Raw genomic sequence first — 116,535 nt, 5'->3', positions numbered from 1 at the left:
TTGGGCCCATGCTTTTACATTGTTGTATATATGGTTTTTGACAAGAATTGCAATTGCAATGAGTCACTATAAAAATGATGTTTCTATCACGAGCAAATTTTGATGTCTTTATTTGTGCATATTCAATGGTTATCATTCTTTCGACACTTAAGTGTGAAGCATCCTCGTGAAGAAGAACCATGATCTACTTGAGCAAGTCTTTAGCTTTATCTTTCTTCTTTGATACCCATCTTCTTCTTTATCTTTGTTTTTCTTGGTGGGAAAGGAAATCAAAACACATCACACAATAAGAAACCATGCAACCAATCCACCAACCACACTTCGTTATCCACATACATCCCACGCTTCCCATGCCTTCTCCCTTGGACTTCCACACTATTGTCGATGCTTCCCCCATTGCTCCTCTCCAAGACATTTGTGGTACATGCTTCCTGGATATTTATGATGATAATGCAATTCAATCAAAAATGGCCATGCATCTTTTCACATGCTATCAATTCGACATATTCACTCGATCCCCTACTGCTCTCCACGTGGCTCTCGTGGAAAATCAAAGTGGAAGCCAAGATTGAAGTGCGTACAAGAGGGAGAGAAGAGCTCACAAGAACAAGTTTTGCTTATTCAGTTGCTCATGAAAGTACAACTTGGGTCACTCTCACTCAAAGGTTGATGTAGACCCATGGGCTATTTATATAGCCCCAATTGGCTAGGGTTAGGGTTTTCCCTTCCCCTTAGGATCATTCACACTTGCCTGCCCTTATCCACTCTTGCATAAGGAGGGATCATATGCCTATACTCTCAATAGCTCTAACACCCCTCCTCACCCTCTCACCATCATGCGGCAATTACATGCCTATGCTTTATCCATACCTAAGAAAACCTTTAAAATCTTAAAAAAAAAGAGAGACTTGATTATTAAGCTTGGTAAAAAATACATTATGGGTGGTTTATATGCATACTTTCCTCTTACCCTAAATTCAACCCTTCTTTCACTAAGCCCATCCTCACATACACAAAACATTCCCATAAATAGGATCTTAGAGCTTCATTTGAGCAGAAAGTATTTCAACTCATGACCAATGCTAAAGAGTGGACTACCATAAAGACATCCAAGTATGATCCACCATACATAGCTCCTACTTTCCTTAGAATGTTGGTGGCTATGAGGAAGTATGAACTATCATGTGACATAACAACCCAACCTTTACTAGACAAGTGATTCAAGGAGAGATGCATGTGACTAGTAGATTACACAGGATTCACATTATGTTAGACATTTTTTGTTATACCATGTACCTATTTGCACATTGCTCCATCTGATAGTACATGATGTTATGCATATATTAAGAAGACATAATAGGCAATAGCAATAAAAGTAGTCTCGAAGGACATCTAGAAAACCATTGTCATCTTGAGCATAGATTACTAAGTGAGCCGAGGAATCAAATCTCTTCATCACTTTTAAGCCAAAGGTGGCTAATCAAGCCCCTTGTTGGGGTTGGGGAGGGGGGGAGAAGTTAACCAAAGAGCATTTCACACACTTCGTACTATAAATCATATGTTAGTACCAATTCTAAATGTTGAAAACATGAATATCATTACAAAACAAAAGAAAATACAAGCATTGGTGTCACAAACCAAAACAAAAGAAAATAGTGAATGAAATATAGATTTGGAGACTATGATATCCTCAACACATTACCATGTGTAAAATTCTCTCAAGGAACATATTTGAAAGCAAACTCCTAAAAGGCTATACATAAGATCCATGTGCCTCTTTACATCCAAGCCATATAAAGGTACACCATACATCTTACTTAGGAAGTGCAAGGTGATGTTGATTTTATGGTGGCACATCTTACACCTTGCTAGGGACGTGCAAGGTGATGTTGACCATTGAGACTTAAAGCCTCCCCACAATTTTCTACGTGCTACTAAATGCAGAGTAAGTTGAGAAAGAGACTCTTTGGGTGGAACATTCAAAGCGATAAGCCAAGTGAAACGTTTATGATGCAACATATATACTTAGCCCTACCCAATGGGAAAATCATCATGGCTTTTAGCAAGGGCAACCTTGCTTCTACAACCTTGCTTAGGGGATTACTTTAAGTGCAAAAGGACCACCAGTAACGAGTGAAAAAGGTGTCAAAACCAAAAATAACCTAGGAGAAGTGCATTTCCAAGACTGGATACAAAAGTAATGAGGCTATCCCTGTTACAAAGCAACCAATGGGGTCTACCTCCTACAATCAAGACCAATATGCCCAAGTTACATGAGAAGTATCAACACCAAGCCACTATGGGCTTCCAAGGCCTTATTGCAAGGTCAAGGGTACTATGTAGGGAATGGATTCATTTGGCTATATAAATTTCAAGGAACATATATTTCTTTCAGACTTACATTGACACCCTCATTAATGGCTCAGCTGTCTCTACCATAACAACAACTAATACAACAAGCTAATACATCACAGGTGAAAAACCTAAAACCTAACATAAAAGAAGTAATTAAAACTATGTTTATCTATAAAAAGAAAGAACCTATTGTGCAAACAAACTCTATACAATTCATTACTAGCTTAAAAGCAAAACAAAAGTAGGTACTCCCACCACAATCAATGTAGTGGCATAATAATTTGGAACCTTAGAAACCCCCAGTTGTTGATTGATGAGGTCTCAACTACGCAATAACAAGCAACACCAACAAAGCGACCATTTGTTACTTCACTAACATCCAGCAAGCTCAAGTGCAAAGAGAAGAGCCATGAGAATCCATTGGTAAATGACCTCTTTCTCTTGCTCTTCTCAATCTTCGATACCTACATCTTTACGATGCTGAAGCCCACCAAAGTCGCAACCATCGAAGCCCACAAATCCCTCACTAAGGATGACAATAAATAACAACAATTAAAGGAGACATCAATCACATGTAATGTGGAAAATCTGGTTGTACATCCATAAACAATACCTCCAAAGGTGTCAACTAAACATAACCATTAGGTATGTGTTACTAATGGTTGCACCCATCATATAAAAGACTTTTGATCTTGGAGCTAGTTGTCGACATGGCTATCAACACTAGTGAAACTATGGTCATAAGCACTAAATTCTTGATAAGGATTTCACCTTATCTGCCACTAGCTACAGATGGATGAACCTAGGTCTTCTAGATGATAAAATAGTTGAAGCGATTAAAACTCTCCCATACTCAAGAGAAGGTATGGATTTATATTCACTAAGAATATCGTCATAACAAAAGAGTTAATAACAACACAAATATTTGGAGAAAAATCTCTCAAAGGTTACTCAATTACTTTTTTCAAACCTAGTTGTCTAGACACCACACCAAAAGACTTGGATGATTTGGATCAATTGGCAAGATTAGAATCCCCTTTCTTGTAGAAGCGGTTCACTCAATGAGCACCTACACCTTTTTGGGTGCTTGCTTTGACCCATAATAGACCCTTAGAGGACCACATTTTGCTACACCCAAAAAGGGTCTTAGCAAATTCTATTTGTATATAAATAATATTTTGTTCCATGCATTATCATTTGGATGTAAAAGAAGCATCATGGAATGTTCCATTGTTCACCAACTGGTCACACTCAATACTGGAAAACATTTCAATCTTTCAGAGTAGAAGAGTGGGCCAAAGAGCGAAAATATTAATTGTGAAGAAATATTAAATGCCACCTTTCATGGCAGAAGAGGGGGCCAAAGAGTGATGAAATAGTAATTGTGAATTATCAACAACCAGGTATATTATGATGAATGAGAAAAGAATTTAAGAAGGCACTACACAATATAGGGGTAGAAAGTCAAATAATCTTTAAGCTTCTTGCACCCTAGTGTTTAGTGTGTAGGTACCCCAAAAAGGCAAAAGCTAGTGATAAGATCACATTCGAAAGACATAGCAAACCATAGGTTCCTTTTAGCAAGGAGGAGCAAGCAATATAAAACCTAAACATGGAAATGAGGAAGCAACTACACTTGTGCTATCGACAAATTTAAAACCTTAACAAGATTGCAACTTGAGAATCAATGGCAAAGGAACTAGTAGAGCAATATGCCATACATAAGTATTTGGAAAAATTCAAAGAGAAAGTAGATTGTGCCAAGTGTACCAAGTAACTAACAAGCTATGACCACTCTAAACAAATAGGGAAGGTTGTTGTGAGGACAAGAGAGAAGAGCTACACCAAATGGAAGTACCCTTAAAAGTATAGGTGGTGGAAAGAGTGCTAAACTTGCAAGAAAGGATAGAAAAGGTAGCTAACGTGGATGCCTTTACCACATTAGGGCTATCAAAATAGGAAGCCACTAATAAAGAGGTCAAGATTGAAGCCATTCTCAAACCATCTCTAAACATGTAGGCCTAACTAATTCACACCCTATTCTCTAGTACAAAGTACAACTCTATAATAAATAGGATCGACTTAGGATTGTTGGAGGGGTAACATTCAACATTGGGAACTAGGACTTTAATGCCTACACATAGAATAGCATCCATGGTGTAGCAAAGACCTTGAGCTTGGAGGCTCGAGCAACTGAAGATTTAGAGGACATCCCAATGATAAGCAAGAGAACAACAAGGAAAAGAGTGACTAGGAAGGCTACTATGGTGGGATTCAAAGATATCATGATGGCCATCATTAAGGAAGATATTAACAAACCGCAAGCACTAAGAGAACCAATCCTAGAAGGAGAAGAGAGAATAACCACCTCATCGGTGCATGAGGAACATTCAAAAATCAAAGGGAAAGTGACCATGGAAGAGACTTCTTCTAACCCAAAGCCCAAAAACCAAATCCCACTGATGAAAAATACTTGTGACTTCAGAAGGCACTAGATGAAATACCAAAATTGTATGAGGAAACCCAAAGAAAACTTGCAATGCATAGGGAAGCCTGCAAGAGAGCCTCCAATTTAACTACTAAGCAAAGCCAACTAGCAAGGAGTGAGGCCAACCAACAAAGACAAAGAAGAGAATATTGCAAAAAAAAAAGACAAAAGAAAGATAAAGAGGACAAGAAGAGAAGAGCTGAGGAGACTCAAAGGGTAGAACTAGAGGCCATCTAAAAGGAAAATGCTAAAAATGTGAAATCAAGAGAGACTCCATAAGAAGGAAAGAAAGGAAAGGAAAGACTAAAACCCCTACCAAAAGGATGGAAAAAAAAGGATTCTAAGCCCCTAGAAGTCAAATCCAGTAAAAGCATAGAGAAGAGGCAAAGCACCACTAATAGCAACTCTCCTAAGCCTGTAGAAGGCAAAGTACCACTAGCAAGGGCTCACCTAAGCCTGTAGAAGGTCAGAGGATGCAACAACTATAGGGAGAGCACAAATAGCCCCAAGGGTATTGAAGCATTTTAATAATGTGGAGTGTTAATTAGGTTGGCTGGTGGTATATGAAGTTCCAAGGCAACAATTGACAATTTAGAGAACAAAAAATATCTCACAAGAGAGAGATTGTTGATGTAACAAATTGTACAAATCTTAAATGTAGCACATCCTCTCCTAATGATATCACTTCTTTCAAGATGTTGGGTAGGAAATTGTAGAAAATGTTATTGCTCATAAGGGAAGAAACAAATAAGAAAGAAAAAAAGAAACTTGGAATTGGTAAAAGGATGCAATGCATTGCATTTCTTTTCCAAAAACTCCCTTCTCAAGAAATGTGTTGTGCTACTTTTATAAAAATTTATAGGCCAAAGGGATTTTATGATATCACATTCGTGATGAAAGGATAAATAAAAGCAAGTCAATTGAGGTGCACTATTGATTGATTGCAATCCCAAGAGGGCCCTACACTTGATAGAGAGAGATTATTGTAGCCTTGTGATGTTGATGCAATCAAGGGTCCCTTGGATAGATTGATGAAAAGGTGAGTAGCAAGGGAGAATCAGCTACAATTAGGGATGTAATTTGCTAATTAGGGGCATTATGGAGTGAGTGATGCCAATGAGGGTGATGTCGCAAATGAGGGAGATACCAAGGTTGCCATGAAATGTAGGAACATTGATGAGGGACAAATTAAGGATATTGAATCAATCAAGCGTGTAGTTTGAGAATAGGATATGGATGACCATGAAAGTGTGTATCTAAAATTAGGCTACTACCAACAAACACCCAACAAGCTGTGAATACTCTCAATAAAAAGGATAAAGGGGTGGGTTGAAACTTGTAAAAGAAATAAATGTTGTAGTGGATAAAAGGTATAATAATCACTAGTTGCAGAGAAAACCCATCACCCTATTTTTGGGTTCAAGCCAATCCTCATTTTGCGTTCTTGTTATAAGAGGGAAAAGGTTCAAATATTCATCCTTACTTCCAATAGATAAAGTTAGTACACATATTCAAAGAAAAGAAGTGCAAGTAGCTATAAAGATGGATGAATATGCTTCCTTGGATTGGTGATTTGCATGACTTAATGTCTTTGTTTGGATATGTTGCATGCATGACAAGGAACTAGCATAGTTTTGATATGCTTCCTCAAGAAACATAAGAGGTTCAAGGAAAAGAAAGTGCTCAAAGTGGATCACTTTAAAGTGTGCAATACTGATTCACATAATATTGTACATTGTTTGAAAGCAAGCAAGGTAGTATTACTTGTTTCAAGGAATATTATACACCATTTGGAAGCAAGCTAGGTAGTATTACTTCATAGTAATGTTACCAACACCCATCATATTGATTTAAAAAACCCAAAGGATAAAGTGCACGTGCAAACACAAGTACTCCAAATGAAATTTCGAATTTTTAGCGAACTCTTTGAATTGCATTATAAAGAATATGCTAGAGAAGCTTAAATTTCATGTATTGAGTAGTTTATTGCCACTATATCTACCTTCGTGTACATCTCATGGTCACCCATTATAATGTACCTACCAAACATTGGCTTAAGGTAATGTTTAGTAGTCATTCAAGGTTCGATTCCAATCATCGCCATTTGAACTCTACTAGAATTCTTGGATTTTGTCAATTAGATAGCCATGAGTCTACCTTGCAATGAAGCACTTGGCCTCGACCCATGAGGATCAACTTGAGGGATCTTACAGACCTAATAGTCTCTAATAGCATTCTGATATCTAGCTGTGATGATCATACTATAATCGGCTAAGACTAAGAACAAACTAAAGGTTGCACTTGGTTCAAAGAGAGTGAGAGGACTCAATCTCTTTGCCCGTAAGACATAGTCTCGACTTTGGCCCAATAAAATGGTGCTTAGTCAAGATCTAAGACAGTGGCCCTAGGAAGTCGTCCATTGACACTCGTCCTATTTTTATCAATTGGAAACCACCTAACTATTCTAGTCCACCTAGCCTTTGAGTACTCCCAACGGGGGAGGCATTCATTTGCTTCCCATGCATGCACTAGTGTATTTTATTTTTCTAAGCAAGGTATGCTATGAACCCTATGTGACATTTAAAAACAACTTTATTAATCAATCCTTACACTGGGTTCATTACACTTTCCATTAGATCCACATATATAAAAGAAAATAAAGCAATTATTTTTTCAAATAGTAGTTTGATAATATTTGAGATAGGTACAAATCCCATACCACTTATCAAAGCTACAACTATCACAAGAAATTCCCTTGTGCTAGAGGACTAGGTCCACCCTTGCCACAACAAACTCTAGGCTTTTGATACCATCACATTGCACTCATATGGATTTCTATTGTATCCTAGGACCGGTAAGTGAGCATTACCAAAATTGGCCAGAGTTCCCTAGTTCTTGCTTTGCCATAAGGGGGAACCTTCCATATGTGAAACTCCATTAGTTAGACGCTTGGAGGTAGACAAAAAATGACTCTGGTATAAGAGACCCAGTGAGGCCTTGGGGAGGAGTGAATGTTATTAGTTCTGTCTATCATCTATGGCATGGACTAGATTTAGAATGTTTCATGGAAAAAATCATAGTCAAGGATTTCCAAACAATGTATGCACTTTCTAACAATAAAACCAGCCATTCTTTTTTGGTCATGTTAAGAGATTATATTACTTCTTTTATAAAGAGATTTATCAAATGAACATTGAAGGGTAATTTTCCTACTTTTGATTATTTGATATCCTAGGTTCACACTCCTTTATTAAATTTATTTAGCATTCCCTACAAATACAAGATTATTAAATCTTAGTTTCTTTCACTTGTTCCAGGTTTTAGCAATTTGCTCTATATAAGTTTATGGACCTTTGCTTAATTTCATTCTTATCTTACATGGGAGATTTTTATGGACGTTTTTTACTAAACTAATATTAGTATCTTCCAACAGTGTAAAACAACAATATTTCCATTAACAAATTAAGTAATATATCTAGATCTTTTTCTATGATATTTTTCTATGTAATCTTAGGCAATTTTGGCTAGCACTTTATGTGGTAATAATATTATTTTTAAAAATATTTTCAAACCTAATTTTAAATTTATTTACTTTTATGTTACCATTATTTCAAAAATTTGTTGGAAATTCCTCAAGCAATCTATTTTCTAACTTTTCTTCAATTGATGATTTTTTTCGTTCAACTATCTTATTATGAATAATTTTACATCTAATTATATTTTTTCTTATTGCATATCCTCTATTTAATGATTCTTCTGAATTACTAAATAGAATCTAAGATTTTTAAAAAACATATAAATTTTCCTACGTTCAAATTGTCGAGTTTATTGGAAAATTTTTGATAGGAATCTAGAGTCCAATTTATGATTAATCTATTAAATAGATAATTTAGTTTATGCATCATTCAATATGTGGCCATTTATGAATAATTTTTGGAACTACAATTTTTGGAATGTTTATTTTTTCTAGCCTATTAATTAATCAAGTTATTTCTTTTTTTCATAATCTCCTTTTTTGTTATTTAGATGATTGTATTATTTTAATATCATATTGTAACTATTGCTTAATGCTTTAAAAATGCAATTATTTCAGCCTATTTTTATTTTAAAAATGATTTCTTAATGTGGCTAAATTTTTCTTGGAGAATCTCTTAGCGTTTCAATTATACTAATTAAGTAATAATTTTGTTTATTTTTATTTTATCGCTTAAATAATAACCAATTATGTTAATATGAAGGGCACTTGATTATTATTTGAAGTGTTCATATGTGTGATTGAAACATCAACTATTAAAGATAGGTCAATCACATCCAAAGGTCTTGCCACATTCATACGCTTGCATGGGGGCATCATTAAAGAACTGTGGCCTTTGCATCATGTGTGCTCATTGGGGGTGGTGGGGGAGCAGAGTAAACATGCTTGCACAATTCATTTTATTTGCCTTCTCTCTCTCTCTCTCCTCTTTTTTTTCTCTCTCTTTCTTCTCTTCTCTCTCTCTCTCTTTTCTCTTCACAAACACACACACACACACACACACACACACACACACTCTCTCTCTCTCTCTCTCTCTCTCTCTCTCTCTCTCTCTCTCTCTCTCTCTCTCTCTCTCTCTCTCTCTCTCTCTCTCTCTCTCTCTTTCTCTCTCTCTCTCTCTCTCTCTCTCTATGTCTGTTTGTCTGTCTGTCTGTCCTCTTCCTGTAGCCTCACAACCTCTTGTTTTCTCTCCTTTCTCTTGGAGAGGGGAAAGCTTCTTTTATAGTGAAGGGGAAAAAAGAAGGATATAAAAAGTAAGTTATTTAAATATTTTTAAAAATAATTTTATAGGTGAAAGAACCAGGTTGTGGTAGTTGGGGGTAGAGCATGATTTGGGGGGAAGAGAGGGGTGGGGGGGCATTGTTACCTGATGACGGCCTTTAAGGCAGCCCCCTTTTCCCCCTATTACCACTCTCTTATGCCTTATACTAAGGCTTTTTGATTTTTTGTATATCTCTCTATGTTTTCTTTGATTTTTAAAATAAAGTAAAATGATTTAATATTGATAGGTTTGTGTCTTTGCATTCACTTGTTGGCCATTGATTGTGCGTAGTAAGAATGTTTTTTCCATGTTTGAAATTGATTGGTCTCATGGATTTAATCCCATAGATTTAACTAATTATTTAAATATTTAATAATGGGATATATTATATTCTCTTCCCATTAGAGAACTTGAGATGTGCTTATTTTGAGAGAAACTCAGGGTGGTCTCTTCAAAGAATGGACTCCTCAATCCATGTTGCATCTTCTTTGACAAAATATTTAAATTGTATGACGTATTCTAGAGAGTACAGTTTCTAAGGGCCTTCTCCCTAACTTCTAGTAGTCTTTCAAGCTATACCACCTAAAGGACTCCTTGATTTGGCATTACAATTTGTTTGTCATCAAGGCCATGCTCAGGGTTTGGGATATAGGATTTTAGGAGGCTTACATGAAATACATTATAGACTTTGAGATGAGGTGGAAGCTCTATCTTGTAAGTACTTCTTCCCACACATTAGATAATTTTGTAGGGTCCATAGTATCTTGGATTGAGTTTCTTGAATTTTCTAAGAGATAGTGATCTTTCTTCTTCCAAACCTTATTAAAATCAAGTCTCCTCTTTGAAAATCCAAGGGGTCTTTTTTGGGTCTACATAGGCCTTTTGTCTGTACTGGTTTGCCTTAATATCTTGGTTGACAACCTTAGTCTCTTCCATCTCTTCTAGCATCATCTTGGATGCTTTGACCCTCAAGGTAGGGTTGGAGAAATTTAGTGGAGATAGAAACTCTTGCCCATAGAACGCTCGAAAAGGAGTCATGCCAATGCTTTGTTGATTGGAAGTGTTGTAAGCAGACTCCACTAGTGGTAGATACTCAATCCATCTCTTTGGATCCTACTACAATAGACTCTAAGAATGTCTTCTAGAACTTGGTTAACTCCTTCAATTTGCCTATCAATTTGAGGATGATAGACTATGCTAAAGCAAATTGTGTGCCAATAGCTTGCAAGAGATAAGTCCACAAATTTGATGTATAAAGTGAATTCCTATCACTAACTATTCTCTTGGGTAGTTCATGTAGTCTAAAAATTTCCTTGAAAAATAACCTAGCGATGTTAGATGCCTTGAAAGTAGTTTTTATAGGGATGATGTGTGCTACTTTTGTTAGCATATCAACAACTTCTAGGATGGAGTCATACCCTCCTTGCATAGTTGGAAGACCAACTAGAAAATCCATGTTGATATATTCCCACTTCATATGGTGAATATCAAGTGGGTGTAGCTCTCTTGGCAGTTTGATCCATTTGACTTTGAATCTTGGTAATTTAAACATTGGGTCACATCCCTCAATATATCAACTTTCATCCTAGCCCAATGGTAGATCTTCCTTAATGCATTTTGTATCTTTGCATAGCCAGGGCATCTAGCTATTGTGCTATCATGTGCCTCCCATAGGATGTTCTTCTTGAGGTCCCAACTATTAAGAATGCACAACCTATGCTGATATTACAAGAGATCTCCTTCTGCATGGTAATCTTTGAACTTGGCTTTGTCCTTGAGGTTTTTTCCTTGTGATTGTACATTTCTCTTTAATGCAAGATATCCATGGTCTCTAGGAACTTCCATAATCAATAGCCTCCAAGATAGGATTGCTAGGCACGGAGATAAGACTTGCAAGGAAACTTTGATTTATTGATTCTTCTAGGAGCAATAAATTCAAGAAGGCTTTTCGACTAAGAGCATCAACTACCAAATTTTCCTTCCTTGGGTAGTAATTGATTTAAAAATCAAATTCTTGAGTACTTCCATCCATCTCCTTTGCCTCATAGTGAGATATGCTAAAGTGAAAATGTTGGGAAACCTTCTTGGGTAGGAACGCACACAAGTGGCATGGTGCTAGCATTAGTGATGACCTCATAGGAAAAGGGCAATAATGAGGCTCCTTTTCATTTATCAAAATTTTCATGCTCTTGTAGTGTCCATGTCATCTTCACTTGCTTCTTAAATAGCTCGATAAGAGGCACAATTATCAAGCAATAATCCTTCATATAGATTCTATAGCACCATGTGAGACCTAGAAATCCTCGGATTTCTTTGATGCTTTAGGGTGGAGGCTAGTCCTAGACATCTTGGATCTTTGCTGGATCAATTGATATGCCCTCATTTGAGACTATAAAACCCAAGTGTTTAATTGATATGCCTTCCTTTGAGACTATAAACCTAAATGCTCAATTGTTCATTTGAAAAATGCACACTTGCTTTTCTTGGTAGAGAGTGTCTTAGCATGAAGAGTCTCCAAGACAATCCAAAGATGCCTTGGATGATCTTCCTCATTCTTCGAATAGGCTAGAATATCATCAAGGTAGATGAGGACAAATTCGTCAAGGTATAGCTTAAAAAATATCCTAGACCCAACTATTAAAGGTAGTAGGGGCATTGGTCAGTCCTTCGAAGAACATTACTGTAAACTCGTAATGGCCATACATAGTGAATGATATTTTTGGAATGTCCTCCTCTTTGATCTGAATTTGAACATATCCAAATCTTAAATCCATCCTTGAGAAGATCATAACACCTTGTAGTCTATCCAGCAACTTGTTGATCTAGGGAATAGGGTATTTATTTTTTATGGTCACTTGGTTCAATCCCTTTGTAATTGATGCAAAGTCTGAGGGTCCCATCCATTTTCTTTTGGAAGAGAATAGGAGCATCCAAGGGTGAATTGCTAGCTCGTATGAACCCCTAGTCTAGTAGTTGCTCCAATTGTTCCTTTAGTTTGATTGCTTTGGGAATAGACATATTATACAGTCTTTTTATGTTTGGTTCTATCCCAAGTGTAAGCTTAATTCATGGTCTACTTCTTGTTTAGGCGACAAATTAGTTAATTCTTTAGGAAAGATATCATTTAGGAAAGATATCATTATAGTCACTTAGCCACGAAGGTTGGTCCTCATCCTCACTAATTTTCTCATTTCTTTTAGAATTTTACTTGCCTTGGTTAGTTGGATTCTAGGTTTGCCGAGTTTCCCTTGTGATTGAACCATTTCCTCGAAGAGATTCACGAATGTTAATCGGCCTTCACTACAATGTATATTGGCTTGAGTAATAACTAGCAAGCCCATCCTTGAAAGATAGTCATAAACTCCTAAGGGAATGACTTTAAAGTTTGTTTTGATAGTTTCTTTAGTTTCTCCTCCTAGTTGAAATTCTACATTGTTGATTGCCTATGTTTTGAGGGTCTCCTTCCATTTTGCTAGTTCTACCAAAAGCTTTCCAACTAGTTCTAAACTTAACCACCTCACATTCTTTGCACACTTAGGGGAGATAAATGAATGGATGGCTCCATAATCAATAAGAACCTAAAAAGGAGCGATTTGAAAAGTTACAACGATTTGGATAATAGAAAACTAGTGTCCGCACCTTGGTTATTCACAATGACATGGATGAATCCTCTCTCCACTTGTTCTGTGAGAGAAGGGTCTATCTCTTTACCTATGATAACATACATGCATCCTCCAGCTCCATGCCTCACAGTACACCTTGCTCCACGCCCACACCCATGCTGTCTATTATTGAAGTTCCCTCCTCTTGGAGGGTTGTGGGGAGTGTTGGTGTTGGTGTTGATTTCCTTATTGGGTCATTAAGCTCAAAAGTGGCCAATTTAAAGCACCATGGTTAACTTGCTTGATTATTATTATCATTATTATTATTACAATTGTTGGCAAGACTAGCACAACCTCCATTATAGTACCCACATTGTTGGTTCAAACATGCTCTTTTTGGATAGGAAAACCTTTTGTAATTTTGATGGGTGTTAAACTTGTTGTTCTTAGGGAGAGTAGCTATCAATGGATGTGCTCTCATTAGAGCATCTTCCAAATCAATAGACCCCATTGCTTGGAGCTGGCCATTGAGAGGATAATTGAGCCTTTGAGCTACCTATTGGCTCATGGACATACGGGGTGCATATTTCTATAGGGTCACAAAATGGGAATAGTATGCCTCTAGGGTCATCTCTTGTTATTTCAGACTTAAAAAATCATCGACCTTTAAGGTTTGATAGGCAGGTGATAGATATTGACCTTGGACTATGGCATTGATCTGTCCCCAAGTTAGAGTAGGCTCAGAAATCGCCTTATCATGGTATCACTCCTTCTACCACAAGTGTGCTTCTCTATGAGCTTGAGGCATGCAATCATTACATGATTAGTTGCATTGATTTCTTCAATAGAGAAGTAGTGTTCCATTTGCTGTCGATCTAGGCAGTATTGGTTTCCACCTTCGTTTCTTCTCCATTAAATTTAGGAGGCTTAACTTTCTTCAAGAGGAACTTCCTTTCTTGGTTTTCTGTCACATTGATGGGTGGTGGAAGTACCTAAAAGATTAAATCCTCTTAGCCTTGTGACTACTAATAAAGCAGATTTCTTGTCATTGCATAAGGTAATTTATTTAGACTAAATTATAGCATTATCATCTTTAAAGGAGATTAGTATGCTAGTTGCATTACCTCTTCATAAGAGTGGAATCACATATTCCAACATTTTTACAATTTCCTAGATTCCTCTCTTATAAGTGTTTATTATATTTCCAAGCATTTACAATAGCATGCATGCATGCACACGTGCACGCGCACACACGCACACGCACACGCACATGCGCACGCGCACGCGCACACGCACACGCACACACACAAATTGTTTATCGTGACATGCTTAATTTGATCAAGTTGTAAGATTTATGTTGTGGATTTTATTTTTTCACAACACACACACACACACACACACACACACAAATTGTTTATCGTGACATGCTTAATTTGATCAAGTTGTAAGATTTATGTTGTGGATTTTATTTTTTCACATAACAAAAAAAATAGTTTTATATTTATTTACATGCTAAAAGTTATACAAAAATTTAGATAGGGTAGATATACAAGGTTCAAAAGTTTACATCTTGGGCATCCATAATATAGAAATATTTAAAATAGATCCATAGCTTTAGTTGTGAAACAGACATATGTGCATATGAAATAAATTGAGCATCACTTATGGTCTTCAACCCTAGATATTCACTAGACAAGTTAAGAGATCTTCAATCTTGTAATAATTAGTGATAGAAGACCGAGTAGCCACAACTATATGACTTGGTTGGATGACTTTAGTGACACAATGATAAACCCATTGGTTTAAGGTCATGGTTTCTCCTTCTCTGTGCACCATAGGATTTGTGTGGCTTCTGTTAAACATAAAGAGTCACATGAACTAAAGTCTCTTTGCCCACATTGAGTTCTCCATAAGGCATATTCTATACTACTTGTGAGGTCGGCATGGATTGATTAGTAGGTAGGTGCTAGCCCCTAGCCTATGTTATTAGACCAAGCGTGGACTTGGGCAAACTTGAAAATCAGAGGGATAAAAATTAGCTCCATCATGCCAAATATCTCCTCTCTCAAGGTGAAGCCACATTGAGTTCCTGCTTGATAGAATGCATGAAGAAATAGCTCTCAAAACTACTCTCAAAACTATTGTAGCTCATCATGCATATGACCGGAAAAATGTGAGAGGAGGAATCACCTTCTTAGGCATTACTTACTTCCCAATTTACATTTTTCTGATACTAGTATCTAATGGGTTAATTCATTTTACATACTTTGATTTTAATCCTTGTTGTATTAAGAATCTCCTTATAGTGTTCGACTCTACCTCTTCTGTTAACTCTAAGAGTTTCTATACTTATGTATTAGGTTCCATTTGTACTAGGTGGTTTCTTATCGTGAGTTTGCATTTATGAATTTCTACTCTTGCCTTTTTTCTGAGGAAATATAATTTCCAAGCATTCACATCTTCCTAAACCATTCCATGAGAATCCATAACCATCTCGATGATTATGGGAATTGTTGTGCAGCTTCAATTGCTAAATTGGGTCCTTTTTTTATTCCTCCATGTTTTCCACCTCTTTATCACTCACAAGAAATTTTTGTTAACTCGCCTTGATACCACTTGTAATAATGTACCTACCAAAGGGTGGTTTAGGGTAACATTTAATAGTCTCTTAGGGTCCTTGGTTCTAGTCTTTGCCATATGAACTCTACTAGAATTCTTGGATTTTGTCAAGTGGATGACCCTGAGTCTACATCATGAATGAAGTGCTTGGCTTCGATCCATAAGGATCAACTTGAGGGATCTTATAGACCTAATAGTCTCTAATAGCATTCTAACACCTAGCCTCGGTGATCACATTGTGATTGGTTGAGATTAAGAGCAAACTAATGGCCACACTTAGTTCAAAAAGAGTGAGACATAAGGGGGAGTTCAATTGGACCCCTCTGCCCATAAGAGAAAATGTTGACTCCAGCCCCCTAAAACAGTGCTTAGTCAAGACCTAAGACAGTGACCCTAGGAAGCCCTAGTTCTATTTTCCATTAGTTGGAAAGCACTCGACTAATCTGGTCCACCCCAACCTTTGAGCACTCCCAACGGGGGAGGTGCTCACCCACTTTCTATACATGCACCTAATATATTTTAGGTTTGTAAGCAAGGTATGCCATGAATATTGTGTGACACTTAAAATCAACTTCATTAACTAATCCTTACACATGGTTCATTAACTTTCCATTAGATGTACATACATGAAAGCAAATAAAGCACTTCTTTTCCCTAGGGGATGCATCTTATAGAACATGAAAGGATATTAAGAAATAACACAAGCATTATCAACATTGGAGCACCCTAGTTTTTGCTTTGTCATAGGGGGGAACCTTTTGTATGTGATTTTCTATCTAGATGTTGGTTAGAGATGGTCATAGATAAACAAAAAACTTGCTTGGGTGTGAGCACCCCAGTGAGGCCTTGGGGAGGTGAGATACTGATTAGTTCCATCACACATTTGGGGCATGGACTAGATTTGGAATGTTTAATAGAAAGTATCATAGCTAAGGATTTCCAAATATTGCATTCACTTTCTAAGAGTAAAAGTGGCCATTCGTTTTTAATCATGTTAAGAGGTTATACTACTTCTTTTATAAATGGATTTATCAAACCAATCATTGATCTATAATTTGCCTACTTTTGATTGTATCATATCCTAGGGTTCACATTTCTATCCTAGGGTTCACATTTCTTTTTTTTCTTTAGTATTCCCTACAAATACTGGGTTGTTAAATTGTAATGATTGTCATCAAGTAATTCTATATAACTATCTTCTAATTTATTTATTCAGTGATATATATTTCTTTGCATTGACCCAAGTTTTGCCAATTTACATAAGTTTATGGAAATTTGCTTAATTTCATTCTTATTTTACATGGGAGATTTTTATGAACATTTTTTCTCTACTAATAATAGTATATTTCAACAACATAAAATGTCAATGTTTCTATTAACAAATTAAGTAATATATCTAGATATTTTTTCCATAATCTTAGGCAAGTTTGGCTAGCACTTTATGTGAGAGAGAGAGAGAGAGAGAGAGAGAGAGAGAGAGAGAGAGAGAGAGAGAGAGAGAGAGAGAGAGAGAGAAGAAAAAAGAGAAGGGAGAAAATTAAAAAGGCAAAAGAGATAGGAGAGAGAGAAGAAAATAAGAGAGAGAGCTAAAAAATAGGAGAGAGATAAGCATAGAGAGAGAAAAAAGAGAAAAGAGAAAAGACAAAAATACATATAGAGGAATAAAAAAAGAGAAGATAAAAATATAGAAAAAAGGAAAAAGAAAAAAGAGAGGAAAAGAGGAGAGAGAAATGCAAAGAAAAAAAGAGGAGAGAGAGAAAAGAGAAAATACGAGGGGAGAGAGAGAGAGAGAGAGAGAGAGAGAGAGAGAGAGAGAGAGAGAGAGAAGAGAAGAGAAAGAAGAAAAGAATAGGAAAGAGAGGAGAAAAAAAGAAAAAGAGGAAAGGGAGAGAGAATATAAAAGAGGAAAAAAGAGGAGAGGGAGAGAGAAGGAAAAGATAGAGAGAAAAAAAGTAAAGTTACCATGCAATATTACATGGCAACTTTGATTCCCTTGCAATGTTGCTTTGTAAATGAAGTGGCATAGTGTTCTACACGCATGAAGCACGCAACGAACACTAGTGTTTGTATTATTCAATGTAGAAATGGAGGATATTCCTTGCCTGTCACATGAGATTGGTTGATGCATCTTCTCAGGATGCCCTCAATGTCACGAATCACATGATCGGGGGACTTGCTTGCTGCTGTGTTAAACACACACCATATATACAAGAGGAAGCTCAGCTAAGAGGTAAAAATGTTTTCTTGTTGGTTTCTCCTTCTTCTTTTACACACAATACAATGTGCACAAAGTATAGATAAGATACAACATAAAGGAAAGTTGCATACTAAGTCAAATAGTGCATAACTGACTATACTAATTAACTGATGCTATAACTATGTCAACTATAGGTAGGTGCAACAAACTAAGTATAATAAGTGATAAGTTAGTGGCTATGCGAGAATCATAACGATTACCAACATGCTAAGTGTAGATGTGCAAATCCATCTAGCTAGGCAGTCCATCCACATGTATTGAGCTTTCCATCTCAACACTCCCCCTCAAGCTCAAATGTATCTCTATAACCCAAACTAAGGTTCGAAATTTTCAAAGCCTCTTTGCACCCAATCCAATGCCTTTGTGAAAATGTCAGCTATTTGATGTTATGTGCTGACATATACCAATTCAACCTCTCTTGCAAGTATATTCTCTCTCACAAAGTGGTAATGCACCTCAATGTGTTTTGTCCTAGCATGGAACACTAGGTTCCTAGCTAGCTGTATGTTGCTCATGTTGTCACAGTGGAATGACAAATTGGACCATCTTCCTGCACATCCAAATCACCTAATAACTTTTGTAGCCATACCACCTCAGGTGTTACCATAGCAACACATATGTACTCAGTCTCTCTACTCGATAAACTAGCTGAAGGTTACTTTTTTCTGCTCCACATAATTGTTGTACTACCAAGGAAAAATGTGAATCTACTCGTAGATCTTTTGTCAAACATGCTACCATCCCAATCTACATTTGTGTATCCAAACACTTGTATATCCTTACCTGCCTCATAAAAAAGTCCATAATATAAAGTGAACTTCATTTACCTCAATATACATCTTCCTTTCTCACATAAAGTGAGTGATCAACATTAGAAATATAAAAAACAATGTTGATGAGATACTCTCCGATCTTATCATATCATAATCTAGGTGCTTGCTTCAATCCATAGGGTGCCTTCTCTTAACTTGCATACATATATGGAATGCTCTAAATCCTCATAACTTGATGGTTGCTCTATATACATCTCTTCTTGCAATTCACCATGTAAGAAGGCATTTTTGACATCCATTTGCTACAAAATCCAACCTTTGGCTATTGCCAAATTAATCACACATCTAATTGTTTCCATTCTAGCAACTCGGATGAATGCCTCTTCATTATCTATGCCATATATTCGAGCATAGCCTTTTGCAACCAACCTAGCCTTATACCCGCTAACAGAACCATCTGCATTATGCTTGATTTTATAAATCCACCTACAACCAATATCTTTCTTTCCCTTACATAATGGTACTAGATTCCAAGCCTTATTGGCTTCTAATGCAGTCGTCTCCGCATCCATTGCTGCATCCAAATGAGCATGACCAATAACATCCTCAAAACAAGCGGGCTCAACATCCTCAACCACCTTTACTATATAAGCTTAATGGTCAGCTGCATAACCTTCAAAACCAAATCTTTTAGCAAGGTATTTGACCCTACTAGACCTACTTACCACTAGATTACATAGTGGAACTCTTACATTACCATATGCTCTTTGTAAATCTAGAGTCTTGATTGAAGGAGTACCAAGCTCATCATCCAAAGTCTCTAAACAATTGAATCTTCATTAAATCCCAAATGGCTAGTAGATGCATCATTACCATCATTCAACACTTTCTTCTTCTCTTTATCTTTACCTACAATACTTGTAGATACACATGGAGATGTGGGCTACTCCTTAGTCTCCAAGACCAAGAGCTAGCTGTAGATGTAGTACTAGATGATGTTTCTAGTCTACTAAGGCTCCATGATTCTTGATTTTCTTTCTACACATAACTATCACAATCATGATCATCATCCAATGCATCACAACTAGATACATACCTATCACTTATCTCATAAAAATAACATCCCTACTCACTCTGAACTCACATGTGGTAGGATTATAACAATGATACCCTTTCTGCTCTAGAGAGTGAGTATCCTATGAAAGTACATTTTTTAGCCTTTGGATCAAGCTTCTTTTATAGCTCATTTGGCACATGAATATATGTAATATAGCCAAATATTTTCAAGTGTGATATATTGGGCTTCTTGCTTATAAAGCATTATTTGAGTGTCATCCCATGAATTGCAGACGTGAGAGTTTTGTGTATAATATAAATAGCAGTGTGAACAGCTTCTGACCAAACATATTTTGGCATATTCTTTTCAGCCATCAATGCTCGTGCAACTTTTGCAATATGTCTATTTTTCCTTTCTGCAGATGTGAGAGTTTTGTGTATAATATAAATAGCAGTGTGAACAGCTTCTGACCAAACATATTTTGGCATATTCTTTTCAGCCATCAATGTTCGTGCAACTTTTGCAATATGTCTATTTTTCCTTTCTCCAATCCCATTTTGCTCTCGTGTCATGTATACCTACAAGTAAATTATTTCTTTATCCCATGAGATCTCAAGAAGTCATTGAACTTATTAGAGAGATACTCTCCCCCTACCTATTTCTATTTCAATAGTAGCCTTGGAATTTTTGAAGTGCTTAAATATATCACTCTTTTCCTTCATAAAATATACCCATAGTTTTTTTAAACAATCATTAATAAACATTAAAAAAATTTTAATGCTACCAAGAGATATGTTCTCTGTAGACTCCCAAATGTCTATATGTATAACATCAAATATATTTATGCTCACATCTCTATCATACGAAAAATGTTGTCTAGCTTGCTTACCAAATTGACATGCTTCATACACTTTATGAAATTCTACAACTCTAAAATTAGACAACCTGTAACCAACCCTTTGGACTGCATTAATTTCAACCTTTATACATTTGCATGTCCAATATGTATGTGCCATATTTCAATGTCTACAACAACTTCTTTTTCTTTAAAATACATATAGTAGCCTTCATAGCAGGAATTCCAATATCTAAAGTAAACATGTGGCCAACTCTATTTCCTTTTGCCACCAACTTGCACTTATCAATAAAGTTTTCTACACAATAATCTTTTGCATTAAATCAAACTTGCAACCCTTGCTCTACCATTTGGCTAATAGACACTAAATTCTATGTGATTGATGGAGCATGTAATACATTTGACAGACTCTTTGTTTGGCCATCATACAAGGACAAAGGAACATTTTCAATATATTAAATCGGGTGACATGAATCATCACCTATCTACAATAATGTGAATTTCGTAAATTCTACATCTCTCCAAACTAGTCAGCATGACTGATCATATGATTACATGTACTTGAATCGACATACCATATATCATAATGTGTTCCCTTCCCTGTAATTATATTCATCATATGTTGTATAACAAATAAACACTTATTTTTGTCTTCATTTTTCCATGAAGATGATGCATAGTTTCCTTGCTGCAATTTACCATTGCAGATATCATCCTTCCTAGCATAACAATGGGATATAATATAACCTATTTTGGAACAATAATGACAAACAATACCATAATTTCCAAAACCTCTTTCTTCCATCACCTCTTTCTTTAGAGCTCCACATGTCTTTAAAGTTTCCATAGCCTCTTGAAACCAATGTTTCACTAAATTGTTGATTTAACCTATTTTGCAAGTTATTACCAACATGTCCCATAGCGTGGCCGCTTAAAGAGGATCTACCATGTCTCCTTTCCAAATTTGAGTAAAATGCTTGGATCATTTCATCACTTCTTTAAGGTGATTCACCCTGCATATTGATTTCTTTGGTGATAATGAAAGAGACTATCTCATCAAAAATTGAAAACAACTTTTGTACATACACAAAAGTGACAAATGATTTCTAGGCCTTCACATTATTAAGGCCATCCAAAGTAGATGAAACCAAATCATCATCATTATACATTGCATCAATACCTCCTAAGATATCTACAATACTTCTCACTTTTAAAACATACTCATTTATAGATATATTCTCTTTCTTCAAAGTATTTAACTCTTACTTGAGTTGAATCTTCTCTGTAGTTACTGAAAACATGTTCTCAAAAACTATCCAAGATACATGTGAAGTTTTTGCATTTCTAATATCAATGACTACTTTGTAGATAGCCAATACATCATCTTTTTGTCTTTTACATTACTAAGTCAAACAATGCATAATTGACTATGTTATCGACTGGCACTATAGCTATGCCAACTGTAGATAGGTTCACCAAACTAAATATAATAAGTGATAAGTTAGTAGGTAGCCATGCGAGGATCATACTGACCACTGACATACTAAGTATAGATGTGCGGACCCATCTAGCCAAGCGGTCCATCATCAATGTTCGCACATGTTGAGCTTGCCATATCAACCTTCAATGCACCAATTATACAAGCAACTCAACATCCTGATGCGGAGGGCAAAAGAGTTTTTATTTGAATAACCACCAACACAATGGAATGATCAAGTGAGTTTCATTTCCAAAAGGGCTTTATTCTTTAAACTATTCATAGATTGCGATGATTGGAGGGCAACCTACACCTTCAATTGTTCATGAGTGAGCCCTCTCTTCATAACTACACCCTCTCCCTTGGCATGGTTGAAAGCAAAGAGATTATATGTTATTTATAATCCTATGAGTTGAAAGAATCTTGCAAGGAAGTAGAATGGGCCGTTTGCTTTGAACTATGACATCGCTCCATTGGTCTAGACTAGTATTGTTACAAAATATATCCTTCATCTTGTATTGTTTTGAACTATGACATCACTCCATTGGTCTAGACTAGTATTGTTACAAAATATATCCTTCATCTTGTATTGCTTTGAACTATGACATCACTCCATTGGTCTAGACTAGTGTTGTTACAAAATATATCCTTCATCTTTCATCTGTACATCTTGTAACAAGAAGCAATGATGCACAAATAAAGTATCATGAAGCTTGTCATCTCAAATGTAGAAATGCATAGCCTTCTTCACCTCACCATTCATTGTGGCAATATGTGTAAATGTAAACAAACTGAATTAGAAAATCCTACTAATAAGACCTATGTCTATGAGATCAACAAACACAATACATTTTTGTTTGAAGATAGCATAGTAAAAATGCAAGTTAAAAATAAAATATTAGAAGTAAGAGACAAATGAAAATCCACTATCTATTCTAGGACAAGTCATACATGAGGTGATGTCTAGACCAACCGGTCCACTGTTCTTCATTGACTAAATAATTTCACAAACTTCAAAATTCCAAATAATCCAATTACGGGCCATTACACATAGAATCATCCCCACACTTATATTTGCATCTTTTAAAAACTTTTTTAAGTAGTTACTTTTTGTCATTTGTGTGTAAATTTGTGCTTGATGAACTTCAAGAGAAGAATTTGAAACAAGTCACAAAGACCCTGCAATAAATCTTTCTATGCAATATATACTTTCTTGTATTCTTCTTTCCATTCTCATTAATGGTTGCTTTTATCTTCTCAATGACTTATACAATGATTTGCAAGTTAATTCATTTCTAATACTTTACAAGAAGGATGCCCAAATTCTAGATGCCACAATCATTACACGTGCTAAGCAAAAACTCACAAGCATGGTTAAACATGATTGATGCAACAACAAGGAAGCAACAAGTGAATATCAAATTGGAAATGGCACATGTGATTTATTGCATCCTTGAAAATGATAATTTGCAAATGAGCTATACAACATATGTATTATTACTTCAATTTATGTTTTTATATTCTTGATGACATCAACAATTCTTTGAAAGTTAGTTAATGGCTTTAGTTCTTCAAAGTATCGTGCAGATACTTTAATGCCTCTTTGTAACTATTGGTTATGCTTGTAGAATTGGGCATGCCATATAAACATGATAATATGTAGGAACCAATTGTGCTTCATATTTGAAGCAATGATGAAAAGCTTTGGCTAAAAGGTGGAGCTTGAGTGGAAGCATGAGCAAGCGAAAGCAAGAGAGATGCAAGCTATACCAGATGGAGCAAGAGAGAGAGAGACGCAATATATGGGAGCTCCAATAGTCATAGTGTGTGATTAACCTTCCCTTATTCAATAGTCACACTGAAAGAATAAAGAATAAAGTGTTAGTGATGGGTACCCACCACTTGTAGTCTTTTCAAGTATATAGTCACGATATATGTAGTAAATACAAGGCAACATAGGCATTGGTGCCTTTACGCCCAACAATGTCCCACTTAAAGGTGAATACGCCATGAGTGAGAAGGAAACAAGAAAAAAGTGACGAAGTACAAATGTACATAAAGTACAACATGATGAAGAATATAGATGCCATCTCATCCCACCCATTATCTTCTTAAGGAAGACAAAACATTCTATTAAGAGACTTTAAGTGAGAAAATCTATAAGATTCTCATTAGTCAAGATCTTGACAAGCTCAACATCTTTTCAAGTATATAGTCACGATATATGTAGTAAATACAAGGCAACATAGCCATTGGTGCCTTTACGCCCAACAATGTCCCACTTAAAGGTGAATAAGCCTTGAGTGAGAAGGAAACAAGAAAAAAGTGACGAAGTACAAATGTACATAAAGTACAACATGATGAAGAATATAGATGCCATCTCATCCCACCCATTATCTTCTTAAGGAAGACAAAACATTCTATTAAGAGACTTTAAGTGAGAAAATCTATAAGGTTCTCATTAGTCAAGATCTTGACAAGCTCAACATCTTTTATATATAGGACTACTATGACAGATTAAGGAGTCCCCATGGAAAACAATATCATGGTTGTGGATGATCTTCTAAGAGCCTGCGAATACCATAGGTGATAATGCATCCCACCTACATCTCCATAACCAAGAAAGATGCATTTCACTGACTTAGGATCTAGCTTATTGCATTTTCTTTAGGTACATGGCAGAAAGCCTCACATCCAAAGACTCCAATATGTGCATATGAATGAGGTTTTCTAGACCATAGCTCCTTTGCAACCTAACAATCAATCATAGTGCTTGGAGATCTGTTTATCAAATGTATAATAATAGTAACTGACTCAGCCCAAAAATACTATAGCTAAACCTATCTAACTAAGCATACTTCATACTCTTTCTTGAATGGTCTTTTTCATGCACTTTGGCAATACCATTTTGGGGTGGGGTGTATGGGGCGGTTAACTAATGCTTAATATCCCTCTCATCACAAAGTTTCTCAAATGTTTTAGAAGCATACTCATCCCAATTAACAGACCTTAGGCATTTCAATTGATACCAAGATTGGTTCTCAATAGCAGTAGGCCAACATTGAAAGGTAGTTAAAACATTTGATTTTTGTTTAATATGATATTCATAGACCTTATGCAAATAATCATAAATGAATGTAACAAAGTACTTTATGCCACCCAGTTACTAATAGGACATGGGACTACATACATTATAATGCACAGAAGTAGAAGGTTCACCCATATGTGTAATGCTAGACTTCTTATGAGAATTTTGTGTATGCTTACCATAAAGATGATAGTCATACGAATCAAAACATTTGTAATCAAGAGACAAAAGATATTGCAAACGAGTAAGTATTTTCATTCCTTTTAAGGACATGTGCCCAAGGCAGCGATGCCATAAAGATACATGTGGTATATCAGTCACAACCAAAACATAGTCAAGAGAGTTAGATACAAATAAAGGATAGAGAATGCCAGCCTTGGCACCTCAAGCAAAGATAATATTTTCATAAGTAATCTTCCATATGGAATCACCAAAAGTTACATAATACCCATCATCATCCAATTGCCCAGTATAGATAGAAGGCTTTTGGTCAAAGCTAGTATATCACATATATTATGCAAAGTAAAGGAGGTGCTTGAGGGAAACTATAGGCTTACATCCATAATTCCAATAATATCCAATGCCAAGTGATTCGCCAGTTGCACATAACCTGTCATACTGCAATAGGACTGAAACTAATCCCTATGGATAATATGAAAGGAAGCTCCTGAATCAAGTAGCTAACATTGAGAATATATAGATGAAGCATCAATTAGTTGAGAAGCATAAAGAGAGAAAGCTACTAAGATATAGTAATCAACGAACTTTGGTTACACTACATTTACCTCTTCAATATTTACACTAGAATTATTAGGGACAATGCTATGATCATCATACTTTTCCTTTACTTTTTCCTTGCCTTTCTCTTTGCACTTATCATCGTGCATCTTATGGCACTGCAACCAAATATGGCCCTACTTTCCACAATAATGACATGTTAGAGAGGACTTATGACCAATGAACTTACTGTGAGACTTCACGAGAGACTAAGACCTCTATGAGTCTCTAGCATGATGGTCATTACCACCCTTACTATCATGTCTTCCCCTAATAGTCAATGCATGAGAAGTGCAAGAGGCATCTGCATTCTTTCTCTTTATCTTCTCTGTGAGTAGATCAAGTACAAAGTCTGCCAAATACACAATTGAAGGAGCAAAGAGTAATGAAGCTCAATACATAACTAAGAAGCATATAGACATAATTGACATCTTGCTGATAGAGGTAAGTGCAGGTGTTCAAAGTATGTAAATCAAATCAACCCACTAGTATGTGTAACTACATCCAAGAGAGCATGTACATAAGGCAAGAGTTCTATTGTCTCTGTAAACCAAGCTCAATTGTATAGAAAATCCCTAGATTTAGTAAGAAGCATACCACAATGGCATTGTCTTTGACAAAGGTTGAGTTTGGGCAACATGCTGTTCTAATCAAGAGGTAGCAATCATGAAGTGTGACAATCAAAGTTGCATGGCAATTGCAAAGAACTCTTTGTTGCATGCTCATATAATATGTCATATTAACCAAGGCTCTTGGAAGTGATCAACTAGCTCAACATCTTCATTGTCTTTATGTTGGGTGAAACAAGTATGTGGGAACTTTCGCTCAACCGGCAAGACCCACGGACCACTTATTGTTTCAAGCATTCCAAGCGAGCTCTAATGGCTATCTCTCACCTAGCTGACGCACTGTCGATCCTATGAGTGTAGTGAGCTTACCTTGATGCCGATGTGAGTAGCCTCCTCCCTCGCACACCTCGGTAGCTCCACGATTCTTGATGCTAGCTCAAGCATCCTCAAGCCTCCTCCATCTCCAAGCTCCATCCTCCATAGTCGCGTGCGCGAGTGAAGAGAAGAGAAGAAGAGAAGAGGAGATGGTGAAGAGCTTCACCCTCTTGATCCCTCACTCCCACACACTCACTCCCTCACACTCTCACACTCCCTCTCTCAAGAGCACACACAAGCAAGAAGAAGAGAAGAAGAGAAGAAGAAGAGAGCACTTGTTAGCCACACACCAAAGAATGAGCTTCCATTCACTTTTTGAACTTTATATACAAACCCTAAAATCCCATGGGCACCCATCCCCTTTTTTACATGACCGGCCATTGTGGCAAGGTCTTTTTTCCATTTCCCTCTTCTAGCCTTATGCCTCTAGCCTATGCCCATCTAATATTTTACAATTGGCACAGGAGGGAGCCTGGCACTCTTTTACAAGAGTTTTCCAAGTTTTTTGAGGCGCCTTTCATTTAAAATTGCGCCTTTGGTCTCGGCTTAGCTTCTAGAGGTCGCTTGCATGTCTTTGCTCTTCTTCCATGCTTTTTCCGCTTTTTCCTTCATTTTCCGCCATCTCGACTTGGGGTCAACATTACTCCCCTCTGAGACGGGTGCCAGTCCCATGGTACTTCTGTGTTGTTGTAGGGCCGTAGGCACTTGGGCAATGATGGTGTAAAGGGAAGGGCCACATGTAGATTCAGGTGCGTGTGGAAGCTGATGTTTGTTGGGGAAGCCGGATGGATAGCAAGTGGTTGATGGGGGCCTCCGAAGTTGGTGGTTTTCCGCTTTGTGATGCCTGAAAGGAGAAGGTGCGGTGCTCTTCCTAAGGGGAGTGTCTACCTTACTGTTGTAGTGCAGTGTGCTCGTGCTAGTGGAATGGGGAGGTGGGTCTAACCGCAGGCAAGCTGGGTGATGTCTCACACTTGAGGACCCCATTTGTGTTAAGGGAGGTGCGGTGCAAGTGGCTTAGGGTGACAGGTCTAACCATAGGCGAGTGTTAACTCCCTAGGTATGCCCTGCCCCTGATGTGCCCTAAGCATGAAGTGGGGAAGCAAAAAGGGCTAGGGGGTTAGGAGCGGAGCCGGTCGACCAAGATCACCAGGCACGCCTAGCTTGAGGACCCCTAGGTGCAGTGATAGTGCTCTATGTGGTGTTTAAGTGCTTCTACGAGTGAGTGCTTGTGTGCTTTTCCTTTCAAATATTCTCTTTTTTAAAAAATAAAATAAAATAAAATAAGTTGTGGGATGACAGCTAGGCCTAATTGTCTTCATCGGAATGAGGAGGGGAAGGGGGTTAGATAGATTTGCTCAAAAACTGGCGATTTTGCATGTAATCTTTCAGATTCATGCGGACATGAAGAGAAGTGGTGGAGAAGAAAGGGTGATTGCACCTAGTGAATTGGCTATCATTCATATATTCTAAGGCTAGGCAAAAAGAGGGGAGGAGACTAATCCTCATCATAAGACAAGCCATGGCACAATTGTCAATAGTGTTAGGGTCAAAGAAGAGGGGAGGTAGGCCGCGCTCTTGTGGAGTCGGGTCCTGCTTAAGGAGTAGCTTAAGTAACCTAAGATAAATACAGGTTGTTACAAAGACGGGGTCAGGGCATGAGGAGAAATCCGCAAGAAAGCGTGTCATAGAATCATCTAGGCTTTCAGAGGTAAAGAGAAGGGCATGCTCGAAGGATACTACATTAGAGTTATAAATAATAGGGAAGTTGTACCGCTTGTGGAGGGTGGCATTAAAATCCACGTCTATCCTTCGAGGGTATGCCATGTAGGTAGGGTTGTTTCGCTCGAATGGCAGGGTGTTACAAAACGCCATCCAGGCGAGCATACTGATGTCGCATACTCACCTCCTCCATAGGGTTGGCTTTTGTAGCCCTGTACAGTGTGTGGGACTTCAAAAACTTTGTTCTGCCAGTAATAATAAGCCCTTCTATGTCCCAAGAGGTCGGGGTTTTTTCTCGCTCTTCTAGCCATCTTTGCCCCAACCGGCCACCGATCGCGATCACCTCATCCATCACCTTGAGCGGCAAGACCCTTCGCAAACTGTTGGGTGGGAGAAAACTAAAGGTGAATGGATCCTTTCCTTGTTCTTGTATTTCCCACAGCACCAGTTTTACATGGAATCCCGCGGGGAGATCATCAAGGCATGGTGGGAGGGGTGTGGACGGCAACACGGCTGGTTTGGCTCTCAGCTGTTTCCTGGCTTCCTCTACTAGCTTTCTGCGTCTTTCCCTAGATGCGGCTTTTCTTTCCGCAGATGGGTCCTCTTGTGGTGGCTCTTGAGACTGCAGCGAGGGGGGTTGTGGGACTACATCCTCTCTCAATCGATTCATGTCGATTTCAAGTTCTGCTTCCTCCCCCTGCTGTTCTCCCTGTGGTGCTTCCTCTTCCGATCCGAGGGCGTCGATTTCCTCGGGGGTTAGGCCGGCCAACAATAGGTATTTTCGTTGCTCTCGTCCAAGCTCAGTCTAACCTCCGCAAGTAGGGGTGGCATCTACAATCCAACATGTAAGGCTCTACGTGCGATGCTGAGCTTTCTTTGCGTCACCTCCAATGACTCTCCTTGCACTGAGCGGGTGGTGTCCAGGATGGTGTCGAGGAAGGATTTTTGTTGAGCAGCGCTGAAGGCCACTTGGGTGGCTTTTGCCTTGCTCTCTGCAATGATTTTCTCCTTCTCTACTAGAGCAAGGCGCCGCGCCAGTGTCTTCACCCTCTTTTCATTGTGCACACCCCACTCTGCTCTTTTATTCATCTCTTCCAAGCTCTCGCCTTGCTTTAGGGTTAGTATCATGACTTTTTACTCGTGGTCTTCCAACTCCCTAACCAGCCTCTCTTGCTCTTCTTTTTCAGAGCTTAGTTGATCTGTCAGGCGCTCGATCTCCTCTTACTACTCCTTTATGTCTTGTTTTCTCTCCTCATCTCTGGCATTCAACTCAGCCACAAGCAATCAACCTGAGCAGATTTCGTAGCGAGCTCCTGGTATTGCACTATCAGGAGCTTGTGCTCTCTTTGCATTTTCACTAGCTCCTGTGTCTCATTTTCAAGTTGTTGTCTTCAGTGCTCCTCCCTATCATCCTTAGCCTTCATTTCTTGTTTGAGATCTGCGATCTCCCTTTGCTGCATGGCTATCATCCTCGTTTTATCCAGCTAGAAGACAGCTAGTGATTCATTCTCAGCTGCCAACTCGCCCATGGCTATCTTGCGTTTCTTCTTAGCTTTCTCCAATTGGGAGAGCAGCTCGGCAACGTACTCGTCGTAGTTAGCCGATGGCATCATCGTTGTGTGGATGGGTGAGATTGAGGATTCTACCTTTTGCCTTTTAGGCTCTTGCCTAGATTTCGCATTAGTAGCTGGCCTCTTTTGTCCTTTGGCCATGGTTCTTGTGCTCTGTCCCTGGGTCATCTCTTTGTTGATGAAATATTGCATCCACAGTACAAAATTTGACACGTCGGCACTGGTCGGGATGCTAGGGGTGATGGTGGCGGGTTCAATGGAAGGCACTAGGAGGGTAGGAATTGGATGAATTGGGGCCTTGCCCTTGCCCTCTGTGACTACAGGTGGCACGATCTCTGGCACCTGTGTGCTAGATCCTGGCCTTTCTTCTCTCTGTGGGCTCCAGTTCCCCAATTCATCCACTCGGCTTTGTTGCTTGATGGACCGGCATGTGGCTTCAGCCAGGTCCTCTTCCTCCTTCCTTCTTAGTTCTTCCTCCTTCTCATCCGACTTTCTTCTCCTTTCCTCCTCCGCTTTTCTCTGCTCTTCCTTCTTTTTCTCTTTTTCTTCTTTTTCCTTTCTTTTCTTCTCCTCTGCTTTCTATTTGGATGCCTTCTTTACTTTCTGTAATTCTTCTTTTTCCTTCTCTTCCTCCAGTCTCTTCGTCCTCTCTCTCTCCTTGGCCTCTTTTAGGGACTCTTTCTTTGCCCTTTCCAAGTCTTCTCTCTCCTTCTTTCTGCCTTCATCATCCTTATTCTTTCTCTATGTTGTCTTCTTCTTGGGCATATTGGTTGTCTTTTTTCTTGTCTGTCCCTCCCCTTCTTCCTCTGTCTCAGTTCTATCGGTGGACCTATCCTTGTCCTGGTGAGGAGGCGACCTTTCTGGCATTTCTCATTCTCCTTCTTCCGCATCCTGTGCTTCCTTCACTGCCTCCTGGACGAGCGTAGTCAAGATACCTCCGTACCCGATGAAGGAGGCTTTCTTTCTTTTTGTAGCTTTAGAGGCTGGTGATTCTCCTCCTGCTGGTACATTTCCTAGGGCCGACGCTTTGGCTGCCTGGTCGATCATTTTTCACACATACCCGTTCCAGTCCACTTCGTCTAGGGTATGGGCAGCTACATTCTCCAGCACAGGTATGCTAATTCGATGCATCAATGAATTGTAGCGCTGGCTGGGAAAGAGCACATGTATCAGCTTGGCTTGCATCCTGGCTTCTGCGTCAGGGATATCCTGGATGCTTATGTTGTCATTTGTGAGCACATCTTCCTTCTTCATTTTAAGCATGGCATAAACATCCCTTTTTTGTTTCCTCTCCGTCTTTGGTACCAACCCCAAAGCCTTCTCCACCAAGGCTGGGTCTAAGCGGACCTGTACCTACTTTGCACCTTCTCCTCTGCCCACCGTCACAGTACCACATTCTTGATCTGGTTGTACGTTCTGAGGAACTCCACGCACTTCAGGTGGTCTGGCTTCTGTGAGAACTTTTCAAGATACTTCGTGAGGTTGCATTGTTCAACCACCCTCCTAGATGCTTCCTCCTTGGCCACCACAACTTCTATGTTGTGGATGGTTCAAAATTTGAGCTGGCTGAAGGCGTGGTTCTCTAGATGGATGCGGTATTGCTCCCTTTCCTCGTTTGTGAATGGGAGTTGATGGGCGCGGTCTTGCTACGACATTTTATGCTCCTGCCATAAATCGTAATTTTCATTAGTACTTTCCACATATTAATTCACTGATTGCTGGAAAAGAAAAACTCTATTCTTTTTGAATGAATTCATTAAGAAGCCATGTAGATTTTCCTTTTTAGACTTGGACTTGTTGCCCTTTACTTCAAAGTTTTCATGCCCATTTTCCTAACCCATCCGTTTTTTCATAATACATGTTTATGCTTTTCACTAATTTTACTTTGATTTATCCCCTTTGATTCATTTCTCATCTGATTCATTTCACCTTACCCCCTCCCCTTCCATCTTGAGAAGAATCCTTCCTAGGATTGAGGGTCAAAAGGTCAAGGGCTTTCGGCATGTTGGGGTAGGAGTTACTTGTGAAGGAGCCAAGTATAGAAATTTGGATTGTATTCTAATTGAGCTGCGTGGTCCAAATCAAAGGGTCAAATTTCCATGTGCGTGATGTATGTGAGAACATCTGTGAGGAAGTCACCAGAGTCGACACGGCTAGCAATGTGTAGCTCTTCCTCGGTCAACAAGCGATCGAGGTAGGGGTGTCCTTTGAGGTGTTCTTCCATGGGTCGGCCGCCAAGAGTGGTTAACACTCTATACGAGGTGGGCATGACGTAAGTGGGATCATAGTCTGTTGTTTTGATGGTGCGGCGTTGCTCAGCATTGGTCATTATGCGACATCCTTCAACTTCCCATTGCAACCTAAGAGCATACCACTGCCTCAAGAAATGTGATCTAGTATCAGCGAGGTGTGATAACTCCGTGATTTCTTGGTCAATGATAGCAGAAGTGGTTCGTGGATCATATGACGTGATAAGGCGATGTTTGATGGCTTGCTCCTTGGAGATTTCGCTGTTAATCAACTCAACCGCGGAGCGAGGAGCTTTTGCGAATGCAAATTCAAAGGTTGCCCAAGAGCAAGGCATATTTTGCACTTTAGTTGCAAAGGGTTCTTCTAATAGACCTAAGTCCAAGCGGTCGTAGCTTAGTGCGAGTGACACGAAAGTGTCATCTAACCTTTTAATACAATCCACCACATCATCCCCGGTGTCCTCAGCGAGGTCAGCGGCTAGCGCTAAAAAGGATTTTCGTTCATAGGAGGGAGTAAGGCCGACAAGTGGTTGAGGTTTGACGGAACAAGAGCTTTTAACAACGAAGATGGGCGGTTGGGAGGGTTCGTGACTTTGTGGTTGAGCCGCTTGGATGTTGAGTGGATTAGGAGCAGCCACGACGGACGGGCTGCTAAATTCAGGTTGGAGTTGGGGAGGCGGATTGACTTCGGCAAGTGATGACTCTTGTGACGGAGCCTGCGGTTTGGGCTGATCGACTTGTGGGACTCTCTTGGGCCTAGGCATGGGTGAGGCAGATGGTTGCGGTTCAGGAGAGCACTGCAGCTTGTGGTTTTGAGGGTTTATGGAACGCGGTTTGCTCAAGCTTGAGGGCGATGTATGAATGGTGCCTTTGGCCATGTGGGCCTTAGGGATCCACAGCCAGGTATTTCCCTCATAGTAGCCTTGCGCACGTAAGAGGGCTTTAGGGACCCATCGTTGCTTGATCATGTGTCGCTTTCTGTGACTGCGTCTTGGCTTCCTAGGGTTAGAGTTTTTGGTCCTACGAGGATAGGAGTGTCGCCTACTAGGCGACGGTTGCGGCTGTTTGGGGTTCCATTGAAATCTAGGCTTTTGAGCTTGATGTTTTGCTACTATGGGCTGTGATTCCTGAATGCTGAGAGGTGGCGGCCGTGCACTACCCCCCTCCGTAGATTTGGTCATGGGAAATTCTATCGGTGGCTTTGTGGACGGTGATGAAGTTGCGCAGCCCTTGCTGAAAGCTGTGACAATGCGAACGTTGCCTATTGTGAGGTGGATGTGCTGCGACTCATAATCACATTGCAGTGAGTCTGCTTTTTGAAAGTGCGCCCTAGTAGCGACTCTGTGCCTGCGGCTTTAGCATTTGGCAACACGTAAAAAATCATTGCGACGGTCTCAGACTCGATTGAAACGGCTACTTTGCACATGCCGAGGAGTGAGTAGGAATGGGCCCCATATGGGCTTAATTTAGCATTCGTGGGCTGAATTGGTGGTCTACCAAGTTTGGTCCAATGATCGTGAGTTAGAACATTGAAGTCTGCTCCCTCATCAATCAAAGCATTGAAAGAGCAGGTTTGTTTTGCTGTGACCGTTATATGGAGGTATGCGGGCTTTACGGCTTCCTCATCCTCGTCATCCATCTCAGTGATTGTGGCCACTCGTACTTTGACAGGCAGTTCTAACATCGAGGGCTCGTGCAAAGGATGGGTGGGTGGGTAGTACTTCTTGACACGACTGCCATTGAAGAAGCCTATTCCCTCACTGTCTAAGGTTTCGAGTTCGACATTGCCTGTGCGGCTGATCGCACGAACTTTGAAGGGTCCAAGTCCTCGAAATTTCACTTTTTATGTCCCTTAACGGAGTAGAGGAGCACTAAATCGCCATGTTCAAAGTCGCACTGCTTGACATGCTTGTCAAACCAACTCTTGCGACGAGCCTTCTCAAAATATCAACCACCCCAAAAAAATTTGGCCCCAATAGAAGCCTCTGGGTCACCTGTCCGAAGGCTCGCGTCTGGGGCCCTGAATCCCCACATTCAGGGCCCTAGACGCGAGCCTCCGGACAGGTGACCCAGAGACTTCTGATGGGGCCAAATTTTAATATAAATGAGTTTTTTTAATGCCCAGCATGAGGGTGAATCACCAGATTCCAATTTATAAATTTGACGGTTCAATCTTTTTTTGAAAATGTGTTGACTAGATTATACTGCACTAATAATAGAAAAACTCACCAATGAGTGTGCGCAACTGCAGATTAAATGTATTGTCAACCTCGCAACGCGAAGCATTGGAAACTTAAAAATTCACAAAAAGTAAATCATGGGTAAAATGGAATATCGCATATCAAATATAGTATTGCCAAACCACTAAATACAATAAAGATATAATGCATCTGCCCATGTACAACCGATCACCGACGTGTACGTGGTTGCACATTGAATTTATCCTCAACAAAACTACTTACATTGGAAACTTGAAAATTCACACAATGCAAATCATGGTCAAAATAGAATATCACATATCCGATTTAGCATTGCGAAACTATGAAATACATGGTAGATAGTGCATCGCACCAAGTACAACTAGAGCCAGGGAAAATTTAGCTCCATTTTGCATGCCACTACTATCAAATACTTGAAGGTCTACTGGAAAGATAACCCAAAACTAAGCTCCTTACAATCTACAACCAAACCTGAGCTAAAAACATAGATCCAATTACAAGGTAGCTTCTCAAAGCATATTGTTGACATTAAGATTAAATGTATCCTTGTTATTGCGGATCCTGCGAACAAGAACCAGATCTATGGGCTTAATAGTGATACGTCGGGCATGAATGGCTAAAAGTTGACCATCACTCATTAGATCAATCAAGTAGCTTTCAGTTGCTTCTTGGAGAGCAAGCAAGGCTTGGCTTGACCATCGCCCCACATTCCTTGCCTGGTTCCTCGAAAAGAACTTGCGATGATGCCCTGACTATAGATCTTGCAGCATTTCTCGCACCAACCTAAAGAATGGTGCCTTATGAATAATCAAGTCGGCACTCTTCTAGAATTTCCTTATCTCACGTAGCGCAGCTGTGCCTCGTCTCCATCCTCGCTTCTTATATGTTGGAGGGTGTGTATTACGAGCTAGAGCAGTAGTGGGAGGTGGAGTAGTTGGAGCATGTGGACCACCATTTCTGGACAATGGCGAACCATCATTATCGACCACACTAGGGTCACCATTGTTGGCTACAGTAATGCCACCATTATTAGCTGCAGTAGGGCCACCATTATCGGTCACCAGGGGATCTTTATCACTCACAGTACTCTCACTAGATTCGGAAGAGTGTTGAGCTCTTGCTCTCGCAGGCACCTTTTTGATAGGAAGCTTGGAACGTGCCATGGCTGTGATGATGAAGGATAGAAAGGTGGAGGGTAGAGTGAAGAGCAATGGGAAAAAATAAAAGGAGAGACGACTTAAATACGAAACTTTCAAACTTACTGTGGTGTAAATGAATTTTAAATTTATCATTTCATTTCATTTCTCCACCCCATCCCTACCTCTCTCTATCTCCTGACACCCCCCTCATGCCCCCCTCTCTCTCTAGGCTAGTGAATATTCCAAGGTTTGAAATTTTCATATCTTTGTCTTAGGATTTCAAAATCGACTTTTCATAATTAAAAAACATAGTTCGAAATCGACTTTGAAAAACATAGTGACAAACCTTCAAAATTTTAAAGAAAATTTATAAGACATCTCATATTAGAGATATGAGTATTGATGTGTCATATCCTTGGTACTTGTGCTCTCTTGTGGACTCTAAATGCATCAAAATCATTATCTTTATCTAGGTCTCCATTTTTTGACATCTCTCTCTTGGGTTGCCAACCATTCTGCGTGCCATTGTCTAGTTGTGTTGTTTTCATATCTTGCTTTTCTCACTTCATATATTGCCCTACTTATAGATTCTGCTTGAGATGTTTTGGACTTCTTTTCTTTTTCCTCGTATCATATCTCTAGTCTCCTATACCACCATTGGAATAATTGCCTCATAGAATTGGAATCATTGATGCCACCTTCATGATCAGTTGCCTTTTGAAAAGCACAGCGAGCTTGTCAGTGAGATCTTTCCATACCTTGAGTTGACCATATTGCCAAACTTCCTTGATCTGCAAAGTATGGACCATGTGCTTCAAGTATATGCTGCATAAGAAAAGAGATTAGAAACACAAAGTAATTCGAAATGATGATTTTTTTTTGTAATGGTGATAATACTGACCATGTAGTGCGTTATGCTATTTGTAGTCCATGCCTTCACCATGGACTTATGAAATTTAGCAGTTGTCTCTTTAAATGCATTGGCATCACCATCCATAAACCTCAACTTCTGTAAGAGAGCTACTAATCTATCTAGGTGTATCCACACTTCTGCGTTCGCAATCCTCATTCGTCCCCCATTGCTCCAATATGAAACAGCAAGGTGCAACTTTTTCCATGTTTCATACATCTCTGGTTATTTTACTAGTATATTGCCTTCCTCATCTCGAGGTGGAGATAAAAACTTCGTAGCCTTAGGTCCGCCAAAGCATGGTTTACAAGGAACATTTCCACTCTTCCCCGATTTTTTCTCATCCTTTTTTATTTCTACTTGGCCTCCATGCAATCCAACTTCAGAGAGGACTTGTTCTACCTTCTTGCATGTAGCATCAGATTCTGACATGGGCTGCATCTTGTATGCAAAGCATATATATTCATATACTAGCTTCTCAATTATTCAAACCAAACAATGCAATGTGCAAAAGTAAACCCTTATTAGTGGTATTTCCAAAATAGGGCGCTAGTTTGGATCCACTCGAACTAGCATTCCATTTCTCATGACTTTCTAATCACATGTCAAAGCACCCTGTTGTCCTCCCTTAGCAAGCCATTCTTTCTTTCCATCTTTCCCTTTCTTCCTAGTTTGCATGTAGTATATGCATGGAAATTTTACATTCGCTGCATTTGATAAACCAAACATACACTTCAATGTTTTTAAATCACCTGCAAGATGCCATTCAACTTGATAGTCCCCAAACCCCTCAACGTGTAAAACTGCTCCATTATTTTGTTGTTGAATAACACTGTGTATATTAGTGAGGTTAAAAAAGTCTTGATAGACCCTAATCAACCCCTAATCAGCCTGTAATCTTGGCTTTTAATCTACCTCTAATTAGTATCAAATCTTATCTTCTATTCCATCCAAAATATTCTCTCTCTCTCTCTCTCTCTCTCTCTCTCTCTACTAAAATTCATCAAGGAAACCCTAAACACATTCATACCGAAGCTTGGCTAGTGGAAAACAATAACATCATCTTATCTTCTGCCCTAATTTACTATCTGTCACTCTATCACTTATTTTCTTTGTTCATCTCACACAGTCCTCTCTGTCCCCCCCCCCTTCTCCCCTCCTCTCTCTCTCTCTCTCTCTCCCTCCCTCTCTCTCTCTCTATGAATTGATGCTTAAGGACTGAACAATGACTGTGAAGAATAATAACATCACAGAGATTAAAAAAATAAAGATATCTCCATTATCACTTGAAGATGGAGATTTCTTACTGCATATTTTTGAAGAGGAAGATGGCTTGTAGCAGGGTAGAGTGTGTTGTAGATAGAGATTATTTGATTTCAACAAATGGTATCAAAACTACTCCTCAATGCTGCTTCAGAAGAACTCGTATGCAAGAAACCATATTCTGGAGGGAAAGAGAAGAATACACAAAATTTGGGACAAAACTAGAGCTTTTTGAGAGAATGAAAAAATGCCAATAAATAGATATATACTTATCCAAAAAAGATGAAAATTTACAAGGAAAATCTTGAGTCAAAAAAGTGTCTTTGGGTAAAAAATAATCTTAAAATATAATGTGTACGTCATTTTATATCGTTTTTTAACTTGTGCCCTTTTAAGAAGCGAGAATGAGAATGATTCTAATATATTTTAATGTTGAAAAGTCATGAGGACATTAAAGAGTCATGTATCAATGATTGGCTCAATTTTTAGAAAAAATAAAATTGTATTTTTTTAGTTATGAGAATTTTGAGAAAAAGTGAACTTATCTTGCAGTTTGGAAATAAAATAATAAGTAAAATCTATTGAAAATACAAATACGAGATTTACTTGATTGTAGAAGATCTCTTTCTATAATATTATTTTGGAATCTCTTTTTAGAAAGAGAGAGGTAAGAAAAACCCCTTAAGGGACAAAAAAGGGAGTCCATATTTCTCCTAATGGTCACGACAATGAAAGGTCAAGAACCATAATAACAAAAAGTTGTAACAAGTCCTAGGGCTTCACAATACAAAATTTTTAAAAAAAAACATAATACATTTAAAAATTTTCAAGTCTCCATAAAAATTGTTTTTATGTTAGCATGTATGAGTTTCTTCCACTTTAACAAACACACTAGATAGCATTTCTAGTAGCCCAAAGAAAAAAGACCAATCAAAACCTAATAGGTGTCAAGAAAGGGAGGTATTTTGCCACAAGAGTTGAAAAGTAAACTATAGTAATGGCATCAGTAATGTGGGACAATCAATCTTCCGACCAATCAAAGGGCAAATTCAAGCCATTCAATAGGTTACTCATTGTTTATTAAAAGGGAGAGTAATAAAACTCTAACAATACATTCTTCATAGAGAAAATTACAATATGCAACACCCAAGGTTATGCAAAAGTCAAACAAATAAGCAAAATATCTTCTCCTTATTCATTGAGTCTTGGACATCTAAGGTAGCATTTCTCTAAGGGTGCCTCAAGTTCTCTTATCCCTACAATGAGAACCTATAAAATACTAGCTTATTTCCTAATAATCATCAAGATTTGGAGAGAGAGCCACATATTATTTGAAGGGTGGCAAATTGGGCTAATGAAAGCCATACTCTTGCTTTCTAGCACCCAACCATGTGTGTTACATATGTCACCCTAATTGGACTAAAATGTGGTCATCATATTTAATGAGTAATTTTATAATATCCCTTTACATAATGGCAACATACCTTCCTAATCCTATCTTCGAAATTTGCATTGCACCCCTTTCCAACAATCTAGTGTGTTGTTAAAATAGTTAATACAATTTGGAACTACTGTGAAGCAAGCTTTTGACCCATGTTCTCTTATCTCCTAACCTTATCTTCGAAATTTGCATTATATCCATTTCCAACAATCTAATGTGTTGTTCCATGAATCATCGCATATGAAACGAAATAAACATAAATAATTTCACTTGCATTTTATTGTCATTCTAGATAATGATTACATCCCAAAATTATCTAGCCATTCAAATAGTTAAAATAGTTCGTACAATTTGGAACTATTGTGAAGCAAGCTTTTGACCCATGTTCTCTTATCTCCTAACAATGAATGTGCAATAAGCAAGATTTAGGTTATTTTAGCACACAAGCTTGGCAACAAGACATCCAATCAAGTATAGGACTCAAAGCACATCAATGAAAGGACATTGATAACTACAAAAACATGTCACATTTGTGCTTATGCCGGCTCTTTTAACATTGTATACAAAGCATCTCATTTGGCAAAAGTAACTAAACTACAAAGCACAATTTGTATCATTGCAACTTATTCCCTCTAATTGTTGCTATTCCATGCTAACAATGTTCATGTAGCTCTTGATATTATGAAAGGCTGTGTTAATTCAACTCCTAAAGAGGAAATCATCTTCATAGACCACCCAATTGTTTTTTCCCCTTCCATTTTGGTTTTGTTCATTAAGACCTTGACGTTAACCAAACGTTCAAAGTTTGCATATTGAGAGTTGAGACATTTAAGCCAAGTGCATACGTAAAATTCAACATTTACATTTCATTCTTGATTGACACTCTTTTTGTCGCTTGTTATAGGCTTACATATTTCAGACGGTTTAATTTATAGAGTACAATAAATGATGATATCAATCTAATCATCTATTTGCGTCTAAAGTAAATGATACGAGAACACTTATATACTTATGTCCACGTTTACTCGAGAATGAGTTTCCTTAACATTTTATGAGTTTCAAGCTCGATAGTTTAATGCAAATGAACGAGAGCCTTGGAAGTCATAGAATCTGTCACGTCTTTCTTTTCCGTTTATTTGGGTCGGTCGATCTTGACTTCATATGGTTTTGCCTCGGCCATCGTTCTCTATAGCTGGGACCAGTGGCCAGACACACCAACAACATCGAAGGGTAGACATGATGATGATGAGAGGGGAGGGAAGAAGGCGCAGGAGTGGGCTGCTACTGTCGCTTCTGGCGCTGGCGTCCCGCGCCTGAGAATTCATCAAGTTGCTACAACCCCCCCAAAAAAAGAGAGAACGAATCAGAAGCAACACACGACAGATTCTTTTTCCTTTTTAATACTTCATCAAAGGGATCGCGATTTTCGCATTGGCATGAAGGTCACGAGGATGACAACGCGTATCAGAATTTGGAAGTACAAGAGACACGCACTTTTTGCAGGCCAGCGTTTTCACGCGTCTTTAACTTTGCTTCTTCGAAATATTAGGCATATGGGTGGCGAAGACAAAACGCTCCTATCCACCAGGGCTTCAATTCAAAAGGAGTTCTACTCTTGTTCTAAATTCTATCGCATTGCCGTACTTCAAGTGTATCTCATTTCTAGCTCCTTATGGTGTCCTGAATAATATCGTATTCCTAGCTTCTTATCGACTCACTACTCACAACCCCCATCTTATTCCCCCAAGGTAGAGCACCCCCGAGCGTAAGGCACCTCGAAACCCCTCGATTGCGGTTTTGAATCTGTAACCTCCCACAACTCACACGCACACAACCAATCGGCCTGCCCTTCATTCGTAACTTCTTGTTTTCTAAACGCGCCTCCGAGGGGTTCTGTGTCCTTATATGCCACAGATTCCTATGCATGATTGCTGCGGTTATTTTCATTGGATTCAATTCCTCGTCACTTTGAAGAAAACACTAGACTAATTCCCTGATCACCTATGCATTAGCATAAGATTCCGATTGAGTATTACATTTCCATATGAGAGAGAGAGAGAGAGAGAGAGAGAGTACCTGCTAGATGATGCATCTGGGCAGAAAGTGATTAGGTAGCTTCTAATCATCCCAGAGCAATGGAAGATGCTGGTGGGGTCATCATAAGCATAGCTGTATGCGGTGGGACACGCAGCTTTGAAGAACTCAGAATACAAAGTCCGTTTGGAAGTGTTAGGGTTTGCATAGGCTCCTGCACAGCAGTATTCTGCAGACTTGAAGGCAAGGCAAGCACTCATGCATGAGACCACATCACTGGTGCTTTGCTGCACGACTCGGAGGGCAGAAGGACAGCTGGAGGTGAGGTTAGCATTGCAGCTGGCAGTCCCGCAGGGAGCCGCAATGGATGACGTGGAGCTTGCAGCGGAAGCAGATGATGTGTCCTGATGCTGGGGGGTGACAGACATTGGCAGGTTGTAGCCATCCACAAGGCTCACATCATAGTAGTCCTGGCTAGCTCCTGCCCCTTGCAGCGTGAACTCAGCTAGCGTGGCAGGTGGCTCTGCTCCAGCACCTGCACATTTCAGATGGCCACCACAGTCACCCGAGCCGCACTGCCCCTTACCTGCCGAGTCGAAGCTACAACCAGCACGCCCCCAAATGCGACCAGCCCAACCTGCCGGCACGTCTATGGTCCTGATCTCCCCGGGCTGCAGCACAAATCCACCATTTTCCAGCAGCTCCTACCCTGCATTAGATAGGATTCCAGGCCAAACTGTGAAATAAAAGCTGTCCCCATTGCTCCTGCATTGATATTTGTGAAATAAAAATTCGCCAATCAACGCATGATCACTGGATTTAAACGTTAACCGCACACTCGACCAGTAGTGTTCCTTAATCAACCGAGCGTATGCCCTTATATGTTGACCAATCAAATATACAACAGCAAAATTCTCAAAAATCAACTTTGCCATGCCAAAACGGACTGTTCTTCAAATAGGATAAAAGCAGCACTATAGTCCGCCCCTAAAATATGCAACTGATTCATCAATTCAAAACTTAAAAACATCAAAGACCATTTGTCCTTTTGGTGTAGATATTTGATTCGCTTACTTGAGTTGAGTATTGACGAAGCGAGTAGAGATCCCCAGCAGATGTACGATCGGGTACAAAGCTGCCGCCATGAGTCTTCTCCTACATACACTGTTCAGTCGCGGCACACTCACAGAGGTGATGGTGGCGAGGGGATTGGCAGAGCTGAGAGGCGAAACAGGAAAAGAAATCCCTAGAGGCGTAATATCATATGCGGGGCGATGCTCGAGAGGCCTCTGATGCATGTACAGTTATGGCCACTGAAGATTCTCAATTAACGATGATCAGGCCATTGGCAACTCCAAAGGCCGAGGCTCTACCATGCAATGACATATGGTTTTGCTGTCTTCCGCTTCTCTTCTTCACATACGAACTCATGAAAAGTCAACCGTCCAGTGAAATATCAAATACATGTCCAAATGAGTAGGTTGAAATCAAACTATAAAGCAACGTCGATAGATTGATTGGATACGTTTCAAGCCATACAGCATCAAGATTCTAAACCTGGATTTGATTTTTAAACGGACAACCTAATTACTTTCTAAACCAAGATTTGATTCCTGCACGTAATCGTCTACTCAAGAATGTGCGATTTACTGTTTGCATCAAAAATCAACCCTAGAGCACAACTTGCCTGCAAGCCCAACAATAGACACGAATTCAAGAGGATAAATCTTTTCTAAAATGGGCGAGTATTGCGAGTTATTTATTGTCAGACTGATATAAATTGATCAAATGGGGACTTTCATTCTTTATTTTCAAGTGGCAAGCAAAGGTGCGGTGAGTAAGTGGAATGTCCAAAATATATCTCTTTTATGGCACTCCTACTGGTAAACATATTCATCAATTAAATACAGCTCAACTGTACCGCCTATCCAAGCCATGAGAAGTAGGGGGGTCACAAGTGCTCGCTGAATCCTGATTGTTCAGGCATTGAGCCCATGTTAACAAAGTGGCGCCCTAAACCAAGAGGGACCTAGACTGCTCTGGCAGCAAAGTTTGTCATAGCCCTTTGCCAATGATCGGATCCGATAGCGGACCATGGCAACACAGCTTAAATCAAATTCTGGTACAGGGATAAACAGTGGCAGCATGGACACAGCTCTGAGGTGTTACCGATGTTATTCCAACCTTTCTTAGTGATTTTCAACCAAACATTCCGCTCATTTGTTGTTGCATTCATGAAAATTTTGAAGCACGTGTAAAGAGAGCAGTTGCGAAGCCCTTCACCACTGTCAAACTTTTATCTCATCTAACAGCCTCCAAATCATGGATCCCGTGCATTTCCAAAACGTGGTTCCATGTTTTCACCGAGGCAGGTATCACAAAATTCAACCACCAAAGTCTCGACAACAAATACAGTCGTGGAGATTCATCAAGGGTCACATATCATTTGCTAAAATAAGAGGTGATCAAGGACAAGTTACTCCCTAGCACCCTGCCAGCCTTTGGCTTGCCGATCTTGTTCTCTTTCCTCCTCACACTCCTCAAGGAAGACTTGACATCATGCGTATGTGCCTTTTTCAAGCTCACAACAGCTGAAGGGGCAGTTGTGTTTGCCTGACAGTAAGGTGCCTCAAACGAGAGGTGGTGTGCATGCACTCGTCGTTGCGTTGAACGACAGTCGATCTCTTCTTTTTCATCAACACCACCTGCACTTCCTTCTTTTGTACTGGTCGTGTGAGAAGCTTGTTTGATTTTGTCTACAAAAAAACTTTGCAGCCGCTTCATTGGCACCAATGTTCGCTGTGCCAGCTTCCAATCGAAGGCTATGTCCCCAAGTTTCTGAGTCAAAGCCTTTGCATTAATTATGGGTTGATCTTCCCAATCAGTGCCCCACATAAAATAAATAGGTCCCTGACATTTAAAATGGGACAGGACACTTAGGAGAGGAAGCTTCTTTTGAACGCCAATAATAGTACTAGATTCTAGAATCAATCAACAAAAGGGAACCTTGAGTTTTGGGGGCAGTTCTGTAGTTAGAAGATTCCACCATGATGACAGCTCTGCATCCGACAGCAGACGCTGACGACCCTGCATATATCAAATTGGCTCCATAAGAGCTACAGAATCACAGATATCAAAGAAACATTTCCACGACTTCCATATACAGAATCACAGATATCAAAGACACATTTCCACGACTTCCATAAAATCTAGTAAACAGCCATCTTACCTCTCGTCGATGTACACGTACATACATGAAATTTGGTTGTGTAGCGGACCATGCTATTGGTAGCCTAACTCTCTCCTGAAGAAGAACTAGTTATCCTGTCAAGAAATCTTCAACTACATACTCGCACAAAAATAATAAGCTGTACTATTTTAGCAAGCAATCCTTCAAACATTTATGACTTACCATTATTGTCCCAGGACAACTAATTTTTGTCCACTTAAATAGCATGTTTTAGATCATACGGGTAATGTTTGAGCAGCGCTGCAAGTTCAGCAAAATACTCTCGTTTGTTGCATTTCTGCTTTCTCATCCACACTTCTTTCCATCTCTGATGTAACCTCCTGCTTTTTCGTGCAACTCAGGAACTAAAAACTACAAGCTTATGACTAGCGACAATAGGGGCGATTCCAGGATGACTGTATAAGGCGCATCACAAGAAAGAAGCTCAAGTATGAGCAAGGCCAAGGCTAATATCGGCAACCAGGAAAAGCTGCTGATATTACATTTAAAACTAGCAACCGAAGGAAAAGATCTAGACCCCTTCAGAAGAGGAGTCCATGTCCGTCTCAACTTGTTAAGCAGCACTCTACGAAAATTCTCAAACAAAGAGAAACAGAGACTCACAGAATACCCTAACGGAGTACTATTCAATCCTGCTTACAATCCACAACTCTGCCTCCAGCAAGCTTCCAAAATCACACCAACAGAACACCCTAATATAGTACTATTCAATCGTGCTTAGAATCCACAACTCTGACTCCACCAAGCTTCCAAAATTACACTACCAGCCCAGAAATCATGTCTGAAGAGCTAGTCCTAGGTCAGAGTGAGATCCAAAAGACCAACTTCCACGTTCCATAATCACCAGATGACATTCAACTTCAAAAATATTGTTGATTTAGACCATAACCATGGATGTCTGAAGAGCTAGTCCTAGGTCAGAGTGAGATCCAAAAGACCAACTTTCATGTTCCATGGAATAACACCATCAGAAGTAGCAGCAAGCCTCTCATTGTACCGTTATCTGATGCAAGACCTACACTGACTCAAGCGAAGGTACCCCATCCCATTTTCGATACTAAACCCTTCATACTTCTGCCTCATGTTCTCTAACAACAAAACCAGGCACAAGGCTGTGAAAAATATACCTCCACATGCAAGTCATCCAAATAATCTACATTCCCTCCATAATGTAATACTGTGGCCAATGCAATAAGAGATTGAATCATAATCAATCCCCTTTTGTTGAGCATAAAACTTTACAATAAGCTGATCCTTGTAGCAATCAATACTACCATATATTTTGCCCTTCAACTTGTAGACCCACCTGTACTGATGGCCTTTTTGTGCTCAAGCATGTCATTCAAATCCCACGTGTCATTTTTTAGGATAAGCATGAAAAGAAGCCCCTACATGTGTCTTACTAGTAAAGGATTAGCTCATTGGGGCAACTATTATGACTTATCAATGGTTGCTCTCTCTTCAACATAGTCCCATTCAAATCCTTTCTATGAACAAATCTATCCACTACAGGCCAACAAGAGGAGAGGATTATAAAGTCTATATCCTTTACTTTCATTTTCTCTTTCCCGATAAAATGTGGCTGATTATATTACTCAAAAAAACTGATTACAACGGAGTGCTCATGCTCAACAGACTAGCTGGAGCTGATGCAAAAGTCACAAATACATCATGAATACAAGCCTCTCAAGGGGGTCTTGGGGGGATGGGAGCAAGAAGCCATGGAGGGGGGTGTATCGCCATCTGGGGCTGCCTGCCTGCATCACGAAAATAAGGTCCTGGCCACCCCAGGTATGCATGAAATGACTACGGAGTTCCTGATGAGCCCTGGACTCGCCCTGCACCTGATCCCAACGGCCGCGGAGGGAGTGGATGATAGAGGTCCAAAGCTCTGCTAAGATCGCTTGTGCTGAAAGTCTCTCTCCGCCGAAAGTCTCCTGACACCGCGCCTTCCAGATATGCCATCCACTAAGACTCCCTATGATCTCCCATACCTCGGAGCGGTCTGCTATGGGCTCCAGTACCAGACTGATGGGTAGAGCCCCCAAGCCGACCACTGCGCATGACCCTGCCTCGACAATGAATATCGTGTCCTGCATCCCGGCCTCATACAAAAGGTGACGGCCCTGGCTAACTGCCTGCCAACAGAAAGCTCCCCATGAGATATATCCAAGGCTGGGTGCTATACGGCGAAGGATGCGGCATGCTCCTTTCCACATGAGCTGCGCCTCCTCACATGACCAAAGGTCCCTTCTGCATCTAGGCAAGCCAACTTCCCACCGCTAAGCCTCCATGTGCCACCAACCATAAGAAGTACGATACCCTCCTCGGCCTCCAACTATCCCATAGGTGGCACCAGAAGGTCCGTCGGAACAGCTCCATGATGTTGTGCTCTGCCCAGTGCCTGCTACGTGACGGCGCCCAATCCATGTCCTCGTGCATCAGTACGTGTCTGCCAATCCTAGCAATGTATTCCAGGAACCTCAGTGGCTTCTTGGCGACTGCCGTGGCCGGCCATAGCCACTCTTCTGGATTCCACTCCAGCTCATCAAGTGGTCTACCCTCCCAAATCCAAAGGCACCACTCCCTAAGCTCCTTCCAAAAAACATAGGGGTCCAGTCGCCATGTCTTCCCCTGAAGGCTCACCACACGAATCCTCCTCCACAAAAGGGCAACTAACCCCTCATCTTGCTGCCCTCTGTCAAGAGCCAAATGGGCCCCTCCAGAACAGTGAAGAAAGTCCCCTGCGGGGCGCCACCCTCTCTACCTACCACTTGTAGGGCGATGCCTGCTGGTGAGAACCTAGCGGCCCATACCTCCCCAACCTCTATCGGCACTCGTATTGGGGGAGCAAGCCACTCCAAAGATATTGCTGCATCTATCTCTCTTCGCCTCAACTCCACTCCTCTCTGGCAGCCTGATACTCACTGCAGCACCTCCTCGTTCGCCATCCTGTACACCTCCCTTCATGTCCTGATGGTACAAGCCGGGCTGGCCTCCCAACCAGCCCATTGGATGTGGGGGCCCTCGCCAATCTGTGCCCCTTCTCGATCTTTGACCTGGGGATTCCAGATCACCGGCTAACGGTCTATCTCCTCCTGGCAACCTAGGGGGCTCTGGATTAGAGCCTTACGGAGGCCCTGCAAGACGCGGAGTAAGCTGCGTAGGAAAGGTGATCTAGGGGGATGATCTAGGCTAACGTGAAGATCCATCTCAGGGACAGTCTCCATTCACCGCCAAGCCTCGGTCTACAATCCTAAAGACCCTCTTGCAATAGGACCTTTGAGGTCTGCCCTCTCGATATGAGGCCGCGTACAACTAGCTTGCCCAAGAGGGCCATACTCTGAAACTCCAGGTCTATAATCCCGAGCCCTCCCTCAGACCGATGTCGTATGATGGTCGCCCACGCCACCTTGGCCCGCGAATCACTACAGCTGTCAGACCCGGACCAAAGGAAGTTCTGCACTAGGCGGCGAAGCTGCACTACGCAAGACGAGAAGCACCAACACGAGGCGATGTACCAAGCCGTCGCTAGGAGGACCTGGTTAACCACCAAGGCTCAACCGGCTACTAAGAGACTAGCCGCACTCCAATAGGTCAACTTCCTACGAATAGAATCGAGAACTCGAAGAAACTGCTGGGCGAGAGTGATGTCGAGTCCCACCTGGAATCCTAGGTACCGGACGGCCTGCCCTCTGCTCATTCATCTAAATCCAAGGTGGACGTCCCACTCTGTGCTAGAGTCCGGATCTGTGAGGAAACCAACCGACTTTTGCCAATTGATTTTCACTCCCGCTGCTGAACAAAACACCTCAAGAGCCGGCCTCACTCTCCAACATCAACTCATCCTCCTCTATGTAGAGTGTTGTATCGTCTGCATACTCTGAGTCTAGCAACACAGTCTCCTCTCTCACTGGAAGTCGGAGGCCACGTAAACCGCTCACACGGGACCTGAGGAAGTGAGACATCATCTCTGCAAAGAGTAGAAACAAGTACGGGGCTAGGGGGCAGCCCTACCGGACCGATCTCTCTAGTTGAAACTCCTCCCCGCGCCTACCACCTATGAGAACCCTGCTAGTGGCCGATCTGTAAAGTGCGGAGACCCTGCGAAACCAAGCCTGTGGAAAACCCAACCTCGCCATGGTGCCCTCTAGGAAATCCTAGTCCACCCTATCATAAGCTCTCTCGAAATCCAAGAGAAGTACGGCTAGTCTCTACCCACTGTGCTAAGCCCACTCCGTCGCCTCAAAGAAGGTAAATACATTGTCTAGGATACTCCTATCCTGGACAAAGCCTGTCTATGTGTCATGGATGATGTTTGGCAGCACGGGGCATTGTTGCCTACCAATCATCTTTGCCAATGCCTTGTAGGCCACTGACAATAAGGTGATCGATCTCCACTAGGAAAGCTCCAATCGATCTCCCCCTTTGGAAAGAAGACTGATAAGGCCTGCCGAAAGGCTCCCCGGCATCTGTTCTGAAGTGAAAATCTCCTGGAAGGCCATCAGTAGGGGGTCCTTCACCACTTCCCAGTAGGTAGTAAAGAAGGCCTTGGAGAGGCTATCCTCTCCCAGGCATTTCTGCCCGTCCTATGTATGGAAAGCCTATTTTAGATCCGTCTCTGTGAAGGGGGCTAGGAGGGAGTGTCCCATCTCTATGACGAGGGACGGGAGGTGATCCCAGACCTGCTGCCCACATTGTTGTCCTCTAGCTGAGGCTGTCTCCTGCTGGAGAAGGCGACATAGTAGTCAGCGGCAATCTCCATCACCTCATCTTGACTAGAGCGAGTCCTCCCATACTGATCTTGGAGGCTGTGTATCTGCTCTCCTAAGGTGCGAGACTGGTGCACCTGGAAAAACTCCCTGCACATTATATTCACCTTCCATGCCCAGAAAGGTGCTGAGATGCAGAAAGAAACTCTAAACGCCTGTCCTCTAGGCGTGTAATGGTTGCTTGCACTCGCACCTCCTGTGCATGGAGGGTGGGATCCCCTGGTGCCTCCTGTAGTAATCTTTGCATGGCTGCGAAGTCCTGCCGGAGTGCTCTCTGCTCTTCCTAGCTCTGTTGCCTGACCTGTATGGCTGCCTCTTGGCAGATTGTGTTCGATTCGGCTAGGAGCTCTGCAACCTTCTCTGCGATCCGGTCCTCCTGCCCCATTCCCTAGTCTAAAGCTGCTCTATATGTCTCGTTACCTCCTCCCTCCTATAGATCGAGTCAGGGATCTGACAGGATCGTGTGTCTAGGGCAGATGCTAGGGGATCTAGTGTCAGAAGAACCGGGCAATGATCAAACAATGTGGTGCCCGCCAATTGCCCGATCTGGCCTCCACGAGAGCCTCCCCACTCTCCCACATAAAATCCGTCCAACCGCTCCAGCAAGACTCCACCTAGCTGCGTGTATCCCTAAGAGAAGTCCAACAACCTCTCCCTCCTGTGGAAAGCAGGGTCTCTCTAGGCATCGCGTGCACCTACTGCCAGTAGAAATACCTCCCATGCCTCTTGCTCCTCCCCGGCCATGCCCTGGTAGTTTTTGCCTCTACCCTATTGGTCCTCCAACACCTCCAGGTTGTTAAAGTCTCCTCCAACGATCCAGGAGTCCACCTCTGGGAGTCCCTCCGTGATCTCCACCTAGAACCTGCTACATGCCCTAACCTCCGTAGGGGAATAGACATTGAGGACACCCAGACACGAGTCCCCAATGTCTAGTCTGATCCATAAAACCCTCCCTGCCACTATCGCACCGTGATCTCGTACACAGGCGGTGAGACTCGGGCCGATGGAGGTGCATACACCTCCACTCCTGCCATGGTCACCTATGGCGTGCTCCCAGTAAGTACGGAAGCTGCCCGGGAGTATCTTTCCTACCCGCTCGGCGTGGGTGGGTGTGAGCTTGTGCTCCTGTAGAAGTAGGATGTCGATCCGTCCGACAAGGGCAGGCTACAGCTCCTACCGAGCAATCAACTTTCTAGAACTACGTGCCCCACTGTAGTGGAGACTTCACATTCCATGATGCAAGGTGTAAGCTCATGGGGAAACCTGTGACTGACCAAATAGGTATCTATTCGATGTGAAAGCCGCTGATGAGGAGAAGAAACTATGAGGCATGCAAGTGCGCTTTGCTGCAGGTCTGGATGGTGAACTCCAATCCCCCACGGTGGCCCTCACTCGAACCATAGAGGTGATAGATGCTCCAGGTGGTACTATCAATGCATCTATCAGCCATACTGAGAGTCGTAACTCTGTACACTGGTAGAAACGGGCCGCCTGTACCAGGGGCCACTCGATCACATCCCACAGAGCTTTCCACTGTGGAGGGGCTCAAAAGATGATGCTCAAGTGCGGGACCTCAGCACCAGCCCACCAGTTAATGTCCATCATGTAGCCGGGCCACTGCTGCACGAACATTGCTAGTCGTTCGTCTCCCATCCACTCGGAGATGTGGTCCTCCACCTGACTCTTCAACTCCTCTATCCGTGTTGTCGTCCAAACCCCTGAGTGGAAGGACTAAAAGAAAAAGGCGTATTTTGGTCTAGCCGGTGGTGCTAGTAGATTGACCTTGCCCCTCCTTGACTTGCGAACCACGAAGATCCCCGCCTCTAGAGGTAGTGGGAACTCTTCGCGCTCCGCAACTCTCAAGTGGAACCATGGGCCACTGCGGAAGAACTCCTATCGCAACAGCTGTGCCTATCTCGGAACAGTGTGACGGGCGACAGGGGCAGATGAGTTGGTGGCTATGTGGGAGGGGGAGAAACTGTTGGTGCGAGGAGGATGTAGGCGTGTATGGCTCATCACCTCCTGTGAGAGGAGGGGGGTGGTTTTGGGGGGGATCACCAGAACCGAGGGCGGATCGGGGAGGGGTGCTCAACAGAGGAGGTGGTGGGGGGAAAGAAGATCGAGGGATGGTGGGATGGTCAGAGGTACATGGCAGGGGGGGCATGGGCTCACGTCAGTGGGGGGGGGGGGGGGGGGGGGGGGGGGGCATGGGCTCACGTCAGTGAGGAGGGTATGGAAGGTGGAAGGGTGGGTGTTGCAAGTGTGGGCTCTCAGGTGAGATAATCTGCGGTGCGAGTGGTGGATGTGGGAGGCTACGGCCCTGCCGGGTGAGGCGGGCAAGGGGGGTGCGGAGTGCTCAGCCGAGGGGGCTCGCTCGCCCTCTTGCTCTCTACTGTCAAGGCTGTGTCTGCGGAGCTGGCTACGGCCCCCCCTTCCGTCTCCCTCTCTATCGTCTCTGGATCCGTGTAAAGCCGTCAGCATCCACCTGTGGGCCTGTCGACGGAGCCGCCTTGGCTCCGAAGAGTGTACAGTTTGCTGCCTAATGCCCAAAGTCATAGCAGCACAAGCACTGCCCTAGTTGCCCGGTCACAGTGACCTGCTGCCTAAAAGAGTGACCTCCAACCAATATCTCCAAGAACTTGGGTATACTATGTGTCTTTCAAGGCCACTCGTACCTTGGAGACTCCTGCAGCTGTCGCAGCATCCGCGAAGGAGGCAAGGAGAACTCTGCCGAAGAGCCGACCAAAGTCCTCCACTAGCTAGCGGTACTCTACCGCCAGTTCGGGAAAAAGTAAAGTGACTGGGTATCTGAGCAAACTGTTGTGGAGCTCAAATGACTCCACTGTGAAGCCGCTGTACTAAGGGACCATGTGAATGACCCCCGTTGTGGAGGCCCATGAAGATCCCGAGCAAGCTCTCCACTAACTCCCGAGCTGCGTCCGCGGAGGTGAGACGAACCATGAAGATCCCACGGCCCATGAGGATTGCCTCCACGATCTGCGTTGTGCCAATGCACACCGTGGAGTGGAGTCAATCCCAAAGCTGGGCCCTAGTTGGAGAGTATCCTACTACTTGACCGAAATTCGTTGTTTCTTTAAGCTCCAGCTCAGTGGCGCAGACAGCCAAGAGCTGTTGCTCAGAGAGGACATCGCACAAGGTGTTTGACTGGGGAGCACTCGCAGAATGCACCAACGTCTGACCAGAGGTTTCCATTGCGCCTGCCTACTAAGAACCTACCAAACACACTGTTGTACTACCGGGGGAGGGGGGAGGATTGCTGCAAATGGAGGGAGCAATCGGGGGAGGGGACGAGGGTGATAGAGACACCGGGCGCTACGGATGACATTGTGGGAGGCGTGTAGGCATATGGCCGCAGGGTGAATGAGACGGGAGAGAACGCGGGAGACATATCAGGGGGGGGGGGGGGGGGGGAGACCCAGGCATGTGGCCAACGTGTGGCCGATACCAAGGCGTGGAGGTGATCAAGGCGAGGAGGAGGTTCCAAAGCGGGGAGGATGTACCTCCCTTTTACTTTCATTAAGGTGCCCCACAATAACATGTTTCATAGTCTTGTCATCCGAATTTTTGCATTTCTTTTATAGCACAAGAACATAAGCCAAGTATCCAAAAACACCCAGATATGCAACAAAAATCTTCCTATCATAACAAGCCTCACATGGCACGATTGTCTACAAAGCCTCTATTAGACACTTGTTCAGTATATAATTACACACATTATTGCTTGCAACCACAAAATATGAGGAATACAAAATACTTCTTGCCTTTCATCTTTTTAGCCTTGTCTTTTCAAAACATGACAATATCCAATCACACTCTACAAAATCTAATGTATGTCTATGGCAATCAGCTACCCTTATTTATTTCTCTTGAGACCTTTGAGGTGCTCGCTTGACCTTTTGATAGGCTACATTCATATTATCCACATATCTATCAGCTTCAAAGATCTTATCCTTTGTATGCAAGATTGGTGGAACGTTCTTTCCACACTCCACAATCTCAAAGGGAGCCTTACCAATGCAACTATGCACCATATTGTTGTATGCAAACTCAACCAATGGTAAAAATTATTCCCACTACATCTTATACTCAAAAACATAGCATCTCAACAAATCCAAGACTATAGAATTTTCATTCTATGATTGTCCAATTTATATCCGGCGGATGAAAGGACGACGAAAATTGTCGCTTGGTACCCAGGTTTTCAAACAATGCCTTCCAAATTATAAAAGCTGTAAGTGGTACCCATGTTTTCAAACAATCCCTTCCAAAACAAACTACTCATTCGAGGATCTCAATCACTAATGATCAACTTTGCCATGCCATGGTACTCAAAGAACTAATGTATAAAACTGTGCGTCATATGATTAACCTTCACTACAAGGAAATGCAAGCATAGCGACTACCATTTTCGACGCAATTAGACGGTGTCGCTATATGCATCGCTATAGCAACACATATAGCAAAGGCGTTCTGGGAAAAAGAAAGTGTCAAATCTTAAGCGTGGCATTTTACAAGTTTGTAAACAAGCAAGAGTGAGAGAGCAAAAGAGAGAGAGGAATGTGGAGAGTACGTTGGAGCAAGAGAAGTGTGCAGATGAGTGAGTGAGAGTGAAAAGAGAGAGTACGATCTGATTCGGGTGTACATACAAATGTGTTGGTACACAGAATAAAATGTATTTATACTTAGGGCACGTAAGGATGCTTTCACACGTACAATATTATACACGTGTACAATACACAGAGGTGAATAAAGGATCTTTTGTGAGGTGTCCGCCAGGCTCATTCCAAGGCAAACATTTTTCTAGTCCATCAGTAAGTTTTCCAAATGATGCCACTTGGCGCTCCCTTGGAACATCAACGGGATTTGTCACTTAGACCCCACTGAGTCTACATCGCAATGGAAGTGTCCCGGCCAAACCCACTAGGATCGACCTAAATTTTCGGGTTCCTAAAATCAAACAGGTCTCCTAACAGCAACTAGCGTCAATAATTTCGAGTTCCCACTTCTAGAGGATTACTTAATCTTAAGCAGACTTGCCATTGTACTTAGTTCAAAGAGAATGGAAGATGGAGAGGAGTGCAGTAAGTCATCCCTCCTGCCCATAAGGCAAAATCCCATTCCAACCCCCTAAAACAATGCAAGTTGGTTCTACCTAACGACTAGTTGGTCAATTTATTGTCTTTCTATTTCTATCATTAATTTAGAAAAGCTCCCAGCTAATCGGGACCACTCTACCATTGGACGGACCCGTTGGGGATTATGCCCACCCACTTTCCTTTGATGACAGAATCATCTTTAGTTTTTTAATTACCTACAACACATTTATTGAAACATATACAACTAGCTTCCTTAATTAGTCTGTTAAATTACAAGTTTCTTCACGTAATTTATCTCACAAACACGCATACAATTTAAACAACACTTCAGAAAAACAAATTTCTTTATTATATTGAAAGTTTATTACAATTTTCATCTTTTCGATCTTGCGGAAGATATACAGAACCCCACAAGGGTATTCTACCCACCAAGTTTCCATCCTTGTAAGTAGTATTTAGGGTTCCAAGATTCCATCCTGGGTCACGAAGAGGCTCGTCAAATTCTAGGAGTAATGCGAATTTACGGCCAAAGCCCCTCCTGGCACCAACATTTCCTATTACCAAAGGCTATCTCCACAGACAGACCTTTCGCTACAAAGCCGGTCTAAGCCTCTCGAAGCAATGACCATGACCCCCTTGAAGTAGGGTCTCGCAGCTAGCTTGGGGGTAGCCTAGTGCGATCTTTCCTTTTATCATATTTATCGATGTTTTTAATCAGAGATCTAGATTCTAGTAAACACAAATAATCCTTTCAAACAATGACAATCACGCTATCCTACAGCTCACAACTTCCATAGCCAAGGTAAACCTTATTCTAAAGTAGCCTTACATTCTAATGAGGATTCTCCTCCCCGTAAAGAAGTATTGAGTACATCTCTTACAACATATTAAGCAAGACATGAATTTTCCATTTGAGGCTAACTTACCCAACATAAGCAAATTTCCTTTAGAAAGAATATTACGACAATAATTTAAGAGATGATTTATAAGACCCTTAAATAGACATTCACTTTTTATAACAACGTTAATCAACCTTAACCTTGTCGCGTTGACAATATATTGAGTTATTTATTAATCTCAACCGTGCATATAGTCTTTCACTCATTTTGTGCAACATCCTCCTGCAACTATTTCCATCATGATCTTATGAATTATAATCTTGATTAATCTAACTGCAAATCATAAGTAGCAGTTAACCATTTATGTGTATATTAATATGCTCTCTAGATAAAATTATCAATTCGTGTAAGTGAAAAATATGAAAGCTAATATTTTATATAAAATTTCGATAAAACCTTATTATTTTATGTGACGATATGAAAATAATAGCCTATTTTTGAAACGTGAATAACTTGGTTTGACACAACGACATTGAGAATTTCGTCTTTGCTTGCACTTGCATTCGCCATACCCGATATTCTATTAGTAGTGGCAACTCCCATATCTCCGGCAATACCTGTTGGTGGTTCTCATAGTCTTTCCAGCTCGTTGCTTAGGAGCCATCATTCGCAAGTGGATCGAGAGATAAAGAAGGAATGAATTTGGAATGGAAGAGCATAAGAGAAGATGGCTTAGTCGAAGACAGAGCAAGAGGGGTTGAGCTAACTCTCTTTCTCGCAACCTCTTGGGATAACTCTCCCTCCCTCCCTCTCTCTCTCTAGCTCTGTCTCGAAGCCTCTTGGAGGGGTATTCTTCTATCTCCCTCTCGTAGCCTCTCGAGGTCTCCTTGTGCCTCTCTAAACTACTCCCCATGCCTCTTATTTATGGCTAAATTAGAGAAGAATGATTGTGGCTAAAAAGAAGAGCTCTTTATGGAGGAAATCTTGGCAAAATCGGCAATCTAAAACTTCTAAGATGCAATGTGATACTCAAAGCACAAATCTGATTGTTCCATTGGCTCCGAAAGGGAGATAAAACCCCATGACACCTGTTCTAAAATCTTCCAAATCTCTCCTTATTCGGTGTTGTTTATTGCATGTAAACTGCGATCGCAACGTGCACGATTTCGCCAATCCTTCTTTTTTACATTAAATCTCTAAAATTGGCTAAAAAGACCACTTGCTTTTTTTACATGACACCCTGTTCTAGAAGTTTCCATAGCTTTTTAGGATATTTACAATAGATAATATCGGAAATATCAAAAATATGCTAGTTTTGTCCAAAAATCTAGTATGTTTGGACCATCCATACTATACACACTGACACTAATGACTAATATGGCTCATAACTCTCGTTCACGTGGTAACTTTCATAATAGATGGCTACAATCCTTGTCAATCCAAAAAAAATGTCGAGTTACAATCCTTAGATTTTTTTTTAACAATTAGTTAGTTTTTACTTTAGTTAGTCTTTAGTTAGTAACCTTACTAACTTACTAATTGACTAACTTACTTTCGAACTAACCAACTAACTTTTATTGCGTGAAAGTATTACATCCTTCTCATCTTAGAGAAATTAAGATGTCCTCATCTCAAGAGAAACCGTGAGTATTGTTCATAAAGAACATTCCCATCTATCCATGTCGCATCTTCTTCAAGATAATCCTTCCACTAGACAAGGTATTCTCTAAGGGTTCTACTCCTCAATTTTCTCTCCCTTACATCAATTACTCTGTCAGGTTGTAGCTCAAGGACTCCTTGGCTAGGTACTACAACTTGTTGATCATCAAAGATATGGTTAGGATTAGCTACGTATACTTTCAATAAGCTAACATGAAATACATTGTGGATTTTTATATTCTCAAGGAGTTGTATCTTGTAAGCGCTTGGTCCTAAGTACTTGAGAACCTTATAGAGTCTACAATATCTTGGACTTAGCTTCTTAAATTCTTCTAAAGACAAAGAACTCTTCTTTTGATAGACATGGACGAAGACCATGTCTCCTTTGAAGATTCATTCTTGCCTTTTCAGATCAACGTACGCCTTTTGTGGTCCTTGGCAGCTTGAATATCTTGTCTGATTATCTTGATTTGATCATCCATTTCTTCTAATATTTTTCTTGAAGCTTCTATCCTTAGACTGAACTGGAGTCATCTGAATACTTCGATGATAGAAGACATTATAAGAAAATTCCACTAAGGGTAGATACTAAATCCACCTTTTAGGTTCCTTGCTACAATATGCATGCAAAATATCCTCAATTATTTGATTAACTCGTTATGTCTGCCCATCAATTTGTGGATGATAAGCAATGCTGAAACAAAGTTAGGTCCCAATGGTTTCAAATAAACTCTTCCAAAAGTGTGATGTGAAAAGAGAATCACGATCACTGATGATCCTTTTAGATAACCTATGTAATCTAAAAATCTCTTTTATAAAAATTCTTACAATATCTGAAGCTTTGTAATTGGTTTTTTCTGGAATAAGATGAGCGACCTTTGTTAGCATGTCTACTATTACCATTATTGAGTTATATCCTCCTTACACAAAAGGTGACCCAACTACAAAGTCCATGCTAATAAACTCCCATTTCATCTGGGGAATGTCAAGTTGCTGGAGTTTTCCTAGTAACTTGACACGTTCAGATTTTACCCTTTGGAAATTTAGACATTCAATGATATACTTAAGTACATCACCCTTGAGTCTTTGCTAATAATAGCTTTTCCTAACAGCATTAAGAGTTATTGCATATCAGGTGTCCTGAAAAAGGAGAGTCATATGCTTCCCAAAGTATCCTTCTCTTGAGAGTCTGACTTGAATAAATGCATAGTCTCATTCTGAAATAAACAAGTCCTTCGTCTTCATCTATGAAGAATTCTTGATACTTAGTCTTGAGTTTGGAATCTTGTTCTTTATTTTGAACTTTCCAAAACAATTGTTAATAGTCTAGGTCCTTATTTGCTTCATCCTTAGTCAACATCCTTAGTCAACTCGATGATAGGATCAGTTGGCATTGATACCATTGTAGCCAAAGTTTATGCCCTACATGGTTCTTCAGCGATAAAAGCATTAAGGAAGGCTTTACAACTAAAGGAATCTGCTACTACATTTTCTTTATCAAATCTGAACTTAATTTCAAAGTAATACTCCTGCAAAATTTCGATCCACTGTCCTTGCCTCATATTAAGATCAAGTTGAGTAAAAATCCACTTAAGACTTTTATGATCTGTGACTAAGAAAAACTTATTTCCAAGCAAGTAATGTCTCCATAATTTGAGAGCGTGAATCACAGCTAACTCCAGGTCGTGAGTAGCATATCTCTTTTCATGGGCTTTCAATTTTCTCGGAGAGTAAGCTACAGGATCTTCCTACATTAGTACATATCCCAATGCAAGAGAGTTGGCATCTGTGACAACTTCAAATTTCTTGCTTAAGCCGGGTAGCCTTAAGATAGGAGCAATTATCAAACTATGCTTTAGTTGTTCAAAGCTAAATAGTTCAATTGACATCCAGATAATGGCAACTTGCTTTTTTAGTAGGTCTGTAAGAGGTGCTGCAATTTGGGCATAGTTACTGATAAATATCCTATACCATCCTATTAGACCCAAAAAGCTTCTCACTTCCTTGATAGTGGTTGGGGGTGGCCAATCTTGAACATCTTTGACCTTAGCAAGATCTATTTTTCTCAATGATGCCATTATTTAAGGACTTGTTTGAGAGCGGTTGCAAATGTGAACGGCGGTTTTAAGTGCCTCTCCCCAAAATTCACGAGGGAGATTAGCAATGGGCAGCATGCACCGCACTCTTTCACATAAAGTCCTATTGTATCTTTCAACCACCCCATTTAAGGCCTATAAGGTTTTCTTTTTCAACAAATAAATCCAAATCTTCCTGGAACAATCATCAATAAAAGAGACAAAATATGCAACACCACCCAACGATTTCACGGGCATACCACATACATCAAAATGCACCAAGTCCAAGACATTCAACTTACGAGAAACATCAAAGTAAAAGGAATTTTTCATTTGCTTTCCAAACTGACAATCATTACAAAAATCAAGTTTAGAGCCTTTTCCATCAACCCTCTTCAAAGAGATAAGGACATCAAGTCCTTTCTGGCTCATATGGCCTAATCTCTTGTGCCACAATTCCAAACGACAGCCAATTTCAGCAATTGCAAGAAACTTGCCATTCAAAGCTTTACAGTGCAGACAATACAAAGTGCCCTTCTTGGTTCCTTTTGCAATCAACATGGAACCCTTTTTCAATTTCCACAAACCACCACCAAACAAAGTAGTGTAACCATGCAAGTCAAGCTATCCAACAGATAGTAAACTCTTCTTGATGTGCCAGGTACATATATGACATCTTTCAACACTAGCTCTTGCCCATTATCCAAAGACAAGTATACAGTGCCTATCCCATCAATGCTGCAAGCATGGTTATTTCCAAGATATACTTTTCCATAGCTGCTTGCATTGAGCATAGCAAAACACTCCAAGCAAGGAGTTACATGGAAAGAGGCACCAAGTCTACAATCCAAGTCTAAGTGACACCATCATCGACTGACAAAAGTGCATCTATCACATCAGCCTTGGTAATTTGCATATCCTGCATGTGGTATACAAGGGCATCATAATCTACTGCACATAATACATTAGCCTCTGCATCCGAGAGCTCCTCTATGACTACAGTGGAGGCCAAATTGGCATTTTCCTTGCCTTTGGCTCCCTCAGACACATCTGTCTTATCCTCTTTCTTCTTTTTGTCTCCTGCATTCTTCTTTCTCTCTTGTTCCTTCTTGTAGTACCTGCAATCAGGTTTCTTGTGGCCCTTCCGACCACACTAATAGCAAGTAACATCACTCTTTTCCTTTCCTTTGCTCTTGCTTCTGCTTCTCTATCTAGCATTTGCATTTTTCTTTTCAGCCCTACGTCTAACATTATAAGCTAAGCTGCTACCTTCTCCACTTAACTTGCATCTAATTTTTTCATTCAAGATTGAACCCCTCACACCATCATATGAGAGATTGGGGTTGTTACTGAGAGAAACCACCAAGGTCTCCCAGGAATCACATAGTTTCATGATCAGAAAGATAGCCCTCAACTTATCATCAAAATCCAAATTGGCATCCTTAGGCTAATTTAAAATACCAGTAAATGCACTCAAGTGCTCAACTAAAGGCTTGGACTCATCCAGTCGCATATTCATCAACTTGCACATTAAATGCACCTGATTAACAGGTGTGGTGATCTCATAGGTAGTTTTCAACTTCTCCCATATTGCATGACCAATATCTAAGCCCTTAATGTCTATCAAAATGTTATCAGTGACACCCATCTTTATATAAGCCACAGCCTTTTTGTTGACTCTGGCCCAATCTACATCACACATTTGTGCGGGTTTATCTTCCTACAAAGCATCCTCATAATCCTTTAAGAACAATATGCCCTGCATACAATCTTTCCAAAGGTCAAAGCCCTCACCATCAAACCATTTGATTTCCATCAAACTCTTAATGTCAGAACAAGAAGAAGTTGCAGCCATTTTTATCACAAACACAAGTGTAAATGCACTGAACTGCAAGAGCACAAGCTGAACCAGTAAATACACTGTTGTTCTTGCCCAACCATAAATAAACCTCTGCTGTTTTTACATAAACCAGCCACCACACGAGTAAATACTGCAGAAATTTACCAAAATCTGCACAAAATCCCAAATTTCCAGGTCCAACAGTGCATAAATGTCAGCCAATCTAACCCAGCTGAGCAAAATTTCATCAATATATGAAAAGCCCCAAATTTTCAGGTCCACTGCTTGTCAACTGCGCCTATGTGTCTCATGCTCAACGGCACTGGTCTTCCGCACGAGACTTGTTGAGCTACAACCTATCTACTAGTGGTCTGCTACCTACTGGTCTCGAGAAGCGTGCACACTGGTTCCCATCGCTAGAGGCCATAGAAAAAGTGAAGGAATGGGTGAAGGAGGCTCAAGAGCATCTAAAAGATGCTGAGCCCATCATAGGTCGTCACGAGCAATCTTCTACTCTTCTTACTCACACTGGTCTTCTTATGACCTATTCGTTTGTTGCTTGCGTGTTGCTTGTCAGCTGCGCCTGCATGTCTTATGCTTGACTACATTGGTCTTCCGCACGCGACTTATTGAGCTATAGCCTACCTACTAGTCACTTGCTACCTACTGGTCTCGAGAAGCGTGCACAACCTGTGCTCTGACACCAATTGTTGAGAGTGCGTTGGAGCAAAAGTGTACAGGTGAGTGAGTGAGAGTGACAGAGAAAGAGTACGATCTAATTTGGGTGTACCAACAAATGTGTTGGTACACAAAGAATAAAATGTATTTATACTTAGGGTACATAAGGGTGCATTTACATGCACAATATAATAATACTTATGTACAATACACAGAGGTGAATAAAGGACCTTTACATCCCAACAAGGAAGAGAGCTCAAAGCAAGGAAGGTTGAGAGAGAGAGAGGTTGCCACTACCACCACCATCTACGAAGAGGAAGGAGATAGGTGTAAAGAAGGGAACCCGGGAAAGAGAACGAGAAGGGAGGCACGAAGGGATTCTTCCTCAAGATTTGAGGTAAGTGCATTCTCTCTTCTCTCTTTGTTTTTCTCTTTTCTTCACTTCTGTCTTTCTTTTTGTTAATGAAGAGATATATAGAGAGAACAAGGGAAAGAGAGAAAGGGAGAGAGCTCAAAGTAAGGGAGGTTGAGAGAGAGAGAGAGAGAGAGAGAGAGAGAGACCGCTTTCACCATCATTGCTACCGCCATCCATGAAGAGAGAGGAGACAACTACAAAGGAGAAGGAGGGAGGAAAAGAAGGAGAGAAGCGCGAAAGGATTCTTCTTCTCTCTTCTCTCTTTTCTTCACTTCTCTCTTTTTTTTTGTTTATAAAGAGATGCATAGAGAGAGAGAAATAAAGAGAGGGAGGGAGAGAAAAATATGTAGAGATAGAGGGAGAGAGAAGTAAGGAAAATGGAGAGAGGAAAGGAAAAAAAAAAAGAGGGAGGGAGAAAGAGAAATAGCGGGAGAGAGAGAGAGAAAAAAAATAAGGGAAAATAGAAAGAGGGAGGAATACAAAGAGAACACACACACACAGGGGGGAGGGGAGGAAAAGGAGAGATAAAGATAGGGAGGGGAAGGGTGAGGTGGAACTAGGAGACCGCCTCTGGTCCGAAAAAGCCAAAGAGCAAGCCGAATCATACTTGAAGCAGATGAGAACCGAAGAGTCCAAGAGCTGAAGAATGGAGTGAAGTTGACCAAAGAAAAACCAAGGAGCTAAGAAAAGAAAAAAACGGTGAAGAAAAAGAAGAGTTCCGATCAGATGAAGATGACGAAGAAGAAAAGGGAGAGGATGAGCTCAGGCCAAATCTTGAAACACCTCTACCTCTACACCGACTATCCCTATCCCGAAGAATGCCAACCCGAAGAACTCCAAGAAGAGAAAGAAATGATGGAGTATTATGTGAAGGGAGGATGGAGAATGGATGTGTGTTCAAAGGTAGAAAGTATTATGATAGAGTTAGGACACATGAAAGAAGACAAAGATAGGTAGACATACCAGAAGAATGAACCCATGTACCCACAGGTTGCAACTTAAGAAATGGAGTTTCAAAAGGGGAGATGAGCTCGATGCTGATCTTGGAACACCATCCATCCATTGAGATTGAGGGTGAGGCCAAGTTGGCACTCTCTTATGAGACACAAGATGCCTTTGATGAAGAGGATGATGAAGAAGTAGATGAGGAGATAGACTTGGAAGATGAGAATGAAAGGGCAAAAGCACCTTGGGCAAAGCATCCATTACACAGATCCAACCCTCTAGTTTAGATTATGAGATAGGTGAAGGAGAAGAGAAAAATGAAAAGTTAGAAGATAAAGAAGAAGAAAAGGGAGAGGATGAGCTCAAACTAGATCTTAGAACACCTCTACCCCAACAAACCGAGGAATAAGAGAAGGGCGAGGAGGAGCCTAACCTAGATCTTGGAACACCTCGACCTCAACAACCCCAACCCCAACAACCAACCAAACCCACAAGGTTCAATGATGATAGGATAGGAAGAGAGTTGGAAGGAGAGAATCATGAAAATATGGGAGGAGATAGAAGAAGATGATAGAGAAGAAGAAGAAAAAGACTTATTAGATGGAGCCATAGAGAAGATCAAGGAAAAGATGAGATAAGAAAAGAGAAGAAAAGAGATAGAAGAATAAGTAGAGTTAGCTAGAAAGAAGATAGGCTAGAACAAGAAGAGTTAGCTAGGAAGAAGAATATAAATTAGAACAAGTAGAGTTAGCTAGGAAGAGCTAGAAAGAACTAGGAAGAAGGAAAAAAATAGGCTAAAACAAGAAGAGTTAGCTAGGAAGAAGAAGACAGACTAGAACAAGTAGAGTTTGCTACAAAGAGCTAGAAAGCCAAAGGAAGAAGATAGGCTAGAACAAGAAAAGCCAAAAAAGCTAGATCAAGGCATGAAGGCCAAGGAAGAAGAGATAGAAGATGACTTAGACCTAGGTAAAAACAAGAAGGAAGAAGCACAGCTTAGAGTCACTACTACTTTCTATATAGGTGTTTCAGGCTCCAACACAATGGTATAACTCTTCTACAAAATCCACGCTGATAAACTCCCATATCATGTGAGGGATGTTAAGTGGCATAGTTTTCCTAGCATATTTACATGTTCAACTTTAACTCATTAGGGATTCAATAACATACTTAAGTACGCAGCCTTTGAGCTTCAAAATATCCTAATGATAGATTTTTCTTATGGTATTGGGAATCTTTGTATAACCTAGGTGTCCTAAGAATGGAGAGTCATGAGCTTTCCAAAGTATCTTCTTGAGTTCTTAACATGACGGTATGCAAAGCCTTGTCTTGAAGTCCCTTATCAGCTAAAAATATTTGATACCTAAGCTTGAGTTTTATAAATACCCAAACGCTTCCCCAAAAAGACTTGAACAAGTTTCGAATAAGCTTGGAGTGAGCAGAAGATCAATGGAACTTATTCATACCTCACGATCTAATTGCCATGAAAGCTTGAAGTGAAGCTCTTTTTCTCGGGTCTAAGTAAGTAATGAAAAAGCTCCTTGAGTAGTACTTTTTCAAATTGATTATATCTAGCTTTTTCAATCAATGGATTTCTTGTTTTTAGAGAATCTGATACACAATTTTTGAACATTAGATGTACGTTATATTGGTAGATGAATTATGCAAAAATATTCAGTGTATATAGCTAGAAGGGTTACAACCCTACCACTTCCCCCCCCCCTCCTATAATCTTTGCTATTTGCGTCGAAAATTTACTTTGTAGCCATCGCTATATGTATCACTATTTGCGTCACTAATTCTCATCAACAACGCAAATAGCCACAGATCTATCGCGACACTAATAGAGACAAGAATGCCAATGACGAGGGCAATTTTTTCCATTAATAATTCCGTTGCTTTAAACATCGGTGTTGGGTTTATATGTTGTAGTGCTTAATCTTCTTTGGTATAAGAATAAAATGGGCATGCCTAGTAAATCTAGATATGATAGTCCATATTCCACCGTTTCCTATAGGTATCCTTTGAAGATCAAAAATAAAATCCATAGCAATGCTCTGCCAAGGTCTATCCAGAATATACATCAAGACTTTAGGCCTCAACTACTTTATGGCACATAACTGCCCATATATCATAAGAAAGCCATCTCTTTCTAAACAATGCATCAGCCACAACATTATTCTTACCATCAATGTGCATAATCTAAAAGTGAAATATAGAGAAGAAGTTCATGATCTCATATGCTTCTCAAATAACTTTGTTTGGGTAAAGAAATGTCACAATGTTTGATTATCAATCTAAACTGTAAAATCTGCCCCAAGAGATGGTGTTTCCATGTTGATAGTGCATGAATTACAGCAAGCAATTCTTTCTCATAAAGCTGCAAATTCTTATTTGCACCATGGAGGAACCAACTCTCATAGGTTACTACATGCTCATCTTGCATTAAAACATCTCCAATGCTCTTACCACATGCATCACACTACACCACAAATGACTTCCTGAGATTTGACAATAAAAATACTTGATTTGAAATCATCTTTTTCTTGAACTTCTCAAAAGTCGAAGTTTCCGCTACTATCCATCTGAAAGGAACAGCCTTCTTTTGCAAAGCATGCAATGGAGAAGTAATTTCTGTGAAGTGCCAAATGTAGAGTCTATAACATGAGTATAATCCCAAGAAACTACGGACATCACATACATTCTTTAAGTGTGGCCATGAACATATCGCTTCAACTTTTATAGGGCCCATACGCACACCACCTACTAATACAATGTACCTCAAAAAGTGAATCTCATGCAAAAAATGTTCACTTTTCTTATCGTGAGTAGCCAGCGGATGCTTTCTCAACTCATTGAACACTATTGCCAAGTCTTTCCTATACTCCTCATTCTTGAATGTATTATCATGTTATCAAAGAATATACCCACAAAAGCCTTATGAGGCCTAAATATTCTATCGATCATGCAATTGAAGGTAGAAGGAGCATTAGTAAGTCCAAAAGGCATGACCAAAAATACACGCAACCCAAAGGAACTGGAAAAAGCTATTTTAGACACATCCTCAAACTTGATATAAATTTTATCGTACACACTTTTTAAGTCTATATATACAACTAAAAACTTTTGACCCCTATAATCTATCCACGATGTCATGGATCTTAGAAATCACAAATCGATTCTTGATTGTGATCTTATTCAATGTGCAATAGTCAATGCACATACACCGTGAACCATCCTTTTTCTGCACCAACAACACTAGAGAACAATAAGAAAGTGGGCTGAATCAATCCCTTTTCCAACAGTACATTAACTTCGCTCATATTTCCTCTTACTGAGTTGCATACTTTGTAAGGTGGTTTATTAGGAGGCCTACTATCAAGGATTAAATCTCTAGGATGATCCTCAGGCCTTTCGAGTGGCAAATATTCCGATAATGATTGTGCAAAGCAATCAGTATACTCTTTCAAAAGTGTCATGCGATCCTTACCCAAGTTAGGCATGTTACAACTTCATTATCATTTTCATCTTTAACAAACATGAAGTGCGCTGAAAGATGATTTTTCATTACTTTGGAAATGCTTGAAGCCAGTATAATAGGAATAGATTCCTCTTGAGCTTTACATTCAAGTTATAAGCTTTGCCCTTATACTGAAGGATAATAACTTTCCCATGGGAGTTGATCACCACATGTACGCAATGATTCCAAGGTATTCCAAGCAATACCTTACAATCCTCCAATGGAGCAATAGAGAACTCTTCATCATCCGGATACTCTAAATGTGCAACCAAAGCTTTCCAATGAGGGTCATGATGGGCTATGCATGGCCCTTGCATGCCATATCAATCTCATCCCATGAGACTCATCTCATCCTCTCTGATGCCTGGCCAAGCAACATGTCTGTAGAGATAAAATTTGCACACGCTCCTAAATCAAAGAAGATCCAACCATGCTAATCCTTGATTTTACCCCATGCACGCCAAAGCTCTATAGCATCATCATTAGGCTAATTACTAAGAATATCAAGGACCAAACCAACAAAGGTTTTGGACTTCTTCTCCTTTTGATAACCCTTGTTTTTAGCATTAGCAACTTGTTGCCTTTTTGGACAATCCTTTGCAATGTGCCCCTCCTCGTCACAAACAAAGCATTTATTAGCAGCCATTAACCCCCTCCATTGGGTAGCATTTTTCCAAGTCCCTCCTTGTTTTTGCCCACTAGAAGCCCTCTTTTAGGCCTACTCCTCTTTTCAGCCCAAACGTCTTCGTTTCTGTCTTTTCATCATCACCCTTGAAGCCCATAGACTTACCATGCAGCCAAGCATTTGCTGTACACACGGTCCTTGTAACATGTCGGTCACCATGGTCTTGGTGCAAAAATCACAAATTTCCTTGGGCAGCCCACAACACTACTCTATCTACTCCGAAAGGGGATGGCATGATAGGAAGTCACAAGCAGCAATACCTCCCACTAGAAGCCCTCTTTTAGGCCTACTCCTCTTTTCAGCCCAAACGTCTTCGTTTCGGTCTTTTCATCATCACCCTTGAAGCCCATAGACTTACCATGCAGCCAAGCATTTGCTGTACACAAGGTCCCTATCAATTGTAACATGTCGGTCACCATGGTCTTGGTGCAAAAATCACAAATTTCCTTGGGCAGCCCACAACACTACTCTATCTACTCCGAAAGGGGATGGCATGATAGGAAGTCACAAGCAGCAATACCTCCCAAAACTTCTTGTTGCATTGCTCTAAATTCTTACATTGGGAAGTATCAAATTTGTGCAAAGCAGTCATGGCAAACACCTCAAAGGTACTCGTCAACCAAGATGAAGCAAATACTTACTTAAATTGAACCCATATTAATGGTGCTCTACCTTGCATAAGAAGTGATGAGCCTTCAATCTATCTTGCACACCACTAAAAACCTGGAACTTTACATGTTTGGCAACCTCATCATAATTTTTAGATTTCCCTTTTGGTGCCAAGTTGTCATGAATAAGTGGCTACAAGAAAGGTACATTGGCTGCATTTTCCTCTTGACCAACATTAAACAGAGCATTTGCATGACCAGCATGAATTCCATGAGATCCAAACACACCACGGTTAGCAAATACATTACCATACATGCCAATTTGTGCTCCAGACATCATGCCAACATGGCTATATATGGAATTTTGCATTCCACTTGCCATTCCTGATATACGTTGATCCTTGCATTCCATGCATTGCTTGCTATATACCATAAGGATTTGAGCCATACATACCCATTGTTGTACCTTGACCAACCACTGCATGGAATATAGATCCTCCAACAAAGTATCCCAAATGCCCAAACATTTGAATGCATGCCAAATTCATCGGATTGGCACTACCAAGATGGCCTTGCATTTGTTGTGATTGCCCCACAGGCATCATTTGCTTCTGTTAATTTTCAGCATTGTATGCATCTTGAGGTTGAACTACCTCTTCTTTTGAAAGCTCATGCCATCCCAAAGCTTTAGATCATAACTTCTTCTTCTTGCCTTTGTTGAACTGCACAAATCAAGGATCCTTTGGCACCTATGCAAAGATATCAATTGTTGTCCTCAATTGTGCTTTAACTAGTCATCACATTCTTCTTCTTCTTGCTGTCATCAACATTTGCAGGCCGTGAAGGACCCGCCTCTTGTCCAAATCCTCCATTCTCGGCATGCTGCCCATGCTGTGTACCCATAATGAGATTGGGCATTGCATTTCTTCCAATGCCTTGTGATCCTTCCAAGTGTGATGCATCACCATTCCTTGAACCCATTTCACTGGAGTATGATGATGACATGCTTGCTAATTTGCAGTCAACTGATCACCAATTCACCAAAATGCAATTACATTAACTTACAACCAAGTGCCATGGGCCCACCTACTCAAAGGAGTTGACGAATCTCGGCAATGGAACCATGCAACCAGCCTTCCTTCTTGGACATGGTGTTAGATGAATTTGACCTTATTTAACTTAAATAACAGCAAGCAAATAATTCACAAATCTGAAAATAATGCTTTATCCATTTCATCTTGGACAACCGACACCCAATCGGCCCCAAAAACAAGCACCCCTTGCAGTATTTTTTTACTTGAATTGCTTGAACTTATAGTACAAAGAGATATTGGCTGATCACTCTACAGGTTCAACATTGTGGGCTGCCACAATGATCAGCAGCTTCAAGGATCAATTTGCCCCTTGGATTGCGCTATAGATTGGATACAAATTGGTTCTTGAACACTTGCTTGCAGAGCAAATCAAATGTAGCTAGACAAACCCTTCAAATCAGCTGCGAATTCTTCTAGCACAGCTGCTACATTGAACATTGGGTCTTTAATCAATGGGTACAATCTTCAAGGTTGCTGAGAAACCCTAATTTCTACTATAAATTAAGGCTTTGAAAGAAAAAATCACTGCTGCCCACCAACAAATGCTGAGGAAATCCAAGAATAGCTGAGGGATTTTCAAGGGAGATGAGAAATGGCTGAAGATAGATAAAATCGACAAATCTATTCTCAAAACTTGCCTTGAATAACAGTCATCTGATGCCTACAGCCCTGGGAATGCTGTCACCAGCTGTCTACAGGCCCCAGACAAGTCGTTTACAACCCTAGAGCCCGTAGATGCTGTTGCTTGCAGCCCTAAGGCCCCTTGGAGAGGTCACCTATAGCTTTTGGCTGTCTTGTTGGCTGATTTCACACCCTTGCATTCTCAAGAGCCCCCCTTAAGAACATTGTGGTGATTTAAGTATATTGAGATTTGAGTAAAATCCCTCTTAATCCTAGCCTATTAGCTGTAGGATTGACTCATGACACATTGGGTTCTATAGAGTTTTTTTTCTAGGTAGTGGACATAGAGTGGCCCCCTTGCTAGGTGGTTGGCCTCTTGATTGAATTACAATATGTGTAACAAATAACAAGGGTTTCTGAATGCTTCTTTTATTCGATTGATGGCTGAAGTTCTACTTTGTTTGTTCAGAACAACTTCATTGGCTTACGGTCCTTAAAATCTTTCGCTTCTTTGACTCTTTGGTTTTCATTATCTTTTCCTCTTTGATTTCTCGTCCTTGTTAGCCTCTAGCTCTAGCTTTGGCCTTCACTCGCAGCTCTAGCCTTTCTCTTAAGCTTTGGCTTTGGCTTATGCTCAATTTTTGGTCTTCAAGCCTTCCTTGTTCTTATTCTTCATAATTCTGTTCTCCTATTCCTTCTGCACCCCTATATTCAAATTTCATTCCACCTCCATTAGAATAATAGAGTCATGTTCTTATTCAAATACTCAATTAATTACATCACTAGTTGCATCATTGGCTTAGCATGCTACCATGCTTTAAGACTAACATTCTAGTGAACCTGAGATTGATTTAGTAATCCTTATCTATCTTTGCACCCTCAACAGTCTCGAGCATGATTGACAAGTAGTTCAAAGCCTTCAAGTGGGTATATGCAACTTCAGTGTCAATATTCTAGGCATCCAAACATTGATAATTAACAAAAAATTCACCTAAAACAATCATATGCAATTCACACAATGCCAAGTGGCCCATGGATCTAGAAATTTGTCTTCTAATGCTTGTTTTTGACATCCATTATGATGCTTTGGATGAATCAATGTAGACTTGAATGGAAGCACCAAAATTCTAACACCTAACTCTAACAATTGTTAGCTGCATTGCTTGATTTCAAGTGAACCAGTTTGAATAGTGCGGCCAGTTGCATCAGTGGAAGACCATCCTTTCACCTTTAGCACCTCCATCTGAAAACTTAAGGCCATGTTTAATGGACCTAACTACCCTGATTGGAAAAAAACACAAAGATATTGGCTTGGTACAAGAAGAACAGGAACCAGAAAGACCAAACAAGAACATTATTAAACACCAAAAAGAGGAATTTATAACACCTCTTGAAGACTGAGAACAGAGGACTGTTTAGGCTCATTATGTGGAGTCCAGAAAAGGGATAATATAAGGAGTTATATAAACAGATCAACACCAAAAACGGCATATCAAAGAATACACAAAACAGGAAAATAGATTGCAGAAAAGTAAAAAGGGCATGTGTTGAGGGAAAATATCAATGTAAACCTGTCCTTTTGGCAAGCCAGTCTGATGGCGATCTTTCTGGAAGGTTTCATGCTGCAATTCATCCTGAAAGCCGGCAAACAGATTACTACTGCCCATTTTCCTTTATATACTACAGTGCTTGATAATGCCTGCATCACAACTGATTGAGATACAAGTTCCAGTTTTCCAGTTCATTTACTCAAGATCCTCTTGCAAACCAACAACTAGTTTTCTATTTTCTTGGTAAAATCTAGGCCTACCGCAGCCACAATAGCAATTCCCCTTTTCTCCAGCCAGTTTGAAGTTGATATGGCATGTTGCCCAGTGAACCAGTCCCTGCAGCGGAATTCAGCTGCCTGTTCTAGCAAGTCACATGGAGATCTTAATAAATGGTCAAGTTGAAGAGTAATGCTATAAACCTTCAAAAGAACTAACTTTCAAGCAAACTCAAGTTTCAATTATACCATTGAAAAACAAGAATCTAACATCTTCCTGCACCACTCTACATGAGCTTGATTCTCCTTTGTAGGCTTGAATGATAAATGGAACTGCAGAACAAGGAAATCATAAGAGGAGTTCATCACAAAGGAGGCATATAACTCTTCAACAAAAGGAAGAGTTTGTGAATTGCCAGACCTGAAATACCACAACACCAAGGGATCCAGCATTGTGAACAATTTGAAGGCGTGAATTGAAGATCTGCCACAGCTCATCACTAATCTGACTGATTTAGAAAACCAAAAGAAGACACAGAACTACACATTTCTGTTTCCAGAAAAGAAATCTTATGCATTTAGAATTGCAAGGAATCTCACTGTATACTACTTGTGAGCGCATCCAACTGGATATAGTCTTTTTCTCGGCATAGAGTTGAAACCTTTAACCGAACACCAGCAGGGAGGGCTGTTATTGGACACGATTTGCTGCAGCACTCCTAAGAATACATTAGTCATGTCCACAGAGGTGTTGCTCCAAATTTTCCCTAAATATTTGTCCTCATTCCTTTTTGTTCAGAGAAAATTTGTGATTGTGCCTTATATTGTTCACCTCAGTTTACCTGCAAAATAAGCCGAAAGCCTTAAAGTGAAACAGAAAGCCTTTTGGAACACAGTGTAACCACCCCTGGATAGATGTAGTTGACGGAATAGCATATGTGGATGTGTCTACCTCTACACCTGTGACATATATCAAATGTCAATAGCAGAATTACCAGATCCCAATATCACTCTTTCTGGTTGCAGAAAAAATATAATCCTCATCCAAAGTTTGAATTATAAGCTTAGTTATGGGAAACGGGAAAATGAAAAGAGAAGCAGAAACAGGAACCGAAATGGAAACAGCCAAAATTTGGAGTTTCAGGAAGTTTCCAGTAACTAAAGGGATGAGAAAGGCAGAAACAGTGAAACAGTGAAACAGTAAAAATGTAGTATTTCGCGGCATTTCCAGTAAATATGATTATAGGAACCCCTCTATGATTTGCAAACAATAGTTCATTTCTTTCTACACATGGCAATCTCTTTGGACCACTAAAGTTACATGTATTGTAAAGATTCTCGGTTGAACGAGTTAGATTTCTTGCAACTCGGTTGGATGCCATTCAAACATGAGTGGTTGTCACTAAAGCTTGGAAGTCCCATGATCATACCACAAAGATAATTTATAGCATTTGCCAGTGCTCATTGAATTGGAGTACACCCACATGCCCTCCTCGAGCTCTCGAGGACTACAATTTTGGTTAGCATAAAACATAGCATGATCCTCTTTGAGGGTGGGTCAATGGGCAAGTGGACAGGTGGACAGCTCATCAGCAAGCAGCAGGCAGGTCAAACAGTCAGAGGCAGTCACCAGACAGGCAGCACATTCTTTTTGTCAAAGAGATTGTGAGGTCTACTGCGTGCACACTTCCATCACTCACCCATGTGCATACTCTGCTTCAGATTTTCAACTTCAGCACTAGTGATCTTCACAATTCTCTCTCTCTTTTCTACATTCCACTCCTCATCTCAGCCCATGCATCTGCTTCCATAGCACTGCACTTTGACATGGTATTAGAGCAATTAAGGGTTGTACCAAAGTGGACAGATTCAAGGTGGGAGAAGGATCTCAAGGTGATGCATTTTAGGAGTCTAAGGGGGGTTACCCAAGGAGTGCGACAAATTCAAGGGGAGAGAAGGATGCCTAGTGACTCTGACATGAATTCAAAGCCCTAATGGACCGCAACACTTTGTTCTACCTAGGGTAAAAGCTAGATGGAGACAACTTCAACATCTAGAAGGTGATGATGGAGGCTATATTGGAGTCATACAATCTTGTGGAGTTGTTGACTGAGAATATCAACCATGCAACAGTCAAGGATCCCAAAAACTCTTTCTACTTCTGAGAAAGCTGATTTGGAGAAGGCTCAAGAGCATTGGGACAAGTTGAATGCCCGCGTCTACTCTTTCATCTTTTTCAAATGCACGCTGGCGGTCATTGTGTGTGTGAAGCATATGATGGGTGTACATCAAATATGGCTGCATTTGAAGCAGCTTTATGACTAGATGATGGCCATGAAGTGGGTGTCTATGGAGATACAAATCTGAACCATGTATCCCAACAAGTCTACATCCATGAAAGATCACATTAACAAGCTACAACAACCACAACAAGAGATCCTCAATGCGGGAAGGTGATCTCCTCCAAAAACATGGTTGTTACCTTACTGGCGCGATACACTGGGTTTTATTCTTCTCTAACCACTTCCGGATATGTTAATATCATTACATGGTAAGGGTTGGTGCCCACGGTATTGGATTAGGAGATTATTTCAAGCTACACTCTCCATAGAAGGGAATTCGGAGGCTTTGACAAACCAAAACTCAAACACAAAGAAGAAGGGTAATGAAAAAGACGAATGATAGATCCAAGGACTCCACTTGCCAAAAGTGTGGCAAGAGGGGCCATTGGAAGAAGAATCGCCCAAATCAGAACAAAGAGGCTTTCAAAAAATCCACACCCTCATGAGTAGTAGCTACTCCCACCTAATCAACGTTTCGTCATTTGGAGGTGTTGGAGACATTGTCATCAAAGGATATGATGTTCATCATATCCACGACTTGCAAATGAATCATGGACAACGGCACTCTCTAATCCCATCCAAAGAAGGTATTGAGCACTTGCGTACTTGCAAGGCAATATCTATATTGAAGACAATTTTTCAATTCCAAAACTAACCAGCAAGTCTCCAAACCAATTTTCCCTTGGTTTGCTTGGGGATTGGCCTTTACCTTGCGTCTTGAAAGACAAATTCAGCCCCAAATCTTATATTGGCTAGCTCGTGTCTTGAATCTCTTTGAAATTCTTTAATTTCATTAGCTGGAATTCAAGTCCTAGGCCCTCAATTCTGAGCACACATCCAAGGGTAGCTATCAAACCATAATTTCTACTGTAAATTAGGATTTATAGCAAAGATTCACCAAAATCTCCGCCTCCAATGGCTCAAATGGCTGGATTTTGTTGAGATAACTTAAGAGATGGCCATGAGATGAGAGAGAATGCTCTAGAGAGAGTTTTGTCAAGAGAAAGGCAAAAAAACGTTGCTGCCCTGCTCAAATAGCCAATAAGCTATCATCTACAGCTTAGGATCACTAGAAAGGCTGTTGCCCCCTCCTGTATGCTATCACTTGCACCAAAAAGAGCTTGGGCTGCTGCCACCTATACCTAGAGGGCTTCAAATTGTTGTCACCTACTATAGGACTGGTCCTTGGTGGTTGTAAATCACATCAACAGCATCTCCTTACTCTCTAACAACCTTCTTCTCTCTCACAATGGTTGGAATAGACTCCCAGTAGCCCCTAAAAACGTTTTTCCCACTTACATGGGCAAGTTTTGCCAAGTGGCAACCTTCTAATCCCATATTTTAACATTATCTATCTTATTAAATTAATTTTCAAAATATTAATCCTGAAAATTACTTTAATCATTATTTTAGTGCCCAAAAAAATAATTCCATCAACCAATAATTAAATTGGCTAGGCCAATTTGTCTTTCAAGTATCCCTAAGCAATTCTGAGCCCTTAAACCCGTATTAATTAAATAATTAATCCCTAGTCTCTAAAGTCACCACTAGTATTACTGGCCAATAAATTTAGAGACCTCATCCTCTGAATCATCAAAGCCTACAAACTGGTAATAAGACATCTTCAATGACCTGAAAATATCCCAGAAAACCTGTGTTTGCTATAGACAGCCCCTTGAACAATGAAATCAACTACAAGTTTGTGAGAGGAACGATGTAGATGCTCCGTGGGGAAGAGAAAAGCAGTCGCTTGCACAAAAAGGCTGCATTTGCACAAAAACGTTGAAGGAAACAATCACCTGGCACAATAGAGGGATGCGTGTTAGCAAAACGCTCATTGGGACTGTCACATGATACCACAAATGGCTGTGTTTCAGCAAATTACTAATGTAGAGGGCACCAATCATAGTTTGGGTGCTAGGAATAAAGAGTCGTCATGCCTTTTATACGTGCTTGGGTGTCAACACACCCTCGCTCATTGGGACTGTCACATGATACCACAAATGGCTGTGTTTCAGCAAATTACTAATGTAGAGGGCACCAATCATAGTTTGGGTGCTAGGAATAAAGAGTCGTCATGCCTTTTATACGTGCTTGGGTGTCAACACACCCTTAACACTTGTACTTTACATATAACTATCACAAAAACCTAAAAGAGGTATCTCTTTTGTACCCACACATCCTACATCTCACTCTCTCTCTCTCTCTGCCATTGCCATTGTCATTGCTGAATATCGTACCTCCACTACACTCTCGTCACCACAAACTAGTCTAAGAGCTGAAGGCCATCTCAACCATGCTTTCGGAGCTTGACCGAGCTATGACACAATAAGCCACAGGACTATTCAGCAATCAAGTGCAGTCGCAGTCTGCACAAGCAGTCAGGAGGTGACAAGCAGGCCACGTCAATGACAAGCAAGCGCAAGTGGCAAGTGGCACATGACAAGCAAGTAGGCAGTGCAGGTTCAAGAGACAACGTGGGCAGCCCAAGCAACAAGTCAACACAAGTCGTGTACAATATCAACCTGCTGCTGACAAAATTTATGTCAAAGTTGATCTAGATATGTACTTGCAGCTCAATTTCAATGCAAATTGAGCATGTTGAAACCCGGACAAATTCAAGGCTTTTGCAAAATTTGTGAAATTTTGGAAAATTTGACTTGTGCAATCCACTTGGAAGTTATGTTTGATGTAATTTGAGCAGTTTGAGCAAAGAAATTTTGGGGTGTTTAACCGTGTAAGTCAAATTTTGACCATGGATGCATTTGGAGCAAAAATTGCAACTAAAATTTGGGGCTTTCTCATGAACTTGATGTATTAGCTCATGGCACGGTTGCAATTGCTTGTGGTGTGCTATAGCACACATTTTATACTTGCGGCATTTTTGCTATGCACTTTGCTTGAAAGTTGGGACACTTTTAGGACAACAATGAGTAACTCTAATGCCATGCTATTATAATCATATATGGAGAGCTCTTTACTCATGGAAAAGCTCAATAGGCAAAATGTTTCAGCAAACAAGTCTTCTAATGCACTGCATACTAGAGGCGGATCCCAACAGAAGGGTGATTCTTAAAACAAAGCACATAGCAAGTCTCGTGAAAAAAATGTAGAGTGCCATCATTGTGGCAAGAAAGTTCAAACAAGATTGCTTTAAGTGGAAGAAAGAAAAGGATAAAGGCAAAAGCACTAATGATAACAAAGATGAGAAAAATGACAGCCAACATGCAAAGAAAAGCAGTGTGAAGATAGGAAAAGTCAATGTAGTCAATCACGAGGGTGATAGTGGTAGTGACATACTCTTTGCTTCTTCTCTTAGTCCACAATCATTGATTGCATCGTAGATTTTGATGATGACATGTACACTGGATTCTTGATTCAGGTGCTTCATTCTATATAACACCACACCATGAGTGGCTTTCCGACTACAGTGGTGATAGACATGGTGTTGTCTGATCGGGGGACAACTATGCATGTGACATTGCAGGGATTGACAATGTGCAGTTGGCCTTTCAGCATGGTTCAATGTTTACTTTGCATAATGTGAGGCATGTATCTCAGCTCAAAAAGAGCTTGATAAGCACAAGCCAGCTAGATGATAAAGGCTATCACACCACTTTCGAGGATAGCAAATGGAAGATATGTAAGGGCTCTAGGATTGTTACTAAAGGCTCTAAAAGTGATACTTTGTATCCATTACATGTATCTAATGTGCATAATCATGTTGTCGCAATAATTGAGTAGCCAAGTGTGTCTTTGTGGCATAGCCGGTTGGGACACATGAGTCAAACTGGAATGAAAGTACTTTCTCTTTTGGGTTATTTGCCGTGTTTGAGGTATGCTGATTTTGATCATTGTGATCATCGTATATTTGGCAAGTATGATCAAACATAACATAAAAAGTCTCTTTCATTAAAATCTTCACCATTAAAGTTGGTACATTTAGATGTATGTGAGATGCCAGGGTTTTCGTTAGAGGAAAAGAAATATTTTATCACATTTGTTGATGTCATAATGACGAGGCATAGGATAAGTTTAAAAAATTACTAAAACTTGCTGAAAATATGACCAACAAGACATTAAAGTGTCTTTGCTCTAACAATGGTGAGAAATATATGTCCAAAGCCTTTCAAGCCTTTTGTGACAGCAAAGGGATAAAAAAGAAGCTCAGTGCCCCTTATAATCTGTCCCAAAATGGTGTCGCAAAGAATATAAATATGATTATTCAAGAGAAGGTCCATACCAAGCTGTCTCATGCTACATTAACTCATGGATTTTGGACAGAGGCTATTATGACAACTGTACACTTGATAAATCGATCACCAAACAAATCTTTGGGGGGGCAGAGTCCCTCAAGAAGTGTAGTTAAGCAAGCCACCTTTATATACACACTTGAGAGTGTTTGGCTGCAAGGCATTTGTGCACATACGCAAGGAAGAACACAACAAATTGAAGCCAAAGTCCTGTAAATGCATTTTCCTAGGATATGGAAACGAGGGAGAAATGGGATATAAATTATGGGATCCCGAGAGATCACTCGCTACTTGTATACCAAGAAGGTAGCAGATAGCAATCTCATTATGTTGATTTTGTATGTGGACGACATGCTGACCATAGGGATGTTCATGCTTTGGACACATTGAAGAAGAACCTATACAACAGTTTTGACACGAAGGATCTTGGTGAAGCAAATCACATCCTTGGTATACGTATACTCAAGAACAAATCAAAAGGTCTACTTTATCTATCACAGCAAGAGTATGTATCAAAGGTTTTGCAGCATTTCAATATGGAGAGGGAGAAAGTAATTTGTGTACCATTGCCTCCATATGTGAAACTTAGTGCAAAGGATAGCCCTACATCTGATGATGAAAAGGCTGAAATTGCCAATATTCCATATGCTTCGGCAATGGGTAGCTTGATGTATGCAATGGTTGCTACACATCTTGACATAGCATTTGCTATGGGAGTGGTTAGTAAGTACATGGCACATTGTGGTAGAAAGCATTGGGAAGCAGTGAAAGGTATCGTAAGCATAGTTACCTAGAACACGAAATAGGAGCAGAAACGAGGGAAACGTCCAAGGTTAGGGAACAAGAACGAGGGGAACGACACCTATCTTAAGTGCCCTAAATATACCCTACATGACCCAAATTGCCCAAAATTACCCTCATAGTCCCCCAATGCTACAAATCACCCAAATTGCCTTAAATGCCCCAAAATTGCTCCAAATTGCTCTCAAAACTCCTAAAATGCCACAAATTTCTAAACGCACTGAATGTCCCTGTGATTGCCCCAATACTCCTCAATGCTCCAAATTGACCCAAATGTCCCAAAATTGACTTGATTACACCCATAGCTCCAAATTCCCCTTAATTGCCCCAATTACACCAATTTTCCTTCAAATTAGACAATATAAATGGATGATTACCTTGGAATTGAGGATAGGGCTGAAATTTGATTGTGATATGCAAGAGTTGATAATGTATCAAATTTGAACTTTGAATGGACTCATGATTGGCTTGTGGCTTGTCTTGATACTTTGAATCTTCAACCCGAGAGAGAGAGAGAGAGAGAGAGAGAGAGAGAGAGATCAATGCATGCACATTAGGCAATGGAGATGGATGAACATGTGGTAGGAGGAATGTGACACAAGCAAGAATAAAAAATAGAAAAAATGTCAATTTTTAATCAACAAGCTTGAAATGGCCATTCGAAACAAAAAACAGCAAGAGAAACGGTAGGAAACAGTAGGAAACAGGCTTGGAAATGGCAAGAAACGTTCCTTGGCCGTTTCACCTCTTCAAAGGGTTTGGAATGCATTAGGCCATTCCTACAGGCTGGAAACAACCATTTTCTGTTTCTATGATTGTGAGATATCTTAAGGACACAAAGGATTTATGCATCTCCTTTGGAAAGCAAAAGCCATCTACCATTGGCTTTACGGATGCAAACTATGATGGTCGTACTAATGTGAAGATAAGCTAGGGTTTACACTGAGGAAACACAACATATACAACTAAGATTGAAACACAAAGACTCGGACAAACACAAGCAAAACTCAAGCCCTAAATGCAAAAACTCAAAGCTCAAACACAGAGATAAACACAGAGAGAAAAAACTCTAAAGTGAATGAATGTTATAAATGCACATAAGAGTATACAAAATGCCAAATGGCAAAGCAATGTAGTGTCAAAAACTGACGTCCACCGGAGACGGATCCCAAGTGCTGTAACCACCAATCTGAGTGTCGGAGTACGAGAAACACCAAACGTTGATCACCAGAGTATTAGGAAGCTAAGGCGACAATAGAAGAGGTATTTGCTGATGTAGACGGCATGTTGGACAACTAAAACACAAGTATTGTTCGTCTTCCATCCTCCATAGCTCCTGCCATACTCTAGATCTGTGTTTTTTGACATGGTATTAGAGCCCAGCAGTTTATTGCCTAACACCAGATGCTGAAAACACTAGCTAATCAGATGCTATGATGACACAATAGATGGAGACCTCCAAACAACAAGGCAATGGCTGAAAATAGGCTGTCTACTAGGACTAGATAGTGATGGGTTGCAATCAATGATGGCTCGACAATAGATGGTAGGTGACTGCCATATATTCACCTTCACATGTGGAGCAGTTTCTTGGATCTCGAAGCTATAGAAGTGTATTGCATTGTCTACTACAAAGGCAAAGTATCCTCCACTGCAATACTCCCAAAGAGTGATATCATGCTAGCATGTAATCCTATCTTTCATGAAGTCTCACTTTATCAGGGATGTTGTAACCAACCTTCCTTCTTGGAATGGGTGGTGATAACCTGATTTAAGAGTTAATTACAGCAATAAATAAATCCACATAAAATGAAATACACACTTTACCATAACATTCTTGGACAGTAGACACCCTGTGAGCCCCACAATTGGCGCCCCTTGCGGTATTTCTTTAGCTTATATTCGATTGGAAGGAGTACAACTCGAGATTCTTCAATCTCCTCCTGCTAACCAATTGCTCTTGCTATCATAAATGACCAGCAAGCCTTTTGGGTCATTTGCCCCTTGATTCACCCAAGACTTCTTCTCCAATTTAACCCTTGGCTGGCCAAATGCTGCCCCAAATCAATTTGGGATGGGCTGGCTCCTAAAATCCCTTGATAATCTTCAATTATCAGCTGCTGATTTCAGTCCCTTGAGCCTTCAATCTCTGGCACAGATCCCAAGGTGGCTGCTGAACCCTAATTTCTGCTGTAAATTAGGTTTACTGCAGAAATTACAGATCAGCCCACCAAAAATGGTTGAAATCTCCTCCAAATGGCTCAGAATTGCTGAGAATGGCTGAGCATAGGCTGAAGGAGATGAGAGAATGCTGTAAAGAGAGAAAATTTTGAGATTTGTCGCGAAGAACTGATCAAAATCAGTTGCTGCCCTGCTGTAACAGCCCCAAACGGATGCACCAACAACAATAGGAGCATCAGAGACTGTGATCTTCAGGAGAAAGTGCATCAACAACAATTGCCAGCTTCCCAAGGTCAAGAATATGCAATCTCCATCACCAAAATGGTCTCCAATGGCTAGGAATTGGCCCCAAAAGCTGGCAGCAACAATCCAACAGCTCCAAAATGAAAAAACGAGATTTCCCTCTCCCTTCAGCCCTATTTAGCCTTTCCCCCACTTACATGGGAAAGTTTTGCCAAGTGGCAACTTTCTTAATCGATTTTCAGTAATTTCCAGCCATTTAATTAATTTTCAGAATTAATTAATTCTAAAAATTAATTCAGCCCTTAATCCATGCCCAAAAAATTAACCTTGCCCATCCAAAAATTAATTGGCTAGGCCATTTGCAACTCAAAGTGGTCCCATGCATTAATTGACCCTTGGACAAGCATTAATCCATTAATTAATGCCTAGTCCCTAGTATCACCACTGACACTTAATGGCCAATTAATGGTCCTAAGGGCAAACTGACACCAAAATTCACCTAGAATCTAAAAAGTGTAACTTGTTACAAATTTTGCCTTTAACACCCATCTTTTCACAAGGTCCTTCGGCCTTCAACTATGAAAAAGTAGCTTGCACCTCACATGTGCAACACATGTGCATCTTTTAATTGCACATTTGATTAATCTTTTAATCAAATGTCAATTAAACATAACCAAAGCATCAAATTTTCACGTCCTCGTGATAGATGTACTTGACAGCAAAAGTATTCAGCTTGTCAAGGTACATACAAATGATAATCCTGCAGATCTTCTCATGAAGGGTCTTCCAACAGAGCGTTTTGCTCACTGCCAACAGATAATGGGAGCTAGATAGTATATGTACTTCAGCTTTGTACATACTTAGACTTAGCTAATTATTTTCTCAACCTTAAGGCACGTTGCCCTTAGGTGGGAGGTTGTTGGGAATAAAAGGCCACCGTGCCTTTTATATGTGCTCAGGTGTGAACGGTGTACCCTTAGCACTTGTACTTTACATATAACTATCACAAAAACCTAAAAGAGGTACAACTCTTTTGTACCCACACATCATGCATCTCTCTCTCTCTCTCTCTCTCTCTCTCTCTCTCCTGTTGCTCACTCTTTCTCTCTCTCTGCCATTGCCATTGCTGAATATTATATCTCCACTACACACCCGTCACCACATTGGGAGGGTTGCCTTTGCTTCAAACAACTCTATGTTCTCTCTTTTGGCAATGATACCATGAGAGAGTGCGCAATAGAAGAAGGATACAAACACAAAGAGAGAAAAGAAGAAAGAGGCAGTAAGAGGAAGGAGGAAGAAATCTGCACTGACTCAAAATGAATGCTGAATACAACAGTGTGGACTGATCAGTCCCTGTACGCAGCCCGAGGCATCACTGAACTAGATCAAGCTAAGAATGATGATGACAGCAAAAACAACAAAGATGGAAGAGAATGCCAAAGTCGGAGGAGCAACCTGCAAAAGAATATGTCTACCAAGTGAGAAGGGTCAGCTATAAATAATTGAAAGTCTCTAAATCTGGTCAACCTGCCAAAAATAGCATATGACTGCAATGCAGTCCGACTGCACAAAGAAATGCAGAAAATGATGACATGGCATCTTGGGCAGTCCATGCTGTAGGCAAGCACTATCAAGGCGTGAATACCAATTGACAATCATAGGAAATGAGCCCAAAACAAAAGAAATGCACACTAAAATGCCAAAGCTCCCATGTCTCTATCAAACTCTGACAAGAGCTCACAACCAAGAGATGACAAATTGGCAACCCCAAAATAGGCAAGCTAATAGACTTTCCTTTAATAAAGCCGCTAGGCTAGGTATGAGTTCCTAGTTGGGTTCTTGTCATACTAAAGTCTTGTAGTGAAGTGAGGGGCAAGGTTTCGAGAGTAATGCATACAAGCTAAATGAAGTGAACCGATCCATCAATAAAATAGACTAAGTGATGATGGACGAAGAGCAAAAATCAAGGAAAATTTTTGGGCTTGAGAGTTTTATATTTTTGTACTAGAGGATCCTAAGTGGCAAGAAGCTAATCTAGGGCTTCTCCTAGTTTACTGTGCCTTACTTGGGGGGTAGGATGACTCCTAGATGCCCATTAGAATAGCATGGGACAACCTTTGGTTTGGTTTAGGTTCGCCTGATCAAGAGGGACGTTATAGAGTATTATCCCACTAGCGTGACTATCATCCTTGGTTTCAAAGTCTTGGCTATGATCAATGTGCATGGGATAGAGTTTCATATTTTTTCTATTACCTATTGTTGTCCTTATTCTATTAGTGTGCTTTCACGTTGTGTTTATTTTGACAAGATGAGTTTGTGGATTGGACAGGTTAGGTTGCCCTATCTCGTGGTCACTAATGAGAGTGGATATTTAGGAGCACTTTTCAAGCATTTTTCCAATGATTATAAGGCTTGTATGGAGATTCCCAACAAGTTTGAGGTCTAAAATGAAGGGAAAAGATATGAAGACAACATGCTTTGCAAGGCATAAAAAGCACAATCTATAGAGCATCTAAAAACCAATGGGCAACTATGGAGTGTCAAAGCATTTTGCTTGCATCAAAATAACATACATACAAAATTTATACCAGAAAAGCCTTAGTGCATGAGAACTAGGGAGGTGGGACAACCAAAGGGCCCAAATTTGGCCAATTTTGAAAAAGTGTGACCAAAGTGAAAAGGATACATTAAAGAAAACTAACAAATCATGGAAAAGAGAGAAGGAGAAGCCCCCAGGAAATCCACATCATGTTGCTGATCATCTACATGGCTAATTTGATAAACTCACATTAGAAAGCAAGCCTACTCATCAAGAAGACCTTCCCGATGATACCTCTCTTGAGCAATATAATGCAAGATTTCACTGTCTGAAATCTAGTCTCTCTCTCTCTCTCTCTCTCTCTCTCTCTCTCTCTCTCTCTCTCTCTCTCTCTCTCTCTCTCTTATTTGCTTTCTCTCTCCTCCATTGCACATAATGTATATTCACATAGTGTGAGAAGACAACAACCAAAGGCATGAAGGATGAAGATAGTCAATGAAAGTGATTGCTAGAACAAAATAGAGCGTCATCCGAATGCGTCAATCGTCTAAAAGTACGTCATTGGTGTTTGGAGGGCTTGACCTACATCCACACATTACGATAAACACAAAAATTTGCAAGAAATGAGTGTAAGTGGTTGTATTTTAAGCATAATTTCATAAATAGATTATGTAAAATATTCTTATGGAGTGAAATTTGTTGGTTTTCTTTGATTTCATACTTGCATCAGTTGTCTAAAACCAACTAAGCTTAAAATGAATCAATTTTTTTATGCTATGGTGTTACATTGCTCTTATTTGAGAATGGTTAGGACAATTGTGTTTTCTTTGTGGCTAAGGTAGCATGAGACAAGGGATCTCAATGCCTTGTACACTCTCGTGCTTATTGATTTAAAGTTGTTTGTGCACGTTGCATACACCTAATGCATTCATTATATGTTTCATGTTGCACACTGTTGCATGGCGATTGCTTTCTTAGAAACCAAGTATGTGAAGATATTTAGGCCATAGGATAGTATCGTGGGATCCTTTTGGGCCATTGTAATACTAAGAGGAGCAATAATGTGGTATTTCTTTGCAAAGATCGGAAGGGGCAAGAACCCTAACTGCCTCAGGACGCCCACATAAGAGGCTGTGGCAATTAGCCAAGGGAAGCCTTTCATGTATTTGATGTGGTGTTTATACACCGTTTGTGTTTGGGGATCTCCTACTTGGAGTTTGGCCTAGGCAATTAAGTTGGACTACAAGGCACAGTGTTTGAGTGTGTCTAGTGAGAATAGCCAACCACTCATGGCCGTAGAGCTATGGGGGTTGGTGGTATGAGGCCTGATAGTGCTCCAACGTGAGTGAGCCACTATTGGATCCATTCAAGGTCCTAACACCAAGTGGTTTATGGCCACAAGGTCATGTAGGATAAGCCTTTGTAATTTCCTCATCAGTGGGTAACTCACAAATTTGGCCCAAGCTATCAACCTCAAATGTCTCTATGAAGACAAGGTGGGGCTGATGACACAAGTCCATTAAGGGTCAAAAAGACCAATCTGACATCCCCTTGTGAGTTAAGAATTAAAAAATTGTGTGGCTAACCAGTGCCAATGTGACTTTGAGATCTCCACTACCCCTGATGGTGTTGGTTGCCACCACCCTACCTCCACTGTGAGGTGTTATCCTGCAACTGTGGTTGGGGGTTGGGGTTTTGCGCACGAGGGAGCCGGGCAAGGCCCGCGGGGGAGGGGGGGGGGGGGGGGGAGAAGAAGCGACCACAATTGGGGGGAGAGAGAAGAAATCAGCCTTCAACAACCCAAAGGATAGTAGATCACATTTTAGCAAAAACTTGATTCAACTTAACAGTAAATTTACCAAAAAAAATCTGCACAAAACTAGAGCTAGAGTACCCCTATGCCACACATGACACCTATTGGCCCAAGCCTTGGCACCCCTTTCACTATTTCTTTAGATTATTGATATATGCTTAAAATTGGTTACAAATGGCCGCATCTCAACAATTTCTTGTAATGCGATTGATCCACTAGTGCACAATGATATTGTCACCTTCAATGTTGGCCGCCAACCAATTGTAGAGTGTTCAAAAGTGTGAATGAACACTTCAACCTGCCAACCCATGTTATTCTTCTCACAAACAGAGGGATTTCCTGCAATGAAACTATGAGAACGTCACTTTCTTTGTAACAAAGTTGCCTAAAAAGTGCACTAGCTTGAGATCTCAAAGGAGAAGAGAGGATCTCAGCCCATAGTGCTGTAATAACTTGTTTTACTAATATTTAGTCCAAGAACAGTAGCATACCTTTTTGTATATGGAGTTACAAGGTGGCCCAATGAAATCCCCATGCCAAGAGAAAAAGATTGGCTACTATCCACACTCCATCCATGCTCTCAACTTATATTCCATGGCTAAGACCTATAATTTTTGTAGCAAAGAAGAAAAAATAGTTGCCTATAAACTTGGGCTACTCAAAATGAAAGATAAGGATCCCCAAATAGCTAAGATAAGCTTTCCAAATAAGTAACCAATACCTACTTAATTAGAGCTCGTTTTTATTAAGGGCTAATTAATAACTTAGTTATTAATTATAAGTGAGCCGGTCATTGGACCAAACATAAGCTTAGAATCTACTGTATAACTCAATTGGCCTAAGTGAGCTACTTAATGGGTGAAACTTTCAATGTAACATAATTCTAAGGTGCAAACTTTCAATTGCATAAATGTTTCACATTGCATCTTATTACTTTTGCCTTGCTCTTGTACCACATAGCCTATACACTTGTCCATTGCATGCACAGTGTCAAATCCATCACTACTTGTGCAATGGTCACCATGCCAAGAGCTACCTCGCCTTTTCAAATCACCTTATGCAAATGGAAAATTCTCCGGTGTGATCAATTACTTTTTCTTGCTTTTCTTAAGTCCTTTGAAGAGATATTTTTACTTTCACATCAGCTTCATCCATACTCTTGACATACTTATCGGCCTTCAATATCTTATGCAAAATGGATGGGACTTTCTTTCTTCTCGCCTTTCACAATCTCAAATGATGCCTTGCCAATGGAGCTGTTATAAGTATATTCCGTAAGAGAAAAAGTTGTTCGCATTTGGTCTTATGCTCAAAGACGTTGCATATCAAAAGACCCAAGACAATAGCATTTGCCTCTTCAGACTGCTCATCTCAACATAGCACCATAACACGACATAGCACAACTCATCATAGCTCTCCCTTCAAGCTAGGAACCACCCCCAAAACCATAACATGGCACAACACCTAAACACGGCACGACACTGCGATACGGCACAACGTCGACATGTCACAACAGTCCACCTTGACACCTCCCCCCAACGGGTAGGGAGTTTACCATATCACCGTGGCTTTTCTGATCCTTACACAAGGTCATGTATATAAAACCCTTCACTGGGTCACTTTTCCCCACTCACCTCTCGCCCCACAAAATGGAAGCCCATCCCCCTTGTTGAGAAACCACATCATTTCTACAGTTTTTCTTCTTCATTCCCATTTTTTGTTTCAATTTTCAATCCCGAAAAGGCTTTCTAGGGCCTTCCAAGAGAGAGTCTTTAGTAGGCAAGACTCAAGATTGTTCCTCCCTATATATTCGGTCCTATCCATTCATTCGTCATCGCACTCTTTCATTCATTCATGAGACTTTCATCTCTCTCTCCTCTCCTTCCATCATCTTCTTCAGGCATCCTCTCTCAGTGTCAGGAGGACGTAAAAATTTGATGCTTTGCTTATGTTTAATTGACATTTGATTAAAGGATTAATCAAATTTGCAATTAAAAGATGCACATGTGAAGTGCAAGCTACTTTTTCACAGTTGAAGGCCGAAGGACCCTGTGAAAAGATGGGTGTCAAAAGCAAAATTTGTAACAAGTTACACTTTTTAGATTCTAGGTGAATTTTGGTGTTAGTTTGCCCCTAGGACCATTAATTGGCCATTAAGTGTCAGTGGTGACACTAGGGACTAGGCATTAATTAATGGATTAATGCTTGTCCAAGGATCAATTAATACATGGGACCACTTTTGGTTGCAAATGGCCTAGCCAATTAATTTTTGGATGGGCAAGGTCAATTTTTTGGGCATGGATTAAGGGCTGAATTAATTTTCAGAATTAATTAATTCTGAAAATTAATTAAATGGCTGGAAATTGCTGAAAATCGATTAGGAAAGCTGCCACTTGGCAAAACTTTCCCATGCAAGTGGGGGAAAGGCTAAATAGGACTGAAGAGAGAGGGAAATCTCGTTTTTTCATTTTGGAGCTGTTGGGAAGAGGTGTTGGACTGTTGCTGCCAGCTTTTGGGGCCAATTCCCAGCCATTGGAGACCATTTTGGTGATGAGGATTGCATATTCTTGACCTTGGGAAGCTGGCAATTGCTGTTGATGCACTTTCTCCTGAAGATCACAGTCTCTGATGCTCCTATTGTTGTTGGTGCATCCGTTTGGGGCTGGTACAGCAGGGCAGCAACTGATTTTGATCAGTTCTTCGCGACAAATCTCAAAATTTTCTCTCTTTACAGCATTCTCTCATCTCCTTCAGCCTATGCTCAGTCATTCTCAGCAATTCTGAGCCATTTGGAGGAGATTTCAACCATTTTTGGTGGGCTGATCTGTAATTTCTGCAGTAAACCTTAATTTACAGCAAAAATTAGGATTTAGTAGCCACCTTGGGATCCATGCCAGAAATTGAAGGCTCAAGGGACTGAAATCAGCAGCTGATAATTGAAGATTATCAAGGGATTTTAGGAGCCAGCCCATCCCAAATTGATTTGGGGCAAGATTTGGCCAACCAAGGGTCAAATTGGAGAAGAAGTCCTGGGTGAATCAAGGGGCAAAAGACCCAAAAGGCTTGCTGGCCATTTATGACAGCAAGAGCAATTGGTTAGCAGAAGGAGATTGAAGAATCTTGAGTTGTACTCCTTCCAATTGAATATAAGCTAAAGAAATACCGCAAGGGGCGGCAATTTTGGGGCCAACAGGGTGTTTGCTGTCCAAGAATGTTATGGTAAAGTGTGTATTTCATTTTGTGCATTTATTTATTGCTGTAATTAACTCTTAAATCGGGTTATCACCACCCACTCCAAGAAGGAAGGCTGGTTTCACTCGGCATCAAATTTGCATTGGAAATCCATCCTACTAGCATCAACTTCGCTATCCGAGCAACAACACATCTCAAACTGGCATCAATATCCCTAGCTTGCAAAACTTTCTCCTCCTCCAAGCGTCATCTCGACCTTGCGTTCGACTATTTGGCCAATTGTTCTTCACCTAATATCTTCATCCATAGCACTTGGCATCTTCTCCTGCTTGTGTTTGGAGTGCAAGACCTTTCACTTTAGCAGCCTCCCTCTTTATTAGTTGTCATCATCTGGGTTGTTCTCTCCAAGGTTTGGTAGCTCACACCCTCTAGCCATCTGTATTTCGCAGCTTGGACCCTTCTCCACTTGGAGTCAGATCTTGCAGCTGGCGTCAACTCATCAGGCCTACGTTTGCAGACTCAAAGGCTTCTTCAATTGTCTCCCTGCTCTAGGCACCACTCTTTATCCCTACATTGCAGATTCAAAGGCTCCTCTTCAACGGCAATCTCCGTTCTCCAAGCAACACCTCATCATCCCTGTATTTGTAGAGTCAGAGGCTTGTTCGGTAGTCTCCCTACTCCATGGCATCTTTTGTGCTACGGCACCCTTGTATCAAATTCACTTTATTATTTCATTCATGCATTTGAGTTTCTCTTCTCTTCTCAATGTTTGCCACACACACTGTGTTTCTTCGTGCAAACCTTACTACCTCTCTGGTTGCTCGGTCATTTCTTGACATCCCTCTCTAGTCACTCGATGCACTCACCATCCCCACTCTAGAATAAGGCAGAAGGCCCCAAGCCACCTAACCACGCCTGTGCATGACGCACTACAAACCCGTATCACAACGCACCTTGGAGGGCCATGCCTCAAGAGAGATACCTCCAATATACCCACCCTACCTACACAAAAACTCGAAGCCCACTTCTAGTTGCCAAGGTAATATGATTTTTATGTACAAGAATAGTGCATCATGACACAGGATTGTAGTGTATCACACCTAGGCATGGTTAGGTGGCTCAAGGCCATAGTAACATGGGACGGGTTTTGGAGACGGGGACAAGAACAAGGACAAGGGCAAGGATTGCCATCCCCTGTTACCATGAGAGGGGCTCTAACATGGGGACAAGACCAAGACAAAATAGGGACGAGATGGAACTGGGACAAGAAGCTAAAAAATGGCCATCTCTGTTACTCTGCTCAAGGCCTCTCGCCATATTCTAGAGTGGGGATGGTAAGTGCATCGAGTGACTAGAGAGGGAGATGGGCTTCCATCTCATGGGGCAAGGGATAAGTGGGGTAGAGTGACCTGGTTAAGGGTTTCACGTATACAACCTTGCGTAAGCACCAGAAAAGCCATGGTGACATTGGTAAACTCCTTGCCTTTTAGGGAGAGATGTTAAGGTGGATTGCTATGACGCGTTGGCGATGTGCCATGTCGCGGTGTCATGCCGTGTTAAGATGTTGTGCCATGTTATGGTCTTGGAGGTGGCTCCTAGCCAAAAGGGGAGTTGCGACACGATGTGCCATGTGTGATATGGTGTTGTATTGAGATGGTCCAAGGCGCTGCGCATGAGGCCGAGACTTAGGGGAATTCGTAATACTAAGAACTTTAGGGTCATACCTATATTCTTAAAAATGTCTCTCCAAAAGAGACTCATCGTGCAAGGATCTCTATGACCTATCACTCACAATAGACTGTGTCATACTACGATATTTAAAGATGTTCTATATGAACAATCTTGCCAATTGATCCATAGTTATCTTTTTTCTAACAGCAATCAAATGAGTCGCTTTGCTAAACCTACAAATAATGGTCCATATGCCATCATTCCTTGTAGGTATCCCAAGAACATCAAGAATGCAATCCATGGCTATGCTGTCCCACGGTCTATCAAGAATAGGCAAGGGCTGCAACAAACTTGATGCCTTCTATCAATCAAGCTTGACCCTTTGGCATACAATGCATGTGCGCACAAAGTAATCCACATTACATCTCAAAGCTAGCCAATAAAAGAAAGTTTCAACTGCTTTCACAATAGCATCAATGTCATGATGCCCTACATATTGAGGTGCATGACTTTCAACCAAGGAGATCTGAGAGAGACAGTTGAATCTATTTACCCAAAAGGCCAACCCAACCTTAACAAGCAACAAGCACTTTCCGAAGATCTAGCAAGTTCAACATTGGATCTGAAGTAACTTTTCTTTCAGCTTATTGAATGCTACAATTTCCTTACCAGCCCATGTGAATGAAATTCCCTTCTTCTACAATGCACAAAGGGGTGAAGCAATTTCAGCAAACTAGCACATGAACCTTCTATAGTATAAACACAATCCCAAAAAGCTACATAGATCACGCAAGGTTCTCAAGCGAGACCAATTGCATATTGCTTCCACTTTTGCAACATCCATTCTAATGTCATCTTTTGAGACAATATGCCCTAAGAAGTGAATCTCTAACATGAAGAATTCACTCTTTTTTACATTAATAACCAACATGCGTTATCTGAGTTCCTCGAACAAAGTAGTCCAATGCATCCAATGATTTGTCTCATTCTTTGAGCAGACTATGATATCATCAAAGAATGTGCCAATGAAATAAATGTATGGTCAAAAAATTCAATCCATCATGCGATTAAATGTCGCAAGTGCATTTATAAGCCCACATGGCATGACCAAGAACTAATATGATCCAAAAGTAATCCTAAAAGTTGTCTTGTGCACGTCTTCTAGCCATATACGTATCTAATGATATCCACTTTTAAGGTCTACCTTACTCAAGCTTGCACTTCCCTCTAACCAATCAAGGATGCCATCAATCCTCGGCATAGGAAATCTATTATAATGATCTTGTTCAAGGCGTGGTAATCACAATACATATTCACCATGAACCATTCTTTTTGTGCACAAGGAGTATAGGTGAGCAAAAAGGTGATGAATTAGGCTAAACTAACCCTTTTTCCTACAACTCATAAGTATCAAACTTTCTTACGGATATTCTCATAATGAAGCACACACTATGCCTTGTTTAAACAATTAATCATTTTTAATGAAATACTTCCCATCTTCCTCTTTTGGGCTAAACCATTAGGGTTTCCAATGTGAAGATATGCTAGGGTTTGCATAGAGAAAACATAGAATGTAGAAACACGATTAAAACACAATAACACTAATAAAAACACAAAAACGCAAAACACAAAAACACAAACGGAGAATAAAGATAACTTTAAAGTGAATGAATGAATGTTATAAATGAAGAAAAGAATGTACAAGATGCTCAAAGGTAGAGTTGTTCAACAAGGGTAGTTGAAGAGTGACATCCACTGGAGACAGATCCTAAGGGCTATAACCACCAATTAGAGCTTAGATGGGCTAGGGAGACCTCCAAGAACAAGGCAGCAGCAAAAGATCTAAATTAAAACACAGCAATATTTGCACCAAATTTGGTCAAGGTGGCAACTAGGAGGGCCAAATCAACAACTACAGCAATCGTGAGATCTATTTAGTTCAAGGAGACGTACAGCAACCAATCACTTGGCAACAAGAGGTGTAAATGCAAGCTGAATATGTGACAGAAGTAGTGCAGCAATTGACATCAAAGCAATCATACTAAAAATGCAGCTATAGACAAGGCACCAAGGGTTGGAGAAGACATGGCAGCAGCCACACCACATGACATGGGCTAGACAACCATAAGATGGAGAGGCCTGATAGGCTAGAACCTACAAAGAAGGAATGGAGCAAGTGGGCTGGACAGCCTCTTATTTATAGATGTGGATCCTTCCAAAGTTTGGGTGTTTGCTTATGGGACACAAAAACTTTAGTAATTTTTTAGTTTTGGTGTTGTTTTAATGAGCTAATGAAGATTTAATGTGTAACGCATCTTTTTCAGCTTAGCATCCCCTCTTAGACCCAAAACTAGAACCAAATAGGGACTGCAAGCATAGCTCACCCCATGTTTTTACCCCAAGACATCCCACCCCAAAGCAGCTAGGGCATCAATCAACGGGTGCGCATCAGCTACCCAAGAACCTACCAAGACTACAAAGGTGATGGTTATCTCATCTCAAGAGGTCAAAGGGCCACTCCAGAGAAGCCAAGGCATTAGACAAAGGGTGCTCGTTGGGCTGCCCAATGGCATACCATGACTTGCAAAGGCGATGAGTTATTGCCAAATAGATTTAGTTTCTTTGGTTTCCATCTAAGAAAGAGGTGTCACCCTTGTTTTGGGTTGCCTTCCCACCTTGAGAGTTCTTACCACCTCCAAACTTTTCCTTCGACAATGCGGTTACCACAGCACCCTCTGCAAATGACAATGGAGAAGAGATCTTTTTGTGAACGTGATCGTGCAACCTCACGTAACACAAGAATTGGCATTCGAACTCATAGAAAGTTGGCAAACAAGGTAACGAAATGATGTGTTGCATAAAATGGAAGTATTAGGAGGCAACTTATTAAAAACAATGTAACATGATTGTCATCCGAATTTAAGGAGCTAATAGAAGCGAACAAATGAGTACCCATAGATACTTGGCCAACTTGACTTTTAGATCATCTCCTTCCTTAATAGAAAACTCTTGCAACACATAAATGAGCTTAATATGTTAAGTTCAATCTCTCACTGTATAATGATTAAGGAGTTGACTCTAACAATCAGATACTAAAGGAAAATATTGTAACTAGGAGTGGAAAAAGGAAAGTAGCATTTGCATTAACTTGACATTTGTTGTCACATTGAAAGCTCTCTATTGATGGATATGATAAGGGTGAGCCAATCAAGGGTTTGGCATAAGCTCTAAACCAACTTCTAGGTCCCAAAGGCCCTAAGACTCCAGCACTTGTTGCATAAGGCTAGACTAAGTGGCAAAATTTAACTCGTTGGGACAAATCTTATCCGTAAAGACATTCTTCGCCGTAGCAACAGAGTGGTAGTGATGGGGGAGAAATAGGATGGGTAAGGTGGAAGAAAGGAATACACTTGGAAATTAGCCCCAAAGTGTCCACCATGCATGCGGGATGTGTACACAAGGGATCCATAGATGGGTGTGGATTGACTGCACATGGGTATGGTAGCCACATGAGTAGCCCAAGGAGGGGAGAGAGCCATACCATAGGCAAAGAATGAAAATCCCTTCATCGAAGTGGCCCATGGAGAGCATGACAACACACCTTAAGTAAAGGATGGACATCTCTACGTCGAAGGATCCATAGGTGTAGAACTAAGGGGAAAAAGGGAAATACTCAAAATAGCAATCCTAGAACAAACAAATGTGCTCACTTACAAATGTATGGAAGGTGCAGAGTTAATGGGTGGTATTCCGAATAACTATGAACTAGACTACAGAGTGGCATTCACTTGCGAATAGCTAACCTATGGTATTGTGTCATAGAGACGTGAGATTTTGAGATGCTTCAATCTTGCTAATAACATTTAATTAAGTTATTAATCAAATGTGCAAGGTTGTTTACAACATGTAATACACATGGTAGTTATTTCATGGTAATAGGCCAAGGATCCCAAAGATGCCGTGCATGTCAAAGGAAAAAGTTATGATAAGTTATGCCAACTATGTTTTGGTGGTCAGTTAGTGTCAATTTCAACCTAGGACAGTTGTTTAGCAAATCAATGTCCATGGTGACACTAGGGACTAGCATTAATTAATTAATCAATGCCAATCTAAGTGTCAATAGAGATTGGAGGCCACTCCAAGTTGCAAAAGGCTTAGCCAATTTAATTATAGATGGGCACATTTAATTTTGGGCAAGGTCAGGAGAGCAAATTTTAATTTTGAGGATTATTTAATTCTAAAAATTAATTAAATGGCTAGATAATGCTGAAAAATGGATTAAGAAACTGCCACTTGGCAAAAATGCCCATGCAATTTGAGAAAGCGTTTTTGGATTCGGTCTCAACCATTTAGTCAGTTTACAATTTGGGAAAGAGAGAGAGAAAGCCACTAACCCACTTTCCAATCAAAGAACAACAATTTGCTACAAAAAACAGCCATTTGGGTGCCTCAATAAGCAAGGGATAGCAGGGTGACACCTTCCAAGGGCTAGCAATAGCATTGCTGATCAAGTGACAACATTTTGAAGATGTCTAGCAATAGGTGACTGCATTAAATGAGGTTGCAATAGGCAATTGGTAAATTTTAGGGTTTCTCAATAAAAAAATCAAATTTATCTCTCATCTTGGCTTTCTCTCATTTTCTCCAACCCCTTCTCAAGAGATCTCAGCATTTCTTAGCCATTTTGAGCAAATCTCACTCAAATTTGATGGACAGCAAAGGAATCCTTACTTTCTGCAAAAATTAGGATTTAACAACCACCTTAGGACCTGTGCCAACAAGACAAGGCATCATAAACTAAAATCAACACCTAAAATTCATGGAATTGATAGGGATTTTAGATACCAGGCCATCCATTGTGAATTGGGATAACATTTGGCCAATTGGTGGTTCCATTTGTACTAGTCTTTGGTGAAAATCAAGAGACAATTGGCCCAAATTACTTGTTGATTGTTTGTACAGCAAGAGACTTTTAGATAAACAAAGGAGATTGTGGAATCTCAACTTGTACTTAATCTATCAACAATTAAAGTTAAAGAAATACCAAAAGGGGATGCTAGTTTTGGGGCCAACCTAGTGTTTATTGTCTGAGATTTATAAGGTAATGTATGCATTTCAGTTTATGCTCGTTTATTAATTGTTGTAATTAAGTACTTAATCACATTTTACCACTCTCTCCGAGAAGAAAGGCTCATTTCATACTACTAAAAAAAGTACTAGAAATGAAAACAAATGATCCTAAACCTAATGCGCTTGATACATATGTGGAAGTTAAACCTAAGCTATTAAAAGCAAATAAAAGAGACTCTACAAAAGAGGATAAAATAGAAGGAAAGTACAAATCATCAATACCAACTCTATGCTCAAATGAAATGAAGGGTACAAACTAAGATATGCCTATGGATATATGTCTATGTTTAGAATCTTCTCTATTGAAGTTAACATAAGGCTATATGAACATAGCACCAGGCCTTAGGCTTGGTTGTGATGAGAAAGATGAATTGTCAATCGTCTCGAATATAACATATCCTCTCTAAGTGGAGAGGTGGCTAGCCTCACCAACTAATCTTGATTGATACACAAGGCTCCCAAGAGAATCATAAAAGGAATATCTGATACACATGAATTCATTGAACTCCCCTTCCATCATGAGCCCTACATCTAAACAAGAAGGTAAAAAAGAAGTTAATATGTCATCCCCCTCATTGAGACCATAATGTCTCCACAAGGCCCTAGTGATGAAGCATCCTGAAAAGACACACTAGGAACCCAAGAGAAAGGAGTCTCAAACACTGAGTTAGTTAGGTATCATTCGTATATCTCACACAAAACCAAGTCTCCATGATAGCATAGTATGGGGGAGTTTCAAAAACGGGAAAAACCGGAGTTTTAAAGTTTCGGCCAATTTGAAAATAGGGAAACGGCGTTTCGGATTGTATACTAAAATAAATATGTTATTACATGGATATATAAATATAGCAATCCTACAATAACATATATTTAAATTTTATACAAAACTTTTGAGTCTTCATATCATATGATCGAAATCATGATTGATTATACATGTCAAGAGTAAAGACTCAATAATTAAGACAGTTTAACATAGTTAAGACACAATTTTCAAAGCTTTAAACTTTAAACAACAAAATTATAATTTATGACTCATGAACCATCTAAAGATTGATATTAAAAACGGTGTAACCAAGATGTATGATAAGTAAAATCAAGATGCATGTAAGTGTGTAATGTGATTAATCAGTGAGCATTGAGCACGAGTAACTACTGAGTAATAACTATCAACATCAATGAGCAATCAATGTGTAATGTGTAATGTGTAATAACTATCAACATCAATGAACAATCAATGTGTAATGTGTAACTACTGAGTAATAACTATCAACATCAATGAACAATCAATGTGTAATGTGTAATGTGAATAATCACCGAGCATTGAGTACGAGTAGCTACTGAGTAATAACTATCAACATCAATATGTAATGCCATGGGTGATTGCCAACTGGTAACTAGCAGCCAGAATGTTAAACTAACTCTCGACTCTTAAGGTATCATGAGTCTAATCTCTAGAGTCCATAAGTTATAACTTGTCCGAATTCTGAGGATCCACGCACTATCTCCTTATCCGACTCTGAGAACCCTTGTATCCCTTGATTGGATTGACATGCCTCCAAAACAGATGTGGTGCCATGATAAGGTAATGCAAAATAGGAATTCGTAAAGTTAAGAAGTAAAAGAAGTCTGAAGAAAAAGGAGGAAGAGGAGGGAGGAAAAAAATAAAGGAGGGTGGAAAAACAAAAAGAACTTAGAAAAAAAGAAGGAAGGAGCAGAACCTAGAAGAAGGAGTGAAGAAAAAAAAGAAGAAAAGAAGGAAGAAGAAGCAAGAGGAGAAAAAGTCGAGAGCTGTAGGAGGTAATGTGCTTCAGCAAGAGGAGAAGATGGTTGCACAAAAGACTGGAGCGAAACTGAAAACTAGTTTGCCCATCCACAATAGGGTGCAAAAACGGTGTTTCGCCGTTCTCGTTTCAGTCCGAAACGGCCGCTCCATTTCGGGATACTATGCATGATAGCCACTGAAACATAATAACTCGGACTAAAATGCAAAAACACAAACAAAAATGAAAGATAACTCTAAAGTGAATCAAAGAATATCATAAATAAAGTAAAGAGTATACAAGATGCTCAAGGTAGAGCTATCCAACAATCCATGACTTGTGGGAGCAGGGTGAAGGGGTGGTCGGAGAGTGACGTCCATCGGAGACCAATCCAGAGGGTTGTAACCACCAGTCGAAGCTGAGATAGGCTGATGGGAACCTCCAAGAATAGGGCAGCAGCAAATGAGGCTGATCTGAAACAAAACACAGCATTATCTGCCCCAAATTTGGTCAGAGGCCAGCAGCTGGAAAGGCCAAACCAGCAGCTGTAGTAGTTGTGAAGTATATCTGAGTCAAAGGAGATGTGCAACATGTCACCTGGCAGCAAGAGCTGTAAATACAGGCTGAACAGGAGTAGTGCAGCAGCTAACATCAGCAATCAGACTAAAAAAGCAGTTGTAGACATGGCACTAGGGGCTCAAGAAGACGTGGCAAGAATCGCGCTACGCGGTGGGCTGGATAGCCACTGGATGGAGGGGCTGATGGCTGGAATTTGCAAAGGAGCAAGTGGGCTGGGAAGCCTCCTATTTATGGAAGTAAATCCTCCCAAAGTTTGAGTGGTTGCTTATGGTACACAAAAACTAGCTGATTTTTGAGTTTTGGGGCTTGTTTTAATGAGCTAATGAAGATCTAACATGCAATGCATCTTTTTTAGCTTAACAACCAAGAGACTAGATGCCTACCAAATAGTGTCTCAATCTTATGATTTAATGTTCGGCGAGATGGTGAAATTCCACTAGGTAATTTGGACAAAAAGACATTAAAAAATTCTTACAATAGCAAATCCAAATAAGTAGTAACAATGAAATTAGAATTGTCACCATTATTATTAACTAAAAGTAAATTACACTACTTAAACATTAAAATATAAATAGGTTACAATATCTGAATCAAAGATTCCCTTGCTGAATTCCAATGGCAATATCATATTTACATTAGAGTCCATGGTTTCAAGGGGTGGGCAATCCTCGACCACATAGAAACATCCATCAAGTTCAAAAGAAACTCTCTAAGTTTTATCATCTATGCTAGGATGATCTATTATAGAACCACAACATGCTAAGGATGGCATCAACCTAGTCAAGTCTCATAAGATAGAAGTCCAAGGCTTCATGGTACTGAAGCACATGATCTAGTTGCAGCACCAATCGATCCCAATAGTCCACACTCTCCGCATAACGCATAGTTGTCATGTACAAAAGGTACAATGCAGTACGGTACAATAGAGTACGGTACTAAATGGTACCTTATGATTTTATAAGGTACAATACGATATTAGTGAGGAAAAAAAAAACTTGATTTTTTTAAGAACTCTAAATCCTTAAATGATACAACACATATTTAAAGTGAAAATAGCCATGTCATTACAAAATAAAATGAATACATGATGGTGGCCCTCAGGGTCGCATGCACTGCGCACATACAGGGATGATGGACCATAGTGGATACAATAATAGTAGATACAAAAAAGAGACCTATGATGAGGAGGCATCACTATCATCATCATCAGAACACTTCTTTGACTCAAGTGTGCCATACTAGCGATACATTGCAAGCACCTTCACCTTTACTATGAAAAAGGTGACAACTAATGTAGCCTTACGGACTACCCTCTTCACCCACTTGAGCTTCCCAGTATCCTCCATGAGCAAGTCCAAACAATGCCTTGCACATGGAGTCCACACAATCGTGGGAAACTTGGCCTCAAGCAAATAGAGCATACACCAACAATTCAATGCAGTCGGTAAAAACTTACACCACATTCAAGGGGTCCACCTACAACCACAAATTACAATACTTAGAGAGAGAAAGGGTTGAAACTTGAAACTTGAGTTTCCAAAGAATCAACTTTCCAAATGCTTGCTGAATTGGAGTGGAAGCATGGAGGAGAGGAGCACCTTTTGTAGATGAGAGGAGAGTATGGGAGAAAAGAGGGATCCAAGAAGGGTCAAACAATCAAAGAGATCTAGATGGTATCCAAGGGGGCTAGGGGAGGAGTATATGAGTGGGCTGAAATATCCAAGGCTTCCCACCCCCCTAAAGTGCTACACCGCAACACACAGCCCGAACACATTTATGCCACACAGATTGGTACCAAACGTCGTGGCCAGAAGTGTACAGTTTTATCATACGAATCCATATGAAAACGTACTAGGCAATACAGTACGATCACTACCGTACGATGTACGAAGGCAAACATGGTATAACGAAATCGATTAGCATGGTTAGCAAGTGTCATATAGGGTTGAAGTTTGAATACCATATGAGGAAAATAAAATTGTGAGTAGCACCATTGTCAAGCAAAACCATAACAAGCTGGCCGTTAATGAGACCGATGAGCCATACAAGCTCAAACATAGTCTTCTCTATGTGACTACTGCAGCATCTACTAGCATTGACAAAGCAATCCTCTATTGGAAATTCAAGAAATTTACATAGAATCTTCATGTTATTTACCAAAGCTTAGAGTTCATGGTCTTTGCTTTCTTATTCCGCAAACAATCTTTATATTTATGGAAGTGGCCAATTTGGTGGCACACAAAACAACGGTTCTTGGCGCAATCTTCATTGTGAGTCATTTGTGTTTGCTACCCTTCTACTTCCATGAATCAAGAACAAACTACTTAGGAGCTATTGTTGTGGGGGATTTCTTTGACTTAGAGCTAGTCGAGGCTTGATGGGAGATGCTCATCAACTAGCCTTCCTTTGCTCATTGTCAAAGTGTTGTCAAAGTTATTGGTGTATTTATAGACATTCGAAGAGATAAAACATGTTGAGTGTCTAGAAATCATCCAATGCCTTCGTTTTGTGAATAAGGTCCTTGAGCTCCTGTAAGCATGCGTACAAGGATTGCTTGCAGGGATTGTCGATCCAATCATTGATCACTAAATATTTTCAAAAAATGGATTGAAACTCCACAAGCTTGGGGCATAACCTCACCCACCAAGCATAAACCTTCCCTTGAAGCATGATTTGTATATGCTCGATGTATTGCACATCACACCAAGATGTAAATGCCTTGTGGGCCATCCTACACCTTTTTGACACATGCACCTCACACTGGGCAATCACCTTCTTTGGGACAACACCTAGAGTCACCATGTCACATATTTTAGTGCCACATGTAGCACCTAGTCAACCACCAATTCATTCACTGCCACCCACCTATTCGACACCTCACACAACCTTTCATTCATCTATTATTGCCAAGCATACATTTACTAGCAAGACTCATTTGAACAAGTAGAAGTTCACAACTTGGTCCAACTTAATGTGGCATGTTTTGGACTCCTAAGACTTGTAGGACCTTATTCAGAGGTTGGAACCCCAATCTAACCCCTATTGGTGACTCCTCATATGAGGTAGTCCAATCTTGAAAGAGCAAAAATGCTATAGCTATTGTTGAGTTAATGCAAGGTCTCATGACCAAATTTCACTCACAATTGTAGCATTTTGACCTTGCATCTCTATGTTGGTCATATTTATCAACTACTATGCAACTAGCAATTGTACCTAGCATATCAATCTCAACCATGAGCTCCGAGAGTTCACATAAGAGTGACAAATTGATAGTCAAGTTGACACATTGTCAACATTTACTCGCTAGATTCACCACAATTGGCCCTCTAAAGTCACATGATGATCAATTCACTTTGTTCATAAACAAGTTGTCTCCCAAATACTTCAATTTCATGCAGCAAATCATCTCATAAGCCTAGTTGCCCACCTTCTATAAATATGAATGTCACCTTTTGCGTTTCTCAAGGTTGTTAGGTTCACAAGAAATTCCCTTTTCCATCTTCAAAGGGGATCCTTTTCATTCATCTTCGTCAAGTGCTTATCCTCTCCCCTCCGGCATCAACATGATGGGGACAAAGTTGACACGCTTCTCCTTCCACTATCTGGTGGTGAGAGGGGGAGGTATCATTCTCTTATTGCTTACACGATTTGATTATTGTATCGATATACTCATGCATTCACATCATTATCCATTTGTCTTAATTGTCAGAGTGAAGCAGTGCGGAAGCATATGACCAAGACAAAGAGTGAACACAGAGAGGAGAGAGAGAGAGAGAGAGAAAGAGACAGTGGAACGCAGAAAATCTGCAATGAAAAATGTTGCATAAGGATGCAGATATGTACACAGACACAGAGACTATGTCTGCATATGTCTCCACCTCGAAGATCTCACACTCTGTGAAACCCAAAGGCAGTCTCCACCATCAGCAATCTAGAAACCTGCAATCAAAACTATAAAAAAGTATGGAAGCTGGGCCAAATAAATAGCCCAAAAGAAATGCCATAAACAATGCAGGTCAGTTGCATTAAATGCAGCCGATTGCTTAGCATCTAACAGACTGCACCTACTGTGCTACATGGCACTTGTGCTGCCTGCTGCCTGCTGCCTGCTGCCTGCTGACAGCACCGGTATGACCAAACTACCATGTGTCCTTACTGCGATTGCAGAAAACTCCTCACAAATGGAACTACCTGTCCATGGATACCAATCTCTTACACCCCCTCTCAGATCCTAGACAAGGCAAAAGGCTAAGGGATCTAGAGTGATGTCGAAGGAAAGCCTGAGGAAGCGCCTTCGTAAACAAGTCGGCAAGATTGTCCTCTGTCTTGCAGTAGACCAAAGCAATAGTCTCACCTAGAATCTTCTCCCAATGAAATGGTACTAGATCTCAATGTGCTTCATCCAAGCATGGAACACACGGTTCCAGGCCAAGGCAATGCAACTCGCATTGTCGAACTGAAGGACAATAGGACTTGTCTGCAGGCACCCAAGCTCCTCCAAGGGCCTACGAAGCCACACAGTCTCACATATGGTAGAAGACGCCGCTCGATACTCTGCCGCAGTCCAGGATAGGGCAACTGTGGGTTGCTTCTTGCTACTCCAAAAACAGCACCGGCACCCAAGGTAAAGCAATAACCTGTTGTGGACCTCCAATGATCCACATCGCCAACCCAATCTGAGTCACTCCATCCTATAAGTACCAAGTTTGCATTAGTTGTACCTGCTGGATAATACCTACTGGATAATAGATCCCAAGATCAAGGGTCCTCCGTAGGAGCCTCAAAATCCTTTGAGCAGCTTGCCAATGCACCATCTTGGGTTCACTCATGAACCCGGCCAACACACCTATTGCATAACATAAGTCAACACAAGTATTGAGAAGCCACATCAAGGAGCCAACAAACTATCTATAACGGGTAGCATCCGCCAAAGGATAATAGGAATGAGCTATACAACCTTTGAATTTGGGTCCATAGGAGTCGTAAGAGACTTGAATCCCTCCATCTCACTGTTGGGTGTAAAGTCCCTTCGTCTTCGTGTATATAGTCATATGGGTGTGAACACACACTTATTGTACCCTAACATATAAATACATTCTTTGTGTACCATCACAATCTAGTACACGTATCTCTGCATTCACTCTCTCTAACTCTAAACTTTGCTGCTCGCGCATCTATCTCGTACTCCATTGCGCACTCACTCCCCTTCAAACTAGTATCAAAGCTTAAGGCTTCGTGTGCTTCTCAAGACCACCAAAAGGAGATGAGTAGTTGGCAGCTCACGGGCAACAGTCAAGTCACAGGTGACACTACAACGTGCGCAAGCGACTTGTTGCGTGGTGATGAACGGTCCAGGCAACAATCGAGGGACCAGGCGACAGGTCCAACGTGACGGCAGGGATGACAATGGACTAGTCGATGGGCGGCTGCCTATAACAAGTGGCACAGGGCAAACGATTGGATTTCATGTCCAATGTGACGACTGGGACCAGGAGACAACCAAGCGTTAGTAGGCAACTCCGTTGTGCGACGACCGAGACCAAGCAATGATAGCCATCGGGGTAGGGTCAACAAACCCCCCCCTTTTTTCGTCAATTTCTTTTTAATAAAAAGAAATAAAAAATTTCTTTAATTTCAAAGTTAACCCCTTCCTCTTAACAAGGGTTCACACGCTAGAGGCACACAGCTCAGATTTGTGCAAATTTGTGCCTAGAAATTTGGGGCTTTTTCTGATTTAGTGCTGTTCGTGCATAATTGAGGCCTCTGCGTCAAAAATTGCAAACATTATGTGCGTTTAAATTGGGGATTTCACCAAATTTAGTGAAACTTTGCTCATTTGAGTAAAATTTCTCAACATTGGACCCATAAAATTTGGGGTTTTTGCACACGTCAAGAGCTCCTACACATACCCCTCCTAGGAAACAAAGATCCCCCTCCGAGTCTCATAGATCTCATGACCTAGAAAGAAAAGTCCCATATCCATCATCTCAAACTTCTCATGAAGTGCTACCTTTGTCTACTCAACCATCTTGGCATGGTCACCTGTCACAATGAAGACGTCCACATAAAGGACAAACAACACACGACCTCCACCTAAGGTGTGACATAAAGCTAGGGGTAGACCTCAAAACGCTAATACCCCAATTTCTCTTAGAGGAACGAGTCAATCTTCTCATTCCAAGCACAAGGAGCTTGCTTAAGGCCATAGAGAGCCTTCCTCAACCTATACACCTTACCATCTAAAGAACTAAAGCCTGAAGGCTACTCAACATAGATCTCCTCCTTCAACTCCCCATTCAAGCAAGCAAACTTCACATCCAACTTATAGACCGGCCATCTCCTATGGCTAGCCAAGGCAAGAATTGCATGAATAGTAGCCATCTGAGCTATAGGGGCAAAAGTATCATGAAAATCAATGCCTGGGTGATGTGCAAAACCTTAGCAACAAGGCGCACCTTGTGCTTGTCCAACGTGCCATCACTGCGGTACTTGGTCTTGAAGACCCATTTGACTCCAATGATCTTCATATGAGAAGGCTTAAGCACAAGGTACCAAGTGTCATTCCTCTCAATTGACTCCAACGGTTGCTACTCCATTGCGCTCTACCAATGATCATGTTGTAAAGCCTCCCTCACGTAGATGGGCTCCTGATCCGGCATGGCATGAGTCATCAAACAATAATTAGTGTACTCGATGTGGTGTGCCTGGTTTTTCCAAGAATGTCGCGGGCCATCCTACAAGACTGCCACTCCTCAGGGACCCCCTCAATCCTTGCATCACGAAGAGTGTCACAAGCCCCACGAGAAGGAGGCCGGATCTCTCCTCATCGCTATCCATCTAATGGAGTCTATGGAAGGTCCATGGACTATTGGGCTCGATTGGTGAGTCCGATGGCTGAGAACTAAGCTCCTCATCCGAAGAAGAGTCCTCAAGAGGCACAAGCTCCAAAGGGACAGTTGTTTTAGAGCCCAGCTATAACTGGGATCTCCAAGAACGGAACGGGGTGTTCCTCGATCCCCTTTGAGGTTGGAATTCCACAAACCGAACATCACAACTCATGTAGACACTCTGCTTAACAGGGTCATACAATCAATAACCTTGAGACTGCCAAGCATTACACCCAAAAACCCTAAAATAAGAAACATCGAGCTTAGACCCAAAATACGCCTCATAAGGGGTCATACCAACAACGGCAGAAGTAGGGGATCGATTAAGAATGTGGATTGCAATAGCCACAGCCTCAGCCCATAGACACTAAGGTGTCTATCGATACTCCATCATGGTACAGGCCATCTCGATCGCACTGCCATTCTTCCGCTCCAATATGCCATTCTCCTGAGGGGTGTTTGTGTTGGCAAACTCCTGGTGGATACCACGATCTGCACAAAAACAAGTAAGTTGATTAGAAACAAATTCTCCGCTCTTATCTAATCGTAAGGTCTTTAGTGTCCAATCCGATCAGTTCTCCTCAAAGAGCAACCAATCCATAAAGTTGAAGAAAGCCTCTGACTTCAACTTCAAAATTAAGCCCATGTCATCCTACTATAATCATCCACAATTAGCATGAAATACAAGCTCCCTCTAAGAGACTCCATCCTCATTGGTCCACAAAGATCAATAGAAACAAGCTCCAAGGATGCTAAAGACCACCTCGAAGCCTTGCTGGGAATAGCATCACTAGTTTGCTTCCCACCGATGTAAGATACACAGGACTGCTAGCTCACCACAATATCTGGCAAACCTCGAGCAAGCTATCCCTTAGATGCCTTCTAAAGATAATCATAGTTGAGGTGGCTAAACCGAGCATGCCAAAGCTCGAACTGAGTTTGAGAGGTAATAAGAAGAGAAGTCAAGGTGGAAGAAGACCACAATTTACAGACTCTATTCTCCTCATACCCTCAAGCAAGGACCTATCTTGATCCAGGATCAAGAATCCAAAAGGAAGCCACATCAAACTTGACCAACAGGCCGAGGGCACAAATCTTATGCACCAAAAGAAGATGATATCCCAAGACCGGCCCATAAAGCACCTTAAATATATGGGCACCACCTTGCTCATCTAGAATAAGATGCATGTTACCCCGGCCCTAAACAGGAATAGAACAACTATTACCAATGAGAATACGGCCATGCAAAGGCTACAAATGAGCAACACCTACTGAAGAAGTCATGTGCCAGGAGTCACCACTGTCAACAATCCACTCTCAAGTGTATGGGGCCGTCAACACAACATCAGAGGCCTTCTAGGTCAATGCCTCAACCACCTCCAAATGGAGAAAAGCAATTGATGAGGGTGCAACCACTGCTCCAAAATCCCTTGAAGATTTCTCCTTCTTCTCTTTTACCTTCTTCTCCTTGTTGGGGCAATCCTTCTTCCACTGACCTGTCTTGCCACAAATGTGACAAGTGCACTCCTTTTCCTTGTCCTTCCTTGATTTGTCCTTCTTCTTTTTCTTTTGATCCTTTTCCTTCTTCTGAGAGGACTGACCTACCAATGCCTTGATTTTGAAGCATTGATCCCTTTCAACTGCTCCTCTTGGTCCAAGACCATAACCCCATCAAAGTCTCAGGCTACCTTGAGGCAATCAAGGCGGAATAGAAAACACTCAAACAGGGCAATAACTATGAAAGAAGAGTTATCGCCATGTCTTTAAAAGTGATCACCTTCCTAGCATTTTGTACCTTGCATCATTTGAAGATGCCTCAGCTTGTTAATATGCTTCAGCATAGAAGATGACTTGATGACACTCATAGTCCTCATTTGTACTTCCAAAGAAACTCGTTTCATGACAATCATGCGATTATACATCTAAACAAGCTCCAGCCATATCTCCCAGGTCACCATCAAATGCTCTATATGAGAGATCACAGCTATAGTGCATGAGAGAAATAAAAACAAGCAAATGTGAGCATTTAGTTTATCCTAATGTGTTTGAGCCTTTGCCAACTCCAACTTATCACTTAAAGAGAGTTTGGACTCGTCTCACGAAGAAGGACGATGAATAGCCTCCATAACAAGCTCTGCCAAATCATAGGACTCCAAAATGACAAGCATCATAATTCGCCAAATGTAGTAGTTCTCGCCATTGAGCTTTTGATCTAATGGAAGAGCCGGTAACACGAGCACCTTTTGACCCATGATCGCCTGAAACTGTCTCGGCCTCAGAAGACATCTTCACCTACAATGCATGCACAAAACACAAAAAGTATCCTCCTCTGACTGTGTGAATGCAGCCTGCTAGGAATCTTCGCCGCTTGTCCAACTCCTTCACCCACCGAAGGCGATGAAAAGGTAAAATCTGCACTTAAAGGCCTAAAATATAGCCTTCTTTCTTCTCAAACAACAAAAATCAATAGCAACTTCGGCAACTCTGCTCCTTTCTTGCACACCCATGCTCGCCTTAGCCTTGTTCTGACGTGTAGCCCTCCTACTCACCCTTGAACACTAAAAACACAGCCTTGTGTCACGCTAAAATCTCCTCTTCGGGTAGATTCTTCAATGCTCTAATACCATGTTAGAGTGACGCAGTGCGGAAGCATATGACCAAGATAAAGATTGATCAGAGAGAAACGAGAGAGAAAGAGAGTGAAACATAGAAAACTTGCAATGAAGAATATTGTATAAGGATGCAAATCTGTACATGAGCGCAGAGTATATAACTATATATGTCTCCACCTCGAAGATTTCGTACTCTGTGAACCCCGAGAGCAATCTCCACGATCAACAATCTAGAAACCTAAGATCAAAACTATAAAAATGTGTGGAAGCTAGGCCAAATAAATAGCCCAAAAGAAACGCCATAAATAATGCAAGTCGGTTGCATGACTACCCAACATTTGACAAATTGCACCTGCGATGCCACATGGCATCTATGCTACCTGCCGCCTATTGACATCACCTATACAGCCAGATTACCACATGTCCTACGTAATGCGACTGCAGAAAACTGCTCACGAATGGAACTGCCTATCCAAGGAATGCCAATCTCTAACAATAATCGTGCTTGTAAAAGAAGGGCACTTGGGCAAGCGAATAGTTCTCCTCTTGAGGGCACTACTCAAGAGGTATCACTGCATTGCACATAGCATTCTATTTGAGCATAGCACTTTGCATTAACCCTTACATCACCCATGCAAGCAAGCACCCATTGAAGATGCAAACTCCAACTGTTGGACAGCATGTGCATTTCAAGATCCATCAGAATGTGACACAACCCCCAAGGTGAGAGAATATTGATACGAAGTGAGTCTACAAGACAACAATTTGACAAAACTTTGGATAAGCACAAAGCAAGGCTTGTTGCCAAGGCGTTCAGTTAGAAGCCTCACTTGGATTATGCAAAGATCTTTTCTCCCGATGTCTACCATTCAGACTACTCTTGCACTTGCACCATCATCATTGGCCCATTTATCAAATGGACCTCAAGTCTACCTTCCCCGATAACGTCCTTCAAGAGGAGACTTATATGGATCAACCTCCAAGTTTTGGTATGCTAGGCAAAGAGGATCATGTCTATTACTTCAAAAGGTTTGATATGGCCTTAAGCAAGCTCCTAAGGCTTAGTATCAATGAATTGACCCCTTCTTTCTTTAGTATGGCTTGAAGAGATCGGATCATGACCCCAACATTCACTATCAATTGGAGAGAGACCAATGTATACTCATCATCTGTCTATGTAAAGGATTTGATCTTGACAAGTAGCCATATGCAGGAGGTTGAGCACACCAAAATAAAACTATTTTCCCTCCCTAGAGTGCATCGCTTCCTTCACCATACAAATGAAGGTTCAATATAGCCTTGGAGCAATACTTTCTCACATTGCCTCCACACACATGTTTACCAAAAAGCCGCTAAAGTATAGATAGCACAACCTCTACACACCAGTAATAAATAAACCAAAATTTATTGATCCTCACCATCTACTTGCATAAGCTCCCCATGCCTTTTGCAACTTAGTGTCCCATACCAAATGAAACACCCATAGATCTTCAACCCACACAATGGAATGGCACAAGCCATTGAAATGGAGCATAAAGAGATGGGCATCAAATACCTCCCAACATTAGAGCCAAATGAACTTGTCCCTAAGCCTACGACTAGTGGCAAAACAACTAAGCTCCCAATGCTAGGACCGATATCTCGCACCATCAGCCCATAATAAGCAATGTGTGATGGAGCCACTTGAGGACTTGAGTCTAAGAGTGGATTGCGCGAGAGATGTCGCAAATGAGCCATGTACCTATTTGTATGACTCCTTAACCGCCCTAACCCTAGGGCACATTCACACCATGACACCCCTTAAATGTTTTAACTTTTGAGAAATGTTCACATCTAGCGACCAAACGGTTTCATGGCCAATGAACAATACTAGAAGCACCTATCCAAGATGTTCAAGCAAGTAAAACTGGCGATATTATAATGTGGAACGTCTTCATAACAAGTCAAAATGTATACTTAAGCTCAAATTTGGGATTTCATGCCCTCAATTCACAAAGTTGCACATAGGCAGCCATCTTAAGAGGATATAAACTTCTCGAGCAAGAGACTATGCTTGTGAGCTAACACAAAAACATATGTGACACCTACACTTTGATTATATCCGCTGTTGTTCGTTTCTTTTAAGGGATGCTATATCGCGTTTTCCAGTCTTTGGTAGTTGGTATTAATCAATCTTCCAAAACGTGCAAGCATGCTGGAAGATTAATGGCCTTCCCTGCTTAATAGAGGTACCAAGGAGAAAATATGAGGACAAAAGGGTTATGGTTCACTATTGAACCCCCTCTCAACTTAGGAGCCATATCCACGTGCATGTATGTCCTTATCGCAAGGAAATTGGTCTCCTCTCGCGGAGCCTTTAAAGGTCCAAGTCTGTAAGGTTAACCACACTGTGTGGCCACTTTATGCGAGGATTCTCGTATAGCTCTATCACTCATGCATATCTTCCCAAAGTCCACCTCTCGTAGGACATCCTGCTTGATGGCAACAAACTGTGCTTTAAAAGGCAAATGCGACTTGAATAGAATCGTTGGACTGATCAATGGTGTAGAACTTTACATGGAAAATGGGTGCTGTAATGTCGAAGGCGGTCCTCCGCACAGCGGATAGATGCCGGGTAGAACTTCCCGCACTTGACGATAGTGTCATCACTCCATCCTGAGCATCGAGAGAAATGATCATCCGCTGCCACTTAAGAACACTGGCAAACAAAACCTACCGCGAGCGCGCTTGACGAAGGCGTTATTACTTACCACAAGTGCCCATCAGGACCCTTCTGGAGACATCCGTTGGCTGTGCCATCCCCGGGCTGTCTAATTTCGCGCCAAAACTTTGTTTACCAGCAGGTTTTCGTTGTCAAGACCAAAGGAAGTGTCATAGATCTTGGATTCAACGCTCGACGCTCAAAGCTACATATCCATCCGCAAAGTGGCAGCCCATTAGTTCGTAGTTGGTTGGGTCAAGACCAAAGGAAGTGTCATAGATCTTGGGTTCAACGCTCTAAGCTACATATCCATCCGCAAAGTGGCAGCCCAATTGTTCGTAGTTGGTTGGGTCTATTGTGAGCATGGGTGAACTAGCAGCCTAGGACCTGTTATGACTAAGTCCAAATTCACTCCCAAGTTCGAAGGTAGTTGGTTGGGTTTGTTGTGTGCATGGGCAAACTAGCAGCCTAGAACCTGTTCCCACTAGGTCTAGATTCACTCCCAAGTTCGAAACCACTTTCACAACTCTCACAAATGGTTGCCAGTCAAATATGACCGAAACCATGCATTGAAAGATGAGCCCCACCAAACGTGGCGCATGAAGACTGCTTCCTTGTTTTAGGGTTGTAACTTAATTTTTAAATTTGATGGTTGTGACTAGCAGCAGTTGCTGCAAGTTGCTTCAACGAGGATATTGGTCAGCATCAAGTAGCAGGCATCCTTCTTTTGTTGGTCTGGCGTGCTAGTTCAGCACCCCAAATCTGGTGCGAACAGGTTCATAGGTGGTTGGGTACATTGTGTGCATGTGTGAAGGTTTGAAGATCAATACTCGATCGGACTGCATGGAGGATCACTTCACCGACGTACAAAGCTTTAATCCACCAAGATGAAAAGGCTGGCTTAACACGTCAAATAAACCCTGTCTAGTGGTAGTCCAAACATTTTCTTTTTTAAAGTTATATACCCATTATGGAGCTACCGTCAATTATTTAAAGATTTCACATTACAAAAGTAAGTAAGCCCATATGTTGCATGATTATAAAATGAGCTAATAATTGGATTACCATTTTCCACTCACACACAAGCCCCACAGATGTAAGCAAGCATTATGAAACAAAAGCAATATGTGAGCACAACTAAAACAAAAATGAATTAGTCAAAAGCATTGCATGAAAAAGGAAAACAATAAGATAAATCAACCATTATTATTGTGTTAATATTTTGTGTCTCTCTACATGCGTATGTGTGTGCATGTGTGTGTCATCACATACCAACCTAAAATGTTGTGTTATTTTGTGAGTTTAAACTAACTATGAGCTAGTTTCAACTATCCTCAATGAAAGTGCAAGATGCTATCCTGTTTGAAAGTGCATGATGCTACCATTTACTTACTTCATAGCTAAATGAACTCATGAACATATACCAAAGTGACTCCACCATAAAAGAATCAACAACAAGGAAAAATGAATAGAACTTTCATAGATTCATTGATTAATAAGCTGTAGTAACAAAAAGTGTGCCTATACAACAAATGGATTTTCATGTTGATTACAATGTGGTAGAATCACAAAAACTTGCTCTACTAGAAAAACTAACAAATGAGAGGGAAGCAACTATGGGATGTGAAGTGAAAGTTATGGGGTGCAAGAGGGGTGTGTGTGTGTGTGAGGCTCACAATAGTGTTTTGTGGTTACAATAAAACAATACCATTATTATTTGTTATATTGACTTATATATAATAGTGCAATGTAAACTTATACAAGGGATGCATGCTTGGCTATTGGACATTGGCTTTTACCTTAATGACCTCCCACTTAAAGGCCAATGCACCTATATGGGAGTATAAGAAAAAATTCAATATACTATCGAATGCCCATCAATACTCTACTATGTGCAAAGTGCTTAGAAAATAAATTGTTTATGAGAATATTTGTAGGGTTATCATCCATATGTACCTTGACAAGCTCAATGTGCTTGTCTTCAAGTACCTTCTCAATGAACTGATACTTCACCTCAATGTGCTTTGTGTTTGCATGAGAGACAAGGTTAGTGTAATGTAGGCACCTCTCCTGCAATGCCCAAGTCTCTCATTAGACAAGTAAGACATATAGCTTCCTTGTAGGCCTCAATGGCTGCAACATACTTAGCCTCAATGGTAGATAAAGTTGTACATGGTTACAATTGAGAGAGATCCAAGAGATAACATTACCTGTGAAAGAAAAGACAAATCCTGTAGTAAACTTCTTAGAGTCTACACTCCTTACAAAATCATCATTTGCATATCCAAGGACGAATGCATCCTTTCTTAATATGCATTGAGCTCTAGTGACATTCAAGTATCTCATGATACTCTTTACTACCTCCCAATGCTTCTTGCCAGGGTTTGTTATATATTTGTTAACCACTCCCATTGCATAGGCAATGTTTGGACCTATAGTAACCAATGGCATACGTCAAGCTACTAGTTGTGGCACATAAATTGAAGTGTACGATTTACCACTTTATCTTGAACAATGGACAACCTATTGGCTCCAAAACCAACGCCCCTCACAATATTTCTTTATCTTTTATTGCAAATGGATAGAGTACAATGAGATTCTTTAATTTGTCTCCTGATCCAAGTGCCTCTTGTTGTCATAAATGACAAATAAGCCTTAACCAGTTTGCCCATTCTACTTATCTAACTTTGGGCTATCCTCTAGGCTAAATTTCAAATATGGAGGGTGGAATATTTATTGCCTTTCACCTCTCTATATTAAAATGCTCAAATACCTTTCCAATGCATTCCTTTTGAGACAAATAGAGTATATTTTTATCTATATTCCACATAATGCATATGCCAAGAATATAACCAACATTCCCCGAGTCCTTTATGTCAAAGGTTTTGTGCAACCTTTGCTTTAGTGCATCCATATCCATGACTAATTTTCCAACAATCAACATATCATTTGCATAAAGAATCAAAAGCATAAGGCTACCATCTATAGCCTTCTTAGTGCATAGGCAGTAATCAATCTCTATTCTAATGTATCCCTAAGATCGCATAAAGGCATCAAACTTATGATATTATTCCCTTAGATCTTGTTGTAAACAATATCAACTCTTATGTAGCTTATACACTAATTATTCATCACCTTCCACATAAGACCCTTTAAGTTGATGCACATAAATGTCTCCATTCAAGAAAGCTATCTTTACATCTATTTGAACAAGCTCCACGTCTTCCTTGGCAATCAATGTAAGTATTGTATGAAGGGTGGTCATCTTGACTAGTGGTGAGAAGATTTCGTCAAAGTTAATCCCCTTCTCTTGCTTGAATTGCTTGGCCACCAATCTTACCTTATACTTAAGCAATGCATCAAATGAATACGCTTTTAACTTGTAAACCCACTTGCATGACAGTAAATATTTTTCCTCAAACAAAGGAACTAACTCCCAAGTAACATTTTTTAACCAAAAAATCCATTTGTGATTTCACAGCCTTCTTTTGCTTATGACTATCATTTTTAGTTATAGCATCAGTATAACAAGAAGGCTTTATAACTATGACCTAGTTTATAAATAGAGTATAATTATTTGGGAGTCTAGAAACCCTTGTAGACCTCCATAAATTTGACTCAATAGGAGCTTGTAGTTATCCCACCCATCTATCATGTAAAACATGAGGTTGACAACATGTCTATGGCACTCCCACCTTAGCATTATTTGGTTGTCCAAGACTTGCATCAAGTGGAACAAGCTATACATAGTGCTCATATGATGGTTGTCCATCCTCCTAGAACACTACCTTACAAATCTCAAGTATTCTAATAGGCTATCTATGCATCTTATCTCCATTAAAAATTGCATCATGGTTGTATACTACATTCTTAGACTCAAGATCCCATATGTGATATCCCATTTCTCCTAACTCCTCATATCCATAAAAGGTCCACTTCTTGGACTTAGCATCAAGCTTACACTACTTGTTCTTAAGTACACACATAAATTCTTCACAATTCCTCTAGAATTATTCCATGCAATGGCTTATTAGGAGACCTGTTAATCAAGGGCATTGTTGTCTTTACAACTTCAACATAAAATCCACTTATGAAACCAACATTAGAAAGTATACTATGGAACCTTCGCTGAATGATAATGCTCATTTTTTCAACCATACCACATTGAGAAAGATTGTTAGGAGCCATCAACTCTCTTTTGATAAAATGGCTTACACAAAAGTTCGTAAGGGCATAAGAAGTGTATTCGCCACCATTGTCAGCTATTAAGCACTCGAGCTTTTTGCATGATTGATTCTTTATAGATGCCAATAAATTTATTAGTGCATCTAGCACATCATACTTGCCATGAAGAGGGTAAGCCCAAACCTTCCTAGTGGCATCATCAATGAAAGCAACAAAACATAAAGCTCCACCCAATGAGATCATAGGCATAGGTCCACACAAATCACTATGAACCAAATCCAAGTACTTTGATCTTCTAGTATGATCACCTCTCTTATGATACAATTTAGTTTGTTTATAAAAAAGGCAATGCTTATAAAAATCAAGATAAAAAAAAGTTCAAATATGGAGATAACTCAAATGTCACAAAGCTTTCATTTCAATAAACTGACATGTGCTCCAAACGATGATGCCATAAGAAACCAATGGTGACAAATACAACACGGTCTTTAACCCCATAAATATGAAAAGGATATGTAGTACTAGATTTATGCACTTTGGCAATAATAAGAGAACCTTTGCAAAATTTTCATACACCATCTCCAAAGATCATTGTATAACCACAGTCATCAAGCTATCTAGTACTAATCAAACTCTTAGTCAAGTCTAAAACATATTGTACATTTTGCAAGTCGAAAGAAGATCTATCATAAATATGCATCCCCTATACCAACAATGCTACTTGCATATGTATTACCAAGATGTACACATCCTTGTCTTCTAGCATTGTCATAAGTATTGAACCACTTTCTATGTAGAGTGACATAGAATGATGCTCTTAAGTCCAATATCAAATTCTATAATATGCCATTATCCATAGCAATCAATATTGCATCATGGAAAGAGGAAACATCACAAGACATATCCATTATCACTACTACATGCATCAGTCTCTTCTATTAGGCCTTGGTATTCTCTTCCTTTCACTATTGTGCTCATTATATTTTTTTCCCTTTTGGTTGCTCTTTCAATTATAGCAATTATTATCTATATGTCTCTTTTTATTACAAAAGAAGCATTCCACATCCTTCTTCCTATGAGACTTACTCGACTTGCCTCTCTTATAAGAGTTCCCATTGACATTTGACTTTTCTATCACAGTGAGTATACTAGAGTTCTTTGAATATGCCTTGTTCTTTCTATTCACCTCCTTGGTAAGCAAACTTCTCTCAACATTCGTACCCACACACTACCTACATGTACTAAATTGCCAATCATTATCTTGAAAGTATCCCAACTCTTGAGCAAGGTGACCAACAAGAATACAACCTTACCTGAATCATGAAAACTAATCTTTTGTGTTGTTAACAATTTAATGGTATTAAACTCATCAAGATGATTGGACATATAAGTCCTTCCTCTATGCAAAGATCAATGAGTTTTTTACCAATAAACTTGTGAACTAGCACTCTCCTTTTCATACAAATTGCATAGCTTTTGCCAAACTTTGTATGCACCTCCTACCATATCTTTTACATTAAAATAAATAGACTTTAAGAGTATCAACACGATAGTGGAAGGTGAAAACTCATTTGTTTCTTCCTATACACCTACAGTCATATCCTAAAGATTAACACACTGATTGGCTTTACATGCGTCTTCTAGACCAATTTATCATATAATTTCTACTTCAAATTAGAAAAATTGGTTGAATAACATATTTTCAAAGATGGATCGTGAAGCTATAATGATTTTAGTATGATATGCACACCAAAATACCAAGATAGGCCCAATTGTAAGCTCAAAAGAGATGAATTAACTGTAATTTGAGCAACCCATAAAGCCAAATAATGGCTCATGCAATATTAAGAAGCCCAACATTGATGCAAATATGATGTTCCAACACTCCCAAATGCATTTAAATTTCTTGCATTTTTAAATTTATTTTTGACTATTTTCCAAGCATTAGATAGCTACTCGAAACCAATCGCATATAAATCACCTTTATATACCAATGGTACACCACCTCCAACTCTACCAAATTGGAGGCAGGCTCTTTGTACCTTCTGTTGGCTATCAATGCCATTGGCCTTGATAGGGGCTGGACTTGGACAGTCTACACCATAATTATTGCAAAATTAGCACAATAT

General features: G+C 40.6%; 2 protein-coding genes across 4 annotated transcripts; both read right to left on the bottom strand.

Moving 5' to 3' along the window:
• Positions 1–40,881: 40,881 nt before the first annotated feature.
• On the bottom strand, positions 40,882–42,932 carry LOC148015850 (thaumatin-like protein). The gene is made up of 4 exons (XM_087664826.1): positions 42,798–42,932; positions 41,677–42,338; positions 41,425–41,518; positions 40,882–40,932 (listed from the first exon to the last, which is right to left on the bottom strand). The coding sequence occupies exons 1-4, from the start codon at positions 42,930–42,932 to the stop codon at positions 40,882–40,884; spliced, it is 942 nt and encodes a 313-aa protein (XP_087520952.1).
• LOC148015849 (uncharacterized) lies at positions 42,075–110,470 on the bottom strand. Of its 3 annotated transcripts, none has more exons than XM_087663582.1 (12): positions 110,271–110,470; positions 110,077–110,175; positions 72,357–72,474; positions 72,115–72,222; positions 71,936–72,023; positions 71,764–71,847; positions 71,560–71,655; positions 71,321–71,383; positions 44,864–44,938; positions 44,641–44,721; positions 42,709–44,472; positions 42,075–42,399 (listed from the first exon to the last, which is right to left on the bottom strand). In XM_087663582.1, exons 1-11 carry the CDS (start codon positions 110,317–110,319, stop codon positions 44,077–44,079), a joined length of 1,257 nt encoding a protein of 418 aa, XP_087519708.1. In that variant the 5' UTR covers positions 110,320–110,470; the 3' UTR covers positions 42,075–42,399; positions 42,709–44,076. The 3 variants fall into 3 exon arrangements, with proteins under 3 accessions (XP_087519708.1, XP_087519707.1, XP_087519709.1); XM_087663581.1 differs by having other exon boundaries at positions 42,709–44,544; positions 71,936–72,014; XM_087663583.1 differs by lacking the exon at positions 44,864–44,938.
• Between the last annotated feature and the right edge of the window lie 6,065 nt (positions 110,471–116,535).

The sequence above is a fragment of the Lygodium microphyllum genome, chromosome 23 (genome assembly GCF_053477565.2).
Source record: "Lygodium microphyllum isolate KBCC chromosome 23, Lygodium_microphyllum_v1.1.10, whole genome shotgun sequence".
Classification (NCBI taxonomy): domain Eukaryota; kingdom Viridiplantae; phylum Streptophyta; class Polypodiopsida; order Schizaeales; family Lygodiaceae; genus Lygodium; species Lygodium microphyllum.
This window is presented reverse-complemented; position numbering and strand designations above follow the sequence as displayed.

Excerpts from the sequence above, each read along its gene's own strand:
- LOC148015850 (XM_087664826.1), bottom strand. The coding sequence starts at position 42,932 with ATGCATCAGAGGCCTCTCGAGCATCGCCCCGCATATGATATTACGCCT. Across the intron at positions 41,519-41,676 it reads CCAGATGCATCATCTAGCAG|GAATCTGTGGCATATAAGGA; the intron begins GTACTCTCTCTC and ends AATCATGCATAG. Across the intron at positions 40,933-41,424 it reads GGCCGATTGGTTGTGTGCGT|CAACTTGATGAATTCTCAGG; the intron begins GTGAGTTGTGGG and ends GGGGGGTTGTAG.
- LOC148015849 (XM_087663581.1), bottom strand. The coding sequence starts at position 110,319 with ATGGCACAGCCAACGGATGTCTCCAGAAGGGTCCTGATGGGCACTTGT. Across the intron at positions 110,176-110,270 it reads GGTCCTGATGGGCACTTGTG|GATGGAGTGATGACACTATC; the intron begins GTAAGTAATAAC and ends CTCGATGCTCAG. Across the intron at positions 72,475-110,076 it reads TTACAGCACCCATTTTCCAT|GTGTAGAGGTAGACACATCC; the intron begins GTAAAGTTCTAC and ends TATATGTCACAG.